Source organism: Aulonocara stuartgranti, assembly GCF_965226115.1.
Source record: "Aulonocara stuartgranti genome assembly, chromosome: 22".
NCBI classification, from domain to species: domain Eukaryota; kingdom Metazoa; phylum Chordata; class Actinopteri; order Cichliformes; family Cichlidae; genus Aulonocara; species Aulonocara stuartgranti.
In genome coordinates, this window is record NC_138957.1 from 16,106,154 (window position 1) to 16,250,332 (window position 144,179).

Here is a 144,179-nt window from a genome sequence, read left to right on the forward strand (position 1 = left end):
TAATCTTTGATGGTTTGACCTTTTGTCCCAAAGATCCTATCCACTTGGCACAAAGCCTATACAAACTGTATTCCTGCATGATGGGTTAGTAAGAATGACTTCTAATTAATAATTGGTTGGTCAGAATGTATTCATATTTCTCACTGTGTGTATGTGTTTGTTTTAACATTTCTGTCAACACCAGATGAAATTTGTGCACCAGAAACCACACAGAATATTGTCAGCCAGCAGATAGCCATGTGGTTGCAGGGTCTTTTCCTATTCACTGTGGTATGGTCTCTTGGTGTTATCATAACTGGAAATAGTTGTAAGAAGTTTGATGTCTTCTACCGCAAACTGATCATGGACATGTATGATGAGCACCCTCGGCCCAAAACCATCAAACTCAAAAAGAATAATATCTTTCCTAAGAGAGGTAATGAAAATGTCTCACACAATCCCGAGAGGGTCTCTGCAAATGGGTCAGGGCAACGGAGGTTTATGAGTGTGTAGCCAAGGTTGTAGCCCCCAAAAAGTAAAGATTGAAGCTGACTGAGAATGAGCTGGTTGTGCAGATGGAAAAGCTGGCTGTGAAAAGAGCTGAGCTAAAAAAAGAAAAGAAAAAAAAGTGCAAGACCATCTACAGAGCCTGAATGATGACTTGTCAGCCATGATTAAAAAGAAGAACGAACTGGAGGACAACATCGAATTGTGTTCTCAGAAACTGATCAAGGCAGAGAAATGAATAGGAGGACTGGGGGGAAGAAGGATAGGTGGACAGAGGCTGCAAGGCAACTAGAAATTAGGTATGTGAAAATACGTATATGATGTGCTCATTTTTACTGTTAGTTCAGATGTATGGTCATGTGTGCCTGAGTTTTAGCATTAATCGGGTTTGTATCATATTTGTCTGTCTTACCTTGTGGCTTTTACTGTAGATTATCGTGTAGAATGCCAGGCACAGTGGCATATTGTATGTAAAGAGAAGAAAATCCCCTGCTCTGAGGACTTTACCCTCACTAACACCCAGAGTAGCCAGGTGGCTTCAGGGCATGGCAAATTGCGAGATTGCCAGTGGACTCGTTCTCCACAGACAATGGCATTGTTGTGTTTAACTCCCGTCGGTATTAACCCCCTGCTTTTGGCCTGGAAGGGAGCTACAAAGACTCTTTTATTATAAATCTGAATCATAAAAGGCTTTAATAAAGTCTGGCTTTGTGTCATTAGGTCTGCTGAAATTTGACCTAGATATGGGGGGCAGTAAGACCCAAACCATCTCCCTTGTTCAAGGGCAGAGACCCATAGCAGCTCGAATGATTGACAAAGCCATCAAGGAGGGAACCTGGGTGGTACTGCAGAACTGTCATCGAGCCACCAGCTGGATGCCCATTTTGGAGCGGCTCTGTGAGGAAACCTTTACTCCAGAGAAGACACACCCAAGCTTTAAGTAGCAGATTCTACATTTTTTTTTATTAATTTATTGCATCAATAACATAAAAAACCAAAATTATACATTTATGCTTTTCCACTCAGGTTATCGTTAACCAGTTACCCATCTGATAAGTTCCCAGTCAATATCCTGCAGAATGGGCTGAAAATGACAAACAAGCCTCCTAAAGGGATTAAAGCCAACCTGTTGCACTCATACCAGAGTCATCCCCATCTCTGACCCGGACTTTTTTGGTGGTTCCAAGAAACAGGTCATTTGGCAGAAGCTCCTGTTCGGCCTAACCTTCTTCCATGCTCCAGATGTTCCTTAATGAATATGAAGAGGTTCCACTGGAGGCCCTTACATACCTTACAGGTGAGAGTCAACATAGCAGTTTACTGAGCAGGTTATCAGTTAACACCAATGAAATGAGCAGCAGCAAATGAGGAAATGTGATTTTTTTTTTTTATGTGACCTTTTTTGTGACATTGTCATCTGTTAACTCTACACTGTAAGATATCCATAATTTTCAGTGATATTAGATGGAGCATCGATATTATCAGGCCATTATTCCCAAAGTACATACAGTTGCATTTAATAAAAGAACACAATAGCCACAGATTTTATTGTTAACCCAGAGGTGTTATGTGTCACCAGCAGTTTTAAGGGAGGACCCATGGTGCAAGACACTTAACACTTAACATTTATTTAATTAACTTCATGACAAATGATACAGCCATAGAAGTATTTCATCAGACAAAATTATAGTGGTGAGACAGGACTAGATATACCATGAGGGGTGACAGAAAACAAGACAGGTTGAAGCAACTATGGTGGAAAATAAAAAGGTGGGAAACAAAGTACAGCAATTAGACACAAAGAAAGAAAGTTTAAAAGCACAAAAGTAAATGTCACTGAGATGCACACAGAAACAACAAGGGGAGACAAACAACCACAGCTGACATTGAGAAAATGTCAAATATGAGAAGGATAACAATTAAATAAAAGAGGAGCAGCCAAAACTCAAACTCTTAACAAAACATCATGACAGAAGGATTAATTTGTTTTTAATTAGCAAATGTAATATATGTCTGTAATTAAATCTAGATTATCTTGAGCCTTGGAGAACCAGTCTGTCCATGATAGTCCGATCTGATAAAGAGTTGAATACAAAAACAATATATTTATGTATTCCAGACTTATGTAGACTACATTTGAAGCCTGCCAATTTCTGCTGATCCCTGTGTGTTCAGACTTAACAGTAACGCGGAAATCACCAAGGACAATCAAGAGACCAATCAGCTCTTAGAAGGAGTACTGCTGACACTTTGCAGGCAGTTGGGTGGGGGTTACCACCCAACTGCCTGGGTGGTATCATGAGGCTTCATGCTCTTGTCTGTTTGTGTTGTAGGAATTAGTAGATGAGCTTGCAGAGGACATCTTGTCTAAGCTGCCCACAGACTTTGGCATGCAAATGGTGATGGATAAATACCCAGTCAAGTATGAAGAGTCCATGAACACAGTTTTTTTTAACTCAATTTTTATTATAATTTACAACATTGCAACTTGTACTGGTCAATGTTCACAAGTAGGACAGTTACAGGAAAAAAAACCCCAACAAAAACAACCAAAAAAAACCAAAAACAAAAACTTTATGTAATATTAAATAACACGTGACAATCTTAGCCATAAATGAACAAAACGAAACAGACCTATGCTAAATTATTGAAACAGTAAAGCATGTATGGGTCGCCAACGCTCAGTAAACAATTCTCTCTGAATCCGCAGAGCATATGTTATTTCCTCCATTTGGTAAATTTCTCTTACTTTATCAATCCACATATTATATGAAGGTGGGTCAAGATTCAGCCATTTAATAGTAATACACTTTAGTGCTGCTGTAAGCAAGATTCTTAAGAGATACTTTTTATTGTTTCCCGCTAAACCATTTGGTAATACTCCTAAAATGGCTAGCTGTTGGTCTTTTGTTAATGGTTGTTGGAAAACTGTATTGAGAACTTTAAATATGTCATTCCAAAATGAGCAGATTTTTGGGCATGACCAGGATATATGTGAGTGGGTTCCTAAATAAGTACCACAATTTCACCAGCAGGTGTCAGGATTTGTAGGCTTCATTTTGGCAATTATCTCTGGGGTTCTAAAATATCTCATGACCACCTTCCATTTAAATTCTCTCCACAGCCCAGAATTATGAACGCTGTTTTGAGGCAGGAAGTCATCCGATTTAACAGGTAGCATTAACTTGTGATGCCATGCAGGTAGATGAAGTTGGGAAACAAATGTGTTGTGTTCACTGATCTGTTGAAATTCTTTACAATTCACCCTGAATCGCTCTCCCCTCCTGTCAGACTTACAGATGTGGTATGTGTCACGCTGGTAAAAATCAGAAAAGCTTTGAAGGGCCAAATTGCTATGTCTACTGAACTCAAGAGCATCTTTAACAGCATGCTGGTGGGCAAGGTGCCCGCTATGTGGGCGGCCAAGTCGTACACTTCTTTCAATCATATGCGGAGTTACATGACTGATCTGTTAGCCATGCAGGCTACAGTTTCTACAAGTAAGATTTATGATTGTTGTGAGTCACCTAGACCATGACCATCTTTGGAATATGACTGCCAAAATAAGTGTTGCACATACTAAAGAGTTGAAGGTCAGCAGCATACTATGTGCAGCTTGCTAGGTCTTCAGTTATTGTTCAGATATTCAGAAAAAATGCATGCAGAAAAAGTACAAGCAAAAACACTGAGAATATGTATTATTACTAACGATCTATTGTCCTGCATTTTAGCTGTGACTATTTTTTTATTGTCTGTCATAACAGAATTAGATAGATAACGGCCAACCTACACGTCTTGTGGCTCTCCAGCTTCAGAATTTTGCCAGGAAGTACAACATCCCCATTGACTACACCAGTTTTGAATTTGAGGCATGTATTTCTATTTCTAACTTCCCTCTGTGTTTTTGGTCATATTCACTCCGATTGATCTAAAGATATTTTATACTTACACCTTTGAGCTGTATTCCAGGTAACTACGGAAGAGTCGCAAATGGATGAAAAGCCAGAGGACGGAGCTTATATCAAAGGTCTGTTCATGGAGGGGGCACGCTGGGACAGGCAGAACATCGGAGAGTCTCTCCCCAAGATTCTGGTTGACTCTTTGCCCAAGCATAAACCAGGAGAAATGGACAAGTTTTGACATGAAAACATATGTATGTATGTCCTCTTTACAAAACCAGTGCCCGCCGGGGGACTTATACACATTTTATGCATCTTAGATGACTTTAGATTTCTCCAACCATTTTAACTTTTACAAATTGAAATATGCAAAACATCATACCAACACAAGAACAGAAAGTTAAAGAAAAATTAAATAAATTAGAAAAAACAAAACAAAAAGATTTTTCTTTCATTTATAAGGGTGGGGGGGGGGGGGGGTGGGGGGGTCACTTAAATCTTATGTCTACATTAAATAAAAGCATTGCAGTATTAAATAAAATTATTACAGTATTAACCCATAGAGATGCAGATGGAGACGTGGGAGATTTCCAAATACGTGGAATACTGTGCCTAGCTCAAAGGGAACAGGAAGCCAAGATCTGTTTCCTGGGGAGATATATTAAGAGGGGTCATTGGAATTCCAAATATGGCAATTAGAGGGGCTAATTTGTGCAAACTTGGACAGAAGAAAAACATGTGGCTTAAATGGCAAGGGGAGGTTTGGCATCTGTCACATTGGTCTAGAATTGAAGGAAAGATTTTAGATAAACAAGATTTTGAAAAATGGACTCTGTTTATTACTTTAAACGGTACAAGCTGTAGCCTAACACATGGTGTACTTGAACGTATTGGGAGATTCACCTTTCCCCACCATGATTCAAAAAGTTCTGATTTTACTTGATGAGTCAGATTCGATCGCCATAAGCGTATGATAGTATGACTTTTTGTTAGGCCTAAGAGCCAGAATTATCTACAAACCCATTTTGAGACATGAAGTCCGAGATTGATTTTGACATAGAGGACTGAGTAAAGATACGAGGTGAGGAGCGGTCTGATGTTGGGTTCATTACACAATTTAGGTCCCCGGCGAGAATTAAACAATGGGTATCAATAAAAGGAAGAGTGCTAAATAGGTTATTTGTAAAATCTGGGTTATTAAAATTTGGAGCATAAATGTTTACTAATAAAATGGGAGTATGAAATACACTACCAGCAAATATAAGAAATCTAGCATTTTTTATACTTTATTATTTTAAAAACTGTAAAATGAACCGTCTTACTAATTAAAATAGCTGCTCTTCTGGCTTTAGAGTTAAAAGCTGAATGAAAGGTCTCCCCAACTGATGAATACTTGAGCTTGAAATGATGTGTATCCTGCAGGAGTGTTTCTTGTAAAAAAAATTACTATATCTGGGTTTAGATCTGAAAATATTTTAGAGCGCTTCACCAGGTTGTTAAGGCCTTTGATGTTCCAAGTAAAAAATCTGACTGAGAAAGACCTTGATGAAGCTTGGATAACAGGGGACATGCAATCAGTTGTTAATGGTAGAAGTGAATAGACCCCCCCCCCCCCCCCCCCCCAAAAAAAAAAAAACAACCAAACAAAAATTCAACAAAAACAAAGGCCGCCCATCCCTCCCTCTCCTTGCTTGCACTCTGTCCTTCCTCAAACGAAGGAACGGTGCAGACTCCTGACAAACTTGTGCTAACAGCTAAATGGCGCAATAGGAAAATACAAAAACACCTCTAAGTGCTGGGTGAGTCCTGCAGAACTGGACAAGTAGTATAAAAAACACTATTCTCGGGAACCAAGAATGCCTGCGGTGAAAGTACTGTGTTTAAATTAAACCCGTAAGGAACAAACATTTCAAAACCGACCATGAACTTCTTTCTAGTAAAGCCATCAAACTGTCACAAGTGAATGGAGTCATCTTTCTCTTCACCTGTTAACCCACTACACCACACAATCTGCGTAGGAAACATTCAGTCATAAATATCAAAATATAAGAGTGCGCCTTATCAGGCTGAATGAGCGGCAGGATTTATTGAAATCAAACACTAGATGGCAGCAAAGGAAAAGCACTGTTTGTATCATTTTTAACAAAGTGCAACGGGGACTCACAATACTGAATGCCTTTGCACAATGCGTCTTGAGTCAGATACATTTTCTGCAAATAACAAACATTCATGTGTCCATTCATCAGATAACTCTGAAAGGAAACACTAGTGTTGATATATTTCTAGCAAGCAGATTCAAGTTTGTGCAAGCATGACAGCAGGTCATCTATCTCCGCTCAGGCCCAATATGATGCCAAATATCTGCTTCACCAACCATGATTGAAAACTGGCTGAAGTGACAATAATTTTCCCCCATGACAGCAGATTTATGGTCTAATTATGAAATGCTGAAATTCAATATTGGATTCATATTCTCTGCATACGGGATGCCACAAATCACCATTGAATGTTTTCACGAAAGACCCGGCTCATGTATATGGCGTTATTTTTGTGCCACTATTCTGAGCGCACGTAAAAAAGGTTTGCAGGTGCAAGTGTTGCATTTTGAGGAGAAATTTATTTTGAGCGAAGAAAAGCTGAATTTGAGTGAACAAAATTCATTGCTGCATGCAAAAAATGTATATCCGTGTTTGCTATTATCCATATACACACGCACAATAGCAGCCCCTCTCGCTCAGTTTTTGTATTTCCGCTCGCAATGTGTCGCTCACGCTCTCAACATTTCTGCCCGTGCACGCTCAACTCTTTCTGTACACCGTTATATTTGTGCCACAAAACCAGCCAATCACAGACTTGGATGCAAAAAAATCTGATTGGCTGTTTTTGTCTCCAATCAGCTCGAAAGGACGAAATGCAATATCCCAGAATCCATTTCGTCCAAAGCTCAAACGAGGCAGTGGCGGAGGAACACAGAGTGGCGGAGTTTGAAATATTACTCTTTGTGGGACACAAAATAAACTTTTAAGATATTTTCATGTTAGAATGTAGCTGTGTGAACTTCAAATATCTGCTCGATTTATCAAGACATCACATATTTGCATAAGTGCTCCAACGTTTTCGGAGATGCCTGTTACCCACCAGCTGACCGGGTGGGAACTCGGGTTAAACATAATATATAAGGCTGAACTGACAAAAAAATCACCAACTACACCACCAGGTATTATTGGAAAAACCATAAAGCCTTTGAACGAAAACAAACGCTGTTGTGACAGTGATGTACACTGTCTTGTTGGTATATATGTATGATTTGTATCACCTTCATGTTTCCAGCTTTACAGCTGTGGCTCCAGCAAACATCAGCTGATACTAGAAATTAATTTTAAATAAATTCTAACAACAGCTGATCAATTTTGAACGTGCTGCTGTTGTCGTTTAGCGCAACATCCGCTGGTTTCCTGTTTCTGGCGCAAAGTGGGAGATAAACAAACAAGAGAGACGATCAGCTGATCATTGATCAGTTTCATGATTGAAGTAGCAACAGGAGAGGGAGGGAGAATGAGGAGAGAAGAGGCAGCTAAGACAGAATAACTCCAGCTTTGTGTCTTTTTTATTCTCGCTGAAGTCTTTTCCCCTCAATACGGATGTATTGTAATTGGTCCAGCCCAGAGTTGATTATTACCAGCTGGCTAATCCACCACCTTTCATTGTTTATACCATTACAAAAACAAACAAACTAACATAAAAATGAAAAATCACCATTGGCCCACCGGGCAAATGCCGGGTAAATGCCCAATGGCCAGTCCAGGTATTCGGTCAGCTGGTGGGTAACAGGCATCTCCAAAAACGTTAGAGCACTTATGCAAATATGTGATGTCTTGATAAATCGAGCAGATATTAGAAGTTTACACAGCACCATTCTCGCATGAAAATATCTTAAAAGTTTATTTTGTGACCCACAAAGAGTAATATTTCAAACTTTGCCACTCTGTGTTCCTCCGCCACTGCCTCGTTTGAGTTTTGGACGAAATGGATTCTGGGATATTGCATTTCGTCATTTCGAGCTGGTTGGAGACGAAAACAGCCAATCAGATTTTTTTTGCATCCAAGTCTGTGATTGGCTGGTTTTGTGGCACAAATATAACGGTGTACAGAACGAGTTGAGCGCGCACGGGCTGAAATGTTGAGAGCGCGAGCGACACATTGCGAGCGAGCGCAAGTGCAAAAACTGAGCGAGAGGGGCTGCTATTGTGTGTGTGGATAATAGCAAACACTGAAATACATTTTTTGCACGCAGCAATGAATTTTGTTCACTCAAATTCAGCTTTTCTTCGCTCAAAATAAATTTCTCCTCAAAATGCAACACTTGCACCTGCAAATTTTTTTTACGTGCGCTCAGAATAGTGGCACAAAAATAACGCCATAATATGTAAACCTTTGCAAAGGGATTTGTTTTAGCATTTGAAACCCCAGGGTGTAGTTTCACAAACTCCAACACAATAACTTTAGATCAGGTGGCTGCTGAGTGGTGCTCACTGGCTGTATTTATGTCAGCATTGCTTGATGTTCCCTGTGGTCAGCACTTGTGAGTTTAAACATAAATAATCTGACATCTGAATCCAGCTGCTGCACCATTACCCACCACATTGCCTAGGTCATAAAATATTGCAACCTTAAATGTATGTCTAATACAAATGGAGCTGATGGAGGTGGACGTGTCAAATGCTCCAAACTTAAGTGATGACGCATGTCCAGCAGCTGTGGTCTGCAGTGTGTATATTCTCAAAAATACAGAAGAATCGCAGTGTTTTGGGGAACTCTTGCAGTGAGGCAAAACATTAAGGATTCCAGCTTTGTAAAAGCCGTTATCTCCTCACCACAGGCCTCCTTAAGCTAATGTGTAAATGTCTACCAGAAAGAGCCCCCAGGAGAATAATATGATCGCATCCCTTTAATGAAATGACCAAAGTGAACCGTCAAAGCACAGGCATCTCTTCCTACGCTTGATAGAAGAGTGACACCTTCGTTCAGTCAGAATAAGACTACAGAAATTGTGCTTCAGGTCTATGAGCAACGGCACCCTGGAGTCCACAGTCATTATATTATGTTAATGCAAAGCTGATAAAATGCAAGCCTCTCCTGCTTCTTCAGATAAGCTACTGTTTAATGATTATATATATATATATATATATATATATATATATATATATATATATATATATATATATAGATATATATAGATATATATATATATATATAGATATAGATATACACACACACACACACATATATATATACACATATATATATACACATATATATATATATAATTAATACTGTATTTTATTACGGTGTTATTACACTGAAAATGGGGAACTGCTGTCTCATTAATCACACAACTGTTTAATTTTTGTAATGTAGCAGTGGCTGTTGCACTGAGCTTGTTTTTGTGCAAGAATGGCAGTGAGTCAACAATTAAAAGGACCAGGGTTTTTTTTTAAGGTACTTTAGACCAAGTTTGTCCTGCAGAAGCACATAAACAGTGCAGCAAAGGACAGAGTGACATTATATGATCTGGCTACACTTTTCTCTGAGTGTCCTTTTATTCTTAGAAAAAATGGACCTATTTTATTAGGCTTTTCCACTCAGGAAATCATCTTGGCAGCTATCCCTGTAAGTAATGCATCACAGTAAATTGCCCCTGTGTTCTCCAGCATAATCCACAACCTTTCTAATGACTTTTAAAAGGACAATACTTTGTCCTCTGTGTTTTTTAGGACGATACATTTTTGGACATGACACTTTTTTTGCTTTGACATCAAGGCACAAAAGTTACTGGACAACTAACTGACAAACTTTTTCATGGCCAACTGAGACATGTGCCCTCATTATTTTGAGATGGAATCAACTGCATGTCCTTTATCCAAGTGTATTTGATAGTTTTCACTGGACGCTTTTATGAGGTCCAAAGAGATGTTGAAGTAAGTTAGGGAACACATCATTAGGCCGAAAAACCAAAATAAAGCAATCAGAGAGACAGCAAAGACTTTAGCAGTGGTCAAATCGACATTCTGATTCACTTTTAAAAAGACTGAAGACCAAAAGGCCTGAAGGCGACTGAGGCCAGTGCATGATTGCAGAATCATTTCCTCGAATAAGAAAAACAGTTCACACTTCTAACCAAGTAAAGAAAAGTCTCAAGTTGGTAGTTGAATCACTGTCAACTTCAATTAAGCCTCCAATTAAGAGACACCTTTGTGGATGGAAACAGAGACACACAGGTGCAAACCACTGTTTACACTCAAGTGCAAGAATTTCAGATCAGGGTGTAATAGAAAACACCTAAATAAGCCTGTACAGTTCTACAAAAGGAAAAAACAAAATCTTTGGACAGATGAAACCAAGACGAACTTGTACCAGAATGATAGGAAAGAAAAGCATTGAAAAGGAGAGAAACAGCTGACGATCATCATCTGTCAAACATGGTGGAGGCAATGCTATGGCATGCGAATGGGCCATTAGTGTTTATAGATGATGTAACGGCTGATAGAAGCAGCAGGACGAATTGTGAATCATACAAGGCGACACTCTGCTAATGATTCAACCGAATGCTACAAAACTGATCAGACAGTACTTCACAGTGATAGTGGATAACGACCCAAACATAGTGCAAAAACAGCCCAGCGTCAAAGACAGTCACCTGATCTCTACCCAGCAGATCAGCTTGTTAGCTATTAAATACAAAACTGAATGAAAAGACTCAAACAAGCAGCAGCTGAAGGCGACTGCAGTAAAAGCCTGACGTCTCAAGGGAACAAATGCAGCATTTGGTAATGTCTGTGGCTTCTAGACTTCAAGCAGTCATTCACTGCAGAGGATTTTTCATTCAAGTATTAAAAACAATCCTCATAGCATTTTAATATCACTGGTTTCCATTCATCCATAATATGAGTTCTGCCTTTATTCCTAAATCTGGGTGATCAAGAGGATATGCCGCTGCACTTTAAAGTCAAGCTAATGCATTATCAGCCACACGGACAGTTACATAGAGCTGGTACATTAAATCATAACAAGGCTATTGAAAACAGTGGCAACTGTTCAGTAACTGCAGTAACAGGTTTTCCAAAATGGCAAAATGGGAGTTTCTCACAACCCAGAAGTTGTGAATACGCATAAAGCTGATTATTTACAAAAAACAAGTATGAAACAAAAAGCGCATTATGTGAGCCTCGTTTCTTGGGAAGGACGAAAAAAAGCATAAAACCCCCCAAAACAAAAAAACAAAAAAACCCGCCCCCGAGATTATCGACACGTGACGACTTTATTAGCGCGCGCGCGTATCTAGCTTCAAAGGATCAAGTCTGGACACGAAATAAAAACAAATCATAAATAGTTTGCACAATTGTGTGACACAGTGCTCTCATTTAAGATTTAGCACTCCGTGGAGGAGTAAGGGGAGGAGATGGTGGTGGGCGTGGTGGAGAGGTGGGGCGGAGCGGGCCGGCCCAGCTGCATCTAAAATTTCCTGAACACAAGCACACATCCAGCTGTCGGCGAGATGTGAGAGCTGCAGTAGGCGAAGGTCTGAAGGTGTGTCTGTCACTGCTGTCCCTCCTGTCGCCTCGCCCCTCAGCGCGCGAGCGGCTGTGAGAAAAAGAAAGAGAGCACGAGTGAAACAGAGAGAGAGAGAAGTTTCCGCTGTCTTTAGGCGCACGGTCGCCGATCGTTCACGTAACACGATGGCACGGCTGTGTCAGTGTGTATCGCTGTCGCTGTTGGAAGCTCGGCTGCTTTCATGAAAGCTAGGAAAACGGAAAAAACCCCGAAAGTGACACCATGGCAGAATTTGGAGAAAACATGAGCGCCGTCGGTCCACCGGTTGCTGGCTGTAAAGCTGCGTCAGGGGGAACCGGAACGAGCCTGGAGACGCACCGAGGAGAGCCTGTGTCGAACGGCAGCTGCAGCGTGCCAGACGCCGGCAAGAAGGTCCAGAACGATTCCAGCTGCGAGTCTCCGAAGTGGGAGAGCACGGGTCCAGACTCAGCTGCTAAACCAATCCCTCGACGCAGCAGTCTGATCAAGGTAGGCCACCAGTTTCATCAGCAGAAAACGGCTCATCTTCCTTATTGGAGGGGGGGGGGATGCAAACTGTTGCAACTCCAGAAAACACCGAAAGCATGTCTCATATAGCGCAACCAGCAGTGCAGAAACGCCACGCTGATACTGTGTTGTTGTTGATTTAAGTGAGAATAAAAGCTCCACCGAGCCGTGCGCAGATGTGGCGACTTATCACCAAAGAATATCTCGCCAACACTACTCGATAGAATCAAGTTGTAATCTGGAAATAAACTGTTACGCTGCATTGTGACACATTCTGTTAACTTCCTGACCGTGTGTGCCAAATAGGCAACAATCAGGCCCCTCATCTCACCTCGTGTGTGCTGCTGGATGAAGGCATGCTGTGCATTAAGATGCACATCAGGCTAGTTCCTGTCACACTGGAGATGATTGTGTGTGTGTGTGTCACATATTTAGAGGACAAGTGTTGCCCTTTGGGCCCACGACTTCAAACCAAAACTTGCTCACAGTTCCAAATTTGCTTTGCCATACAGCTTCAAGCAGTGTTACCTAAAGGCATCCTGTCAGTGCAAGACCAGAGTAGGAGCTAATAGGTGAAACCACCTGCTGCAGCCTTTGATTAAAATGGGAAATTACATTCACTCCATCCTCTGTGGCCCACAGTAGACTACAAGACCCCCCACCCCATGTTCAATTAACCGCTCTGCCCACACTTACCTGAGTGTCTACGTGAGCAAACGTTTATTGAATGAAAGCCTCCAGACTTAATCATACCCCCCAATACACCCACACCCACCCCACTGGAACAGCGTTTCAGATATTGCCAGATCAATAACATCTAATTAATGAGTTATCCCCTGAGTTTGTCCTTTTATGGTTTTAGGCCTCCCTCTAGACCCGTGGGAGGTCTCGTATTGATCTCCAGTTGCTACTTGTCTCTAGAGCTGCTGCCTGTAAGGACTTGATTATTTGCACATGCCATCGTCCGAGTACCATTGGCTGTAACTCAGTAAGACAGGATGCCAGCCTGTTGGCCAATTTCCTCACACAGTTCGTTTTGCAATATTGCTATTAAGTCATGAACAGTTGGTTATGACAAGTCACTTTCACTGCACACACACAGGCAAATGTTTCTCACTTCCTCGCCCACACGCAGGCCGGCTCCTGTCTTTCTTCTGTTACCCTGGACGCTGTGGCCAGCTTGACACAAAGCATTAAAAAAAAAAATCTCTTTGCTTCATTGTGGGTCGCAAATGTTGTCCAAATACCTCCTGGCGAGGGCCACACCTGATACACAGCGCCACGTTTGATGTGTGACGTTTAATGGCTCCAGGACATCCCTCTGACCCGCTGCTACAATGGATGGTGATGAAGGACAGCGTGGGAAAGCTCGCTGTACGCATCGCATGCCTCCTTTGTGTCAAAGCAAAAAACGATCACGATTCGGTGCTCGCGTTTATAGGTTTCAGAGGGATGCAAAAAAAAAAAAGCGAGGGGTTATGAGTGCATCTGTCAGCACAACAGCACCACACAACACTTGTTTGCTTGACTATGGCAAAACACAGAATTGCTCACAACAGGAGTCTGGGTGGTATGTAGGTAGATAAACAGGAAGCATGACATTCCAGAGCGGTTTTAACAGGAGTCAGGGATTCGTGTCCTGCGTTTGTATGTTCGCAGTAGCTTCGGCTGCAGTATCAGGAGGTCTCGGCAACTGTAATTCCTCAGTGTGGGCTTTATTCCACCTGCAAATCCATTTTTTTTCCTGCCATGCTCTTATGTGCATGATCAGGAGTTTATGCCTGCTTTGAGTTCATCTTGATGTAGATAACATCAGGTAGTCTCCGAGTTTCAAACACCGCACACTTGCACAGACCTGCCTTCTAGTAAAATACAGCTTGGCACAGCTGATATCTGCTTTCCTCTTCACTCATTATTCATGCCAACATAACTTTAGAAAACACCCGGAAAGTGTTGCTGCATGTTTGTGAGAGTGTGTGTGTTTAATATGACACAAGGCGTATGTGTGGATACTGCAGTCCTGTACAAACTGTATATATTCAAAGATTTTTCCTTTTTCTTTTTGTATGAACTGCTTTTCCTCTGCATTTATAAATTATGCAGTGTGTTGTAACACTTACACTTGTCTGAGTAAGTAAAGGAGTCATTTGACATTTTGGATTACTCTTCCTTTCTCGCCAAGCATTATATTAGAAGACAGACAGCACTCGTATATCTATTAAGCCTGAATAATGGTCGTCTCGGCCTTGCGTAAACACTGAAAGCAAAAAGCAACAGCTCCCCAGGTTCCAGGTGTAATTTGTAACAGTCAGGTAGGAGGTTGGTATCGCTTTTGTAGCTTAGCTCTCATAAAGACAACAAATTAGTTCCACCTACCTGATATATTGTGACCCCCCCCCCCCCCCCATGTGTTGCCAAAGCATCGATGACCTCTTGGGTGCATGGAGACAGGACCAGTGGGGGTGTTCTAGCAGCAGCAGATACTTTGGCTTCTGCATGCCGTGGCTTCTGTTTGTACGTCTGGATGTTCGTATATGTGGGTTTGGGGAGATGGGGGGCTGGTTTAACGCCATGGGCACTTTGCAGTAGGCGGTGACTGCTGCCATCAGTGAGCATCATTACCACGAGGACTCTGCTTGATCTGCACCAATGTCTTGATGGGTGGTGTGTATCACGGTAACATCTGGCTTTATTGCCAGAATCCAAGGTTTCCCAGCAGCATATCGCTTTGTAAATGTCAGCTGAAAATGGTTTTTAATGTTGTGGCTGGCTGGTGTATAGAGTGTGTGTATACACATTATTTGTATTTTCTACCGTGGTCACGTTCAGTGGTGTGATCCGGGTGTGTGCCTGGAAGGTGCGTGTCACTGCATGTTTTTCAAACTGAGGGGGCAGCATTTGCTGGAGGTGAACACAGCTGGGGAGGATAGCTGATGGAGTGAGAGTGAGCCCCCGAGCACAGTTCACATCAACATCTTTAGTCAGCTTTGTACCGCTTCAGCCTGCATAAGCATGACCCTGCACAGCACGAGGAGGGGATCAAGCTTCCTACTGACTGTGACGGAGCTGCAGGACAGTCTCCCTAATAGCTGACAGCTCATAGCTTTAACCGCTCCACACATGCACTCTAAATTCGTTGCAAAAGGACCCCATATAAGTGCAGCGACAGGTGCTGATGAGTTACGTGAGAAACTCACTTGGCTATGCGCTTGCAGGTGTTGCCCGACTTAGTCGTCAGCAGCCTGTTCTTGGTATTAACGGACCCGCTCTTTCTTCAGTAAATGCGTCTCTGACGTTTGTCAGCTGAAATTGTGGTTATCTCTCTGACAAGGTGACCTTTTTCAAGTCAACCTTTTGCTTGTTTCACTTTGTGTGTGTGTGTGTGTGTGTGTGTGTGCGCGCACATGGGACTTCAAAAGGTTCTAAGCGTAAAAGAGCATCTGCTGCTCTTCTTGCCACAAGGGCAGGCGTTCATAGTCAGAGCGAGCAGCTGAGTTACTGCGAAGGCTCGCCACATTTTCCCATACATGGAGCCTCAGACAGAGCTGACCACACGCTGCTTTGTCTGCTCTATTTATCTCCAGTGTCCTGGGCTCTGTTGTGGCCACACATGTGCACCCGACACCCATCACCCCACCCAACATACAGATACCAAGCATGTGAACACGAGATCAGCGTGCGATTAGCCTGCCTTAATGCATGAAGAATTGGCCTGATTAGTGCAGCAATGTGCAACTGTTTAAATCATCAGTTAAGGCAAGAGCGGTTCAGTCTCTTTTGTTGATTGGAAAAAAAAAAACAAAAACAACCAACGTCTCCATATACATGAAAAATATAAACAATCCTTTCATTAGAAAACCAGCTGTTATTCACCCCATTTTAATGTGGTTCTAAATCACATCCTTGGCCCCCCTGGTTGCACGGTGCTCCAGGGTAAAAGACTCTTGGAGGGAAAAAAAATCTATGCTATTAAGAGTCCATAATCCACTGTCAAACAGTCCGGAGGCAGGACCCCTTTCCAATTTTCACTCCTCTATTCTTTTCCTCTCACTTAAACAGCCGTCTTTCATTCTATTTCTGTCTCATTTAACAAATCAAAGGCAACTTCCTTTGATGACCTACATCTTCATCCTGCTAGTATGATGTACCAGCTATGTCATCTCGCAAGCTCATACATGACACAATGCACTCGTTTTTTTTCTTCTTCTTCTGACTAATGAAAACACCGTGCTGCACCGCGTCCTGAACCCTGCGGGAGACCAAGTGCAAATCCTCTGATCGTGTGCACTGACGATATTTAGCAATCAAGCTAGAGAACATCTTTATCTATTTCTCTTTGCACTTATTTTTCAGAAGTTTATCTGCTTCCTCTTTCCTGTGTTAGCTAGAATTTGCTGTAACGTCTCTTGTACTCTGTGTCCTTCCCTAAAAACTGCCTCTAGTGTGCTCTGCCACCCAGTTCCTCCCATTTCTCTCACTCTCCATCTATCTATCCCTGTATTCGTCCATCCATCCATCCCAGATTTCTCCATCTGTTCAGTCAGTGTCGAAATCCTAACAGGGACATCAGTAATCTCGTAGTCTCACGATAATCCGAATCTATCTGCAGTAATCTTTTGTGTAGTTTGAACAATTAAAAACTTGCAGACAAAGCCTCATTTTTGCTTTGGTATTAAATGTCAGTGAATTTGCAGTTTTGGTTCTCGTGACTCTTTTTTTTTTTTAAAAAACTTTTTTTTTTTAATCAGTTGTTTTTGGTTTCAGGAGGAAACTCCAACACTTTCACTGCTTTTAAAGCCCATATGGTACAATAGATATTCACTTCATGCATCTTGCCCATGTGAGCAACCCTACCCTTTTCCTACTTTTCGTGCAGCGTGGAAGGACAACTGCAAATGACTGTTAACGTGTCAATAGTTGAACAATTAAGAAAGACTGTTAGTCTGCATGGCTGGTATTGCAACATTATGAGAGATCAGTTTCTTCATAGTCATGTTCATGACTTGTTGGTCACATTGTTAAACCTAAAAATAACCATATCAAGTAGAAGGGTTTCACACGTTATTTTTTTTTCCGCTCTGTCTCTCTCTATCGTCACTTTACTCAAGTCTTGGTGGAGCCCACAGGAAACTCTCTGTGACGGGCTGACAGGCTTCCTGTTTTGAAGCGCAGTTGGTGGTTTTAGAGGCTCATCTCTGTGTGTGAGAAAAAAAAAGCAGACTGAGACATGCAGTATAGAAGTACAAAGTAAATGGGAAATCTTATACGGGAATGGAGGCAGAACTTGTTTTTTTTGTTTGTTTGTTTGTTTTCCGTGTCCTTGGGTGTTCCAGTCTGATTTAATAGCATGCATGTTCTTTTATTTATTTTTTTTCTTGTAAGAAAAATTGATGTGTTTGCATTTGCATTTTTATTCAGTTGTTTATCCACTTGCGGGGTTAAAATGTGCCCTCCAGTTTTATCTTGCCAAAATAATTTATTTAGCTCCTGACGTCAGTGCTAGGTGGTTTGATGTTTAAGCTCTTTGTCTCTTTCTGTCAGTAATTTATGTCAGAGGATAACAGGGGTGATCAATCACAGCTTTTTGCAAAGCATGGCAAGGATTTAGTTTGTCGCAATCTCGAGTTTTGCTAGTGGTCAAGTGACGTGCAAATGTCAGTAGAGGTAATGATGATGGGTAATATGTGCACTGCAATTGGGTGCAGATCCAACCACAGAGAGACCCTTACTGGTAATGCCACAGACAGGAAGTGATGCACATTGAGGCCATCATAAGTCTCTTGTGCCTGTCAGTGCAGTGCATGACGGCGAAAAGAAATTCGTGAATGATCGGGTGGTCCTCCAAACTGCTGTGCGAAGGTGCATCCATCTCCATTTTTGTTTGCCGTGCCTCATTCTGGGTCACTGGGAACTTTGCCAGTTTTTCCAAATGAATTATTTTAACAAGACAGAATCTTGGTTTGATTTTCAGATTTCCCCCCTGCTGATGCATCTGAGTCTTTCTAACTGAGTTAAATTTAGAGGTGTTGGTGCAACGGTGCACAGGGGTGTGGGATTTTTAACAAGAAAACGAAATCAGAGAGTTTAATTTTTTCTTTTTCATTCTGTAGTTTTCATATTGGAAGGGCATCTCCTCCACACCCCCTCTCGCTCCCTGTATCATCCCTGCAGGCACCAGGGGTATTTTTAGAGCACTCCCTCATTAAAGTGACTCAAAAAAAAAAAAAAAAAAAGAGTTATTGTGATTGGAAACACTTTCCTGTCCTAATGAGGCGATTGATTCTGTGAGGATTTGGGATGGTTATGTGCCCTTCTTTCCGTCTGAGGGGAGCGTCTTCGTCCTCTGTTAATTATGCCCACCCCCCTTTATCACGTGTTCATTCATATTCCTCAGATGAAACGCAGCTCCCTCCCCCCCTTCTGCCCTCTCTCTCTTATCTCTTTTTGCCTTTCATGTCCGCTGGGTTTCCTTCATATCAAGTGCCGCCTCTCTCTCCCCTCATAAAAGACACAAGTGCTCTCGAGGTTCATATGAAATCTTATTTGAATGAAACCAGAGTTGTGCAGATGAGTAGGGATTCATCAGCCGCCGATCAATATTCACATATATTTGCTCTGAATGCGAAAACATTATGCTGCTAAGCAGCAATCTGTTAGACTTGTATTTAAAAAGCTTGTATTTAAAAATAAATTAATAAATAAATTAAGGATTGTTTGCTTGTTAGCTATGGACCAACAGAGTGCTGGATTTGATCTTCCTCTGTGCTGCTTTGATTTGTTCACTGTTTCAAAACAACCCTCGCAAATGTATCAGTCTTTCAGACAGGGATATTGCTCTTGTGCACCTCAGCTTCATACCTTAAATTGGTTAATTACTTGGTTAACAGCTAAAAATGGTATGAATTAACGGATTTTGATTTATTTCTTTATTTAGTTTTGGTCTTTTTGCAGAATTCCAGTTTCCACTTTGAAATGTGAATCATGCAAAGCTAACCTTGTAACCATTACTACATGAACAATTTCCAAACCAAGCCATTTTACCCCCTCCCTTTAACACGACCTTTATGATTGGCTGTCCCTTGCAAACAGAAGGTTTGCTGTGCTAACAGCCAAAGCTTTTTGCCATATTAAGGAGATCAGTTCTAATTGTGGATCATGAGGCATCATCCAAATTAAGAAGCTTTTTTTTTTTTGACTTATAGGGAATACTTCCACATGTGATGATTGCACCATTTGGAACTGTGGTCATGTTTATCCACCATAGTGCTGCTGATCATGAGGTAGAGCAGTTCATCCACCAGCAGACGGTGGATCGATTCCCTCGGGTACTCCAGTATTTTGACATGCCCACTATGGTGGGCAAGGTACTGAAGCTATCGGCGTATATGTGTTTGAACAAATGTTCTGGTACAGACAAAAGTGCTTGTGTGAATGTGCATATAAACTGGTGAATGAGGCTTGCAGTAGAAAAGATCTATATAACTTTCAGTCCATTTATCATTTATAACAATATATGTATAAGACATAAATAAGGCAAAGGATAGTAGGTCCACTTTAAGGGCATAAAATATTGATTAAATAAATTAAGGAACAATCACTGACACAATAATCTCTAATTAAAAATTTATGGGTAATTGCAGTGCTACAATGTTCTATTTCTCATCAATTACATTTTGCCTCCTTGCTTCTGAGAGTCACCAGCAGGTTGAGTTTGTGGGTGTTCTCAGTCAGGCTACTCAGCTGTAATTAAGTTATCCTGCTCCTCTTTGGAGCGTCAATTAAGTCTCTGATTTCATTTAATCAGGACTAGTATATCCATTATTGAATATATTTGCCCACATATATGCTCTTATCTGCAAGCATGAGGCTCTTTGCGGGGGCGACATCTGATTGGTCAATAAATCAGATGGATGAGCTGTGATGGTGTGCTCAGATAAACCGATTGGGTCGGCCTGTGTCATTGTGGAGGGGCAGAATTAGAATGCTGGAGCCTGCTGCTTCCGTCTAGTCAGGTGTGATTAATGGTGAAGGGCAAGAACGAGCAAAGGCTTTTAGCCTGGTATCAGGAAGAACAATAACAAATTGGGAGGAGGTGGCTCTATGAGGTAGACCCAATAATCTCATTTAGGTTTGGTTATATAAGCTGATATGTATTTTAATCCTTTGTGATCCATTCAACGCTGAAAAACTGTTGTCATGACTAAGCAAAGAGTACTCTTCAGAGGGATCGCTGTCTGCCTGAGTCATTTTTCTTATTATTATTACACCCCCTTCTTCTCCTCCTCCTCTTTATCTGTCACATCCTTCTTCTCCCCCTCCTTTTCAGGATGGATCACGTGCTGGTCGGGAGAAGAAGAAGACGGTGTCCTTCAGCAGCAGTCTGTCAGAGAAAAAGATCAGCAGTGCTTCTGATTGCATCCACTCGATGGTGGGTCAGCTACCGTGAGAGCCTTTACATAAAATATAAGCTTTACATAGCTGTACATGAAATATATCTAAGGTAGTATCCATGCATCAAGGGTTTCGGGTAGATCAAAGTCTTACTTTCCAACATGGCTGAAGTCGACTGAGCTCTACTCTGAAAGTTAGTGAGTGATTAACCATATCTGGTTTCCAGGTTGAGGGGAGCGAGCTGAAGAAAATCCGACCCAACTCCCGTGTTTATCAGCGATACTATCTCCTTGATGCCGGCCTCCAGGCTCTATGCTGGGAGCCATCCAAGAAGGAGTCAGACAAAGCTCGGATCTCTCTCTCCTCTATACGTGAGGTCGGTGTCCAAGAAAAGGGAAAGACTTTTCTAAATCAGCCCACCATGGATTTGTTTCACGAATGCCTTCTTAAGCCTTTTAAAATGAATTAGCTGTACAAGTTTGTAACCGTTTCCATACGGTGGATAACAGTTCATTTGATTTTATTAAACCTCGCATAATTTCTTCTTCTCTTTTTTCCTCATCTTCGGGTGTCTCAAACTCCAGGTACGGACAGGTCGTAACACGGAGACCTTCCGCACCAGTGGAGTTTATGACCAGATTTCAGAGGACTGTGCATTCTCCATCATCTATGGAGACATTTATGAAAGCTTGGACCTGGTTGCCAACTCTGCAGAGGTGGCTAACATTTGGGTTATTGGTCTGAGGTAAGACACAGAAAGAAGAAAGAGCAGTTTTACATTGTACACTCATTCTTTAGCTTTTAATCCTTGTGTGTTTTCCACCTCTTAAGCAGCATATGACAGCACAAATATGTGAATAAATAAAAAACCAGCTGTGTGTGAAATTTACATAAAGCATCCTAAGCCTATTGTTTTGTAGTTACTCAGTTTAGTCTGAAGGACTAGTTCAAACATAAATTTAAATGTTTTTCTTCTTATTCTTTGTTCATATTAAAGATGCCTACACTCAATATGCATGTGTAAGTATTCCCTATGAGCCAACATCTTCAGACTATCAACACAGTTTGTTTCCAGCAGTGTTTTCCTGGTGAGGGAGAAGCAAGCTTGTTTCAGACATTGAATGAACTAACAAGGTTTAACAAGATAAAAATGGCTTATTTTGGATTTTAAATCATGCAAAGCTAGTCTATTATAGGTCAAAAGCTATGTGCCCTGTAATTCACACTCATTGTAAGCCAAACGTTTGGTAATAGACAGCTCATCCCTGTAATATTGGCCATCTCTGCAAACAATGTGCATGTTGACGGCCACCATGTTCCATCCATGCTTTAGTCGGGCTGCTTTTATTAATAAAGCCCAACAATCCTCTGGTGGTCTGACTGACGTTACGGTGAACAAGAACTGACGAAGGATTTAATGTGTGATTGAACTGAGATTTTTGTCTTGCAGGGAAGGTTAAGCAGACATAAAGTGTGTTTTTCTTTCATGCCAGTTCACTTTCATATCTTGTCACTTTTCTTTTATCTTGTTCTTTTTTGGTATTGATTGTACTGAGATGAACGGTGGGATTTTGCTCGGTTGCCTTTATTATGTAGTCCTTTTAAGTTTTCTTTTTATAAAAGCTTGTGCCGTCAAACATGGGCGGATTTTAAATTGATTTTACTGCTGCAGTAGTTGTATTTTATATTTCAAGCACTGTGCGAGATGTCTGAAATATAAATTAAAATGGAAATGTTTGTGCTGTAGATTTGATCATTTATACCAAAAATATTGTGTCCTACAATAGCTCAGTCTTTGTCTTTTTTTAAGTGCTTCTACATTTTTCTGTCTTTAGGTATCTGATGCAGTATGGGAAACATACCCTCGACATGCTTGCTAGCAGTCAGAACAGTCTTCGTCTTGGCTGGCTGGAGCAGTTGTTCTCCTCTGCTGCTAACCAGGACACACGGGGAGACGCGACAGAAGGGATTCATTTGGAATTGGCTATAAAGCTAATACAAGGCGTGAACCCCGGGGTGAACAGTGGCAAAGTGGAGCACAGGTTTAAGGAGCTTCAAAGACTCAGAGAGAGGATGTGCGAGCTTACGATAGATAACGGATCTGGACTTGAAGACTACAGCGAAAACAAAAAGCTAACGGCAAGAAATGAGCGGGTCACCAAGCAGGAGTTCGTTGAGGTCTTCCATGACTTTTGCACACGTCCTGAGATCTATTTTCTCCTAGTGCAGTTCTCCAGTAACAAAGAGTTCCTGGACACCAAAGACCTGATGAGGTTCATTGAGGCTGAGCAGGGCATGGCTCAAGTGGGTAACTTAGCTTAATCACACAGAAAATTCAGGACAAATATAATCCTAGTCTATCTAATGTCTGTTTACTCTTCTTGCCCTCTAGGTGAGTGAGGAAACCAGCCTGAAACTCATCCAGGCTCATGAGCCATCGGAGAAGGGGCGGGAGCAGGGATACCTGTCATTGGACGGCTTCACCAGCTACCTCACTTCGGCGGAGTGCCACCTCTTTGACCAAGAGCATAGCATCATATGCCAGGACATGACTCAGCCTTTGTCTCACTATTATATCAACTCGTCCCACAACACCTACCTCATCGAAGACCAGTTTCGAGGCCCCTCGGATATCTCCGGCTACATTCGTGCCCTCAAAATGGGCTGCCGGTGCGTGGAGTTAGATGTTTGGGATGGTGCAGATGAGGAGCCGCTAGTGTGTACTGGCCACAGCCTCTCCCCGCCGCTGTTGCTGCACTGTGTGTTAGAAGCAATCAGAAGGTTTGCCTTCGCAGCATCGGAGTACCCGTTAATTCTGTGTGTTGAAAACCACTGTTCGCTTCGACAGCAGAAAGTGATGTGGCAGCATCTCATGAGGATTTTAGGGGAGAAGCTGTACACAGATCCTCCAGATGAAGAGGCTTCATACCTTCCATCCCCGCATGCCCTAAGACATCGAATACTATTAAAGGGTAAAAAGCTAGTGCCGAGTTCTGATGGGGAAGATGGCGAGGTAAGTGAGGAGGATGAAGGAGCAGAGATGTGCCAGAAGATAAAGGCAGTTAATAGTGGAGGGGCAGCGCCTGGAGGAAGTGAGAAGGACACTGTGCAGAAAATCGTTGTCACGTCTAGTCCTTCGAGCGTTCCCCCCAAACGTTTCCAACTGTTGAAGGAGCTCTCGGACTTAGTAAATCTTTGCCAGTCTGTCACCTTTATTGACTTTCCAACCTCGTCCAAAAGCCAAAAACCTTGGGAGGTGTGCTCTTTTCACGAGTCTTTAGCAGTGCGTCTTGCTAGCGAGAACCCCGGGGACTTTGTCAACCACAACAAGCACTTCTTGTCACGGGTGTACCCCAACCCTATGCGTATTGACTCGAGCAACATGAACCCCCAGGACCTGTGGAAGTGCGGTTGCCAGATAGTGTCAATGAATTTTCAGACAGCAGGACTGATGATGGACCTAAACACAGCCTGGTTCCGGCAGAATGGGAACTGCGGTTACGTTCTGCGTCCGGCCATCATGCGGCAGGAGGTGTCTTACTTCAGCGCTGACACCAGAGACACGGTGCCTGGTGTGTCTCCGCAGCTGCTCCACGTGAAGGTGTGTAGACTGCAGTTTAAGTTTTCTAAAAATTCTCTTATAATGTTTGACATTGCAGTAATAATTATTATTATTAGAACTTTGTCCTTTGAAGTTTTGCCCTCATTCCTTTGGGTAACAATAGAACCCCATAACATGACAGAATGGCATACATTGCATTAAAAAAGCCATCAGTCTAGCAAAGCTTATTTAAACATCTGAACCTTTGGATTAAGTTGGACAGTGCATGCTTCTACGTTTACTTCCAAGCAAAGTCATATAATCTAGCTTAACTAGTTTATTATAAACAAGAAGTTTATAATGACTGAAACAGTTAATGAAATGATCTACCTTTCGCTTGCAGGTCATTAGCGGCCAGAATCTGCCAAAACCCAAAGGTTCTGGGGCTAAAGGGGACGTGGTGGACCCATATGTATATGTGGAGATCCATGGCATCCCAGCCGACTGCACAGAGCGCCGCACTAGGACTGTGAGCCAGAATGGAGACAACCCAATCTTCGATGAGAGCTTTGAGTTCCAGATCAACCTGCCTGAGCTTGCTATGGTTCGCTTTGTGGTGCTGGATGATGACTTTATTGGGGATGAATTCATAGGTCAGTACGCACAAGTTTTATACTTATTTATGAGCCCCACAGCTCCTGTGTAGCAACCATGAAATCAATGCGTATGTGATTTCTCCACCACAACAGGTCAGTATACCATACCTCTGGAGTGCCTCCAGCCTGGTTACCGACATGTACCCCTGCAGTCTCTGACAGGAGAGGAACTCCCACATGCCAAGCTGTTCGTGCACGTGGCCCTTACCAATCGCAGAGGTGGAGGAAAACCTCACAAAAGGGGTCTGTCAGTACGCAAGGCCCGAAAGGGGAGGGACTATACAGCTCTGAGGGACTTGGGAATTCGAGCAGTGGATGAAGTTTTCAAAATGGCTGCTCCTCTGCTGAGAGAAGCCACCGATCTGAGGGGAAACATGCAGGTGAGGAAAACTATTACTGGACACAGCCAGCACAATGTCACCATTTAGTTTGGGATCAGCTTTAGTGTTTTTTGGGCCATTTTCATGGTATTTGGAACTCGAAGTGTAAAACGATATCTGTTCACACTTGCTGAGGAAGAAAACAAGAATAAAGTAAAACGTGTCATTCTACAAAACGAGAACGTGCATATATAGTAAATATACATTACTTGGTGTAATTACGTCTTCCAACAAATTGAGAAGGGGTCGTCTTTCAACATAGAACTGAAAACACAGGAATCAGAATCTTAATAAAATGTCATCCTCTCCCTCCTCATTCCTCACTCCTTCCTCCTCCTAGTCAGGCCTCTAGCACATGAAAACGTACCTAAACATGCTAATTGATTCCCGATATTGTCACGATTAGTTACTGTCAGCAGATTAGACATGCAGCCCTGTCCTCTCTGGATTAGCCAGCTAAACAACAGCTGGTTATACTCTAACATTATGCCAGCTAATGTTAGGCTGTCTCTAATAAACAGTTTGAGTACATATGAGTCAATCATATGAGTGTTTATTCGCTAAGTGTCCAAGTCCATCAATGTTAGAGCCATTGCAGCTTGCAGAGGCAGCAGCTATCAGAGTCTAAGGGTTTGATATCCTCAACAACTCACCTGAATATCGCTGTTATTGTTATTGCAAACTGACAGCCTACACTCACTACGAGTGAACGGTGTCCAGAGTTATTTGTCCTAAAGCAGCCACCATAGCTAGGATTAGGCACATGAATTGAGAGGGGTAAGAAAACAGAAATCAGTTGACATCTAGTGGTAAGATCTTACGCACTGTTGCTGTTGAGAAATGCATCTCCCAGCTGTGGTGGAGGAAACTGACTATACAAAGTAAAGTTGGCTTTTTTTCTGCCGATTTGTAAACTTGTTTATTTTACCTGAAAATTTCTGCATTTTAACCATGGGAATTCCTTAGGACTAAATTGATGTATTTTTCATGAGGAAATTAAATTACAGTTAAAGATTAATAGATATAAGTTGATCCATATTTCACTTCAGTCCCATTTTTATTCTATTTATTTATTTTTCATAGTGCCAAGTAACAACGATAACAGTCGCCTTAAGGCGCTTTATACTGTAAGGTAAAAACCCCAGAGAAAATCCCAACAAACAAGCCGCTATGAGCAAGCACTTGGTGATAGCAGGAAGAAAAAACTCCCTGTTGACAGAAAGAAACCCTTGGAAGAACCAGGCTCAGAGAGAGGCATCTGCCATGATCGGTTGGGGGTGAATGAACGAAGATGGGATAAAAGACACGCTGTGGAAGAGAGTCCGAGAATAATAACTAATAATTAAATGCAAAACGGAGAGTACAAAGCAGTGAGTGAAGAAGACACTGTATATTGATATAAATATATCAACTGACATTGCACTAAAGAAGCTTACATAGGTGATAAACAGAGCTGAAGACTGACGATGCAGAGGGACAAGTGACGAGGTCACCGAAAGAGTTGAATTAATTTTATTATAAGTTGAGTGTTGGATTAATAAACTATCAGCCTCTGTAAACTATTAATAGAGGTTAACCTTAAACCTTGAAACTACGTGGCAGAGTCCCAACATGGTTGAGCTGAAGCAGGTTGGAGACTTGGATGAGGATCTCTGAGTGAACAGGGTGAGGTCGAGATAAATGAAAGACGAGCACTCATGTTTATATCAGCAGGGACAGAGGCTGATTAGCTCCCAGAAAGCAGGCAAGGAAATTATTAACCCAAATGCCTGGAAATGTGTTGAACTTGCACAGAAGCTTCATTGTCTTTCATTAATGGTCGAATTAACCTTTATGAACCAAGCGGCAGTTTTGTCTGTGGGTCCTTTTGTTACCCTATGCCAAACAGTAATTACATGTTCTGTGAATGTGTATGAGACTGTTGGCCATCCACATCTCTTGATTGCTTCCATTTCACTCTGAACTACTGCCACAGCACAGCAGCAGGAGCGCAATCAAATACAAATAGCTCTGTTGCAGGATTTGGGGTGTAGGGTGTGCATGTGTGTGACAGAGAATGAAACGAAATCAAGTCGCAGACTTGTGTCGCAGAGTGTAGGAGAGATTTCACTAGTTTTCTTGTCTTTTTTTTTCCACGCAATTCAGTGCCTCTGTTTTTTTTGTTTTTTTTTTTCGTCCAATTAGGACAGTGAATAGGAGAAGATCGTGTATTCTTATTTAGCTACTGATTAAACATGTCCTTCCTGCTTTTTTTCTTTCTTTCTTTTAAACAGAACTCAGTAGCAGTGTTCAGGGAGCTGTGTGGGGTGTCGGCTGTGGCTAACCTCATGCAGTGCATACTGGCTCTGAGCTCTAGAGTTTCAGAACCAGAGGGGATGCCTTTACTACTGTTTGACCTGCGGGACCAGTACCCCACCCTGGAGCCCCAGGGGTCTTTGCCTGATGTCCTCCGCCGGGTTGTCTCTACTTATGAGATGGTGAGAAAGGAAGAGACCTGACAGTTAATATTCTGTATGTTTTCGCACCAGATAAAGGGCTCTATGTGACTCATAAATCTGAAATTCATCAAAAGGAAGGAAAGACCAAACAAAGGCAACGTATCAGTCATCCCCCAACCGCTTGGCTTGACAATGAAAGCTCCCCTCCCAAACAAAAGCTTCCTTTTTAGCCAATAGTTTCTGAAACCCGACATGAGCTTTTCATTGTTATGTAGCGGGCAACATCCCCATTTGTTCAAGTCTCATAAACACGCTGGCGACATCCTCACCTTGACCTAAATCTACTTTGTGTTTCCATCCAAAACGAACTGCAGAGTTTCATTCACCAAGTGGTTTAACTGACTGAATTTATGTAACGGCGTCTAAAAATAAATCCAGTCACTGAAGAAGAACTTCCCCCGTGGAAACTAACACAATGAGAGGAGGAAAAAAAAACAAAAAACCAAGCAGGGTCAATTGGTCTGCAAGTTAACTCTTCATTCAGTCAATGAGGCAGGGTGAGTTGGTGTGTTCGAGTGGGTTTTCCTGTGTCGTAACTGAAAGGATGAGTCTTTCTTTCCATCCTCGCTTTTATATAACACTTTCAATAATTTTCCCTTTGGTTTTTGCCGCCATCTTTCAATGCCCTCCATATTTCCTCTATCACTGATTAATCTCTTGCAGTTACTGCGTTCTCTTGGTCCCTCTGGTGTCTCTTTGTGAATGTGGCTGTCCAGCATAAGTGGGTTTTGTACATCTGTGGGCTAGCATTCAGTGGACTGCTTTGCCTGTGTTGCAGTGTTAAAGTGTTGCTGTGGTGAAGAACGCTACGCCTCTGTTTTTTTCTTTCTTTCTTTCTTTTTCCTTCCACCATCTGCCTGCCTGCAACATTATTTCTTGAAATTGATATTTGCTCAAAGTGCACTTGTTCCCGTTTCATATTAGATGTATCCCGGGAATCTCTCGGGCAGGATGATGGACAGTCGGTATGAATTGCAAAGTTAGCAGCGCTATCGGGAGAGTATATGAAATGAGGCTGCGCAAGTGTGAATGAGAAAAAGAGACTTGCTGTCATGGAGAAAAATGAAAGGGTTTCTTCTTATTGAGTCATGATTAATGTTTAGCAGAATGATTTGTAACCCCTTAATTTAACTACAGCTTGTCAATGCTATGCATCTAGCCTCTGCACAGACACAGGCTGTCTATTTGTGAATTAGGATGTAAGCGTGTGTGTGTGCGTGCGTGCGTGTGCGTGCGATTAGCCACACTTGTTTCCAGCCGAGCAGATCAGAGTTGAAAAAGCTCCCGCTGTTGCTGAATACTATTTGCATAGATTTGAATGTTGTTCACATAAATGGATTCCACACCTCAATTCTGGTGCCTGCCGAGAGCGGTAAACAACAGAGACATCATTATCTGTCTTTGTGTTTGTCTTGTGGGGTCATGTTCAAAGAGCTGCCATATTAGTCTGGGGATGACTTTATTTGCATGCACCTGTCAATTTCCAGTCATCCATTAAATGTGGGAACAACACGTTATTATTGTTGTTGTTATTGTTATTACTACATTCTTTAAGTTGAAGTGCACAGTGTGGTATGTACAGACGGTACTGTGCCGAAGTTTTGAGTCAGCCCTCATTTCTTTAAATTTTGCTGGGAAAATGAGAAATATATCTGGCCATGATTATAATGTGCTTGAAAGTCAAAATGTATTATGTCCAACTTTATTCTTTAACACAGTCTGACCTCTCTTAGGTAAGTTTTCCTGTCATTACTTTAAGTAATCTTCAGGAATAGTTCTCCAGGTTTCTTGACACATTCAAAGCTCTTATATGGATGTTGGCTGCCTTCTTGTTTTGTTCTCTGTCAAGATGATCCCACACTGATTCAATAATGTTGAGGTCTGGGGAGGCTAATCCTTGACCGATAGTCTTCCATTATGTGTTTTGTTTGTTTGTTAGTTTTTTTTTAGTTTGTTTTTTTTTTTTAATCCAGGTATGCTTTTGCTGTATTGGCAGTGTGTTTGGGATGATTGGCAACGGTTTCCTTTTTCAGAATGACAATCAGACTCTTTCCAGACTGTATTGCATGGTGGAGCAATACTTTTGTGTTTATAACTCCATCAGTTTTGACAAGATGTCTAACACCACTTATTGAAATGCAGACCCAAACCATGACTGAGCCTCCGCTGTGTTTTGGCATACCTCAGCCTTTTCTCCCTGTTTCCCTTCTGTAAAAATGGCTTCTTGACAGCCATCCTATCAGAGAACAGCAGATGGGCTGGATTATTTTTTTTTTCATATTTCTTTAAGCCAGTTCATTGTTTGCCCTCAATTTCTCAAAGTCTCTTAACAGTTTTTAAGGACACACTGCAGAGCATGCTCAGAGAAAAGTTTTTGGCTAATCACTTTTTGGGAATCATCTTGTTGTTGCAAAGATACAAGGTTCATCCCTTGAGTTAGATGCTTAATGCAATAATTCTTGGTCAGTAGATTAAGTAGATGAATTAACAAACGAGCAAACATTCCTCTGAAAATGGATGAAAAAGCATCTAAAATCCAAGAAAATCCGGAGAACTATTATTCAAGAGGACTTGAAAGTCCTTAAAGATCTTAAAGGACTTAAAGATCTGAGTGGTGGCTCAACACTTTTGCACAGTGCTGTGCACTATATTCCTCTTCAGCAGATTAGACACATTTCTTCAAAGTTAAACTCTGTGATTTCTTCTCCTTCATGCTCTTTAATGTGAATCATGTTGATGCTTCCCTGTCTGCAGATGGTCCAGGCGAGCAGAGCAGTGATGGAGCTCTCAGATGGAATCCACGACAAGATCCTGCATATACAGACAACAGGTGTGTAGGCGTGCGTGCGTTTAAATGAGATTCTCCTATCTAGAGTGCGTGTAATGAGTATAAACCAATCTATCTCCATATTTCTAGCATACTCCCACACAGCCTCTTTAGCAGTGCTATATAGATGGCTGCAGTGGCTGATTACCGTCAGCTCCCTTCCTTTCCTCTCCCACTATATTTTATCTGTCTTATCACCGCTGTTAGACAAGGTTAGATGAGGCTTTATACTGGCTCAGTTTGTGTGTGTATATTTTGGCTGGAGGAGATTTTAAATTGGTGCAACTCCCATCATCCATCACCCATCTGTCTGTTAAGTGAAGGGCATGAAATCTGACCTGCCGATATCATTTCTGTGATCTTTGGCAGAGGTTTGTTTACTTCAGCAGTATCCCTTGGGTCATCTGACTTTAGTTAGCCAGACTGTTGTCATAGAGGCCATAAACAACCCCCTCAAACACATTGCTGCACACAACACATTACGCACATCACGTTCATCACCCTGTTTTAGTGTCTGGCTGTCACCCAGGAAACAGCTTGACTGACATTTAGACATGTTAACCGGTTTGGTGCAAAGGGGGGAAAAAAAAGTGATAAACATTCACAGTATATATGTATGAATCTGAAGGCGGTGAATTTCACAAGCTGCGCTTACAAATGTCTCACTTTTGTTTTCCCTTCTAAAGAACTCTTAGTACACATTAAATATTAAAGCGTCCATAAGCTTTGTAAGAATGTTGCAGTTTGAAATGATGCAAAAAATTGTTGGCTTTTCCAATGCCACCCTTGAGCAAAATATGAATAGAAAAAAAAAACCACACAAGGGAGGACTCCAGTTAAACTCCAAGTCAAATGATATTCGGAGAGAAAGATGATGGTTCAGCTGGGGCCACTCCAGTGGAGAGACAAAGTATTTGACTGAGATGAATGTTGTTTACAACTTTGCAGACTCCTCCACTCTGCTCCCAGACAACTCATCACATCCTCCATTGGACTTTATTTTCTTGTTTTCGGGGCCGCTGCTCGACTCTGCGATCAAACTGCATTTGACATATTCATCTGTTTTTTCGCAGTTACGAGTACAGCGATGGCCACTCTGTGCCGAGAGATCCCTAAAGTGTGTGTTTTCTGCACTCATCTGATAAAGAGCTGCTGCAGAGCCTTAGGTCTGATCTTGTGAGCAAAGCTCTTCCTGTGTACAAAGGAAATCTGGTGATCAAGTGATCCCAAAGGCGGAGGTCCACCTCTAAGCCTGGGAAGAGGGAGTTGGCAGCGAGAAGGCATAAACCAGTCACTTGGGGGGGCACGGGATGATTGGTGACAGAGATACTTGGCTGGAAGTTGCATCAGCCGTTACAAAAGCCGTGGGAAGATGAATGGGAGAGATGGATGGCTAGAAGGAATGCTGGGAGGGAGACAAGAACACCAAGGGAGAAGAAAGGAAATCCACTCCAGTTTAAGGGTGTGCTGGGGAGGGGAATTCTCAGCTGTCACTAGTGGTATACATGTATATTAGATGCTTTGTAACTTACATTTTGTTAAGTGTGAAACTATTATAACACCAGCCTCAAAAGCTGTTGCTTTGCTGCTGTTCCTGCTCACGAGCTACACTAGTTTCACTTCTGTCACACCCTGAAGTGCACAGGCAGCGAGGTGAGAAGTTAAACCTCAAAGAAAAAGCGAAAGCAAGATTCTTGTGGGTGTTAATTTTCACATCTGTCAGAGATGATGCTCCATCACTGATTCAAATGCACTGCCAATTTATGCTGCTGTGAACACCTCACATATAATTCTAGTCTCTCTCGGATGTGTGTAAATGGTAAATGGCCTGTATTTGTATAGCGCTTTACTAGTCCCTAAGGACCCCAAAGCGCTTTACACATTCAGTCATCCACCCATTCACACACACATTCACACACTGGTGATGGCAAGCTACATTGTAGCCACAGCTGCCCTGGGCGCAGTGACAGAGGCGAGGCTGCTGGACACCAGTAGGCAACCGGTGAAGTGTCTTACCCAAGGACACAACCACCGAGACTGTCCAAGCCGGGGCTTGAACCGGCAACCTTCCAATTACGAGACGAACTGCCAACTCTTGAGCCACGATCGCCCCAAATCCAGCAGTAAAATGAATCTGCAAGGCTTGCCTGCTCAAATGAATGGGATTAAAAACTAAATGAAAAATCTAAACAAAGGACAGAAAAAGGTTGACTCTAAGCAGATGCTTGTGTAAAGCCCAGACATGGATCGTTTTTATCTTTTTGTTTTCCATCCCATCTCAGTAATCATCAATCGTCAATAAAACTTCTGCTTGTGAGAAATAACCTTCCTCTCATCTCATCCTGATCCCAGTTTAAGATTTTAAAAGGCACTTTTTTTTCTCTCCTTTCCCTGCATTGATGTTTCTTTGTGTGAAATAATAAGTTCTCAAGACAACAGCATAATCCAGAAGAAAGTTTGATTGGCTCATAGGGAAGCCTGCACACAGTAGTCCTAGCTTTGCGCGTCTTATCACCTGCTCTTCTTGTGTTTCTCCTTTCCGTCTTCAAACTGGACAGGATCATTCGTCCTGGACTTATTCTCTCACTCCTTATTTCTTCTGAGAGGGTGGCGACAGGAGAAACGGGTCAGGAAAAAAAGACTATTGGAGAACAGCAACATTTTTCCTTCTTTGAGGGCCTCTTTAAATTGGTTGTTAGGTAGTAAAATTATCTTAATTGCGGGAGCATAACATTTGGAGGAGTACAGTTTGTTCCTCCAGTATGGAGAGGTCGGTCACAGATGAAAAACGCCATCAAGGGATATAGAGTCATACCCACTTTTTTTTCTAATTTTGGGAGAACTTGTCCGTCATTAACCCCAGATGATCAGCTGCTTTTCCCTCAGGGCGCTGGCCTCTGTGTGACATCTGGAAGTATAGATTTTACACTTCATCAGATGCTCACAGCCCGGTCGTTTCTTGACGAGATCTCTGCTGGAAGTCGGATCATTTCCATCTCAGTTGCTTCACGGTTCAGGCTGAGGACATAAAGTGACGATGACAAATACCTGTCACATGCTGATTGGCTGGCCCTGAAGGCTATTTTATCTCTGGGTCAAGACCCTGTATCTGGGAGTGTTGTTTGCCTGTGTATGCACACACTGAACAATATTGGCTTGAAAAATACCCCCCTCCCCACCCTCGACTTCGCTTGATTTCACAGGGAAATAGACACACAGTCGCACACGCACACTACAGTGGCACGTAGGCTTTGAGTTGCCTAGCAACCACGCAGTAAAGGTTATTATTCAGGCAACTTATGTAGGTGTGTGTGAATGTAGAGCAGTGACAGCGTATGTGTGTGCAGGTGCGTGTCCACGTTTGCAGACGTTTATTGACCGGGAAGAATCATGTGTCAGGGATGGGTGAAATAGACTAGCACCCAATCTGTTCACTCTTCTGCGTGTGTGTGTGTGGTCCACATTTTGGCATGTCTAACACTCTGGGTTCTTGTTGATAGCTCACACTGATGTGTGCCCCATGTTAACCCACTTCTGGGTTTCCATGGTAACAGTGGGACAGTGGCCCGGAGCGGCCAGAGGAAGCCAGGAACACAACTCGTTGCACACAGGCTAACTAGCTGCCGGCCTGACTTCTGTGACGCTGTCTTAATTTCTCTGCGTCTTTCTCTCTCAAGTCTCTCAGACGCCTGGCAGTTTCATTTTGTAATCGGCTATTGTTTATTTGTTTATTTATAAGGAACCCCATTAGCTTCCACAACAGTGGTTGCTAGTCTTCCTGGGGCCCAAGCCATCAAATATCTCCAAATAAAATGTTACAACAATTAGATCTACAGTAAAGTTTTACAATACTGAAATGTAAACATGTGAATATTAAAAATTATATAAAAGCAGAAAACCAAAACAAAACACTCAAACAAAATACACAATTTCCATTACAAGTGATATTACCCTCTACAATTTTTACAAATACATTAAAAACTGCCTAAATAGGCTTTTAGGTGATTTTTAAAATTATGAATTGAAGCCAATTCTCTTATTGCCTCAGGCAACTTATTCCACTGAAACGATGCTCTGAATATAACAGAGTTTTTCAAAAAGTTACTTTTAACACGAGGAATTACTAAATTGTGGTTGGTTGAGAATCGTGTGGCATGATTATGAATTTCATCTGGATACTGCAACTGAGCACAAAAAAAGTGTGGTGTGTTTAACAGTATTGTTTTCTTTAAAAATACAAGTAAGCCATAGTATAATTTAGCTTGTACAGAAAGCCAAGAAAGTTTATCATGCATTTTGTCAATACTTGTATAGTATGAACACCTTAACACTAATCTGTTAAGGTGTGTATGATGTGACTTAATTTCCCCCAAAAGTTTGAAGATTACACAGGTACACATCCTCCACCTGTGTCTTCTAGAATTTGGTTTGTTAAAAAAGTACAAAAAAACGTCATCAACTCCAGGCTTAAGAAGCCTGGAAGAAGACTCCAGGCTTGAGAATAATGAAAAATGGCCATCAGTATTTACTGACTGAACAGAGACAGAGTTGGTCAAATAGACCTCCTTAATGCGATCCAAAGGTGAGCGTAGAATCTTCTGGGGCTTAAGCTTATGCAGATGTAATATTGAAACTCACTGATTGACCCAGAGCACAAAGATCATTGGGCAGATATGAACATTGAATGTGGGGACAGCCGAGCAAAGGTGATGTGAGAAGCTAAATATGCAGTACAAGTTAAAATGTAGCTGCAAGTGTCAGAGGGGGGAAAAAAAAACCCATCAGAGAAAGGCAGGGTGCACTCAAGCAAGCTTGATGTTTAGACTCATACTTTTACAGTTCTGAATTTGCAGCACACAAAGCAACTGACTGCAGCAGTCACTTTGGAAAGATAAAACCCGCCCAGCAACGTGTGCGAGCTGTGGACCAAAGATTATCTTAACCAAAATTCAGCTACATTCATATAGCACCAAATCACAGCAGCAGTCGCCTCAAGGCGCTTTTATATTGTGAGGTAAAAACCCTCCAGTAATACAGGGAAAACCCCAACAGCCAGACAACCCATTGTGACCAAGCACTTGGTGAAAATAGGAAGAAAAAACTCCCTTTTAACAGGAAGAAACCTCCAGCAGGGCCAGGCTCAGGGAGGGGCAACTATCTGCCATGATCAATATTGTCCCAGCTGGGATAGACTCCAGCCCCTCAATAACCCCCAAATGAATAATAATGAAGGTTTAAAGAAACTGAATGGATGGATGTTTGAAAGGATAGAGCTGGCATCTAATATAAAAGGTCACTACGACATTCAATCGTAGTAATCGTGTAATTCCAGTTTTTTCCTCTTAGTCAGATTGTGAAGCAGGTAAGCTTTAGTACTCGAGACATGCCCAGCACATCCCTAGCATGATTATCTCAGTGTTCCTGGTAGATTTTGCTCCACTCGTTCGCTGTATGACTCAACAAAAAGTGGTGTGATGGGGCATTATTTTATTTTATTTTTTTTGGGGGGGGGGGGGGGGGCAAATGATGTGGGGGAAAAAAAGAGCTTGTCTCTGTTTGTAAGCTAAATTATGTATGACATCCTTAGAAAGTCAGAGTAAGGTCAGATGAAATGTTCTCATATTGGACACAGCTCTGTGTGGAAGTAGGAGACCTGAAGGCTACTGCGTCAGTGATAATTATGTTGTTCACTTGGAGGAAAAAAAACAATTTTATTTAACATGATTCATTTTTGTTTTTATTTTCATAATGAGAGTATAGATTGAGGCACGGAAGTAATTTGAAATAAATGCTAACATGCTCACAACAGTGGCACTGTGCAGATGTTTAGCAGGTGTTGTCATGTTAGTATGGCCTGTTAGCCATGTTGATTGCCTTGGAGAAAAGTGCACCATGTTCCTGTAAAGGATGATATACTTCTTTTTTAAATTTTTTTTTAAATTAAATTTAAATGTACGAGATTGGACTTAAATGGAAGTCTGATCTGCTGTGGTTCTTTGCTTTTTCGTTCTAGCCATGGAGTTTCACGAAAAACTGCAAAGCCTGGGTACGAAAGAGGGGCTGAAAGGTTCCAAGGTCAGCAGAGCAGTTGAGCGTTTCAGCTGGAACATCACCATCCTTAAGGTCAGTTATACACTCATGCACGCTGAAAAAGCCCAACAGCCAATCGGGGCAGAGTATCAGAACATGTTTCAGCCTCTGGCTGGTTGCTCATACTTTCTTTCAACCTCCCTGCCCTCACCCTTGTTCTTTGTAACCCCTGCCTCCTGATTTTTGTGTTCCCCATCTTTCCTGACACCCAGGGCCAGGCTGACCTGCTGAAACACGCCAAGGCTGAAGTCCTGGAGAACATGAAGCAGGTCCGTGATGCTGCTCTGGCTGGAAACCTCACCAAGGAGAGAGCCGGATTAAGACGGGCAAGCTCCCAAACACGCAGAGGCCACAATGAAAAACTTGCAATGAGTACTAGAGGACAGTCGGCATAGCAAGTAGAAAAAAAAAGAAAAAGAGGGCACCTAGCTGCTGTGAAAAACTCTTTTCACTTCTGTGTGTGTCTGTGTGTGTGTGTGAGACACTGTCTTAGTCTCCCAGAGTGGGCAAGCTATCAAAGTGTTTTGTAGGCATTACAGAGAGTAACAGATATTAAGAAAGAGAAACAGGAGAACTGATGAATGCAAGTCTTCAAAACGCAGCCACTGTAAGCTCACCTGTTACTGAACCTTCGAGCCAGAGAAGGCGGTGCACAGCCAAGGGAAGACTAATGAAATGCGAAGCTGCCGAGATGAATGTAGTTACTGAAGCCAAGGTTGAGCGGTTTGTACTGTATTAAACTGTAAATAAGCCAAATGTTTAATGTTCACTTGTTATGTGCAATGTTTTCTGAGGTCAGGGGATGATTGAAACCAGAAGCCAAAACCTTTTTGAAAAAAAATGATGGTGACTTTTACTCCACAGTGATTAAATTCAGATTGGTGTGTAAGACAGCTTGCGTGTGAGTTAAAAGAAACAGTTTGTCAAAGGATGTGTGGATGTTTGAGGTCTTCTGTCGTTACTTGTGGACCAACGCAGTCTCTTTTTGTCTCTCTAGATTTTGATTACCTGTCTTTTGGTCCCCAGTCGCTGCTCTTCACTCAACTTCGATTCAATTAACTTGAGGTCCTTTGTCTTACTAAAAATCCACCACTTTGCCATCTTACTACGGTCTTACATACAGTATTCTATATTTTTGTATTTACATTAAAAAAAAAAAAAAGGCTTGTGCTAATGAACCCGGTGTTACCTACCAAAACGATCAATTCCAGAAGTGTAAATATGTGGTTAGAGGGAACTAATACTGTTATGTTTGTGTTTTAAAACTCTGTACAGTATTTTATTAAGTAATTCTATCCTTTTACTGCAAAGAATATTTTACATAAGTTATTGATCCTGAATGAAAACATTCCAGATACATATTATTGGTGTAGATAAATGAGGCTCGAGCAGTTCTGTAAAAGGTCAGTTCACGATTACCTTCCTCAGCAGCCAGGATGAAAATAAACTAGTTTTTAAATGACTTGTGCGCATGCCTCTGTTTTTCTGCAAGACTTGATGGAGCTTTCAGCTATAGTGACGCATGACACAAGCAAGAGGAGTGCTGCGATGACAGCTGGGGAAGCAGACCTGTGATGCTGCTGCGATGAGCAGTGGAAAAAAAAAAAACTAATTACAGCTTCCATATAAAGCTTCGGTGCATCACGGTTGAAAGGTCACAATTAATGACTATTTCCAACCATTAAAACATGCACCAATGACCACTTTATTAGGTACACCTTGCAAGCATACTGGCAGCGATTTTGGTTCATTGATATCAGTTTCTGCAGATTTATAAGCTGAACATTCATTATGTGAATCTCCCATTACAATATATCCCAAAGGTGCTCTATTGGATTGAGAGCTGCTGACTGGAGGCCATTTGAGTACATTGAACTCATTGTCATGCTCAAGAAACTAGTTTGATTAGTTTTGTGACATGGCATGTAATCCTTCTGGAAGCATGCCCACACTGTAGTCATAAAGGGATAGCTGTGTCAGCAACAATAGTCAGGTAATAGTCTGGGGTTTAAATGATGCTGAACTGGTACTAAAGGGCTCAAACTGTGCCAAGATCAGCCTCACCATTACATCATCACTAGCCTGAACCATTGATGATAAGAAGGATGAACCAATGCTTTCATGTCACTTATGGCAAATTCTCTCTCTACCATCTTGCAGTAGGAATCATGGCATCAGACCAGGCAACATTTTTCCAATTTTCTACTCTGACTGGAGAACAGAAGTAGCTTCTCTTTCCTTTTCTTAGCTAACAGCATAACAACAGTGGTATGGCCTTCTGCTGGTGTAGCCCATCTCCATAACAGTTCAATGTGTCTTGCATTTAAAAATTGCCGTGGTTGTAATAAATAGTCATTTGAGTTGTTGATTTCGAAGCAGTCTGGCTATTCTCCTCTGACGGCTGGTATCAACAATTTTTTTGCCCAAACTGCTGTTAATTGGATATTTCCCCCTTTTTCAGTGTAGAGATGGTTGTGCAGGAAAAATCCCAGCAGCTCAGCAGTTTTTGGAAACACTCAGATCAGCTCATCTGACACAACTGTTCAAACTCAAATCACCTTTCTTGTCCACTCAGAGGCTTGGTTTGAACTCCAGCAGGTCATTTTGACCAACTTTATGAGCCTAAACACATTGAGTTGTTGCTATGTGACTGGCTGATTACATATTTGCATTAACAAGCAGTTGTAAATGTGAACATAGTAAGTGTTTGTACATATAAATGCACATTTTATTTGCATGAGATCCAAGTTTTTACTGTCCTGGACATAATCATCTCTCAGTTTCACTGAAATACAGCAGCAGCATGGGTAAGCCTATAAGTATGGATGGCTTTGCAGTTAAATACGTTATAAACATCCAAAACATCTGTAGCAGCTCCTCGCAACAATGAATAATATCTGGAGATGAAGACCATTATTTAACCAAAACCCCAGAATAGCTTTTAAATAAACCACAGACTGATATCTCTGCAAAATTTGCTCAAAGTACACAGCATACGTAATAATACCATTAGCTGCGAATCCATGGTTCAGTTGTTATGCTCCTACTCCATTTACCCACACTTCCTGTCTGCTTTTTACTGCTGCTATCCAATCAGGACAATGTGTTAACTCAAAGTCTTGAGAGCAAGTAATCCAAAGAAGACACTAGAAGTTCAGCGTTTTAGCAAGAGCAATGTAGTTTTATTGGTCTAGAGTTAATTAGGCTGAATAGGCAGCTATAGAGGAACATTCTTTGTGTGCTGCTTTGTGTAATTTTGCCACAGAACACGAGAACAACTTACCTGTAACGTGAGCAAAGATAACAGACACTGAATTGTCCATATTGGAATCAATTTTAAAACAAAGGTAAAGGAGATTTATTCCATAATTTAATCATATACACCAGGGAAATTAAAGCACTAAAGGGTTAAAAATAAAAACAAAACAGTTTTCTTTAAAAGAGTTTTCTTAAATAAAAAAAAAGAAAAAAAAAAGAAAAAAGAAAAAAAAAGATCACAGAGTTAGGTTTTGTTTGGCTGAGAAGAATAACGGTCAGAGGCACTGGTTTATGGGGGGGAGAAAGCTGCCCTCAACAAGTGACAGGACGACACAATCCTTCTTTCCTTCGAGTATCAGGGCAGAGCGCTTCCTCTTTAGAGGCATACACGCAGACAGAACACAGGCAGAGGTGTGGCCAGAGCTCCACATTCACGAGGAACAACAGCTCCACACTCTCAATCATTACAGTAAGAGAAAAGGAGTCCCCTCCTGAAGGTAAACTGCAGTTTCAGGTCCAACTCTTTAGAATCATCTTGTAGTGACAGGGTAAGCAGTTCAATGGCGCCCTCTCTCTGTAGAGCAGGGAACTACAAATCATGAGTGACGGATGAGGTTAGATTGTACCCACTAAAAAGGCCCAGCATAATAAGGAGATGAGACAGCATACAGCATCAGCTCAGACAGGACTGAAGTGGCACAGATTAAAGAGAGAGTATCGGGCATTTGTGACACAAGTGTCACAGTCCAGGTGTTCAATTTCTATGTTGAGAGCAGTTTCAGTTTCACCATTGACCTAAAGTCCCCTCACCAATTCCAGGTCACCTTTCTCTGATCAAACCCCGCTGAATGGATATGAACCAGAACGGGTATAGGTGAAGGAATAGGGCGGTGATTTAACACGTTCACAGGTCGTTCGGGTTAACGATGGTAAAGTCAGAGTCCTTGCTGTGGGTGGAGCCTTCATCTGGGCTGGAGGAACCTGAGGTGGTGCCTGCCATTAGGGGATCTTGGAAAGTTCCAGCCGCACCCTCAGGCTCCATCCGCACCATGCCACGCCCCCGTCTGATTTGAGGAGTGCGCTCGGATGCAGACCTTCCTCCAGTTTCGGCGTGTAGGTCTCCGTCCTGGGAAATAAGGATGTAATCGTCCCAGTTTTTGCCCTCCAACCCCAGAGAAGACGCCACCTGCATGCAAGAATCTTTTTTTAAAACTGCATAAATGCCTAAAGTGTGAGATCACGCTTGCCTTGGCCTAAAGCTGAGTGTTTTGAGATAAACTTGCTGTGCTCGGCGGTATCATTCAGAAATGGTATAATTCTTAGGAGAGCAGATTTAGCATGACACACCATAATCCTGGAAAGATACAAAACCACTCTGAACACAGACTTGCAGACATGAAAGGGATTAGGATTTAAAATGAATGAATCCTGGGATCAAAGGGTCAAACAGCAGAACAGACGACGAAACATAATCCTGTATGGAGTGAACGTTAAACTGTATTTGATGCCAATACAGCTGGCAGAGGTACAGAGCAATAATTTACGCAGACAGGAAAAACGCTGACCTGTTGATCAAATGGTGTCATGGCCTGCTCCTCCTCCTTCTCGTCCATGCTCGCGCTCCCTTCCAGCTCGGAGTCCCTGCTCGGCCTGATGTTTGCCTGCTGTTGCTGGCCACTGTGGAGGCTGCTGGTGCTTAGAACAGTTTCACCTGCTGCTGCTGTGGACGTGTAGTGATCGTCAGCAATGGTGATTTCTTCATTCTCCTCAGCTTCCAGCTGGCTCTGGTTGAAGCGCAGCGCTCCCTTTAGGATGTCTTTAATCTGACAGGGAGAAGGAGGCCACAGAGATGAGTTAGTGAATATGATTATAAAAGGGACATCACAAAAATGAATACACACTTATAGCATCTGCTCACACAGTCACCTGTTTGAGTCCAGCCAGTGAGACCAGGACCTCATCCTCTTTCTCGATGTGTTCTTGGAGAATCACTTCCTGGATTTTACCTAGAGGAACAATGAGTGGTCAGGCACTGATCGGCCACAAAAATCGACTATATTACTATCACTATATTACAATTCGAAAACATAAACAGTATTATTATAGTCAGTAAATTTTTAGCAAAATTAGAAATTTACAAATTTAAGTTAGACAAAAATATAACCTGCAGCAGACGCTGACACACGAGTGGAATTAGACTGAATGTTTTTTTTTTTAAGCCATGTAACCATGTGTGGCTGAACTTACAGATGTGTGTGTTCATCATCTTAGCACAGTATTTGCTCATGGCCTCCAGGTCGTTGATCTGGCCCTGCAGGAAAGAGACTTGGGCTTCCAGGTCTTCTTCCTGTTGATCCCACAAACACAAACAGAGAAAACTGGAAACTGAAGGAAACCCTACAAAGAAGGGATTATGGTTAAAGCTGTGAGAGAAAATTAAAAAGACTTACCATCTCTTTCTTGCCCATAGTCTTGCTGTGGGAGCGCGAGCGAGTGATGTTAAAGAAGGACTCCTTCTTGGTGGCGGAGAGGGGCGGGGATGAAGTGCTGACATCACTCCCTCTGGATGGGGGAAGAGGCGGGGAGGCGGTGGATTGACCACGGCCACCAGAGAGGCTTTCTATGCTTGTAGAGGAGCTGACCGTCCTCGAGCTTTGGCCTAAGAAGCACAGACAGACATTTTTATTAGTAACACTAGGAAGTTGAAAACCTATGGACGTCACCTTATTTGAATTTACGGGAGAACAACCTGCACAGGAAATAAACATGAAAGAAACTATTGTTCCTTTAAACTCTATGAAGAACCCTATTTATGGAGGCCAAATCTCATCAATATCGGTAATTTAGAAAGATATTAAACAGCTAAGTGCAAGACAAGACTGAAACCTGGACTGTCAAGCTGGAATTGCAGATTTTTCCCCCCGTGCTGAATGAGATGTAGAAATTGTGAATTCATGTATTCATGAATTCACAATCAAAAAAGACATACATTGTGTTTTAAATGATAAATGATTTTTTCCCCAAGTGCATCTAATTAATAAATAAATAAATAAATAAATAAATAGATAGATAAATAAAAGTGTCTAGTAGTGCTAATGAGTCTGTCTGTTATATTTCCTTTCCTAGAGTTTTTAGCTTTCATGTCATCATCTGTTTTTAGATAATGCAAATCTGCAGCAGTGCCCCTCACCACAGAGCAAAGCAGGAGCTGATTGGAGAGGCGCAGTCCCTGCTGCTCAGAGAATGATGCTCATTAATGCAGCAATTAAATGCAAATGTAAGTAATCAATTAATAACAGACTTTTGCAGTTATTAATTGACTGCAAATCTGTTGGTCTATAATGAGTCATTAGATATGCATTTTTCTTTGTCACTGCAGACTAAACAGCAAGCTGACACACACACACACACACACACACACACACGACAAATAGGGGTTTACAGCTACAGTGATGCAACAACAGAAACTTGCTGACAGGTTTTTTTGTTCGGTTTTTTAAAGGACACAGTCTTAGCACTACTGATGAGAGATGTCGCAGCTCACTAGTGATGCCTATGCCATCATCTGCACTGATGCAGCGAGCTGTGATCTCCCTCTGGTGGTCACAGTTGAAAATCACATGCAGCACACACTCATGTCTGTTTATGGTAACATTTGGCACACCAACAGCAGGGACAGGTGAGCAAACGGCGTACAACATGCAGGATGCTTAGAAATGGGCTGGCAGTGATGAAAGCACGGACAAATAAGGGCGGGCATGTCACACAAGCAGTTGCCATGACAGCAGTTACCTTGTGTGTCACTGTGAGTCTGGGCTGAGGCCTGAGACACTCCACCTGAAACGCCATCTAACAGACAGGAGAGTCAAAGCCGATGCTGCCATAACCACACAAACCAAAAGGCTGAACAAACTTCAACAACCAGTGTTAAAAAGGGTGTAAGGGTAATTCACCGGGTACATAATACACCAACTAGTAGATGGTAAGAAGGATGTCATCACATCTGTCCTGCCACAAATCTGGAACATTTCTGTTTTGACTACTTGTGCTCACCTTTGCTCAGGTGGACAGGCATGCTTTCAGACTTGAGCAGGCGATAGTGCTGAGTCTGGGCCTGGCCCTGGGTCTGCGTCGGAGCTGACGGATCTGCCAGCAGGTGTGGTAAGATGGGCGTAGGGGCCGAGGCCGGGGAGGTGGACGAGGAGGAGGAAGAGGAGGAGTGTACCTCGCTGTTGATTGGTGAAATAGACGCACCAGACATAGCTGGAGCAATGAGCTTCCTGCCGAAGTTGAGCAGACTGCTGGAGACCTTGTTGATGTTGAGTGGAGCAGCTTTTGTAGAGCCAGAGCTAGAAAGAAAAGGATATGAGACACTTCACCTGATCTCATCTTTACCAGAAGATTTTCCAAACTACTACTTTTAGCATTATTTAACAAATGTTCTACCTTCAAGGTATCCAGAGGTTTATATTTTATAAGATAGAAAAATTAAACCCTGCTTCCAGAAATCTGGGATTAGCCTGAGAAGTCTCAAAGACAAAACAAATGCTATAAAATGGCTCATGAGAGGGGTTTTTTTTGGTGCTCAATTCTTGAATGCAAAACAGTTATCCCAGAATTTAAAACCTGGATTACCCAGCACAATAACATAAATTGACATCTCGTTCTTAATATTAACGACTGCAGATCTTAAGGTAGTTTTAGACCCTATAAAACTTTAATGCTCCGAGTGGAGGTCTGATTTCTAATAGCTCATCTGAGGTTTTTTTTTAATGACCGCATTCTTGTCTCATGCACACAAGGGAGCCTACAAACACTGCCTATTTTATATTACTTTTATACAGTTTCACTGACCTAAAGAATGTGCTCATGTGAAAGAACATGTCCGAATAGAAAGCAGGAAATAAAATGACTAATGGCGAGTGGACTTACAAGGTAAGGTTATGCTTTAATAAAACATAAGGATCAGTGCAGGAGCAATTTTAGTATTTTATACATATAGACACATTTTTAATGTGAATATATAAATAATGATAAATACTGAAAACTGTAGCCATGTTCGAGTCAAATGGACCCATCTGTCATTTATGTGTGAAGGTTCAAAGTTCTGCAAGCTGTCATGGGCGTTATATAGAGCCCAGAATAGAGGGGGGGGTAGTTTGAAACAGCAGTCTGAACCTTTGGCTCACTGGGATTACTTGCACATAACTAAACTAAAGCAATTTTTATCAATGGCCACTAATGTAACCCATATTGTATGTGATACAGTTGAGTCCATAATTTTCTGGACAAAGACAAAATTTTCATTTTCTTTGGTCTGAACTTCACCACAGGGTGATGCTCTCAGATAAGATTCAAATAAAAGCAGCATGACTGGTCAGATGGTGCTTTACAATGCAAATGGATAATGATCTAAAGAATACCAAGACAGTCACCTCATCACAACCTAATAACCTTTCAGTTATTAAATACAAAATTAAATGGAGACCCACAAACAAGCAGCGACTGAAGGAGACTGCAGTAAAAACCTGGCAGAGCATCTCAAGGGAGGAAACGCAGCATTTGGTGAGGGTTGGGTTATAAACTTCAGGCAGTCTTTGACTGGAAAGTATTAAAAACATTCCTTATATTTTAAAATATCTTAGTTTGTCCAATTAATTTTGAATTGGAAACATGCATTTTTGTCCTGGATGCATGCATGTATGTATGCATGCCCCATATGTTTATACCCATGTGTGTGCGCAATGTCAGGTCCATTCAAAGACAAGGCTGTGCCTTATTTTACCGTGTCTTGTTCATCAGGTCAGCTCCCTTTGTTTTGTAGTAATCCAGGTTCTGCTGGAAGTGGTAGTTCATAGGTCGCGGGTTGTTCTACAAAAACAATAACTTAAGCTTAAACTGTTATTGTTAACAACTTTAACAAGACAGATTAAAAACCTCTGCTGTGCACAACAAACAAGTAATCTCACAGTAAACAAGTCAACCGAAAATATGTGCACATGCATGACTACATAAATAAGTCAATATATGTTTCTGAGTTAGTACTTATGAGCAACAAACCTCCACCATGCCCCTTCTTGCACTGTTATTAGGGATGAACCCTCCCCAACCACCCTCCAGGTATAAATCTGATGTTGACCTGGTTTGACATGGCTGTTCATCTGGGGGTAACACTGTCATGTCAGATCAACACCTTCCTGAAATTTCATCTCAGGAGAGTGGTGAACAGGAGTTTGGTGGAGTTGTTCAGTATACAGGTCAATGAATTTGGACGAGGAACAAAAGATAATTTAGGTGAGGTGTTCGCTAAGGTCAAAGACTCCGTGCTGATTTAACTTGTTCACACAACAACGTCGAGCTTACATGCAACTAAAACGGTACAACTACAAACGTTCTGCGTGGGAGAAGTAACAGCACAGCAGACCTCTGGTTAAGTGAACAAAAATCAGAAAGACCGCAGGAGGAAAGAAACAAGTGTATGACAGGAAAAGTATGGTCAGGGCTGGGGAAATCTTGGCAAAAATGTATCAGGTCTTTTTTGGATTTCCAAACTAGACCAGAGTTTTGCACTTCACATAGTTTCACATTTACCAAGTGCACAAGTACTTCTGTTTTTACTTTAACTGTCTTGCAGTTGCATCATTGTGCCATTTTAGGATTTTCGTAATCAAACTCAGGACAGGACTTTTACATTGGAAGTTTTTTTCCACTGCATTTATCATCAAAGCTGAGCTCAGGTCCATCCCATTTCCACTGATCATCTGCCACTAGAGTCCACCTGTGGTAAATTCCGTTGATTGGACATGGTGTGGAAAGGCCCACATTTGTCTATATGAGGTCCCATAGTTGACAGTCCATTTCAGAGCACAAACCAAGCCATGAAGTCCAAGTCTGTAGACCTCAGAGACAGGAGTGTATTGAGGCACAGATCTGCGGAAGAGTACAGTTTCTGCAGCAATGAAAGTCACAGTAAGCAGAGTGACCTCCATCCATCCATTCGCTTCCGCTTATCCTTTTCAGGGTCGCGGGGGGCGCTGGAGCCTATCCCAGCTGTCATAGGGCGAGAGGCAGGGTACACCCTGGACAGGTCGCCAGTCTGTGGCAGGGCCAACACACAGGGACAGACAACCATTTGCACTCACATTCACACCTAGTGACAATTTGGATTATCCAATTAACCTATCCCCACAAGCTGCATGTCTTTGGACGTTGGGAGGAAGCCGGAGTACCCGGAGGGAACCCACGCAAACACGGGGAGAACATGCAAACTCCACACAGAAAGACCCCAGCCTGATGGTGGAATTGAACTCAGGACCTTCTTGCTGTGCGGCAACAGTGCTAACCACCGTGCCACCGTGCTGCCATTATATGTAAATTGAAGAAGTTTGGAACCACCAGGTATAACTGGCCGCCCGGCCAATTTGCCACACTCCACTAGTCAAGCCTGTAACAGAGCGGCCATACAGAAGCCTCTCTTCAGTAAAAGGCACGACAGCCCACCTGAAGGCAAAAAGCACCTGAAAGTCTCTCAGACCATGAGAAACAACAAAAAAAAAATTCTCTGGCCTAATGAAACCAAGCTTGAACTCTTTGCCCTGAATGCCAAGAGTCATGTCTGGAAGAAACCAGGTACTGTTCATCAGCTGACCAATACTATCCCTACAATGAAGCACTGTGGTGGCAGCATCATGTTATTGGGATGTTTTTCAGGAGCTGGGAGGCTACTCAAGGTCAAGAGGAATGCAGTGATGTACAGAGACATCCTTGATGATATCCTGCTCAAGAGCACTTTAAACCTCAGACTGGCAGGGGAAGGGGGGTCTCTTTCCTTTGTTAATGTTCCAGCCAGAACCTAGACTTGAACCGACTTAACATTCTGGAGAGATCTGAAAATGGCTGAGGACCAATGCTCCCCACCATGACCTTGAGAGCTTCTGCAATGAAGAATGAGAGAAGCTGTCCAAAAATAAGCCACCATTCTAAAAATGACTTGAGCCTGTAATTGCTGCCAACTGTACTTCAGCAAAATATTAAGCAAAGGCTGTGACTGTTTATATACATGTTGTATGTTTGTTTTTAATAAATTTGCAAAAATTGGAAGAAAATGTTTTCCCCTTTGCCATTAGAGGATATTGTGTTTAGGACATTGAGGTGAAAAATTTATTTCATCCATTTTAAATAAGGTTGTAAACATGACAAAATGTGGAACGAGTGAAGTGCTGTTGCAAAGACCATGAAACATGCACTGCTGAGCTGAACATTAACTAACCCAACCATAAACTCTGATATGCAAGGGGTGCTAGTTTAAGATTAATGTGTTTTAATTGTACATTAAACATACAAACATAAACACAGAGGCCTATTTGTTACACACAAAGATTAAAATGCACTTATATTTGTGCTACGACTACTTGTCATTAACTGCAGTGACCGCTTCATTGACTACACCTGCGTTTCCTGTATTTACTGTAAGTGCCCCGACATTAAAATGTAACCTCTCAAGCATGAGAAACTAAAATACTTGCTGCCAATTTTAACTTCACTTTTTACACCAAAGCGCTTTCTGAGAGTACAACAACACCACAAAAAGGTTTTTGGTCCTTGCTAAAAGTGTGTTGCTCGAGGATTTTAGCCCACTGTGCATATGAGTCTTTCACTTCTGCAAAACTTCTACTTCCTCTGTGATGGGGACAAAAGGCAACTTGTTTTGAGTGAGGCATCGCCTTTACAGTAAGTACTTGATAAAAGCTGCTAGAAGAGAGCTTGTTTAACTGTAAGTTTGTTCTGATTTTGATCATGAGTCTCTTTCTCTCTTCCCCATTTTAACCTGTGACCAGTTAGACAGTGAAAGAGACACGTGAGCGCATAACACACATCAGCACTTTTATAGAGACTTACATCACCAACTGTCAATTCTATCAGCAAAACCAACATGTATTATTTTTCTAGTTAAGTACGCTGGTATAATAACTTACTTTGGGATCTCGAAGGAACAGAGCCTTTTGCAGCAGAGAGTTGATGTCTCCTATTGGGGGGTAGTGCATTAGGAGGCCCAGGCATGTCTGGAAGTTGCTAGCAATTACTAAAAAAAGAAAAACAGATTTAAGAAGAATCTTAAAAAAATAAAAATAAAAATCTGGTAACAGCTTGTGCTTTGCTTTAATCAAGTGTGAATCACCAAGAGTGTTTCAAGCTGTAGTCTCACTTCCTTAGTGTTTTCTATTTGACTTATTTGTCACAGACTAGACTCTGCATTCCAAGAAAAACAAAGCTAAACAAAAAGAGTCCACAAAATATCAGAATAAAAAAAATAAATAAATTAAAAAAAAAAAGAAAAAAAAAAGAGAAGTTGCAGACTTATTTTCATATATAAAAAAAAAAGAAAAAAAGTGCGAATGGACAAGCTTCATTAACTGCAGACTGAAATTGCATTGTGTTACATTTTGGCTCATTGGCATAACAGTAGCACTTATACAAGCAGAACTGCAGTCTATGCTATTTATATGAAAAGATCAATTGTAGTCCGAAGTAATATAACTCTGTCTAACTAAATGAGCCGGAGTAATTCACAGTTTTCCACTTATGTATGTCTTACGAAATTACATGCTACAAAGACAACACATGGCATTATTGGATTATTTAAGTAATAAATGGTGCGTACGAGCATCTCGGATATAGAGCAGCATGGCCACAAAGATGTAGTCCACAAGGTCCAGAGTGATACAATCAGCAAAAAGGGCATCCCACACCACCAGCAGGTCCTGAAGAGGAAATTCCCGGCCAAACAGCAGACGAACCCACCGGCTAAAGACACAGAAAAAAAAAAAAAAAAAAAAAAAGGCTTTACTGCATTTGTGTCCAGCAGTGGATCAGGAAAAAAAAAAAAAGTCAGACTGCCCAAAGATGTAAATACTGACATCCCGTAGATCTGCGGGGCGATCTCCAGCCGATTGAGATGCATGTGCAGCTCGATATCGTGCTTCTTCACCAGCTGGTCCTGGATGCGGTTGACTTTGGTTACTATGGCAACAGATGGCCCTGCATCCTGGGGTCGAGCGAATGGGATGGTGGTCAGCATTTCTTCTTTACCCTGGGGAAGCAGATTGTTCCATCACAACTGAAACATCTTCATGCAAACATAAATGAGGAAAATCAGCAACAATGAGGAGCTGCAGTATCCTTTTGGGAGGATATGCTATTCTGAGTTTTGTTAAGTTTACTTGCTTTACTTTATTTAATTCAATAAGGTGGAGTTTAATTATTAGATCTTTTGATTCATATTAACAGGATAGGAGGATATCTGGTGACTGGAGGGCATTTGAGTACAGTGAAGTCATTGTCATGGCCATGACATCAGTTTGAGATGGGCTGAGGTCACATGATGTCTTATGCTGCTGGAAGCAGTCGTCAGAAGATCGGCACATTGTGCCCATACTGAGGTAGGCTGTGGACTTTAAGTGATGCTCGCAATGACAGTGGCGCAAAGGCAACAACAAAAAAACAAAACAAAAAAAAAAAACTAATTCCCCACACTAAACTGTTCTTAGATGGTAGGTTAGATTCATGTTTGCAAGTTGTTTACACCAACATGAAAGAGCATAACATCTGAATGTTGCAGCATAAATTGAGACTTGTCGAATCAGGCTACAGTTCCCCTCCCATCAGCTCAAAGCAGTCTGGCCATTCTGTTCTGATGTCTGATGTCAACAAGAAATTATTGCCCAGAGAAATCCTGCTCACTGGGTATTTTCTCTTTTTCAGACTATTCTCTGTAAACTCTAGAGATGGGCATGCGGGAAAATCCCAGCATAGCAGCCGTTTCTGAAACACAGACCAGCCCATTTGGCTGTCACTGAAATCCCCTTTCTTCCTCATTCTGATTCTCCGTTTGAAATTCAGCAGGTCAACTTGACAATGTCTGCAAACCTAATTGCACCAAGTTGTTGCCATGTCATTGGCTGATTAGATATCTGCGAAAGTATAAAGTCTTATATTGCAAATTTGTCTCTAAGAGCTTTGAAGAGCCTCTACAGTCTGCTTAATTTGGAGTGGAAAAAGAAAAAAAAACTAATAAAAAAGTTCACAAAACATGAAGTGTTTTAAGTAACAATTTGACTGACAGTCAGTGATAATCATGGTTTCTGTTTGTTCCTGCACTTGTGCCACAAATCGGTTGGGTACATCAAACAGATCCAGCTGCTCGTCTGCATTTCTGACAACGAAGCCTCTCGTCCTATGTTCACTATAGTAATAAAAATGCAATTGCTGCTACCATGGTAACCACCTGAGTGGTCAAATTAACCAGGACTGAGCTCTTCAACATTGTAATTTAGCGTTAATATAATGTCATGTCTTCATGACAGTGCAATCAGCTGGTATTGTGTTACAATCTACAATCAATTTCAGTGTCAAAAGTAGTTTTTCAAATTAGAACAGACCTTCCTCACTTCCCTTTCAAAGCTGGAGAACCACGGCTCTGCTGTCTCCATTAGCTGCGAGAACATGGCACTACAGAGAGAGGCAAAGATAAATGTAGTGAGATTTTTTAAAAGTATAAACATTTCTTATTCTGAACCCTTTTAATCGGCTGATACTTACTAGGCATCGTGCTCGAGGTACACTGGGTCTAACAGACACTTCATCTCCTCACTGAAAAAAGTGAGAATCTTTCAATTTAATCTTTGGACAAATAAATACAAAAAATATGTTGTCATCAGAGAAGCAGGTCTGAAGGTGTTAATGGCTTTTCAGTGAAATGCAAACTGACCTGGGGCTGGCCGTCTCACTGGCATGCTGAAAGGCTTGATGGTCACAGTGCAGCACAAACACTATGGGAGCCAGCAACTCGTGCATCCCCTACAGACAGAAAAGCAGACAGAGGCAGAGAGAATGTAAGATGCATAAAAGGCAGAAGGGAGAGGAAACAAATACAGTTCAATTGTGGTCAGTCTTTCTTTAATAGTGATGCACGAGGTTTCTAATCCGTCATGACAGGTTTAATTTAGATATTGTTAGCCACTACTCAGCCATGTGTCACTTCCAGTTTGTAAAAAAGATGCTATGCTGGCCATCTATTCACAGGCTGGCACCTGTTACAGACACTTGTAATGCTTAGGTTACAAAGGCATTTTGTTCTGTGTGAGCTTGTTGAACAAACACACGGGACGATGTTGAATGTTACCTGTTTGTACAGTAACTGCTCATTTTCTCTGGCATAACAGAAGAGAATATCAGTCAGCTTGGTCCTCACATCTTCATCCTGGAAGTATCGGATCTCAGGGAATCTAATCCAAATACAAAAAGAGCAATTTTTTTTTCCTGCCATGTTAATAACAGAAAAATAAAATAAAATAAGCAAATAGTAACAGAGATACTTACGTTCTCAACACATCCTGCTTGACCATTCCCTTTAGCTCTTTATCCTGGAAGAACTTATTCCACAAACTCTGGATGTGACAGAAAAAAAAATTACATTCAGAAAATCAAGGGAAGAGATTGTTGTCATTACAATGACAATGTGTGTAAATCTATATGTTAAAAACCAATATGTCATTGACAGTATCAATAATTATTAGAAGGTCACAAAGTGTCAAAGTGTCAGGGTCATATTTTGCACATAACCATGAAACATTTGTGGAGAAAACTCACCCCCTCATCCTGGGACAGTGGGTTGTTCACCACAAGGTCCTGCTGGCCTGCGGCCTTGCGGGGGTTGGTAATGTGCTGTGACAGAAAAAAACAAAACAAAACAACAATAATGCACAACAATTAGTTACAACCTTTGATGATTTGATAAGTGATCAGTTTTTTCCCTCATGGGCTGCATATTATGCTCCGTGTTTCAGGATATAAGCAGCTATAAATTCTACATATGAATGAGCAGTGAGGTTAATGGAGAACATTTATATCTTAGAACCACACTGGCCACAGATGGGTGCTCTCACCATCTCCTTGATCTTCTCATACTGGGCCCGGAGCTCCTTTGTCTTGTTTATCCACTGCTCTTTATCCTCTGGAAGAACCTCCAGGTACAGCTATAGACATGCAATGCACATATCAGTCCATGCAACAGTTCATCTTTGAGAAATCACTAACATGCAGAAAAATCAGCCCTTTCAGAACTACGCTCGAGGCTGTTATATCCACTGAGGAAAAAGTCTGTAAGCCACCACAACTTCCCTTTTCTGTGACAGGGAATTTGCCAAAGCCCCCTTAATCAAACTCGATAGGACCGCTTGATCCAACTGGCAGTTACCTTCCAGCACACACTCCGAAAGCGGCTGCTCCTCAGCCGCCCATTGATGCCTGCCTGCCGGATCCTGGCCAGGTAATTACTGTTGAGAAACAAGTCGTCCCATTCTTTCCTGCATTGGGGAGGGGGTGGTGGAGGCAAAGCATGAGGGGATTTACCAGCTTCAACTCAACTTGGGCAACTTGTGTCATCAAGCAGTAAACAAACAAGATAAGAAGCTAAGAGAAGTGGGCCGCGAGTTCACGATACCACCATGAAGGGATATTAATGGAATAACTCACCTATATGAGAGAAAGGTAGAATGAGACTCCAAAGTGCTGCTGTCAAGAGATCCTCCTACTGAGAACAGACACAGCCACAAGGGGGAGATGTAAACAACAAGTGCTAGGGCGTCAAAGCAGAAATCAATTTGTGTGTGTGTATATATTTTTTTTTTTAGACGAGGCAATGACAGAGCAACAAAAATGCATACTTAGACAATTTTACTGCATCACAATAACCCATCAGTTATTCTTTTACAAGGCACGCAGTAGAGCAAAAAGGGGAGCAGAGAAGGTGATTAAAGGAAGTAAAGTAACATACTCTGTTTCTTCTTTATTGGCCGTAATAAGTCTAATTTGGCCTGCAGGTGAACATGCATTGAAGTTGGAGAGCTGTCTATCAGCATTAGTTACAGGAGTGGATCGCTCCACAGGGACGCTCAGTATGAATATTCATCAGTTCCACAACATGCCAGCCACCAACGTTTTCTTTCAGTCACACGTTAACATAAAAAACACACTCAGCCTGGGGGTGTCGCAAGCCACATCTGTGACTCACACTTCAGTCAGCTCAAAATTTTCTTTTTAATCATCTCCAGAATGAACCTAAACTTATCATCTCCATTGTTGTGAGCCTGTAAGTCCCAAAAGGACTGCAGCATTGGTATATTATGATGTGGGTCTTGGTCCAAGGAAGGGGAAATGGTTACAGGTGTTATCTATAACAGAGGTTTGGAAGTCTTAACTGAAAGTTGACATACTGTTTTCATTCTTGTTGAAACTCTGGAGCGCGTCAAAACCTGTCTCCTGATGATCTTCACTCTGGAGTGGATGGCGGGTCTCAAAATTGGGATGCTGCATGACTGCGACCCAGCTGGACCTGGAGAATGAGGTAGCAGGTAAGAGCAAAAAAGAGAAAGATATAAAGAAGAAAGATAACTGAACACGATCTCCCAAAAAGTCCTGGTGTTAAAGCACAAACTAAACTTATTTCTTTTAACAGGGACACAGAGCTTCAGTTTCAGCTTCAGAACCTGTCCTGACTTTGCCAACTTTTCATGAACATTGTAGCCTCTGACCTCTTTTTATATAACAGTGCTGGCAAATCAGTCCACCGCAATCAGCAAAGTTTCTCCAAGCACACCATTTGATCTCGGTACTTACTGTCACAGCTTTGTGTTTCTCGTCAGTTGAGACTCAGAAGGAAAGGATCGTTTCTGCAAGTAGAGGGAGAAGGACTGATAATAAAGGGGAAATGAAGGACAAAGCTGCTAAAGGGCCAAAAATGACTCAGTGAAATATAATACAGTAGAGCAGAAGTAGGCAGCATAGGAAGAAAATTAAAAGACGTTGGTGAAAGAAATGCTTTGTAGAAACACCCAGCACTAAAGACGTAGACTAAAGTGACTGCAGATGCATTTCATAGTGAAGAATAAATCCAACAATTTATTTCTCAAAAAGTATTTTCATGAAGGAGCGACTTGATCAAAATTTGCTTTTTTGAGTTTGATACTGATTTTCAGCGAGTAAAACTACTGAAATATGCTTTATATAGTAAATTAATGTAGTATGTCAGGAAAAAGTCAATGTTTCAAGCAATGCTTAAAAAAAAGAAAAAAAAATAGCAGGGTTGTATTTTTAGTTTTTCTTTTTCCCCTACACTGTGGCAATCGCACAAAGGGATATGGCATAGTCTCCCTTCAAATGTATTATTTTCAACTTAACATAAAATAAAACACTGACATTGATTACAGTCAGTGAAGAATGGCTGAAATTAACAAGAAGCACTTGAGCTGCCTGATGTTCCACGGTGCTCTTTGTGATACATTGAACATAACTGGTGAAGCTAATGAGGTCATTAAGTAGGCAAATTAATGCATTAATTACTGATGTTTAATGTGAAGCAACTTGTCTTCGCGTGGCTCACGGACAGCAGTGTTTCTGAAACAAAAATCAGCTCTGGCGAGCGGTCAGGACGGGACTTCCGGGGAGCGATCCAAATGCAGGAGGAATGTTGGACGTGGTGCTGAGATTCACAAAGAGACAACCTTCAAGGCGATGATGGATATGACTCTAATTTTAACGGGCACCGTGCCTTCCTCTTTGATCACACCACAAATTAATCTCCGTGTGATAATAATGTAATATTGTTTTTCTCTGTTTTGACTGTAAATTAACGACCAAACATATAATACGAAGAAAACAATTTGAAGAAGTTAGGAGAAACTTTTCCTTTGTTTCCCCCCACCCCCTATGTTCATTTTTCACATAGAAATACATTAATTGATTCATCTTAAAAAGAGAGGATGAATAGAAAGATTTCCCAATGATTTAATGCCATACTGAGTGGTTTACCAGAACAGAAAGATGGATTCATTAAAAATAAATAAATAAATCCCAAGAAAACACAAACAAAAAACCCCACTATTAATATCCCGACCAGGTAAACCGTGAGCCAAGTACTCGCTGCCAACTTCTGAGAGAAGTTTACTTTTTCCGTGAGACATCACAATCTAGGTTAACCAATCCTGCCTTCGTTCTTTATCCGGCTTGGGATTATTCCATGTTTATGAATATGTTTAGCCTAATGCGCAGGCCTACAGAATAGCACGTGCCCACAAAGCATTGTGTTTTCTTTCGATTTAATAATTGTGGATGAATGAAACACTGCTTGATAAATTAGCTACACATGCCATCAAAATAGAAATTATTTTATATGCATAATGTATGCGGCTGTTTTCACGGGGAACATCTGTTCTACTCGAAGACGAATGCTCTCCTTAAATCTGTGTGCTCCCCCCCTCCCTGCTTTCCTAAAAAGGACATTATCCTATCAAATAATCGGCACCAGTCCACAACTATGGGAAAAAACAAACCCCCTCCAGAAGAATGGTGTGAATAGGTGTTTCCAATAATAGCATCTTCTGCTTTCAAAGATTGGCATGAAAGATTTAAAGTCTCCTGAGTGAATACAAATACAAGCGGTAGTCATCTTGCATAGAATATTAATTCATATGATCACTGTGACCAAAATTACTCATGCAAAGTACTTTGAAAATTCTTTTCCCTACAGTCTTGTAGTCACATTCGTCGCTTTGTCTCTTCTTTCCAAAAGTAAAAAGTGACTCTAAACTTTAGAGATCACTCATCCCTACTTGTTCTTTGCATAGGCATATCTTATGCGCGTGTCTCCGCAAGCCTTTCCGAGCGAGTGAAAGATGACGCGGGTGTTCGTCTTGAGGCCTCGCCGTGTTAGCACAGCCTTGCCTGAAGCGACTCTTCTCTTAGCCTTCTGCTGCTTTCATTACTTTTTCCCGGAGTCGAACATAAAATGACATCCCAACTTTACTACATAATAATCAAGGCAAATTAGCTTCTGCATAATTTAATCCACGGCACCTGGAGACACCTCAATAATTCAAAGCACGAATCTTTCATGAAATAATCAAATCAATACATAATGAAATGCATAAATAAATCAACAGGCAAATAACAGCGAGTCCATCTGTTCGGAGGTAGAAGATCACTTACTGGGAATTGCTAACAAAAGCTTGCAAAGCTAAACTCAAACTGTAGCAGTGACATCATCCTGTGTTAGTTTTGCAGATTTTTTAGGATTTGGCTTCTTTAAGTTCTTACCCAAGATGGGATTTCAAATGAGCTATGCTGATGCCCGGGACTGTGGGAAGCACACTGAAATGATTTCAAAATTAAGCATACAGCCTCACTCTAAACCTCAATCCTTAATAGTCTTCCACAAGGCGTGCAACATAACAGTTCACTTTTCATTTCCCATCACACACATTCGGTCTGAAAGTGAGCTTAAAAACCACAGACTAACACTTCCCATTTGATCTAAGCCAAGAAGCATCACATTTTAAATAGAGCCCACAGTATGCGCAACTATAGGTTCATGATTTTATCTTTGGGGTCTGCTAGAACAGATTTCCACATCTTGGCATGTTTTCATACCATACTGTACACTTCTGCAGAACCTCCTTTTACCAGCTGTGTGAAATGCCTCATTTTAGATGGTCTCTTTACTACCGCCCTCCAGGGAAAGCCTGTCTGCTCTGATAGTTGGGCAACAGCAAAGCAACTGTTCTATGAAGCACATGGGTTGTCTTTCAGAGAGCTGTGCAGTGGTAATGACTCCCCAGAGTTAAACATGTTTAAATTAAAATTAGAACCAGAACAATGAGTGATTCCTGTCCACTTGCCTTTATTACACAGTGCACTATTTGAGCGATGACATTGTGGTTTCCAAAATTACCTCATTTTGGACATGCGTACCAGAGAACGCCAACCAAGAATCCAGCTGAGTTTGCGTTTCAGTGACGGACAATTAAAAAGACAGACGTAACTTCTGAAGGACCTTCAACCTGCATTCAAACTTCAGACCACCAGATGGCGATATCTGTGGTCGCAAAAACACTTTTGGTGCTGTAGAAATCTATGGGAAAACTGCTCTAACTTGATAACAGCCAAACAACGAAGAGCAAATTACTGCAAAAGTGACAGTCTACTGACCACAACCAACCAACCAACCCGGTGATGACATGTTCTGTACGGGCATGGCTCTAAATATGTTTTAAAAACTTTAAGCGCTTATTTCTTAAATGCAGCTTTGCAGACAGTGTTACATCTATGTCAGTTTTTGAGAGCAGGGCTCCTCGGTGTTACACATAAAGTGTTTCATGTAAATTTAAAAAAGAAAAAGAAAAACAGTGAGAGGGAAAACCGTAATCTCAAGAACTCAGAAGTTGATCGATGACCTCATGGTACGCTTTTATATCATCTATGGTTGCAGCATCCAAGCTGCTTTTTTTTTTTTTTTAAAGGTTTACACAATTTCTGGTTGTCCCTATAAGACACAAGATCAAAGCTAGCAATGGTAATCAGAGACATATTACTCTTAACACCTTAAACAGATTGCCAGTTTATTGATCTTAGTTAACTGACTTAATAACTACGTTAACTAGTTAACCAAATTAATTAGGTTAATTTATGGGGGAAGAAGCCAGAGTATCTGGAGAAAACCCACAGAGAGATGGGGAGAACATGAAAACTCTATAAAAGTCAAGGCCAGCTGGGGTGGATTCAAACCCAGGACCTTGGTGCTGTGTGGCAACTTCAACATGTAAAGCTGACTCTGCAGACTGATGTCTAATAAATATACTTCATGGAAATCATCCATATATATATATATATATATATATATATATATATATATATATATATATATATATATATATATATATATATATATATATATATATATATATATATATATATTTATTTATTCCAGGCTAGATAAGCTGGAAACTAAACCCAGATTAGTCAGTTGTATTAAACATTTTGCTGAAGTGCCTGCAGTATTTCCATTTGAAGACATCTGACTGAACTGCAACTACAGTTCTGCTCTCCGCTCAGGGATATGCTTTTTATCATTTCGCATTCAAATTCAGATGTTTTTTTTAAAAGTAGTAATAAACAGTAACAGCTGATCCACAAGAGTCTCAGCAGTTTCATGTGGGGGGAAACTGCTTTTACAGGATGAATATTCAAAGAGGATCCGGCAAACAGCGCTAATAGGAACTGTCAATGGCAGCTTCAGTCAAGACAGCTGATTGTAGTTTAGCAACAGCGAAACACCCCAGCTAAACAAACTCACATGCCTCTACTTCAGCACACAGTGAGAGCCTCAAGAGCCTTTATGGTCACATGCTCTGCAAGAGACTGAGAACATGTCTGGAACCTTAGCCTTACCAAAATTCCAAGAACTTGTTGGGTCCTGAAAGATTTAATTACCAAAGATAAAATCTGACAGACATCTGTCTGTACTGAAATGGACAACTCGTTAGTAACATGGGGGAAGAGGACATCCACAAAGAGTCGCAAGGTAAATCTAAAAAATGGGCATTTCTAAAGTGCCTTTTCGCTGATAAAAGCTATTCAGATAAAACTAAGGGGACATCTTGCCTGGACTACTCAATGACATTTACATGTAACCTCATATAAAAGATCACAAGTTAAACAAAAATAATAAAAACACCAACAACAACAACAGCTAGGAAGCATTGCACTAAAGGGAACGAAACTCTGAATGCACAGAAACACTCAAGTCAGCAAGTACTGAACATTTCCTCCAATATTATTAGCAGGCGGTGTGTTTAAGTCCCGGGTCTCGCTCCTTTCTAGTCCAAACGGCCTTTCTGCAGTCCACGGTGTCCTACAGAAAGATTCCCACACGGACATTTGTACTGAACTTCATCTTGGCAGTGTGGAGAAGTATGTGTGAAACCACACGAAACTACACAGGCAGGTGGTGTTAGCTGTTACCAAACCTCTGCACTGCCCTGAACTAGTCACTGAATCTTTCACCCATAGTTAGTCCTCCACTTAGCAAACCCACGATTAGCTGTTTTTCCCCACATTTTTTTGACATCGTAACTTACATCAATGACAAGGTCTGTCCAAATTGAAGCAAAACGTACACAGGGTCCGTCTGGGATGCAGCACGAATGAGCTGCCAGGAAGATGATCGAAGCAGAGGGGGCTTAAAAAAGCAAAATAAAACGCCAAACAGCAGCTAAGCTAGCTTGTATCGTCCGTCGGCTAGCAAAGCTAAATATGAACTAAACTTACTCTGGCAGCTGAAGCTCTTCATGTTGATTGAATAAGAGTTGAAACGACAGGAAGCAGGAAGGCTAATATGACATTAGCCTAGCGAGCCAACTCGGGGCCCTGTTATTACTTCCAACACACACACAGCTTCTGCTTTAAACGAGACAAAGTTGCGCCGCACGCTCAGGAACTAGCACCAAAAAGCAATGCGTTAGCAGTTTTTATTCACGTACCTGTTCGGATCACGCAGGAAGCCTCATTCTGCTCACTCGGGCTCCGCTGATTTGTAAACAGTAGCGTGTCAGGCTCACTGGCTGAAGACCAGCTGACTGGTCACGTGACCCCCGGCCTGTGACGTTACTGACTGCCTGCAGGTAGCTGGTTGTTCTAGATTTGTCCAAAAGCTAAGCCTTACTTGTTTGTTAAATGCAAAGTAAGGGGGTCAATATATTTCAGCAAAATTGTGCAATAATGTTTAATAATTATTTATTAAGGCTTTGTGGCATTACTTGTATAAGTTCTTTGTAATATATAGTGAAGTTATGCGTTCATTTCATTTGTGAAGATCTCTAGAAGATAGCAAACAGCAGGCTGCAAAGACAAGGACCCAAACAATTGGCTGCTGGAAGAGGATAAGCAACAACCAGTAAGTTTTAAAAAACAAACAAAGAAACAAAAAACAACCTGACTAAGCAAAGGTTGAACTTTTTATTACTATAACCAGTCTATGAAGAATAAATGCCCAGTAAATGACACCTCTTAGAATTTGATAAGGCTTTAACAACTTCTGATTGAGTTCCAGTAATCTTCATAGCTCTGAATGAAACATGCAAGATATTTCCACCAATAGGAATATCCATAGATGAGTTATGAGAGAGGACTGAGTCTCACAGATTGCACACTTACATGTCACAGATTGTACTTCTTCCCACAGCTCTGCACAGTCTCCCCACAAGGCAGGATTGCAAAAAACAACAACAACAACAGCAAAAAACAAAAAACTGAGACTACTCTAGCTACTTTAGATTGCAAAGATAAATAGACAGAGGAGATTGCAAATTCAGTTACCGATTTATCAGCACAAAGATTATGCCTTTCAGTTCACTTATCTGCATCAGCTAAAACATACTGCTTTGTAAAAGAAAAATATGGGTGGTAAGGCTGTAAAAAAAAAAAGAATAATGATCTTAATCTGTAATGGCAACATAGAATGTTGAGGTGGATCACACCACCAAGGAGAAATAAAAAACATCATTGAATGAGGAAGAACACCGAAGGGGCTACACAACATGATGGCTAATTAAAACAGTTTTATGTAGACTTAATTACAGCAATTTCTGAGGTCAAACAAGTCAAGTTTATCCGTGGAGTGCTTTTAACAAACCGCTTTATCACAAAATGCTTCCAATATACAAAACACAAGATGCACAAAAATATAATTAAATCAAAGCAGCGAGATGGTCACAATGGGGAAAAGCGTAAATCCACCTGGTATGTACAGGTGGAGCCGTTAAGTAACATTGCTGATTCAAATGTGTACACTGGTGGTGGTGCTGTGTTTGTGCATTGATGGGGGGTTAACACAAAGCAGGAATAATGACCATTATCGCTATTACCATCATCATCACAGGCATGGCATTTCAAGAGCACCATTATCATCATTATTATAGCTAATATTACTGATGATGAGGCCTCTTTGTTGGCCCTGACTAAGGTATTGTCATGGAAACAGATGACAGAAAAGAGCATAGCTTTATTGAATTACACTGATGCTATTCTGACCAAATGGGGCTTGAATGCTGCACTGTCTGAGTGGGGTATAGAAGCATCAATGTGAGAAGTCCTGAGGAGCGACAAATGAGAGTCAGGAGCAGAGAGCGGGAGACAGAAACACAGATGAAAATAGCTCTTCGTGCAGATCAAATAAAAGAGGAGCAAAAAGAGACAGAAGACAGAAAACTCCAGCAGTACTGAGGGTCATGTGATTGCAGGGAGTCACAGATCCACTGGTACAGAGTGAACTGGTGATCAGCACAGAGGAATATTGTCTGATGGCTGGAAACAATGACACCGATTCACCAGCACAGGGACAGTCATACGAGAGAAAATCATTAGTACTAATAACAATAATACAGACAATGGGCATAACAAGGGTTGATTGATTCAGTCTTTAACAGATCTGTTACAACAGGCTTAACATGGTCACCTGATGAATGAGCTTAATCTTTTTATGTATTTATTTTTGCTTCTCTTACTTGATTCGTAGTGTCTTTTAAAGTATTTCATCCTTTCTTCATATCCAGCTCTTCACATTGCTAACATCCCAATGTGGTATTTTAGTAAGTGCAAATGTAATCTAGAGGCAATATGCTACTTAAGATGAATGCAACCCTCTTTTTATTGTCAGAAAGCAGTAATAGCACGGTGGCCTTCCAGCTATCTTAGCCGCTGCAGATTTTATCACATGGGGGCCATAAACCTGGGAAATATGATGTGCCACTTTCTGTTTTACTTTTAATATATCTGATGAAAAGAGCTTGCCAGAGATGATTCTAGATTAACTATTTCCTGCCATTATCAAAAGATAAATCTTGCCTAAATCTTTATTATTGTCACTTAAATTTTGTGAAAATGGTTTTCTTCTGGAAGATGACCATGCTGAAACAGATTAAAGCAACCAAAAATATACTTGTGATATATGGAGCTCCAAGAGTGACAAAATGAATGAATTAAATACACCATTAAATGATTAATTAAATGTGTCAATAATTAATTTAAATTGGAATTAATTAATTAAATAAATAATGATGACACATTTAATTAATAAATTATTGACACATTTAATTATTTATTTATTTCACATTTTAATTAATTATTGACACATTTAGCTAATTTTAATTGATCTGATCAAGTCAAAACCATTGCTTTGGCCTGGTGGCCATTCTTTTTAGTGGGCGTTTCGCCACACCAGCAACTGGCATGTGGGAAACTAACTGAACTGTACTTTGAAAAAAAAAAAAAACCCTGTTTGTGTGTCACCAAATACACTTTTAATATTTTTATTTAGCTGACAATGTAGTGGTTTAATCTTCAGATATCTGGTCAGTTTGTCAAAGAATCAGAATCAGAATCAGAAACTTTATTGTCATTGTCACGAGAACAACGAAATGAAGAATGGTCCCCGATCATTGCATCATCCCTAGCAATATCAAAATATAAATAAAACAATAAAATTCAATAAATAAAATAGATAGAATACTTAAAATACTAATAAGATGTAACAGTAAAACATTCACATACATTCCCACACACATGCTTCAGACCGTGCATAGATTAACACAAGAGTGGCGTGATGGACATTTTTTTGTAGTATTCAGATGTGTTATTGCAGTTGGATAACAGCTGTGTTTGAGTCTATTAGTCCTTGCTCTGATTGCCCTGTACCGTCTGCCTGAGGGCAACAGTTCGAACAGGGAGTGGCCAGGATGTGAGGTGTCTTTTATGATGTTTTGGGCCTTTTTAAAACAGTGGGCGTTGTGTAGAACTTCCAGTGTGGGGAGAGGGCAGCCAGTGATCTTTTGGGCGGTGTTAATGATCCCTTGGAGTGCTTTCCTCTGAGCCCCTGTGCAGCTAGTGTACCAAATACATATGCAGTAAGTTAGAACACTCTCAATGGTGGCTCTGTAGAAGGACACCAGCAGTCTCTGTGTGATGTTATTCCTCCTGAGAATTCTCAGGAAGTACAGTCTCTGTTGGGCCTTTTTCAGCAGCTCGGAGGTGTTCACACTCCAGGAAAGGTTCTCCTCTATATTGACTCCCAGGAAGCGGAAGCTTGCCACCCTTTCTACACAGTCCCCATTTATGAATAGTGGTTGGATCTCTGCCTTTTTCCTTCTGAAATCTATTATGAGTTCTTTGGTTTTTGAAGTGTTGAGGAGGAGGTTATTGGCCTTACACCATGACGTCAGCTGCTCCACCTCGTCTCTGTACGTAGACTCGTCTCCCTTGGAAATGAGCCCCACCACTGTGGTGTCATCTGCAAATTTCACAAAGATGTTGCTGTGGTGGCGAGGAGTGCAGTCGTGTGTGTAGAGAGAGTAGAGCAGTGGACTGAGCACACAGCCCTGGGGTGAGCCAGTGCTGAGACTCAGGGCTGAGGATGTGTGATGGCCAACTCTGACTCTCTGTCTACGGCCCGAGAGGAAGCTGTTGATCCACATGCAGGTGCTGTCTGGAAGCCCTGCATGTGGATCAAAGAGCCTCTTTGCAAAAGTGCTTCGACGATTTCGGAGATGTCCGCCCAGCCCAGTCTCACGGCAAAGTGTGTGATAGACCTGCTTGCATCGCAAATGCTCGAGCTGTTATACCGCCGACAAAGCTCAGGTCCTGGTACACAAATGTCATAACCTCCACTGACTGTGCACCAACTTTATTTACTGAGGTTATATCTATCAGGTCTTTATTTCTTGATGTTCATACGTATCATACTTGTTTTAAGTCGCCAATTCTGAATTATAACTAGCATTAACATATCTTTAAGGAGAGAGCAAATCTGATTAACATCTGATCTTTGTTTTTTTTGTTCAGTAATCAGCATGACCTGTGTATACACGCATAACCTTTATTCAAATAGATAATGTTGGTGTTTCCATCATGTAGTAACTGTACAAAGCTTGTTAGACACTGTGAAGCACAGACTTCACAATGTTCGACTAATATTTTTGTTGTGAATATTAATCATGAGGGTAAACGGGCAGTCCAGCTGCTGCCTCAGAGCCCAGTACACCATGGAGCGAGGTCAGCATATCCAGGATATCTTCAGCTCTCTAAGTTAACCCCGAGTTTCCCAGCTCGGTCACATGAAAGTGGCGGCAGCATCAAACTAATCTAACGGTCATCTACGAATTTAATTCACAGGTCATATCGATATTCTTTTACAGAAAATCATCCTTATTACTGCCAACTATTCCAGAGACGTGAACTCCACAGTATAAAGAACACAAAAATATAGCAGTGCAACACAACACTGCTGTAAAAGAGATCAACGCTTCAGTTTGTTGCAGATCAAAGTGGAAAGAATGTGATTGGCTGAACAGGTGTTATTGCATGTTCTATGTTATCTGCATTTCCATCAGTGTAAGACACTCAGCAGCAGATTAGAATCAAGTATAATAGCATTTATACATTTAATAAATGTATTAATACACGGATGTTCCCGTGACAATGCCAGGCACTGTTTGCGCAGAGATTTTAGTACAGCACGATGCTCATTTAAAACACATTCCTGAGTCTACGTACACATTTGATATGAGGTCAGCAATTAAATGGCCTGTATTTGTATAGCGCTTTTCTAGTCCCTAAGGACCCCAAAGCGCTTTACACAACCTGTCATCCACCCATTCACACACACATTCACACATTTACAGTGTCTGTGTCCCGTGACAAGCTGACCAGGCATGTGAAGACTACTCCACTACATTCGTGGCTAAAACATTAAAAGTGTAGTTGGTGACAGAAAAACAGGGTATTTTAAAACTTTACCTACAGTTTAGAGTACCGGCACCATTGCTGCTTGGGATTTGAAATGCATCGTGGGATTCCAAGCTGCCCCAAGTCCACACTACCACCAGTTCATAGCAATCGATTATCTAGGATCGACCTTACTTTGCATTGTAACCAATCAGGTGTTAGACAAGCTGCAGTGGCAGCAGTAACGCTGTCCCCTGAGTTTGATGGGTGAGGCTGACAGATAAAATTAATTCATGAACAGCCAGAGGTCAGGACTGCTAAAATGAATTAAATAAATACATCAATAAATAATTAATCAAATGTGTCAATAATTAATTAAAATGCAAACAAATAAATAATGAATTAAATATGTCAATAATTAATTAAATGTGTCATCAATATTTAATTAATTAATTAATTCCAATTTTAATTAATTATTGACACATTTAATTAATTATTTAATGGTGTATCTAATTCATTCATTTTGTCACTCTTGGCACTCCATAATGAAAACATGTTAAAAGTTAAACATTTTCCAAATTTCTTTTTTTAAATATACACTATGTTCACAGTCTTTCTTTCAGAGCTAAACTTTAAACACTGCGCACACTTGCAGCCCACTCTATGGGAAGAATAAAATGAGAACTAAACTTTTAAAAGACTTTTAAAATATTGACTGTATATTTTGAGAGATTTACAGATTCAAACATGAATAGAAATTCTATGTGTACACTGTTTCAGAAACCAACTTGTTCATTCGTTAGCATATAATGATAAGCCTGATACTGGACAATCTTGAGATATAGGAATAAACATTGCACCATTTCAAGTACAGACATTTTAGATACCATTCTGATTGGTTATTCGTCCTTTATTTTATTTAGTGGCTCAATAGGTTCTGCAGTTAAACCTGTATTATTCTTTGTAAATTCAAATGTCACTGTTTATGGAGCCTGTCCATCTTTTGGCTGATGTTATTGGCCAGTGTCGGCCTATCAGAGATATATCAGCATTATCATGTAAATTTAGTGATGTGTGACAACACAATACCTTTTTTTTCTTGCAGAACATAATGAAGAAAATTATGCATATGGCAACTTAGAAGTGGTGTCACTACACCTTACAGTAGTCTCAACACTGTTTGGAGCGGAGTGTGTCTCTGTGTTAGGCTGTTAAGTAAAATGCAATGCTGGATAGTTAGTAAACAAAGACCCCACTGATAATCAAATACACTTGATTAACTGATCATCAGCAAATGTGAGCACCTCTATAAAAGCAGAATTTTTTAGCAGTTTGCCAGTCTGGAGCATTCGTGTGTGTGAGTTAACAAAATGACACATTGTTCCCAGCAAATTTACCCCAAGGTCAGACTGTGCAATGTTCAGAGAAACTGCAGAAAACCCAAGAGCTACGTCTCAGACTCTACAGGCCTCTGTTAGAAGGGAAAAATTGGGGAAAAAAAGACTGAACAAGTATGTCTTGTTTGGAAGGGTTGCCAAGAGAAAGACTCTTCTCTCTAAAAAGCACAGCCTAGCTTTGCAAAGAACAAACCACAAGACTTCTTTGGACTGATGAGACCAAAGTAGAGATGTCTGGCCATAATGCACAGTGCAACACTTGGTGAAAACCAAACTCAGCATATCAGTACAAACAACTTGTACCAACTGTCAAGCATGGTGGAGGAGGGGTGATTATTTGGGCTTACACCTTGTAGCCACTGAGTTGACCACGAATTCCTCTGTATATCAAAGTATTAAAGAGTCGAATGTGAGGCCATCTTTCCTACCACTTAAACTTGGCAAAAATTGCATCTTGCAACATGACAATGATCCCACAACTGCAACAGAATAGCTGAAAAAGGAAATGTGTTGGAATAACCCAGTTAAAGTCCAGACCTCAATAATTGATTAAAATGATGAGGTAGGACCTTAGGAGAGTTGTGCAAAAGTGCAAACTTCAATAAACTCAATCAACATTGTAAACAAGAGTGGGCCAGTACACAAACTTTCTTTGTCACATGTCTGTATATACAGTTTATATATAAAGAATATTGACACTGGCTTTTTTTTTTTTTTTTACCAATTTAATGTCATCATCAGCATCTGTCCCTAGAAAATAACTTCTTCCAAATGATTATACTTGAAGTTTATAAGATGACATATTGTTTAATGTAATCATGTGGCTAGTAACATACTATGGGTGTTACATGATCCCAGTCCTTTCCCAGTAAGTATTTAATTTAAAACGACAACAGGAAACTTGTTATTTAATAAGAGCGAAACGTGAACAGTGAAATTTATGAGGTAAAGAGTAAACGACTCAGACAAAAGCCAAACCACAAAGCACGGTTAGCACAATTAAAACAAAAATGGTGAAGATACACCTAAAAAAAACAAAAGAACAACATGATTGGCAGTGCCACTCTCTTCAAGGCATTTCTGGTATGGCCGTTTTTCAAAAATGTCAGTCAACCAACTACACTTACTCTTTTTAAATAGAGATATGTAATCTGAGGCTCATTGTATTGGTTCCCAGCACTCCACCCAGAAATATAACTATACATGGAAACTATGTACTAAAGTTCAGTCACAGTAAACTGTCTCAAGTGCATCAAGAATCCTCAAATCACAGTACAGCTTTCTATGTAATTACATAACTTAAGTCTCTGGTTATGAAAGCTGTGGTATACACAGTATTTTATTAGTCTTTCCACAGTGTGTAACAATGCAAGCCTATAAACACATAAATACCAACACGCTGTGACTCTGGACTGGAGCAATATTTTAAGTGAGAAGCATTTGCACCGAAGTTGCTATGTTTCAGAGAGGAGAAGCACCCGGTCCTGGGTCTAAATGGTAAGTATGGCTTGTCCAAGCTGCTGTATGTTACTGGATGTATGCGGGTTAAATGTAGCTCTCCTGCTCTTCCTTCATAGGGGGAATAGTTTGAGTGCCAACATCCGATTCTTTTAATACAGTCATCTCACTTGTTTCATTTCTTCCTGTTAAGTTCTCCTCCTTTTGTTCTGTTTCTGTTTTTCCACCTTCTTCCAGTTCCTGTGCAGTCACATTAGCCTGCAAGATGTTTGGGTCTGTGCAGTAATGCTTGTGGTCGCGACTGTGTTTTGGGCTGTAGTCTTGGCTTTGTCCTTGGTCCTGGCTATTGAAGAAGTTGCGAATTATATGTTTAGGTAAGCCCAGCTGGGCAGACAAGGTGTGGACCGCTTCCTCGTCTGGGTTGAGGCCCACGTCCTTGATGAAACTTTGCAGGATACCGAGGGCATCTCTGGACACATTTAACCCCTGACATTGGACCTCCTTGTAACTTTCTACCTCATTATCTGTCTCTGAACAAACCCCAGCCCTACACTGTTCCTCATTCTTCATGTTGGGCCATTTCACAGACAGCTTCTCCTTAACCTTCCCTTTTTTGCCATCTCCCGTGATGTCATCTATGTCTTCCTTCCCTATATTTCCATCCCATACCTGTTCGGTGTTTTCTGCACCTCTGTCCCTCACGGTTCCAGCACAACCCCAGTCCCCACCTAAACTGTCCCTGTTTTCTCTTCCACCCTCAACCCATTCTTTACTGTCCCCTCTCTCACCATTGCTGCTGCCTCTGCCCTGCAAATGTACTCTCAAGTGCTGCCAGGCACCGCCAGCATCAGACTCGGCTGGCGATGCAGCGCAGGGTTGTGTCGGGGAAAGGTGAGGTCCTGTCTCGGGCTGAAGGGGTTGATGGGGTTGTAGATGGTGTTGCTGTGGCATCAAAGAGCTGCGTTGGTACTGATGAGAGAAATTAGAAGTGATTAGAGCAAAAAGGTTGGTATTTAAATTTTTCTAGTTTTGAGTGTGAGCAGTACTATGTTTGACTTTAAATAGTTGTGAATGAAATAAAGTGAAGTCAACAGAGACTGTTTCGCTCAAGAAATGTCACCTTTTATGTTAAAATGAAACTACAACTTAACATGCACACCCATCCATTGTGTTTTGTTTTTGTGTTTTTTTACCATATCTAATTGAATCTGCAGAGTTTAGACACTGATTTGCTGCTATATGAGCAAAGGCACAGGACACGATGATCTGGGCTGGTGTGAAATCAAGGGTAGTGGAGACCGTTTGATCTTAATCTCCTTAGTGTTCACATGTGAGGTGATCTGCAGTGCAGCCACCCAGAACTGATGTCTGCAAATGCACATCAGGATCTGAATTTGCCCATGTGGTGTTGACTTTTCTTGTCAACACTACATGGGCAATGATGCAATGATATGCTAGGCAGTGGGCTGTATGTTCACAAACAGAAGGGTATGCAACCATTTTATCTTTGAGTTTGTCCTATAATCAAGCCATCAATCCATGCACAAGCAATGGAAGGGAAAGAAAAATAACTAATCAGCCTCACGGATCATTGCTTAATGTGGTAATCATCTTTTTTTTCTGACATCTCTGGCATTTAGCTGTCATTACTCTGCTGCTTTTCCATTGCACGCCCTAGAGATCTATTGGCATTCAATGTGATGTATTCACTTTCAGATTTCTGATAACTTTTTATCCATAACTTTTTTAAATTACAAAATTAAAGTCAGTACACCTTAGCCTCAAGTGTTTTCTGCCATGTATATAGCTGTTTAAAACTCTAATACATAATAGTTTTCTTCTCAAGCAAGATCTACTGAAGTCAGAGTGTCTGTTGATAATAATGTTTGTCACTTTTGGAAGTCTTACCAATGTATTGTCATTGCTTAGCAGGGTGAACCTGTCAATGCAGTGCTGTTGTGCAGTCATGTTGCTGCTCTCCTGTTCGTAGATGGCATCTCTTTCATTCTGGGACAGGCTGAGGAACCGGCGGATCATGCACAGATTCTCCCACAGCGTCCGGTTCTCTGGACTGGGTTCCTCCTTCCAACGCAGCAGCTCGCACAACCATCCCTACAGGAAATATGTGCATATGCACAAGGTGGCTACAGTTGCTTAACAACTCTTAAAATATCTTAAAAGCACATTCACTAATAAAGGGCAAGGGAATAAGCAGCCTTACATTCAGTTAGAATTGGTTTCAATGTGTTTAGTCATGTCACTGGAAAAATTTCCAGCACAAAGTGCTGCTGTTTTCTCCCCAACGACACACTTAGATCACACAACGTGACCATATCAATATGACTATGCTGTTATGTTTGACAACCCCTTTCAGGCTGTTTATGTCTATTTTAAAATGCTTACAGTACAGTACAGCAGACTGATAAGATAAAAAAAGGTAATTTAAAGGTTGCAGAACATGAGTAAACTCACACATTAAAAAAGAGGCTAAGCTGGGGTTCAGTTTAAGCCTTGTAGACTGCCAGCAGAAATTTGAAGATGCATGTTTAGCGACAGCATTTGCAGCCTTACATTTAATTAGCTTATGTATGTTGGCACCCTATATACAGTGAAAGGGATTGACCAAAGGGGGAAAAAAATGAATTCACAATAACTTTCTCTATACATTGACTCCAAACTGGTTCAGTGTGTTCTCAATATACATACAAAATCAAAAAAAAATTTTTTGGATCTGCCAGATAATCTGAAGATTATAGCAAGATTTTCTTATCAGCATGAATTGTTTGTGTATCATGAAGGAAGAAACTTGTGAGTGACAGATTGGGGAACTTAAAGCCAAGCTAGTTTCAGACTCATGAACTGAGGATGATTATGTTTGCAAGCAAGCTGATATGCTCACACGCGCGCGCACACACACACACACACCTGGCTGTAGCCCAACTCTAGCACACAATGCCATCCAGATGCACAGTGCAGATAGAACAGGGAGATGCTGCATGGCTCTGCCTGCCAAACAACCGGGTAATACGGGGGGTGGGGTGGGGGATAAAAGATAGAGAGAGTGCGAGAGAATAAAGGGAAACAGGGGTGGGGGTTAAAGAAAGTAAGGTAAAAAAAATGGAGGCCAGTGAAAGAACCTCAGGGGTTTTGGACCACCTGGCTGTACTGGCATGACCGCTGAATGACCTCCAAACATCTTGATGATGAGTAGAAAGAAGAGGGAGTTATATGGGAGAAGAAAGAAAGAAAGAAAAGAAAAAAGAAAGCAAGCAAGAAAGAAGCTAAAAATTGGAGATGTGCTCGAGAGGAAGAGAAAATGAGACAGCTAAAATCCCCCCATTCCATGAAGGGAAATTATCCTCAAAACAAAAGGCAATAACAAGCTTATGGGGCCGCCATAAAAATGAGAACAATAAACACTCAAATCGTGCTTGTGTGTGTGTATTTGTATTAGTGTTGCTGTGTCTCTGTGCGCGCGATCACGTTTTACTTGCATGTGCTCTTACTGTATGTTTGTGTGCACAAGCGAGTGGTGTGTATGTGTGTATGGTGACTATTAAAGCGATAATTTAGGACACAATAGCAGTCTGATGCACTGATGATAGTCCTCTGCAGAGTACAGCTGCTGGTTGATTATCTGGGCTTTCCTCCACACACGGTATCCATCGCTGCTTTAACTGAGGCGATGGAGTCATAAATGAATGCTAAAATTGAGCATTTCATCAAGCGATAGAAACGATTGGGTGGTTTGTATGCTCAGATTTAAACTAACAAGAAGCAAAGTACCTGGCTCTTGGAGGCGGCAACCTTCGCAAACAGCGCCTGAGACACTTTGGCTCTCTTCATCTCATGCTGGATCTCCTCATAGATAGAGGCGCTGACATTGAGAACGCAGCTGTCTGTCCGCAGTCCTCTGTCTGCTGTAACTGGGGACAGTCTTGACTAAAAAGAAGCAAACAAGAAGGAAAACCGGGTTTAAATACAGGCTATGCAAAGTAATGGGCAATAGGAGGACTATGAAACAGATAACAGGCAAAGGTTTTTATGTTTTTTTTATTTGAAAATGCTCCACTTTGAGAGCTAACACAGGCATAGTTGAGCCAAGTGACAGAACTCACACTTGAATATTTCAATGCTGTTTTATGAACAACTTTAACCTTTCACAGCTGGTTTACAAGACTTTTGTTTTCATGTCTTTCAGTCTTTTGCTGGCTGACCTGTGAGGACCTCGGTGGCGTGTTGTTGCAGCTGGGTGTGAATACAGTCAGACTTCTCTCCTTCTCCTCTTGGTATATGCGCTCCCTCTCAGCCTCTGGGAGCTGCAGGAAGCTGTGCATTGCCCGTAGGTTGACCAGCAGAGATTGGGAGGCGTGTTTCGGGTCCTCCTCCTTTCGCAGGATCTCAGAGAGTAGGCCCTGATAAACACACAGAAAAATCAGCGTAAGTTGATACTTGTGATGGATTTTTTTCCTTCTTCTATAAGCGGCTCCCTTTAGGGGTCACCACAGCAGACCATCTTCATCTCACCCTATCCTTAGTATCCTCTTCTGTCACACCAACCTTGTGAATGTCCTCTCCTCAGAGGACTTCCTCTTTTCCTCCTGCCTGGAAGTTCAGTATTCAACATCCTTTGTCCATTATATCCTCTATCCCATCTCTGCACATGTCCAAACCATCTCAGCCTTTCCTCTCTAACTTTGTCTCCAAACTGCTCAACCAGAGCTGTCCCTGTGATGCCACCTCCAGCTCAGCCTCCTGTCTTTTTGCTAGTCTCCAAACCATACATCACAGCAGGTCTCGTGACTATCTAGTAAACCTTCCTTTTCACTCTTCCTGCTATCCTTCTGTCACAACCCTGGCACTCGTCTCCACCAGAGCCATCCTGCCTACACTTCTTCTCACTTTCTTTTTTGCATTTTCCGTTGCTTTGGATTGTTGACCCCAAGTATTTAAACTCATCTACCTCTAAGTCTGCTCCTTGCATGTTCACCTTTCCACCTGTCTCCCTGTCATTCACTCACGTACTCTCTCTTCCTTGAAAAGTGGTCCCATCACACTTCTTCTCCATCCTTGAGGCATCCTCTCATCCTCCAAGATTGTGTTATACAATCTGGTCAAAAAGTCCACTGCCCTCTCTACCGCACATTGTTACCTCCACAGGATTGCCATCTGGCTTCTCAAGTACATGTTAGTAAATGTCCTAGCAGCACATCCTTTCCAGGTCGATCTATATATAGTAATGTATAACATACATGATGTTAGTGGTATAAAAATGGTTTAAGGGACACCAACTTTGCTTTCTTCATTTTATTCAAAACTCACATAATTTAAAACAAGCGGCAACTTAAGATAATATCTCGACCTTCAAGTGAGAAATGGTTAGCGATGATCACCATATATGATAGAAAAAAAGAAACAAGTCTTCACCAGTGCCGTGATGCTGACCTTTATTCTTCTAGAATTACTTATGGATCATTTCTCATTCTTAACGGTAGATAGACATTTTCTGAAAAGGTTTATGCCAGAAGAACTACTGAGTTAAGATAACAATCAGTAATGCTCTTATCAAATATGATAGCAATACTGATGAGCTCATCTAACTCCAAACTGCAACATTTCTTTGAAGCAGAGGAAAAGTAAGCATTCAGTTGTACAGAGGGATGACAGATATTGTAATTCTGCTTTAAAGCTATATGAACTCATAAACCTGAATTCTTTTCCTTCATGTTGAATGTTCAGCTTTCACAAACAAAATGATTCAGGTCAGGTATTAAAAGCTCCAGTCTCTCAGGAACCACAAATGGAAAAGGTCTCATGAAATATTATGTATTCTTTCACTGTCTTCATTTAAAGATGATAAATGTAAAGTTTCTTGTGAAACTAAAGGAATTCAGCAATAGCCTCGTATCCAACTCTGAATCCTATTCAGTGGCATCTTGACAAAACCTTGCAGTTTAGGGTTTCACAGCCAGCTTCTAGTCAGTGCTTAGCATGCTGCTCGCCTGTACATCTAGCATTATTCTGTCTGTATCTGTCTATACAGGGAAGCGTTCAAACACCACATGCAAATTTCAGGGATTCCTTCCCTGAAAGGAAATCAGATTTCACACTGGCAGAGAAATGGCTTTAGAGGAAACAGCCTTCTTATTCAAATAATAGATTGTGGTTGGAGCTGCCCAGCAAACCCTGCCTTCTGAAGAGATGGAGGCTTGATGTGAGTCGTCAAATGACAAATGCTTCCCTCGCTTTTAGATGACGTTTTGGCATCGTGCCCAACTTGTATGGCTGGCACCAGAGCACCTTGGACTTGGCAACAGGGAAACATGGGGGTGGATAATAACTAACTCTGCTTATTGTGATGAAAATGATAATGAAGGTAATAATAATAATAACAACGGGCTTAGCCGGTCCTTTGAGCCCCATTTCTGTGGGCACACTAGTGAATATAAGATGATGGACACAGACAACAAAGCATTTTAGTGTTAGAGAGGAGGCGATAGTAGAGGGAGATATGGATACAAAATGAAGGAGACCAATGGACAAAGTAAGGGAGAGATTAAATATAGATGGATTGACCATGGGGGTTAGAGATTAAATGAATAGAAGGGCTAATGATGAAATGAAAGGTGGTGAGATGGACAGCGAGATATAGAGGTAGAGAGGGAGGCAGCAGTTCTCTGAGGGGTTGTGATTAGTTGGCCCAGCTGCTGCTTCAGTGCTGGCACCGGCTTTGTGCCGCAGAGAGCTGGCACAAACACACACTCACACACGCATACAAACACACATGCACAAGGGGGAGGAGGCACTACGGCAAAGGCCATGCCAGTGTGCCAACCATCTCACACTCACATATTCACAGAACACACTTAGCTATCACCGCAGCACCAGGGCACGAGCAACCTAATCACCACCAAAGAGTTGAAAACTGCTTTAAAATTCGATTTCAGCATCTTTTATTTTGCTCTCTCCTGCAACCATACCTGGGTCCTGTTAAATGCCACCCGGGCAAAGACGGCTTGGGAGATGCCTGCTCTCTTGAGCTCCTCCCTCACGTTCTGGTAGATGTCAATCGGCACCTCTGATGGTCCAGTGGAAGACGCAGCCAAGGTCTGGTTTTGCAGTCCGGCAGAAGAGCTTCCACCCGGGCCGCACTGCACTTGCTGCAGGGCTTGGGGATCAGGAGCTTTAGAGAAGACCTTGGCAGGAGCCCTCCCTACAGGGGGATGGTTCAGATACTGCTGTGGTGACGATGCCAAACCCTGGCCAGCAAGCATGCGACTAACAGCATACTGCTGGTTTAGAAACTGGGCCATCACCAGCTGCTGGTTGACCATTTGGGAGCTCAGAGGCTGGGTTACCAGCCCAGGAGGGCGCAGACTGAGAGGTGGGCAGTTGGATATGTTGGCAACCGCTCCACGAGGGAAAAGGAGAGTTGAGCTCTGGTCAGCGGGGGTACCAGTGGCTGGCTGGCTGAGGGTCATATGTGAGGACTGGTCAGAAAAGTTGTCAATGTCTGGTAAAGGACAAGGAAAGAAGAGGCAGGACTATTTTTTACTCATTGTTCAAGTGCTAATAACATCTCCAAGTCACAGGATGATTTACATTGTGGCAGGAAAAAGTGGGTGAACCCAGGTTTTCTTCAATATCTGATCACCAGGTCATATATGATCGCAAGTTTAAGTAAAGAAAAACAAAATAAGTTTCTTCAGGTCATCAACTGGCATCTCTGTTAGGTTTAAGCCTAAGTTTAGACTGGACCAGAAGATAGATTTTCTTCATTTGAAGCCATTTTGTAGCTAGTTAAGCATCTTGATGTATCATAATACTCCCTCCACTGTATTCCACCCATGGGATCATGGTTTCACTTTGGAATACAGTCCACTTTTATTGGCCTAAGTAGTGGTTTGTGTTCTCCATAAACAATTTATTGATTAACTGTCTCTCTGGGCTCTGGTTCTTTTATTGTTGTGCATTTTGTATTTTACTGTTTGTCGTACTGGTAAAACCTCATCCCGAATAAAAAAGAAAAGCCAGTTCTGGGAACTTTGGCAGGTTTGGCAGGTGTGTAAGCCTGTCCCTTCATGGTTACATCACAATCATGTACAATACAGTCATGACACTTTGCAGCTGTGTAGCTGACACCAACATCCTGGCCCCAGATGGTAGATGGGTGTTGTCTGGGAACTGATATGATTCCTGTTCAAGATCATCTTTAATTTATAAGTTAAGTTGTTCTAAGACGTACTCCATTCATATTTCAAGGATTAGACTCCATGTTTACTGAGTCCTTGCTTTAAATAGCATTTGTGGTCATCAGCAAAGATATTCAGAGACTTTTTTTTAATCTGTATTGTACATGTTTAGTAGTTGTGACAGGTGGTTTGTGCGGTTTGCACAAACTGGTCTTGGAGACACCTACAATGGTGGGAAACTTTCACTTTATTAAGTACTAATCTAATAGCATGCAATTTCCTACAACACTTCTATCATAAAGTTTGCTTTCATGCAATATTTTCTTTTTTTTTGTTGACATTGTTGAACAGTTAATGATTTTTAAGCTAAGATAAGCTAAGATTTTTTGCATTTGAGGAGCAGAAGCCACTGACATCACCCCACCAACTCAACACTGGACAATCTTATCCAAATCCCTTGAGGAGTACTGGTAATAATTCGGCTGTATGTGTAATATTGAGGTTATAGGTAACTGGCAGTGGTATACTGTGCTGAATTATAATAAAGGGGCACTTTTAAATTGCATGTTTTGGTGGATGCCTGCGAACTTTTGTCACCACAGTAATGTCACAAATGTGCAAAGCGCACCGAACTGTGTTTGTGTGTAACCAAGATCAAAGGTTTACTTTGAAGAATACAACTATTTTTGTAAAAGTTCATAAAATAATTGTATCTGTTCATAGTTATAACTTATTCAACGATTTGGCTATCTCTAAAAACAAATTCATACGGCTTATTTTAAAGGGTTCAACAGCTTTTCCTGCTACTGCACTGTAAAATTTCCCTATAAAATGAAAATGGTGAAGCATTCATCTTTTTATTCAAGTTGCTAAAAGTGTATGACGCCTGTTAGTAGGACAAAGCTCATATAATCAGTATCTAGAGTGTATCAGACATGCTGTAATACTTCACAGGTGTGTTTTGAGTTCTCTCACCCTTGAAGCATTTGGACTTCTTGAAGTGCTTGTACCATCGGCCAAACTCATGACACTTGGCAGCTGAGACATTTGCATAGTAAGTGCTATTTACAATAGATGATATCATACTCTGAAACAGAGGGGAAAAGACAATAGAAATTCATTACATTTTCTGAGCTCCTGCTATGGGCGGCTTGGGTGTCTCAGCTGTTCACACATCTGATATTAATGAACTCAGATCTGTGTTATTAAAAAGACCCCCAGGTAAATAGGATAATAAAGACAGATGAGAGTGTCAGTGTGTGAGCTGTGTGGGTATGCATGCATCCATGCATACATGCGTGTGTGAGTGTGCAGTTAAACAAAACACTACAGGTCATCAGAGACTATGCCTCTGTCTCTCATTCACTCACTCTTACACACACACACACACACACACACACACACACACACACACACACACACACACACATGGTTTGTCCCTGAAGACTATCCTGTGCAATCTTTACATCTTATTACACCTTTCATCTTCTCATATTTATTTTAATCTGCTTCCCGCAAACAAGAGAGGGGGGTTAAGGTAGTGATAGGAGAGGAAGAGAGATGGGGGAGGAAGGATTTGCTTGTATCAGATTTTAACACGGCAGAGAAGAGAGGAATCTGAGGTAGAGAGAAGACGGTGAACAGTTATCCTCTATCAGACTGTAGCTGTCCTACGCCTCGGGCAAAATAATAGATCGACCAGGTTGATAATTATGAATATTCATAAAAAGGCCTTCCCCAAACACTGCGTGATTAATGACAATTATTTCTGCAGTTGTGTCTGTATTTGCTTAATTAAACACACAAGAATTGAAGATATTACATTTAGATTATCGCTGAATCAGTCCAGAGTGCAGAAAAGGCTAAACAGCAAAGGACTGAAAATCAACAGGATCAAGATAGGCAGCAAGCAGGCAGCATGGCTTTTAAGGAGATAACCATCTCTCTTTATCTGTTTCTCCCTCCTGTGCTCTGCCCCCACACCTTATCTATCTCTGCATCTGGACTTCCTGTCTAACTACTGGACCCTTTGCTTACTCTTTGCCACATGTCAAAGAGGGCACAGAAGATTAAATTGCATGCATGTTAAATGCTAATTTTGAATTTTAGTCAAGTTTAGATTATTATCTCTCTTTTGTATACCTGGGACAGTGGGCACTCCTTGGCCAGTGAGCTCTGGTTCATGTCCTTGAGGAGCTCTTTCAGAGCATTTCTCACCGTCGAGTGACTCCACTGCTCGGCTGGCAAGTCCTCCAATTTAGGACAGCTACACAAAGGTCAAAGAAAAAAAAGAACTAGATGATTTTAGTATATTACTGTTTAAAGGTATATTTAAGCTCAGCAGTGTTTTACTTTGACAACAAAGTGAAACACTACTAGACCTTCCATGATGTAACTTAATGGCATATTTCATTAGAATCTCTCAACATGGTTATTTACTGAAAAAGCTCCGGTCAGAGCCAGAGAAGCTCAGTAGTATCCCTTCAAGAAGACACCAACATGGATTGTTGTCTAAATGCTGAAGCACATGTACTGTCTAATGCAATAAAGAAATCACAAGCACACTTAAGCTCAAGAAGCTTCAGATAACAATAATGATATCAGGTCCGTCTTTATTTGCAGTACACTGTTTTCATAGAATATATATATATATATATATAAAAAAAACAATAGGAAAAGTACATTTGGTGTCAAAGTGCTGGTATTGCATATGCTGACTCAGTGTCATTACTAAAACCTATGATTTAACCACTTTAAACTTCATCTGAATGTACATTTGTGCAGCAATGTATAACTCACACAAACAGGACAAAGATATGACCCTGAAGGCAAACATACTGATATGGGTGCTGTCTGCTCTCTACCTGTGCAGCTGAATTTTAAGTGTGATAACGTGGTGAACATCCTGCAGCATGTCTGCCACTGTTGCATCTGGAGCGTCGGTTACGTAGGACAGAGGCACCGGGTTCCACCTACCCACCTGGATCAGACCTGAACACACGCACATACATAGGTGAAAATAAGAAAGATTTAGAGTTTAAGCTGCGCTTTCTTTGCACTGCAAGTGTTTTTACCTTTTGCCTGTGCTGCAGAGCTGTGTGAATATCCCAGTGTCAGCAGGGCCATCTCTATCAGCTGGTTAAACAGCAGATCTCTCTTAACCAACACAAACTCAGCATGCTCTTCTCTCCTCTCTCCTTCCAAAGGGCTTTCCGTGTGCTCCACCACACAGAACACCGGCAGCAGGCTCCCTGCGGTGACAGACATGCATGATGCCATACACCAAACCATTTGGGTAATTAGAAGTAATTCATCAACTTATACAAAGTATTTTTTTATACATGCATTTGCATCAGAACTAGCTGAAATTAAAAAAACACATTTAGGGTTATGAGATAAGCTCAATGAATTTGATAACACAGCTGAGCCATAATCACAGAAGATCCGTGTAAAACTAAAAAAATACATATATGGGTTCAAACCCTAGGCTTCATCTTTTCACCCCATGTACCTCTGCTGTGCCAGCTCTTTCCCTGTGACCTCGCTGTGGTGGGTTTCTGTGCCATGCAGGGGTTTTTGGCCACAGGACTACCTTGTCTGCTCCTCTCCTGGGTCGAGGGTCCCCCCTCATGTTGCTCCACTCGAGCCAGCTTAGCAGGAGGAGGGCGAGGGTCTACAGCAAGATCACAGCCCTCAGCTTTCTTGATTCCATTACACAAGGGATCCATCTGTGGTCTTACACTAATACAGAGATAAAGACGCTTAAACATCAAATACTACACTAGGTAAGCTAATAAAAGTCACTTATACCAGTTCTCCTTAAACTTTTATTGACAAACTTTTTTTTTATATGTACTCATAGACACCAATTAAATAACTGCAAACTGCTCTAACATTCGCATACATAGTGAACGTCAAGAGAATGTGAGCTGGAAACTGCCACATAAAGTAGCCATAATAAAATATATTTTTAAACACACACACGTGCACGCAAAGGTTTAAATATCCGTCTCAGCATCGGGGATGACCTTCACCCAGATGCCTCTTTGAGGCTAACCACTGAAATCCCTTATAACAAAAAAGATGCAGTGAATGCTACAGCGCAGTTTCCCCACAATAAACTGCCGTCGCCTCCCGGTGCGCCGCTTGTAAGCGCCGCTGATTCGCTTCAATGTTAGCAGCTAAAAAAACAGTCCGACATCTGATTCTGCTGAAGTTTGACTGAGGCGAAACCAACCTGTTTCAGTCTGCACAACGTGCATGCCCGACCCGCTATCGTACATCAGCAGCCCATTCCCGCAGACGGCGTCTGTATCCATATGGTTCTCCCCGCTTCCATAGATCTCTAGTTGGAGAACAGATCCGCTTCTCCCGGCTGTATGTCCCGCGACACGCTCCTGTGCGTCCTATTACTCACAATAACCGTTTACCATCTGAATTTTCTCGTTTTCCCCTTGTGTCAGGAGTAACTATCTCGATCGATCCTCCCTTGTTCCCCGACAGCGCTTTGCTTTCCGATTAAACTAGCCTCAGCACAAGTTGTGAGCGACCTCCCAGCCAGAGCACCGGGGCACGCTGCTTCTGTGGATCAAGCTCCACAAAGAACAATGTGCGCCGAGGAGCTCCTGGAGTATATTTCCTGTCATATATTAGACCACTGACTCAGGGAGAGCAGTTGTTGGTTACACTTCAAAGCGCTGTGCGCACGAGGAGAGAGAGATAGCGAGAGAGAGAGGGTGAGAGAGAGAGAAAGAGAGAGAGAGAGGTGGGGAGGGGGAGACCTCCCTACACAGTCTCTAAAATCCACGGACCCAGCTGCATTAACATATGGTGTAATAATGAATTCACTAGCGCGCTCCGTAAATGTATTAAATGTGACAATTGCGCATAAATCTATTTATTATGTTCTGCCGCATGCTGTGCACGCACTTATTATTGTCTTTAGGGTATTGGAGCTCTCCATGGTAACAAAGTGGAGCAGGGCAAGGTGGAACTGGCTCACTGATATTAACTTTTGAACGCTGATGTTGTCACAAGATTATCTAAGGCTCATTTTTAATATGCAGAAGATCACTTTTTTCTACTACAGGAAGAGCAGGAATGAGCTCTATACTAAATTTACAGTAGTGTAGGGTGTTTATACTACAGCTCATATTATATGTGTAAAGGTTATATTAAGCTAAAGTATACAGTAGTTGGTATATTGCTGTACACTCAGAATGGCTGTTTCGCTGTTTTTAATGACTAAATTTCGTTTTAAAGTGCTTCAAGGGGCTTCACTTCTTCAGTGTACCTCGAAGTGTTGATATGGCTGCATGAGTTATCATTGGAACCAACTTGTCTTCTGCCCTTTTTGCAGCAACCTTAAGCTGCAGCCGAGCGTAAGCATACCTCCCCCATGCGGTCCACTGCAGAGGAGGTGCACTCCATCTCGGAAGCTGAGATCCTCAGACAGTGCTTGAAATCTCTGTGTGGGTATCACAAAGCAGCGGGCGAAGTGTGCGCTCCGTGCGTGCACGAGAGGGAGACAGAAAGAGATGAAGAGTCAGAGATCACTCATGCTGGCAGACAGTCTGTTTTCCACCGGTTCATTATAGGGTGGATGGTGTGCAGTGGAAGTGTATGTTTGGGGAGCGGGAGTGTGCTCTACTACTTTTTGACTAATTAAACAAAGTGAATTAGCTATCTCCCCAGCCAGAACGAGTCATGGCTGGTTACACATCATTCATCGTGACTAATTCACAGAGAGAGATGTCACTCAGCTGGGCGGAAACGAGTGCGTGCGTATATATGTGTGTGTTTGCAGCATTCCCCTTGCACCTCTGGGTATTTTGCTAAGTAAGGTTCGCAGCAGTGTGTCATCTACTAGTTTGTGTGTGCACGTGCCTTTAAGTTTTTATATGTTGAAATTTCTTCCCCTCTGTTATTCTCTGCTCTACTATTTCATCACTGGCCTGATACGTCATCAATGAGGCTGCCGTGCTAAATGATAATTAAGACCATTACACGCTCACAGAGCGTGCTAGCAGTGCACCGCACAGCTCCCTCAATCGGAGCCTCATCTCAGGGGACACCCTGCTGCTTACACAGTCGCGTATCTCAGCCAAATTAGGTTAGATTTTCACACCACCTCATTCGCCATAGATGTGATGTGGTTATTATAACCTCATGATGTGGTTAGTGAGGTGGCTGCCGTTACATGGGTGGAGGCAACACGTCAGGGTGTTAAAGGGGAAATGGATTACCGGCACAAAGTATTGCACAGTTTTGTTTCGCCTGCTCCCTGATCTTAAAGCGGACCTATTACGCTTCACATTTTTATTCCGGTACTCCACTAGAGTAGCTTTGTGTGATTCACAGTTCAAAATAATACTCGTTAGTCTTGTACTGCCACTTGGTGCTGTCTGAAAGAAGCAATTTTAGCTCCTCACCCTTTAAGGTCATGCTTATTTTGAGCCAGCTTTCTTCTAATTGGCTGCCCCTTTTAAACGGGAGGTTTGATAGGTGGGGCTCCAATACTCACGGCCAGAGCTGTGTGACGGACATTTCCAAAATATTCACTCTCAGTGACGTCATGCAGACCTAGGATTACAAATACTGACAAGGCATTTAGAGCAGCCTGAAGGCTGAGCTTCTGGCTCATAGGGATTACTTGCGCATACAGTGACCTCAATTTTAGCTCAGATGTTCTGGGTCACATAGAAAGAAAAGCAGTCCTGTTGCTCTCTAAGCAGCCATCGTACCTGTGTATTACAGCGTCCTGTTGTTTTACTTCATCCAGGTTTATCACATGATTACATAACATAAACATTACGTGATTACATCTACATAAATGTAAATAGGTCCTTAATCATTTAGAGAAAAGTCTTCATTATCTTAGCATAGATGAAATCTCTTGTGCTTATCAAAGAAACAATAAATTGGGGGAGTTGCATGTCCAGAATACAATCCCACCCAAAAAGCTTTCTTCATGTGCTTGCTCTAAAGAGTTAAGGGGCCAAAAGGCTACAGACTTCATGCAGCGGGGTGTACTGCTCTTTTCACGAAACATCACATCTCTGAAAACATCAGAGAACTTTTTGCAAAGAGGCCCTATGTGGAAAATTCGACAGCATATTTGAAAATTAATTAATTAATTATTTATTTATTTCCAACATCAATTAATTAGTGAAAGATTTAATAAATTAATTATTTTCTATTTTAATCCATTAATGACAGGTTTATTTATTTATTTTTCCAAATTTGATTAATTAATGACATATTTAATTATTTATTCATTTCCATTTTTAATTAGTTCATGCCGCATTCAATTAATTAATTAATTAATTAATTCAAAGTTCACTGAATTAATAACATAATTAATTCATTATTTATTTCCAATTTTAATTAGTTCCTGACACATTTAACGAATTATTAAAATATGTCACTCTTGGTTCTCTATATTTCTGGGCAGAATTTGATTCGGGGCCCCGCCCCCAGCTAAACTCATCACCAACAGCCTACTTCAGTGCCACCATTATTAACTATATGTTGTCCATGCTTGATCAGTATGCATCTAATAAACCATTATTATGTTTTTCTAGTGTGCTGGAAAGAAATAAAATAAACGAGCAGACAGTGCCCTTTTAAAACAAGTCAATTGTTTTTTTTAAATGTGCAAAAGGGCACAACAAGAGTTTATAATGACCTAAATTTAATTTGTCATTTTTACATGACGAGTGCCACATGACAAATGTAAAACAGACAATATTAAACAAATTAAACAGAAAATAACTAAATAGAGAGCTAGCACTAGATTATTAACTTTAATGCCTGTGGTTTCCATGCAGCATCACCTAAGCTCACTACAACTTGACTGAACCAAAAGCTCTTGTTTAGCTAATGTCACTGTTAGCCAGTCTTAATGATTAACTGCTTATATGTGATTATTCTCAGAAACATACGTTTATCTTCCTTTTTTTTTCCTCTGATTTTTTTCTTTTCTTTTTAGCCCCAGGGGATAAATGATTTTTTAAAACTTACTTGGACACCAATCTTCTTACAAATACTTACACTGTGCATGAGCATGATCCTGGCTCTGACAGTAAAAATGATTATAGCAGTAGCATGAACTTGTACTACTGATATGTCACATGCACAAGAAATACATTTAATCAAACTGTCTTTTGTGACGTTTCAAGCGCTCTTGGGGGCCCCCTGTTGGTGTGGGTTCCCCAGGCACATCTTGCTGACAGACAATTCCTTCAATTCCTATCTTTGTCTAAGATTTTAAGATGTGGAACAAAAAAAGAAAAAGGTGCTGAGGAGGAGGGGTGGGGCTGCCTGATGTCAAAAGCCTAATATAAATATGGTGGGATTAAAGTAGGAGATTTGTACAAGATAAAAGTGATCTTGATAAAAAAGAAGGCTAGCTATGTTATTTAATTCTATGATATACTCCTAGGACACTTGTTTGCTTACAGCAGGATAATGGTCCTATACACAGCTCCAAACTATTACAAAATATACAACAGCAGAAGCAGCTGGCTGTCTTTGTCCAGTGCAGTGGACAAAAAAGGAATATCAAACATAGTTAATGGATCTCAGTGTCACTGAACTATTGTGGAAACAAGCTGACCACATGGCCTGTAAGAAGTGTGAGTGAAAAGCATAACCATATTACCTCCATAAGCTTACATCTAGTGTCAAAGGTCATTCAGGCTCTGATGCTGCAAAATTTGATGAAAAGACAAAACGATTGTTTTACTTTGAAAAAAAAACTTTGCTTATATCTTTGCTTATTTACTATCAATGTTACAATTTATTTGATGAATCTGAGCATAAGCTCTCATGTCATTCTCCAAACTTATGAGCCGTTATGTATTTGGCAGCCGTAATTATCAGTCATAAATTAAGATAGCACTTAAAAAAAATGACAGCTGGGATGGGCTGCATGACCCTAAATTGGATAAGCAGTTAATAAACTGAATGGAGGGAGAAAAAATATATATGATCAGACGATAAAATTCAGCATATTGCTAAAAGTTCTATTTTTGAGCTGTTTGTTTTTGACTCTGTTACAAATGACCCGTGTCTAGTTTGGGCCCCTTAAATGTATCAACAGATGTTTGTGTGTTGCTATCTTACATGTCCTTGGAGTAAACAACTAGCTACACTTTGATTGACTGACAATCTTTATTGAATTTTTGTTCACATTAAAAGTTTGATGATATAATGTAGAATTACATGTATGTCAGGGGCAATTCTCTGCACAACCAAATCTTTTTGTGTCTAAAATTCCTGTTTTGAATGCAGGGCTTTCTCTTGCAATGGGTTTGGGCTGTGAGTTCCTGGTAATATTACTTCATTCTTATTCAGCCACTGTCGTTATCATTTGCTCTAATATGAAACATCTTTACCAGAAAAAATCTCTCTGCAAACATATTAGATGGCCATACTATAATCTTATCTCTAACATTGTATCATAGCTTGGCTTTAAGGCAACTGTCTCTCCTCAGGTCTCTCCTGATCTGGGGCGTGCACAGGCTCCTCAGTCTGTTAATGTACCAGCATGGGTATCAAACACTGCCTGAAAAACCATAGCCTTGTGTTAAGGTGGCTTTGTTAAATGTATACAAATCAGAAAGTCTCTGAAAAAAAGGTTTGAATTTAGGAGCCTCCAGGTTTCAGATTAGATTGTGAGCTCAGGATCAGATGCGAGATGCTGCCCTACTTACTTGCTTGATTGAAAAATTGATGGGTTTTGTTTTGTGGGAATAATGGAAACAAAGGACAAGAAAGAAAGGACAAAAGATAGGAAGTGTAAGTACTGGTTAGAAGAGGGCAGGTGTGATGTGTCATGTGACATTTCTGTAATTGCCTGTATCATTAGATCCCGTGCAGTGTTGATTGTGAGTGAGGACACCAGTATTGATCTGTGGAAACGGGGCTTTGTACATATTTCATGTAAAATAGCTAGGGGTGGGTTTTTATAATCGATTCATCGATTAAAATCGATTCTGGCTTGGATAACGTAAAATCGATTCATTAAAATCCTGAATCGATTTTTTAATATAAATTTATTTTGTCCGAAATGCCAGAATCTCTGGTGACATCTCACAAAATTTCAAGAACCACCAAACAGTAAATGAGAGCAGGTACAGGGATTCTGCACATAGACTTAAACACACAGCGCGACCCGCGGATCAGAATCAGTTAGATGTCGCCTTTCTCACAGTCGGGGCTGAAAGCCGACAGCTCGCTGATTCTGATCTGTCGGCGGGTCCGCGCTTTGTGTTCACGCCCTTTATGCGCTGATTCTAAAGCTGTTAGTTTGATCTCTCTCCAAACAATATTGACCGAACCAGCAGCAAAAGAAGATCCAAACGCTTCACATAAACATCGTCATGAATTCACCCTTTTACTGTTTTGCTTCCATTGCCATGCGCAGCTCTCTCTCTCTCTCCCTCTCCCCCCCCCCCCCCCCTCTCTCTCGAACAGTTTCGCTTTCTTCATTATTCGCTTGCTTGTTACGCACAAGTCTACTGTTGTTTACAGCGCTGTCGGCCGCTGTTTTTTCCCCTTTTACATTCTTCCGAAAAGAAAGCCTCATTTCTGCTGTTCAATACTGAACAAATTTAAACTTTTTAATATTATTCAAAATGCAAAATGCTTAGCCGTGTGTCTAATAAAACCGCTGTAACGTCAGAGGTAATGTTCATTAATTAATGGTTTTCTTTCGTTTTTGATGTACTGCAGAATATTTTTATAAAATCCCAGGCCAGGAAAATCACCTTCATGTTTTTCTGTGTTTTATCTTCAGCTACTTTGACACAAAGGCATCTGCTGTGATGCTCACACCTTGGATAAAGTCTTGCGAGTGTCAGCTTCCTTTTTATAGATACAAAAATATGTAAATGTTCTGATCTGAATTATACTTCTGACTGTCAAAATTTCCCAGATTTAAATCGAATCGAATCGAATTAAATCGAATCGTGGATCGAATCGATTTGGGACCTTGTGAATCGGAATTGAATCGATTCTAGAAATCAGTGACGATACCCAGCCCTAAACATAGCCTGTTGCAAAGGTGTGTGTGTTTCTTTCATTAGGTGTGCCTGCACCACGCATAGCAAAAAACGTGAAGTTGAAATGCTAGCATTGTGTTGCTTTAATGCCGCAAGGGAATCTTCAGTATAAATGCATGACTGTACATTATACAGACACAAGGTCAGATCTGATTAGGGTCCAACTGTTTATACCAAAATAACACAGAGAGACTCAGAGCTGGAGCTGAGATTACTGTAAAGCAGTACAAATGCATATAGGCGTAATGATCTTCATTACAGTTATTATTATTGTGCACTATTCAAACATCTTAAATTCACTTGTAATTGGTGCATATTAATGGGTTCGTGTACATTTTTAAACCAACATCACCATCCAGCTGAGGGATTAATAAAACGTAACTTTGCCGCCCCCTAGCGGTGCTATCTGACTTAGGGAACGGTGGCTGGAAGAAATCTATCCATTGCACCAAATTTTGACAAGAGTTGTCTAATGTTTTCTGCGACACAAATACACATTGCCCCCCTACCTCCACGTGTCAGGATGTCCACAGACATTCTGAAATGCCATTTCAGGTGTAATGAATAATGTAAACAAAGCCTCGGTCTCAGTAATCAATAACAATGACCCAGTGTGCAGCACTCCGGCACTGACACGTCCAAATGAGAGCCATTTAAAACGTTACACCTGAGCTGAGAAAATATCTGCTGTAAGAGAGGTTTATTTATGTCACCTCATGCAGTAGATTAATAATAAAGTTAGGTGTAAAGTTGCCGTGTTTGCAAGCATTAAAAACAATTTGGACAGATGGGAGGTGGTGTGGAGGGAAATACATTTTTTTTTCTCCCTTTGGGGTAAGGTAAATGTTATAAAAAAGCATGGTGATAGCTCTGCAAATAAACTATTTTTCTTTAATATCCCAAATATTTTTTCTCTAGTGCCTTAAGTGTTGTCACAGCTACAGTGATTGACTGATAATTACGCGGAAGCTTAATTGGCTCTAATCTTTGGAGGTTTAATAACATTTCTGGTGAGGTAACGCTGGAATCCACAGCGACTCACTTTGGCTCGACTGTCACTTTGCTATGAACTTAACTGTGAGGCGCACACACACATGCACGCAAGATGTGTATTTGGTGCAGTGATTAGGATTAAACGATGCATTAAGCATTTAATTACTCAGGTGGAGCATCGCAGTGTGTTGGCTGTCTGTTTTAATTTTATTAGCTGACACATTTATGGAAGAAGCTCTGTGTGCTTAACTACTTGGCTCTGGCTCACCTCGGGGACATGACTCACATATTTCTTTATGTGGATCCTGAATGCATTTGTTTGAATGCGTGTACAGTTCGTGAGCTTGTTTGAAGGCACAGAGGAGACATATGATTCACATTTCGATGGGCCTGGGAGCGCCTGATGACTACATGTTTTCCACATGACATAAACACTAAAACAGCTGCTTCACTTTTGGGAAAGAGCTGAGTAGGAGGCACTGTTTTTGACTTTTGCTGTTTAGGCCCATGCTGTAGCACTGTAGGTAATGGGACTGACCTAGAATGGAGTTTAGTTATGGCTTTTGTTGAACATGTGTGTATTTGTGGGTTCATGAACTTACAAGATAGGTTTCAAGATATTTCCTAGAGGTATCTTGTACTTGCAGCATGAACCTTGAAATTGAAAACTTGGATGTAGTCCTATTTCTTGATTTACGTACTGGAGAAAATAAGGATTTGCAAATTGGGATTTTATTACACGAGGCAGTTTCTTAAACGTCTCTTACTGTTAGCCAATATCTCAGTAACTCTGCTCCTTAGGAGCACCTTGAGCTTATGCTGAAATAAATTGCTTTTTATACTGAATGTTTCCTGTTGAGGAAAGGTTTGCATTTTAGAAGATATTATCATGTGGAAAAGAAGCACATCATGAGAAAAATTACTATTTGAACAATATCCAAACAAGTGAAGCATTTGAAGATCTTTTATTTATTTATTTTCTTTTTTTCTTGAGCTTCAGAAAGTATTTACAGGTGTCCTACTCCCATCCATCATCCATCCATCCTCTTCCACTTATCCTTATCAGGGTTTCCGCAGGACGAGGGAGGGGCGCAACAACAAGCAGTGTGGTGGTTTGTAAGGACAACAGCATTTCCATCAAGTTCCCCTGATCACTAGAGTCAAAACATCAGAGCACAGAGTGGTGATGAGAACCCGCACGAACCCAGAAACCACAAGTGCCCACAGCCAACAGAAAAGACCAAGCGCAGCAGCACAGAATGACTTCGCGTTATCATCTTTTAAACAGTATATAACAGTACATGGATTTAAGAAAAAAAGGCAGATTTTAATTAGAAAAGTTATTAATGATGTGGAAAAAGTACAAATTTTACTACTTTAGAACCATAAAATTAGGAATTAGGCTTGCAGATTAAGTACCAATAAATAGAAACTTGTAGGGAAAGTGGAAACTGTCTAATTTAGTCCTCTGCCAGTTCTGGAGCTGTCTTACTTCTGAAGTGTGCCGTGTCATCAGGGTCTAAGAAGCTCTCTCAGGTCTTTAGAAAAAGGTTGAGGATGTTTATGAGTCTGGTAGTCTGTGGAAGAAAGAACATCAAATCATTCCACTGCAAGAAAATCATCTACAAGCGGCAGTGATTTCTAATGACTGCCAGTTTCTCCGTGACCTACCGCTCCAGAAAATTCAGCCTAAGAACAAAACTGTTTAATGCACAAAGAAATCTCCAGGATCTGTCGCTAATGTTGTTGTCAAAACCAAATCTGAGCTGCATGGGAGTCGTATCAGGAAAAAGCATTTGCTATCTATAAAGAACATTAGAGCAAAGGTACACGTTACTACTGAACATACCAACGTTTTTTTTTTTGTTTTTTTTTTGAATAACACATCCTGGATCAGTGAATAAGAGATATCACTGTTTGGCCACAATAACAACAGACATATTTGCTGCAGACCAAAAACAGCTTTTCCAGAGAAGAGCCTCATATCAGCTGGGAAACATGACGGTGGAAATGTTTAGTTTGAGGCTTTCTTGTTGCCTCAGGAGCTGAGCAGTGTGCAGCTATTGATTCAACTATAAATTGTGTATCATATCAAAGAATTTGAAGCAGAATCAGAAGTGGGCCTCTCTACAACATAAGCACAGGAGGAAATTTACTAAAGAGTGCCTCAGAAAGACTAAAGAGTATAGTCTATGTTTGAATCCTATTAAAATAAATGTTAAATGGACTCGTACTTAATAGCAGGTGTTACTACAAGCCTTATTCCCCCCAATCACACACAGATAGATTCATACTAGTGCTTTTTTCCATGCCTAGGAAGCAAATGTCTGACTTCCTGTTGGTAGATGACTCACTATACCTCCTGACCACGGCCATGTTAAGCAATCATATAAACATATAAATGAAAACCCCAAACATCTTGCAACAGAAGGATATTTTGTAATTTCTGCTGCCCTCTTGGTTATAGTCTCTCTTAGAAAAGAGATTTTTATCTCAATGAAGCTTTTAGCTGATAAATGAGTGATACACTAAGGAGTGGTCCACTGTAGCCACAAAAAGGATGCTTGTCCAGATCCCTCAAAAACAAAATACAAACAAACAAACATTTTCATGGGATGTTGCTTTTGAAATATTCGACCGTACTGTTATGACATTGATAAAACTGAGTCTTGCCGTTACAGCTTCTTCAATGTCATTTTCATTGTACGTCTCACTAAACGGTTTAAGTGATTTTTTTAGACAAAGACATAGACTTCATTGACATTGGGGAAATTTACACATTACAGCAGCACAAGGGTCAACAAGACAAAGGGAATGAGAAATATATGAGAAAAAAATAGAAAAATAAGTACCTAAGAAAAAATAGTGGACAAATAATAAAAGCCTCAAAACTCTACCGGTATTTTCTACTATTTACAAATGGTTACTATATACAGTAAATACACTCTGATTATTTTTTTCATATGTACATAAAGTGCAGTGTGAGTAATGTTATATACACATATCTATATAAGAAACTGTAACTAGTTAACGAGCATTTATGTGCTGCACATTTACAGGCTTTATGGAGATCTGTATCTTAGCATCCACAGGATGGCGATGTAGCACAGCGGATCCGAGCTGCGCAGCGCTGTTGTGCAGCTCATGGCAGACTTCAGCCCATCTTTCCGTGCCTTCCATGCAGGCCGTACCTTGATCCTACCACCAGATGTCGCTAAAAACAGTGCGGACACGCTTCCAACACAACGACGTGAATGAGTCGTGCACCTACTTAAGTGACTTATTTGCAGTCTGCACAACTGATGTAGTTTATTGGCTTTATTTTAACACCGCGGCGTCCTTAAGCAGAGCACATGAGCAACGGCATAAGAGAAATTCACGACTCACTTGAGTGACGCGCTAAGTGGGAGGAAACTAATTAAAAAGCTGTAAATCAAAATTTCAATAAAAGTTCAGGAGTCAGCTGTTTTTCTCTGTTGTGATGTCACCGTGTCTCCACGCCGAGAAACTGTCAGATTTGCGGCTTTAATCACAGCTGTTAAGAATGCTCGTCTCTCACCGCTGCACGCTGTGGATAGATGATCGTTGGCTCCAACCGACATAATAATGGAATCGCTGACAGGGAGTGTCACCCTGTCCCTCGCTGTTACCTGAGCAGCACCTGTGGTCTCCCTCTTCTCCTGTCCTTAACACACGCAACAGACGCACGGGTGAGCGCATCACGTGCGCTCCCCACCAACTAGGAGCTTTTGCGTTGTGCTGAGTTGACTGGATAGCTGCTCGGTCATATAGCCATCAGCACCTTCGATGGGAGCACCTCAAGCGTTTGGACGACTTGCGCCATCTCTTCAGTAACTTTGATGGGGAATTCGACATTAAGCAGGGAAAATGCCTGTGATGAAGGGATTACTAGCGCCGCAGAACACGTTTCTGGACACTATAGCCACTCGGTTTGATGGCACTCGTAAGTTTGCTTTTTAATCTCCATATATTTTAAATCATTGACTCATTTAAGGATGTGTAATAGTTTGCGATTTAAGTTCCTTTCCCCCCTCTTCTTTATTTTTGGCCGGCTGGGATTCTCCAGAGAATAAGCTTGCAGGCTGATCCAAAACGCCCAACACCTGTAATAGAGAGAATAGGGAGTTGTCAGCGCCTTTCAGTATGATTGCATGCTTGCTGTCCTCGATACAGATAGCGACATTAGATCACCAGGTATTTCACATTTCTTTCTATTTCTTTTTTCCTTGTCCAAAGAGAGACTTCACTAAAGTTCAAGGTAATCCAAAATTGTTTCCAGTATCAAAAGCAGACAGCGCTGAGGCTTTCAGCACCACAGACAGCGACAAAGGTCCACTCCCAGTTTACAGTAGGGGAGACCGGGGATAGTTGTAACGTGGGTTAGTTGTAACACTTCCAATATCTCCAATCAGGGCTACGTTTCAAATGATGTGACTCATCCTGTGCATGCCCAATTCAGTTCTGCTATCACATGTGAAAAATCAGCACATTTTGTCAAACACAGACAATTTAACATGAAAAAAAGTAATTTGTATGCCAAAAAGTAAGTTTTTCTACTTTATTTCAATGTTTAATAGCATTATCTGCTTTGCAGTTAAACTCATCAAATTTAAATTATGTTATTTGTATGTCTATGGGGATATATTCTGTGTAAGTCTTTAGTGCTAATGTTTTAGCCGTTGGCTGTAATGTTAGCTAGTTCATGGCTATAGGAGTCTGGGTCAGTTGTAACAGCAACAGTCTGGGTTAGTTGTAACAATAATGCAGATGTTACAACTTACCACACTATTACTTTAACTTATATTAAACGAGTTGGGGCAACGACATCAGCAGAGAGAGGTTCACTGGTCACTTTTGTATATGCGGTTAATGCCATTGGCAACACAATTCCTCCACTGTTTGTGTTCCCACACATACACATTCTCACACTGTGTCAGAGATAGACCAGTAGGAAGTACTGGTAGTGGAAATAAATCAGGATGGGTGCAAGAAACAGATTTCCTCATCTTTCTGAAGCACTTTGCAAACCACACCAAGGTAAGCCATGATAAAAAGTAATGGAATTGCGATGCTGGTGAACAACTACATTTTTTCAGCTTCATTGTTATGTTCAAAATTGGTGCAAGAGTTGTAGGTTATAATGCCCACTGAGCCAATGAGGCCAAACTCAAGGAAGACCAATCAAAATTAATGAAATATTCAGTTGCAGAAAATTTCATAATTTGTCTTTTTTGGGGGGTTGGAATATGTTCAAAAGCTAGATTTCTGCATTCTGTCACACACACACACACACAGCTACATAAATGGCTCTAAGTGCATTCATGTGTTGAATAAACAAAGATTACATGTTAATGTTTCGTTAGTACCCTTATTTCATTGTGTTACATTTCACCCCAGGATATGTTACAACTAACCCAGACTATGGGGTTAATTGTAACATTTCACTCTTTGTGTTTGAGACCATACCATGCAATGGGTAATTGTGCTGCAGAGAAAATAGCTGCACTATTTAATAGCAGAGACATGTAAATACTTTGCATTACATTTTGAATCCACTACCTTAAACGAGCTCCAATTTACAGACAGAAATGTCAAAAATGTTACAACTATCCCCGGTCTCCCCTACAGCTTCTCGCCAGGCATTTGGGCAGCATGCACACAACTTGCAACCAGTGTTAATATTTGTGTTTTTGAAAGAAAAAAACACACAGCCCAACTTTCTGTGGCTTTCCACTCTTTTATCTTTACAGTGAAGTTAACCTTTATTATCTGGCTAAGTCCTGCAGACGCCGACTGCAGTCGTTCCTCCCGCCGGTCTGAAAGCAGCGGTCACATTTATCAAACTTAATTGGTCGACGGCGACATTACAGCAAGTCCTTCCCCAGGCGAAGCCCACACAGACGTTTCTTCAACTTTACTCTGAACTCTCTCTCAATAATAACCACGAGGATTCCTAAACACCAAGCACCGTATTTCATAACTATCTCGTGTTTCTCTTTGAGAATTCTTTTTTATTTTATTTTTTTCCAGGAATCATCAGCTGCTCAAATAGAATCAATGCACTGCTCTGCTCTCATTTTCCATTCAGCTTTGTTTCAGCTCTGTTGCTGTTTGTTTTGGGCAACTACTCATGTCCTTAGGCGTGGATTATTATGGACTTTGTGGCTGAATTTTACCGTCTTTGCTCTTTAATACAAATCGTTATATCGTAAAGTAAACAGGAATGAACAAAGGCAATGCTGTATATTGACCATTTTCTTTAAAAACACACACACGAACAGTAGCTTTTTGTGTGATTGGTGATTCAAATTTAAATTTACTAGAAATTGTCATGACAACCTGTCAAAAACTCACTTCTGTCTGTTCTCTCTGTGCCAGTACTTGCCACATTTTATTACATCATAGTGCTTCCTACATTTAGGGCTGATTCAAGCTCCAGTTTAATATATTAGCTCATTGGTATGTGTGCTCCCTGGGATGTTCTACCTTTCCTGTAGCTTGTTCACTTGGAGAATAGCAATAATAACCAGAAACATTTATCATTATTTCTGTCCAAATATCTGCTGGTTGACGACCAGTAAAGGCACACAATGACAATAACTATTAAGCTGCCTTGGCAGGAGGGCTGTCCTAACTAGGGGAATTGGGGTTGTACTGTACCTGTAGCACAAGCAGTTTGTCAAGCTCCCGAGAATGAACTGCTGTCCTTGAGTTGGTGAAGTAAAGGAAATTAATGTTGGATTTCAACTGCAAGACGGGGCAGACTGGAGGTAGCAGAGCCTGACGGGACAAATTAGCTATGATGGCCTGGCCAAGAGCAAATATAAGGGAAGAGGTAGTTTCGCTGCTATGCGATCTCCTATCACATCAACCAAATCCAAGAGCAGGTCAGACCTTTAAACGGTGATAAATGGCTGAAAGCAATAGTGGAAAACTCTTTAAGTTGATCTGATTTGTTCTTGGAGAAATATTTTTACATTTAGTGGTGGTCATTTAAATCAATTTAACTTTTTTCCTGGACAGTAACATTAACTTCTATATTCCAACCAACTGTTATCTGAATTAACTGAATTTGCCCTTTCACAACCAGAGTCTATAGAGAACTGAAAACACTCAGAATTAATTCTATTAACAAATCAAATCAAATCAAATCACTTTTATTGTCACATCACATGTGCAGGCACACTGGCACAGCACATGCGAGTGAAATTCTTGTGTGCGAGCCCCACAAGCAACAGAGATGTGCAAACACAACAACACAAACGAGCAAAATACAAGAATGGCCAACCTGAAACTAATAAATATATGTACAATATATAATAGTGTATGCATTTCTGGATGTGTATACTAAATATTTTCCTACGTGTGTGTGTGTGTGTGTGTGTGTGTATACACATTTTTACAAATTAAATAGTAAAAAAAATAAAAAATAATAATATTAATAATAATAATAAAATATATAAAATATACAGAGTTGAATATGTGCAAAACAAGTGGCATTTATATACAGTGTGGAGTGCATAATGTTGAAGTTCCAGTAGTGAAGCTGAGGTGTCTATGACGTGTTCAGCAGTCTGATGGCCTGATGGAAAAAGCTGTCTCTCAGTCTGCTGGTACGGGACCGGATGCTGCAGAACCTCCTTCCTGATGGAAGCAGTCTGAACAGTTTATGGCTGGGGTGACTGGAGTCCTTGATGATCCTCCCCGCTTTCCTCAGGCAGCGCTTCCTGTAGATGTCTTGGAGGGAGGGAAGCTCACCTCCAATTATCCGTTCAGAGCACCGCACTATTCGCTGGAGAGCTTTGCAGTTGTAGGCGGTGCTGTTGCCATACCAGGTGGTGATGCATCCAGTGAGGATGCTCTCAATGGCACAGCGATAGAAGGTCCTGAGGATGCGGGGGCTCATGCCGAATCTTTTCAGTCTCCTGAGAAAGAAGAGGCGCTGCTGCACCTTCTTCACTGTTTTGTTTGTGTGTACTGACCACGTAAGATCCTCAGCCAGATGTACACCAAGGAACCTGAAGCTGCTCACTCTCTCCACAGCAGCGCCGTTGATGGTGATGGGGGTGTGTACTTCTCTGCACCTCCGGAAGTCCACTATCAACTCCTTTGTCTTTGCGACGTTGAGGGTGAGATGGTTGTCTTGACACCAGTGGGTCAGGGCGCTGACCTCCTCCCTGTAAGCCGTCTCATCACCGTTGGTGATAAGACCCACCACTGTAGTGTCGTCCGCAAACTTCACAATGATGTTGGAGCTGTTAGTGGCTGTGCAGTCGTAGGTGTAGAGTGAGTACAGGAGAGGGCTCAGTACACACCCCTGTGGAGCACCAGTGTTCAGTGTGATGGGGGATGAGGTGATGCTGCCCAGTCTGACCACCTGGCGTCTGTCAGACAGGAAGCTAAGGATCCAGCTGCAGAGCTTTGAGAGCTTTGAGAGCTTTTTAACAGCTTTGAGAAAACAGGTAATGCCTGTTCAGATGAGCTGTTCAAACGGGGATATGAAATGTTAAATTCAGATTACTCTAAATGCTTCATTCCAGACAATGTTTTCCTCTCTTAGCCTGTATGATGTCACTGAGAGGAGTGACATAAAATACTATCACAGGGGCAAAGCTTTGGCTGTGAAGAAGCCCCACCCACCTGCCGTTGAACTCTTCTGTTTGCAAGAGGCAGCCAGTCAGAAAAAGTTTGGCTTAAATTGTAAAGGCAGGGAAAACAAAGACAGAGTATAAGATAAATAAGGATTATTATGAACCATGAATCATGCAAAGCTACTCTTGTGTGTTCCAGGAATAAAAATGTGCAGGTAGAAATGAGCATAATGTGTTTACTGAAAGTATTTAAAGCATTTTATTACATTTGGTTGAAATTGGTTCACTTCTTACTATGGTAACTCACATTATTACCTTCTCTGCAGCAGGTTATGCTCTAGGTTAGAGATCAACAGGTATGAAGTCACTGTCTAGTGATCCTGTAGCTTGGGAGGTATGGTACAGGTCAGGTCATGTACTGATTAGTAGGTTGGCGGTTTGACAACTGACTGCTCCAGCCCGCATGCCAAATATCCTTCAGCAAGATACTAACCCCAAGTTTCTCTCTGATGTTTCCATCAGAGTGTGAATGTAAGATACAATCCACTTCAGCATTATAAAAGCTGCTTGTGTTAATGGGTGAAGGAGGCATGGTGTATAAAGCCCTTTGAGTGCTCAGATAGAGTAGAAAGGTGCTATATAAGAACCAGTCCATTTACCAGTTCTTTGTAAATAGCGTCATCCATTCCTGGAAGATCGCTTGAAACTCTGTGCACGGACAGCAGGATGGTCTAGATTTTTTAATAGCATCTAAAGTCTTTGTGTTTCTTAGATGAGCATCAGTAATTAAAACACATTCTTAGACACAACTTTATTCCATGTTTTTTTTCTTGTTGGCTACAATCTTCCAAAGTTTTAGTTTTTATGAGCATTAATAAATGATCCTAACAATAATAAATGATACTAACAAGTCTGTTAACTTACACAGTCAGCATTTTTCTTGGCTTTCTTTTCTGGCTTCAGATAGGCTAAACTTTATTAGTAGCTCTTCTGCAGTCTTGCTGACCAAATCATTCACAGCGCTCACACATTCATACACTTTTAATACTGAACTACTATACAGTGCTTTCTCTCTCACACTCACACACACTCGCAGCTTTGTCTGCATGTGTTGCTTTCAGTCTGCACTGTTTTTTTTAACATGTTTATATTTTTATAACGGTTTTATTTTTATTTGTAAAAATCAGCCTATGTGCTGCCAGTACACTTCTCCGTGTTTGTGATTGGCCAGATGTTGCCACTCCTTTCAGATGAACATGCTGGGGAAACCCTGGGTTACGTTAGCAAGTTGATCACCAGTTAGACTAAATGTATCCAGATAATGGAAAGATATCCCTCGATATGATCGATATGATTTGGCATAAGATTAATTTTTATTATTTTAGTTATCTTAACTACATTTATCTAAACAGCAGTCACTTAATATATCAATGCTAATGGTAAGGCGGCCTCATCATCAAAAACACAATACTTGCTGCCTTGGCTCTGCAATCTAATGCTGGCCCTCCTTTCGTAAGGAGACCATATTGGGGTGTCCTGCTTCCAAGTTAAGCAGAAGGTCTGGTTGCCTCACAGAGTGTCGCCTTCTTCCCGTGCAGCACTGTTCTTCCAGATTGCTATTTCCTAGCTCTCAGCACAGACTAGTTCCACCTCCACTAGGCAGGTAATTACTGTCACGAGCGCTGGTGCCAAGACTTGAAACAGCTGTGTGTTGAGTTGGAACACAACGCCAGTCGTAATGTTTAAGCGTGCATGTGAATGAAAACGAGAGAGAAGGAGAGAGAAGGAGAGAGAGCATGTGTTTAAAAGGAAACAAAGGGAGACCGGAGATCAAGAAGAAGCAGGAGAGTATGCTACATTTTCTGCATTTGGCTGCTTTGTGTCACCGAACTGCCCATGGTGTAGTTCCTGCTCAACTGCCTTTGAACGTGAGGGAAGTAAAACAGAAGTTTCCTCCCTGCTGATTAACGTTCCTTAACGCAGCACACCTAATTACGTGCTTAAGAAGTGGCTGAGGGATCCATATTGTAATTACTACTCGCTGCAAGGTGAATGTTAAAAGAGCCTACTGGAGTTTCTTACACAATAAAGGAAGCTGCCTCCAGTGAGCTGAGTTTATACTGTTGGTGTCTCTACGGCTTTGTCTCAACAGCAACCCCGTGACCTGCAAGAAGACAGAGGAAGCTAATTACCGAGTATAAAAGACCACAGACCGCACACTGACGCACATACAGTACGTTTGAGGAAGGTTTATTAAAGCGAGGAAAGCCTGGACTGTGTGCTGGCATTAACCAAGATTGTATATGTCATATAGTAACAGAAACAAGAGCGAGACTTTAACTTCTCTTAACAGATGCTTATTAATAGATGCAAACTTGTGGAAAAGCCAGCTCCGATATTGTCCTCGGTCAGAGAACGGCTGTGAAAGAAATAATGAGCGCAGTTATGAGACTGTGAGGGAGTAATCAATCATCATTGACTGTTGTGCTGCAGGGTGCAGAGGGGCCCTCACTTATTTGGCAGTGGATTGCCACTACTGTTCCAATTTTCTCCAAAGCCCACTTAGTATTGAGACTCTTACATTTCAGGGCAAACAAAACAAAAAGTAATGGTGCTGTGCTGCACGCTCGGGAGCTCTAAAAAATCCATCATGTTAAAGAGACAGCTGCCTGTTCACACATCCACCAGAAACAAAGCTTTCATTTAAAGTCTTGTTTGTGACCATGCGATGCGTCTGTAACTAGGTCTGTTATTCACTTTCTTAGCTTAATTCTAGCAGAAAACAGCTAAAGTAAAGATTATTGTGTTTACCCACACAGGGTTTGGTGTGCACACTTAAACGCAGGATCCATTAGTTATATTCTAAAATATCCTCTCTCTGATCTGAAGGTGGAATAAGGCCATTCAGACCAGGGTGGAGTTTCTAAACTTCCTGGGTATGTCTAGTGTTTTGGGGAGGTGGGGAAACATCGTTACAGCACAGTATCTCGATATTTTGCGTAGCAATATTGTATCAATACAGGTAAACCAAATAAATTAACGCCATCCTGAGATAACGTTAGTTGAGCGAACTTATAAAATCCATCCAACAGCCGACACACACACACACACACACACACACACACACACACACACACACACACACACACACACACACACACACACACACAAAGCAAACTGATGGCTCAGTCACATAAGTAAAAATAGGAATTGCAACTTGTGCTGGCTAAGTGTTTGCCCAGAGTGCTGCAACTACTTATGAAGGTAAAGCACTTGCACCCCTCTGCAAACAGTCACTGTCTGACTGCAATCACTCTCAGAGAGATTGTCATCTGATTTATGAATGTAGACATACCAACATGTTGCCATCAGTCTGAGTGAGTCTTTGTCAATGAGCACAACTTGAGGGGACTCGGCTCTAACGTCTGATCTAACGTCACAGAAAAGTGGGAAAACCTTTTGTTATTGGATAAAAGAGATACTGATAAAGTTTGACTTTGAGGACATAATTAGCTTTTTAAAAAAATGTGATGGATTGCAATATATGTTATTGCAACAGTCAGCATATTGCAAAATATTAAAAGTTGCGACAATATTGCATCGTGAGTGAACTATTGTGATAATATGGTTTCTAGCACGGGACCTAATTTTGGATTACTCCCAGTAAAGCCTCTTCTGTCCCCTTCCAGCTGTGCCTTTGCAGTGCGTCAAAACACAAATCCTTCCACTTAATTTTTATTTAAAGGAAGTGGACAAATTCACAGGGTGTGTGATGACTGATAATTGTGTTGGTGTGACACCATGTCCCATGCCATAGTTCAGGTCATTTCTGCGGAACATTCTTCATCAGGTGCCTGAGCATGTTGCCATAGAAATCTGCATTGATGGTTTGAATTTTTGGTGACTTATCCAGTAAATGATAAAAAACCATACTTAACAAATCCCTAGCACGGTCGTGACCAGAGACCCAGCTCATCACAAGCAACAATCCTCCAAACAAAAGTTATGCAAGTTTAAAACAGAAGTATTTTGATGACTTTGCATGTCTGTGTTGAAATTACAGAAGAGAGCCGCTGTGCTAGAAGCAGTTCAGAGGTGCACGAGTGGCTGATTTTGAAAGGCAGATTGACAAGATTTTAAAAGAGATGCAGGTTTTGTATCAGCTGCTAGACAACCTGGTTAACCTGTATTATCCCAAACAAGCTGTTTCCTACAACACAGCCAGCTGCATGCTAAAAGCAATGAGATAGAGTGCATCTATCTCCATACTCACTGTAAACCAACTGTGAAAAATCTAAATCTCAGTGTCACATTAATAGCAACCCAGCACTATCCACTGGCTTTAATAAGGCTTTGATAAAGTATTCAGTTAAAAAGACACAGCCACCCTCATCAGTACAGACTTAGCTGGGAAATGCTGTCCTCGCTGTAAGGTCACTGGACTTGATTATTACCGTGAGCTTAAAGGAGCGTGAGCCTCTCGTCTGTTCCACCAAACTTCTGGGACTTCTGAGAGCCTCCCCATCACCGTGGACGTTCTGCCTTGTTAAACCTCCTAATTAGCGAGATTCCTCTCCTAATCACCATCCCTAATGGACTGTCCAGAACGATCGACAAACTGGGTTTCACTAGAGGAAGCCTGGGCCAAGTCGGCCATTTTTAGACTCAATTAACTGCGTGAGATTTTGTGAGACGGGGAGGAAAGTTTTTCTTTGTTTTGGGTTTTTTATGCATTTGGAAGAAGAGGGGGAAATAGACAATGGAGCGTGAAAAAGACACTGGCTGAGACAGACATGGAAGGAACAGCAGGTGTGCGACCTGCAAATTACAGGAATGTAATGCACAGTGTAATGTTTCATTTGGTGAGAGCTCTGGGGATTGTATGATAAAGGGGCACAGAGGTGATTAAGGCTGTGGATTTGTGTAATGATTTTCCTCCTTCAGTTACAGGGTGTGAGAGGATTACCACTGTTAGAATGGGTGCGAGAGTATGTGCATGCATATACTGTATGAATGTGTACAGAATGCTCCCACTAATAACCGAGACACAGTTTGTTGATACAGCACAGAAACTTAATCTCATTATCCCATACAATGACTGACTCGACTTTTAAGACAAACTGTACATGTGTAACCTTGGTTGCCATGGTGTGTGTCAGTGGTTACTGTGGCAACTGTAGAGTGACTTTCTTTTTGGTTATGTAACTGCTGCTCTAGCAGCATTTTCAGAGGCCCACATGAATTTCGTCAAAAAGGTGGTGAGGTCTTTTCCATCCATCTCCCCACTTCCTGACCAATTTTTACCACACTCCATCTCCATCTTTCATCATTCCGCCTCTCACAGCTCCATCTCACTTTCAACTTTCCAAATCACCCCCTCACCTTGTGCCCCTCTAACACCCTCATCTGTCTGCCACAGTGTATTTCTCAACCTCCCCTTCTAGTCCCCTTATCTGTCCACATCCCCCTTCTCTCTCATTCTCTCATCATATTTGCCATCCATCTTTTCTTCTCCCTGCTGTGCAGTGCTGTCCGATTCTACTTCCCTACTTTCTCTCTTCCCTCTCTCTTCCCTCTCGCTGACTCTCCACTGCTTCCTCATGCTCTGTTCCCCATCATAGGAATTGTTGTCGTGACTTAAATAGCTCTGGGGTTGCTTGCAGTGACGGCACAAGGCTGACAACGAGCTGCTCCCGGTGTGTGTGTATGTTTAAAATCCCCAAAACTGGGACAAAACAGTGTGCGGACAAGGTAGCAAAAACACACACTCACCTCTTCTCAAATATACCATCTGTTTAAGGCAGGGGTGCGCAATTCATTTTCCCAAGGGGCTACACGAGAAACTGGGACTGTTGTGGAGGATTGCACCAACAAACTGAACTGATGGTAAGGGCTAATACTGCAATTAGGCAATGAAACACTGGAACAGTCAACATTTTTTCACTATTTTATCAGCATTCACATTTTTCCAGCTAGCCACAGTCTATCCAAGCATGCAGTCACCTCCACAAAGAAATCACTCCCTGTCATAGACCTTTTCACTGAGGGCATTGCTGCCAGTTCCGCCGTAATCTCAAAAGTTTTAGTTAGTCCACAAACAAAGATGTGCATTACAGATATCACAGCTCTCATCCAGAGCCAAGTGTAAAAAGTCAAACTGGATCAGTTTATTTTTCAAATGAAGCTCCAGATTTCCCTCAGTGTTCCCAATCTGTCTTGTTAGGTTTCACCAACAGAGGCGTGCATTCCACCAAACAGTCTTTGATCCCCATCAGAGAGTGGCTTAATGTCACAAAGCTGCTCCATCCCTGGTTGAGCAAAGCGTGGTCAAAAGCTTCTTATACTTTTCACCTTTGAAAGCTAATTTCCCATTGTCTACACACCTTTGGTCAGGTACAACCAAAGGACTGAAACAGATCTGTGGGCTGTATAATGCCAGGGGCTGGTTTAAGAATTGGTGGTGAAAGACTTCACTTTCAGCTTTGCCTCATCTGACCCATCAAAAAATACATTGATCAACTGTAGTAAACCCAACCTGTTTTCTCTTTGCTTATACCAATGCTTTCACAGTCCCGAGGTCATCTGTTGTTTAACTTTTGGATTCCTGTGACCATTATTATTAAAGTCCTGCTGAACTTTGGTTTTGTGATATTTTAAAATTCAGACTCATTTTTGTTCTTGTGTTGTTTTGTGACATATTGAACTTCGGTTGCTGTTTTGATTTTATTTTTCTGCTTCCCCAGCGTTTCCATGTTGCGTTCCTTCGATCTCATTTATGTGTTTGTGTCCTTCACCCCGACTGTTTAGTGTCCAAATGTCGTCTGTCTTTTAATATTTCCCTGTTTTACTTTGTAGAATAATTTGTGGTGTCTGTGGTGTCTCCTTCTACTTTTCCTTTGTGCTAACTATTTTCACCTACTGTTGATGTCTTCATTTAGTCTTCCAAGTAAATATAGCCCTCTGGTTCTTCATTTCCCTGTCAGATTGTCTGCTATTTATTTTGGACTTTGTTTTACTTTGTCTGCCTTTGTGTTCTGGATTTGGGTCTCGTCTCCACCACAAATCTTGACAAAATCGACCAACATGATCATTTGACATGGAGCTCCTATAGTGTAAAGCCATGTTTTAAAGCCCCACAGTGTTAAGAATTTAAGTTTCCTTATCCGCTGCTGGTTTATGTTCTCTTTGTTTAAGTTTGTTTATGTTTAAGCCCATAAAACAACTCCGTGTACATGAGACATGCTAGTGCCTCTGTGAGGCTATGCATATTGAATGAAAATGCAAACATGATTGCTGAGATATTTAATATGGACCAGAGTTCAACCAATCCAGTGACCAACCAGAATTTCTATTCCAAGAGCCACACTCCTATGTTCACTAAAACCTGTTTATTAAGGTGAGGAAAACAGTCGTTATTTGCATAATTACGAAGAGCACTTTTCCGTAAAATTTATACCACTGGTTATTTTGTGTGTTTGTCTAAATTCTGTATGTGAGTAAATAGCAAACCAGTTGAAAACAGTCTTTTTAGTATTTTGGTTTTACTATTTACACTAGAAAGTTTAATTGATCACAAATCATTTGCAAATCTTTTGCTCACCACCTTCACTTAACTTTAATTACATAAGTAGTCTCTGTAACCACATGTGTCTTGCTTCTTCTTGCACTTTTTGTTCTTTTCCTGACCTCTTTCCTCTTCTGCCTTCCTGCTCTATCTTTCTTTGTCACTGCCTTTTCTCCTCCCTCTATCCTCTGTGTACCTGTGGGGTTTCACCAGCAGCTGTCATGCAGCAATGTGAGCATGAGGCAAAATGATCTATTGGCTTCCACACTGGAGCAATTAGCCAAAAGAAAATTTAAATGGAGAACACAGAACAACTTGAGGTTATGAAGAGGGTACGACAGAAGGTAAAAGATGCAGAGAAGAAGTAAGAAGGAAAGATGATTGAATTTTAGTTTAGCAGAGATTCAGGGTGCAGAGGAAAGATAAAGTAAACTTAGATAGTTTGTACTTTTTTAGAGGCAGTAAAGAAGGTGGACGTGTGCAGAAATGCAGGGAATAAGCAGATTGGGGTAAGAGGAAGGTGTGATGGAATTCCAAGGCTGGAGAGGAGATGAAGAGTAATTAGGTAGAGAGAGCCAAAAATGGTAGGAGGGACATCATGAAGGGTTGGAGGGCAGAGGAAGGAGAGAGCAAAGGTTGATAGTGGAGTAAAGTTGGAGTGATTGAGAAAGTGGAGGAGCAAGAAAAGGAAGTAAAAGTCTGAAATTTAGGAGGGTAAGAAAAGTATAAAGAAATTTAGTTGAAAAAACAGATTTATTTCATTATTTATTATTTTTTAAAGGTTGAAATTAGTTTTGTGGTGATTACAAACAAGTGTCCAGTTATTACAGTAGTAGATGCAAAATCTATTTGACTGTTTCCAAGTGTAGAATTTGTGATGTTCTTTCTTTTTTGAATTCTTGGTGATAATTAGTCTCTATTTTAATGTTCATGGGCTACTGCTCTTCCTTTTTCAAATGTTTGTTTTACTAATTGTATTACCATGATTATTTTTTGTGAAACATCTTGTAACATGTCTGTGAAGGTTCTCAGTCATCCAGGTCATCGTAGTCAAAGGAGCTTGCAAAGAAAAGCGTCTGGACTTCTTTAAGTTGCTTGAAGACGTTTCACCTCTCATCCGAGAAGCTTCTTCAGTTCTAAGGTCAAATGGTGGAGAGTCCCAGATATAAACCTAGTGGGAGTAACCCCCCACAGAGGGACAAAAGGACCCCCTGATGATCCTCTAATCGCCTGAGCCAAGGTGTGAAACTGGGCGTGGGTCCCAATCAGCCAGAGTTTTGGGTGAGCTCATTGTGAAACCTGGCCCCACCTTATCATGCGAATTCCTGAGGTCAGCTAGCCCAGGATGTGAGTGGGCGTTAAGGCGTCTGGGAAGGGATCTCAAAACTGGATTATAGATGGCAGAGAGTTGGTGTCGTAAACCACCGCCTCTGTTCAAAGATGGTCGCTCACAGTGGACATAAATGGCTTCTTTCACTCCTCTTTCAAACCATCTGTCCTCTCTGTCCAAAATGTGAACATTGGCATCCTCGAAAGAGTGTCCTTTATCCTTAAGATGCAGATGGACTGCTGAGTCTTGTCCTGTGGAGGTGGCTCTTCTGTGTTGTGCCATGCGCTTGTGAAGTGGCTGTTTGGTCTCTCCAATGTAGAGGTCTGAGCATTCCTCGCTGCACTGCACAGCATACACCACATTGTTAAGTTTGTGTTTTGGCGTTTTGTCTTTCGGGTGAACCAGTTTCTGTCTGAGCGTGTTGCTGGGTCTGAAATACACTGGGATGTCATGCTTGGAGAAAACTCTCCTGAGTTTCTCTGATACACCGGCTACATAGGGGATGACAATGTTGTTGCGTCTGTCCTTCTTATCCTCCCTCGCTGGTGTCTGGTCTTCTTTTCTGTGCCTCTTTGCTGACTTTAAAGTCAGCACTCACATCCTGGGCCAGCTGACCTCAGGAATTCGCATGATAAGGTGGGGCCAGGTTTCACAATGAGCTCACCCGAAACTCTGGCTGATTGGGACCCACGCCCAGTTTCACACCTTGGCTCAGGCGATTAGAGGATCATCAGGGGGTCCTTTTGTCCCTCTGTGGGGGGTTACTCCCACTAGGTTTATATCTGGGACTCTCCACCATTTGACCTTAGAACTGAAGAAGCTTCTCGGATGAGAGGTGAAACGTCTTCAAGCAACTTAAAGAAGTCCAGACGCTTTTCTTTGCAAGCTCCTTTGACAACATCTTGTAACATTTTTTTGAAATGCACTATATAAATAAAGTTTCTAATAACCACAACAAAAACAACAAAAATAATAATATTTAGTAGTGGTGGTCGTACTAATGGTAGCACACTTTCATGTAAAGCACTCTATACACTGTACTTAATTACATTACACACAAATTCAAGTGTAAAAGTTAAAAACTGTGACTAAAGCTGTTCTCTTAGCTCCTGCATTTTTGCAAATATTTACAACTGCTGGACCCTCTCACCACACATCTATCTTCTACACAAAAACATGATGATCTAGTTGTTTGTTTGACCTTCCCTTTTTCTAGTGTATCCATTATAATAAGTAAAATTTTATTTCTATAGCACCTTTAAAGATAAACATCACACAAATGCTTCACAACAAAATGCCAGAGGATAAAAACAAAGGTTAAAAAGTCTAAAAATATGACTTTTTAGTTGTTTAGTCCATGGATTTCAAGCTTACAGGGAGATTTCCAGAGTCTGGGGCGCACTGTTGCAAAAGCTCTTGAGACTTAAAATCGATATATAACTGAATGTCATCTGCATAGCAGTGATAACAGATGTCCTTAAAGGTGCTCGCAGTGTGCTGAAGAAAGAGCAGAAATAACTGAAATAACCAAAATAATAAGGGCCCCTAAAATGAACCTTGTGGCACATCATAGGTAAGCAAAGTAAAAGAGGACTGGTACTAAACACTGGTACTAAAAGGCAGCCAGGGAAAAGAATGGTTCAGATAGATGTGATGCAAACCACTCTAAAGCAGCAGACCCAGCAATAAATAATAATTGATGACTAAGAAGTGTGCAGCTATATGCACTTACAACTTGGACCATTATGGGTAGCTTATTGGGCCACTTCTTATAGCCTAACTTGTTGGTATGACTGCTCTTATGTGTTCAAAATAGCAAGTGTAAGTTTGAAGTATGTGTTCTGAGACACAATTATAAGGTGTTTTTAGTCCAGGTCCTTTCTATAGATAACCCAATAGGTTAGGTTAGGTGCATGTCAGAAGTCAGACACAGTCAGACCAGAAATTAACTGGTCGTTAACCTACTAGTTGCATACTGCAAAGCACATGTGAAGTTCAGTTGCACCCATGGAAAAATAGCCCAGGTGATTTTCTGGTGAATTCACAGTGATGAGTGAGTGTCATGTGTCCTGCTTCTCGAACACCAGGCAGCTGCCTAGACAAAACCAAATAGAGAATTTCCAGTAGTGAGAATTTGTCTGAAGCTATTCCCTGCTGTGAGCTGCATGTGAGAAGAAAACTTCATTGCCCTGACCTGATTTTGTTGTGCAAAAGCAACTATAGGCTAAATATAGTTCTTAACATATTGAATTTAACACAGGGCATGAAAGGAGAGTAGAGTTTAATGTACATGCTTAGCTTAATGTTTGCTTTGTTCTAGAGTATGTTCATATTATGTGTTTGATCCTGAGGGGAGGGGAGACAAGGTCATGCCAGGTAAAACAAGTTACCTAAGATGACCTTGTCTCCCCACCATGTGACGCAGTACAAGTATACTGTATGTGCAGACAATATATTGCATACCTGTCAATTCTAAGCAAACAAATTAATCTGCTGTCAAACACAGTAGAGTTTTTTGTCAACACCAACCTCCTGTGCTCTGAGAGCTGCCACGAGATAGGCTGCGGGCCTTTCCTCAGGACTCACGAGTCTCAATCTCCAACAGTCTTGACTGCCTCCCTTTTTCATACCCTCAGCCTCAGGGGCCTCACGCCTGACAGCCAGTCCCAGTGCTAAGACCCACTCTGACCATCTGTCTGGGCCATTCAGGCCAAATACTGCTGCTGACGTAGACACGTTCATATGTGTTTTTCTTTTTCACATATTGGGATCACTGTCAATTAGACTTTTCTGTATGCTAATGAATCCAAAACATTGTTACATTTTGTTTTCCTAGTCATGCTTACCACAGCTCTTGGTAAAAAACCAAAACATTTCAATTTTTCTGTCAATGCAAATGAATTATGCAAGTTTTTGTAAATTACTTGTTTTCCTGTATTGGTATTCAAATAGCCAGAAAGTATTTTAAGACAGATTAAAGAATAGATTATACTCTGTTTTGGACACAGACGACTAGAGACATGATGGTCATATAGTCATTGCTATTATTCTTTGAACTCTTTATTCTTTGAATTTACATCAAACAGACCCAAGCAGACTTGTGGACTTGGAAAGGCTAAAGACTATTTTTGTTTTTATTGGTTATTACAGTTCAAATTGCCACCAAAACTACACTCACCAGCTACTTCATTAGGTACATCTATTCAACTACTTGGAAAGTTCACATATCTAATCAGCCAATCACACAGCAGCAACTCAGTGTATTTAGGCATGGTAAAGAGAACCTGCTGGAGTTCAAACCAAGAATTAGAATGAGGAAGAAAGTTGATTTATGCAACTTTCAACGTGGGATTGTGCTTTGTAGCACATTCAATCAGAACTTGGCATAAACACCATTAAACCGTGGGTAAAACCTAGTACTAGTAAGGTGTAGCTAATAAAGAGGCTAGTGAGTGTCCAAAACAGTTTCCTGTTACTGTTCTGTTTTCCCACATCTTAGCCAATATTAAACAATAAGTAATAGCGATGATGGAAATAGTACTAAAGCTTTAATAAGCAAGTGTGTTTCTGTTATTAAATAACCTAAAAGCATCGGGTATAATGACATTTATATTTTTTTTATAGTGAGCACTGTCAGAGTGCTGAAGCAACTATTGATTTCTTGATGGGATTCGAGAAAAGGAACAAGCTGCTCGTTCCTCTTGTGTCACATACAAGATTTTTGTTCCCTGTAGTTGAATTCCCAGTTCAGATCTAAGGTGTCTGCTTTCAACAAACCCTGACATAAAACATAAAACTATTAATTACCTGGAATGAAGAAAAAAAAGATTTACTGATGCAGAAAATTGATTTTTGCAATGAAACATAATTGAACAAGTCACTTTGCAGGATGTGTCAGCCAGTGATTATAAACAAGCTCGTGTCACTTTGTGGGTTTGTGTTTGGTGTATCGAGTAAAGTGCTTGCAGCTCATTTATTTGCTCTGATTATACAAATGTCTCAAAATTTGTGTGGGTTCTGTATAATTTCTCAATACCAAATGAAGCCATGCATGTATCTGTATTCTTACTTCATCGTGTAATTCATGGACAAGGATTTGCTGGTTTGACTGCTTATCAAATTACAGCAGTGGACACACAAATACATAGACCTATAGACACTCACGCACTATAGAAACCGTCAAAGCAGCATAGTCAACTGTCGTGTATAATGGGCATTGTACTGTAAACAGTAGCTGTCTGTCAGCACAGCTCAGCATCATTCTGCACAATCCTGCCACTGTGGGTGTTTGTTTGCACACATGGGTGTATGTTTGTGTGCCTTAATAGATGGATTCAGGTAGAAACAGCTGGTCCACTTCAACTGGGTATTTAGAGTTAGACACAAATGGGCTAATTAATTGTGATAGACTTCAGCACAGTGATTCTTTTTTTCACTGTCATCACGTCACGTCTCCCTTAGTGATCCCCTTCTCCAGATTTTTCTCTCACTCTTTACCAAAATTTCTCCTGAGCCCATGGCCTATCTTTAACACGACTCTCACTAAGAGTATTACAAATGAGAAATCAGTGTTTATTAAAGCCAGGGACTTTCAAGGAGTTTCATAGGCATATTTCTTTCTACACAGAAATCACTAATTTATTTAGTTAAATAACCTTTATTTTACCCACACAGGCCTTTATGTGTCTAAGCTAAAAAAACAACAAAACAAAACCCCCATCCTATCAGAATTAGTTTTTCTATGTTAAAATATCACTGCAGTGGCTAAGTGAGAGCAAGTCATTGAAACAGCTAGAGAGGCACTCCTTGACCAGTTGAAAACGATTCCATTTATACTGTTTGAAGTTTCAGAAGTTGGTGGTGATAAAAGCATTTTGGTGTCCCAGTGCTGGCAGTACAGTTTCCACAGATGAGCAGGCCAAATTTCTGTTCATAATGTTCAGCTTTCCAGAAAAAAAGAAATGATGATAGCTAGTTTCTCATTTCAATATGGATGAGATGGCAGTGTGCAATATGAAAGATGTCTCATATTAGGCATTTGGGCCGGTAAAAATAATAATAAATTGACACCCATTTGCGGTTTTCCTTCTGGCTTTCTGAAGCATGCTGGCATCTGTTAGCAAATTTGGGGTTTGTACACAGACTGTATAAAAAAGACAGCCATACCCACCGTGATGTCATCCACTGGCTTCTGGGCTGCACATTCTGACATCCTTGATGTTAGTGTCTTGACCATTTCCATGTTAGCTTTGGAAACTATGTGGACAAAAGTATGAAGCCACACCTCTTAATTTTTCAGATCAGGTGCAATCGGCCTTTGCAAGCTTTCATTCTAAAGAGCTCACTGAATTTGAGCATGATACTGTAATAGGATGCCAGTGTTGACACTTTGTGTGTGAAATTTGATTATTTGTCAAATTTGTTCCATGTTAACTGTAAGCTGTGTTGTTTTTAAGAATCAGCAACTCTGCCACATAAAATTACAGTGTGGATTCGCTGAGTTCTGAGGTGCATAGTGCATAAAGGTCTGCAACGCTAAGTAACTGCAGAGATCCAAACCTCCTCTGCCATTAACATCAGCACAGAGACTGTGCACTGGAAGCTTCATGGCATGAGTTTCGATGGCCAAACGATTCCTGTAGCCATAGAATGTAGAAGGCCAAGTACTTTTGTCCATATAGCACATAGATGAGAGGATAGAGCACCAAATTATCAGCTAATGCTACCAACCATGGCTAGTAAGCTGCACCCATAAACTGTACTAGTGTACATAGATATCTGCTAAACAGTGCAAAGTAACAGACTCATCAAAGAGCAGAATTTCATTCACAAAAAAACTGAAGCACAAATTTCCTTGTCAGTCATTTTTCAGATAATTCCATTAAAATACTTCAGGAGGCCCCCAAAGGTACAAGCAGTTTTAGAAATAAATTAATTGTCAGGACCCAAAGCAGTCAGTGCAACCACACCCCTAATTATAGGCTTTAACCAAATGGATGAGTTATTTAAAACAAAAAAAGTTCACTAAATTGTACTGTTGTTATAAAACGGGGAAGAATAAAGGCCAAACTGCTTTTTGTACCAGCCTGTAAACATGCTTTTAATACTCTTGAATTCGTCGTAGGAATCTGTTGGGACAGGAATGAGCTTCAAGTGGCCATTAGAGACACTTTTGCATTGGCCTCATTTTTCAGCAATAAAGGCTGTCTCTTAGTTTCCTTAGTGCTTTGGTTCATCAATGGTTTTTTTTCAGACATACAGAACTACTGTTTTCTGTGAAAATGCTCTTAAAACCAATTGTACACTACTACCCAAGCACCAAGGTAAAGAGGAGAAAAAGAAGAAATGTTAGTAACAATGGTGAATTTAGATGGTGTATTTTTTTGGTTGCTAGGAGATTGGTTCTGGGACCTGAAGGGCCTCTTGAAGCAGCAAAATAAAGAAGAATTAAAATGAAATTTGCTCTTAGAGTTCTGTTTTATATCTGTTTTCGGTCACTGGCCAAATGTAACAGTTTACTCCTTTTCTTTGGAAAGGAGCTATGAATTGAACTAAGCTATCCTGAGCTCTCCATTTATTTCTCCTTTTTAGCAGAAACCTCATAAAAGGCATTCATTATTTCCAGGTAAATAGAAAAAAAGAAACAAAACAAAATTCTACCATAACCTTGATAATAGTCTTTTCTATCTTTTCTTTCTCTTGCAGACAGCAACTTCATCCTGGCCAATGCTCAGGTGTCGAAGGGGTTTCCCATTGTGTACTGCTCCGATGGCTTCTGTGAGCTCACAGGCTTCTCTCGGGCAGAGGTCATGCAGAAGAGCTGCGCCTGTAAGTTCCTGTATGGTCCTGAGACAAGCGAAAGCATCATCCTCAGCATCGACGAGGCTTTGGAGGAGCGCAAAGAGTTTAAGGATGAGATCATGTTCTACAAAAAGACAGGTCAGTCAAATGTCACTTTCCTAGCTGTAGTATTTGAGTTGCGTGCTCAATTATTGTTGGCTCCCTTCATTTATCATTTGTTTTCAGCTCATGCCGAGTCGCTTCACAACGCAGTGCAGAGTCTGAGCCTTTATTTACCATTTGCCAATTAGGTTGTGGAATCATAGATGGTAGGCAGGCTCAGAAAGCTATTAGATACTGCACCATGGGGTACTTTGTCTTTCAGATTTCCACGAATGGATGGCAGTTGTGTGTGGCTATTTCTGAGGAAGGTCAATTTAACCTGGCGTAGATGGGCCAGTCGATAGATGAAGCAATGGCAGAAGGCATGGATGTATTACTTCTTTTATTGAGCCATTCTCATTAAATGGTGATTAAACAAAGCCACCAGTCGGGAATGTCCTACAGTTATTATTGAATTCTGAGACATATTAAACTTTAATAGCTGTCTGCTAGTGACTCCTTAACCCCGTCTCCTTCAATTAAACCGAGACCAGAAACTAGCTGTGGTGCAGTATGGTTCGGTGTGTGATTCGCTGATTAGCGAGCCGGCCAATGAACAAAATGGAGTCAAAATAATGAGATCGTCAGGGTGCCAGCAGATACACACTTGCTGTGATACAAGCTGAGATGGTGCTATGTACCCCTGCATTTAAGAGTTTTTGTTATTTCTTATTGTTTGGGGGTTTTTTTTTTAACAGATCCAGTTGTGAATCTACAAAATAATTAGAAAAACACGTTTCCACCCAGACAGCCAAATGTTGTATTTTTTAGTGAATACCTCAGCAGTTCCTCTGTCACAATCCAGGAGGAAAGTTATTCATTTTATCAGTTTAGTGTCTCTCTTTCACTTCACAATAGGGCTCATTCGTGAGTTTCCAACTGAGCCTTCAACATGACACATTTGATAAAGTCTGTGGAAACAAAAGAAATCTGTTCTTGTGCAACTGGGCAAAGTCTCTTCCTTGATAATCTGACTGGATTGCTTTATTTTTCACTTTCGGTTGTGGAGATTTCTGTTTTGTTTTGTCCAAACAGATCAGTGGTGAGCAATGAACCTGCCTCGACATTATTTTCTGTTGACACGGAGATGGAGCCTGCAACAGCTGCTAGAACCGCAAGTTCCAGCAGCTGTTAATGTTTTTAAATCGATCAAATGAGCTTGTCACTTTACGAGCTGTTGTTTCTAAACATTGATTCAAACAAACAGTGTTGGTTCAATGTCTCTAAAGCTGCCATCAATTTACACAGCACTGGGCTCAGCCAGTCTATACTGTAGATGAGGTTACAGCTGAGAGGACCATCATATTACTTTCAATTCAATTCAGTTCCATTTTTTTTTTATAGTGCCAATTCATGACAACTCCTCAAGACACTATATTGAAAGATAAAGACCCAACAATAGTAGAAAGAAATGGTACGGCTCTGTGAGCAAGGACTTGGTGACAGTGGGAAGGAAAAACTCATTTTTAACAGGAAGAAACCGCGAGTAGAACCAGACTCCACCAACACTGGTTGGGTGTGAGAGGAAAGACAGAAAAATATTATAAATAACCAAATTATTGGATGCTAAATCATTATTTTCCATCTTGGTTTTACCGCACACATTTCTTCATCTCCAGAAGAGTAAAAGTCAGCAGTAGAAGTCCAACTTCTCCTTTGACTGATGTTGTACTACCTACATGTTCTGTCACATCTCGAGTCCTGCCCAGAAGGTTATTGTAGTTGGTTAAAAGTAAACTAAAGACTAAAACGAGGTTTGAAAAAAGATTTTAATTAACCAAAAAGAGCTTTTTTTTCTACTTGCTTCCACTAGCTTCCACTTAGGATATGAGTGGAATATTCACCAGTGATGCTCCACCAGTCACAAAAATCTTAAAAACCTGGACAGCTGCAGGAGCCCAAAAGGATATCGACTCAAAACTCACAACATTCATCAAATTCACATCAAAATCAATTAGGCAATACACAGCAGAATCAACCACAGAGGAGATTCTAAAGGCTTCCCGTGTAGATGGGTTGCTAATATAAAAGTCCAATTAGTATCTAGTCATGGGGTAATTGATGTTCCTGCACCCGTGCGTTTGGCAATAAGTAGAACTCAGGTGTGACTGCCTTACTACCTGCTTTGGTTTTTTTTTCACTGCTGTTTATAATAAAGTTTGCATGCACATGCAACATATTTACTGCACTTTAGTGCACGCCTAATAGAGGATGTTCAAAACACACAAATCTGTCTGATATTGCAGAGGACTTAGAAATTGAGAGATCTGCAAACACCATTGTGTGAACTGATCAAAAGCTGTTTGTGATTACGCTGTTTTGACAGCAGCTGTGAAGATGATTTGCCATGCTGCATGCTCTCTCAAAACGAGTAAAACAGAGATGGTGATTCGTGCACATGTCAGATTTTTTAGCATGTTTGCATGTGTTTATTTTTGATTGGCTTTTAAAGCAAATTCAGCAGGTCGTGCAGGGTATACACAGCTTTGCTAATAGCATCACAGATGTGATTTTCTACCCGCATCTTTGTTGTCTTTGCCACCATCTCCTTTTCTTTTCACTCAGCCCTTTTGTTACATTTCATCTCTCTCTCTTTCTCTCATGGCAATGCCATTTGTTTCAGTCCCGGTCTTATTACCATCTCCACATTGTTCTTTTGGCACCGCTTTTTCTATGTCTCTGTTCCTTATCTTGCTGCTTCCTCCCCTGCCTCAGCCTTTTTGTGTTGCCTCATCCCTCTAGTTTTCGTCTGTCACAGCAGCGTCCCGAAAGTAAACGCGGCTGATTGACTCAGTTTGTCCTCCGTCTGTCTGCCTGAGAAAAGCCAACGCTGCATGATCGCAATCAAGAAGGCTCTTTCTCTCACTGTGTACTTGATAGTGCTGCCTTGTCTTGCAGGCAGACAGATATTCGCACGTACACACGGGGAGACGAAAAATACTGAGATTTAGTTATCATGAGGTGAGGGGGATTTAGTGAGTGGGAGAGATGGGAGGGAACTCCATGGGAAATCCCTCTTGATCAACAACTCATTTCTAATTACTGAGCAGAAAAGCAGTAAAGGTAGAGCAAAGATCTCTACTGTCACAGTGACATTGTGTGCTAAAAAAAGACGAATCCTTTTAAAGAACTAAAATGTTCACCTACCTACCTAGATTAGGTTTATTTAAATATTGTCCTTATTATTTACTGCCAGCCATGCACAATCCCCCAGCTTGATGTGGATTAGGTATAATTTGATGTGATTAAATAATTAACATAAAGAAGACTTCCAGACGGTCCTTAAGGAACACAAACTCGCTTTTAGATACAGCCCTGACTTGATCACTTTTTAAGCTGATGGAGTAAACTCATAAGCAGACAACTGCACATATGCAGATCCAGAGGACACGAAACACGATTTAGTTTCATTTCAAATTTTCAGTCCATCCAAGCCCAATATTTGCTCTTCTTCTCAATCTGCTGTAGTCTCATCAAAATTCTGTGAAAAACATCTGTCCCTTAGCTACTGAATGCTCCACTGTGCTCACTAGCATGCTCCTAATTGTTTGCTGTTCGGTGCTCGGCAGGCAGCGTACAGTGGCTTTTAATGAGAGCTGTAAAAACAGTCCCAAAGTTTTGATCTGTGGAACCAAAACAATGAACTAAAAAGAAATGTTCCACAAAGTTGAGGCAGACGGCAGGCTGGAGATAATTCCACAGTATGCATTTTGTTAACTTTTTGGCTCATCTACAGTACATACAAAAGGATACAATGTGGTCTACTTGTATTTTCTGGATGCACAAATCTGTCTCCTATGACACTTTCCTTTGGTAAATCAATCGTTTAACAAGTGCACAATAACCACAACGAGCACACTCATTCTGATCAGAAACACTGCCCACAATACTGACCTGTAGTCTCTTTGACAAGGAATCTATTTAGCAGGAGATGGGACCTCAGAGATGGGTTCATCTCTTGCTGTGCCTGGAGAAAAGTGGCTTGATCTATTTAAAGTCTCTGCTTCCCCCGAGGGGCATCCAGCTGTAGACAGGCTCACTAATAAGTCTAAATCTTTGGAACTGTTGCTTTTGCATAAACACACCGGTATACGCACAAACTGTAAATCTTGTGTGTGTTTTCCCCTTTCAGCTGTGTTGTTCTGGTGCCTGCTGGACATTGTGCCAATTAAGAACGAAAAAGGCGACGTGGTGCTCTTTCTGGCTTCATTTAAGGACATCACTGACACTAAAGTCAAAGCCATCCAAGAAGACAAGAGGGAAGGTCTGTATGTGCATTTATGTACAGGAAGTTATGTCCTCTAAAGAGAGGTGACCAGAATCCCCAAATATTTAATCTTCATTTTGCATGTGGATTTTTATAATGTAAGCAGCCACAGCTTATCCATCGGATTCAATAGTTAAACTGGTGTTTCATGATGTAGACAAAAACAATCCCCTTAAGCTGTTGCATAAAATATGTGTTGAAGCTGAGTGTATTTGATCTCTCCAATGGAAAGTAGTAAGGTCCCCTTATACTGTTATTCATCTTTCTTTACTGCATACTGTACAAGTTAGGTTTGTGGGGCAAAAGGTTGTAGTGCAAACTAAAGACCAAGAGTTAATATAACATCCATCCATCCATTCAATTCAGCGTCAGGGAGCTAGAGCCTATCCCAGCGGTCAAATTATAATTGCAAGTTTACCACAGAGAACGCACACAAGCATGAGGAAGAACATACAAACCCTAAAAAGGTCCCACGTGTCCAGTGGATTCAAATACAAGACCTTGCTGTGAGGCAACAGTGCTAACCACTGTATCAGTCCCTGTCTTTAAATAAATTATGTATAAAGCCTTTACTTGCATTTCAAGACAATAGATCGGTTTTTGTTTTTATTTTTTTAATCTAAAACCAGTCTTTGTTCAGGTGCTTTGGTCAGGATTAGCATGTTCTGTCTGATAGGGAATTTAAAAATGAACTTCAATCAATGTTTCCAGCTTTTGTGATTTTCATCAATACATAAAGAAGCTAAGCTAAAGCCAGAGTCAATGTGTGTGAATCTATGTGCTTGTGAAGTAAGCAAACTCACGTTTCTCATCTCAGACCTTCCTCTTCTGGATTTGCCTAATTACTCTGTAAATAAGGCGGAACTGGAAGCAGAAAGCAAAGTTATTTTTGCCCATATAATGAAATGCTTTTCATAGAAAAGGAAAGAGGCTGATGCTGCATGCCTCTGACACAGACAAACAGCACAGTATAATGGGTTTGAGACCCACTATTAATCATGTGTGTCTTCCTGTGAACTAAGGCAAATGGTAAATGGACTGGTTCTTACATAGTGCTTTTCTACTAGACCTGAGCACTCAAAGTGCTTTATAAAAATTGTCTGATTCACCCATTCATATAAGCACTTTTTTCTATGGTTAATGGCTCTCCAACAGTCACACCCATTCACACTCCCATGGATGATTTGGAGATCAACTTAGGCCATCTAGTATTTTTACCAAAGGATATTTGGCATGCAGACTGGATCGAACCACTGATCTTCCGTTTAGTGATGACCTGAACTTTATGCTTTAACCAAAAACCCAAACAGCCACTACATAAAGATATGACACAACATAGAAGAGCGAGCTCGACAGGACAACACTGTACAAGTGCAGCTAAAGGGTAAAGGTCACTCTTCTTTCTTCCGTTCACAAGCACCTTACCCAAATCACAAATCATGTGTCAAGTAACCTCATTAGGTTAGATGATAGGGTGGGGCAAGGTCTGACAGTGGTTTCACCCAAAACCTCCGGTGGTAATGACCCACACCTTTTTTCACACCTTATTTCATGATTAATATTGGTCAACAACCACTTCTCGAGGGACAACTCACCAGGGTTTAAATACGTGGGACCCTCCACCTTTTGCTTTTAGAGCTGAAGAAGCCTCTTGAATGAGAGGTGAAGAGTCTTCAAAAACTTTCAAGCTTAAGACGAGACTCTTGCGTATCTTGTCGATCTCCTGTCATTCCTTTGTTTGTTCTCTTCTTTTATGACAAACATTTTCACCTTTGGCAAAACGGCTTCTCACCTCTACTTGACTTTTTGCATCCTTGAGTACTTTTTTCACAACTGCATCCCTCCATGAGTTTCTCATCTATTCCATCTGATTTTACAATCTGTCCACGGCTTCCCCTACTTATGCACAACATCCACCCCTCCCTACCTGTGTGCCCCCTCTACCCACACAAGAATGGCTTTAAAAGTGGAGGGAAATTCATTAGATCTAAAAATAAGAATGTCTCTGCCTCTGTGCTCCTGCCGTGTCGCGTCCCCCAAGGCTGCACCGTGTTATGGATGAGCCCTGTCTTTTCTCCTTGTCTGTGGTCCACACGCGCACACACCCACAACACACACCAGAGAACTCATATACTTTCCAAAGGACACTCAGAAGCAGTTATCACTTCTATTCTGCAGCTTTGTTATCGTTGTTATCCCCTTTCAAGCCAATCTAGCCTTAGTCCTTTCCTGTGGGTGCGCAGCGGTGAGAATGAGGCCCAGAACCCAGCAGCAATAAAGTGCCTTCTCCCATTACCCAACTCCTCAGTCTGAACACATCACTCCTGCACTATCCTGCACTATCTACTTTATCTGCTACACACAGTCCCACACCAGTAGCAATTTACCACAGAAAATATACCTTACTGAACTGCCTCTTTGCCCCAGTGGCGACTTATCAAAGCTGAAAATTGCACTGTTTTGTTCGAGATGGTACTTACACAATAAGACATTATCAGTCAACGGGTTTGTCCAGTACAGCGGATGAAAGCATAATAAATGTTTTTTGACCAAACAAAAGGCCAAAGGACTGTAAATATCATTCACTATCTTTGCATTTCTGATCAAATAACACAGTTTGCTTAGAAATGAATTATTCCCACTGCTGCATATTCATGTTTTCCTATTCAAGGCAGAATATTATGTATTTCATCAAGTATAATGGCTGGTTCAGTCATCAGTTAACCTTGGGGGGTAAAGTGTTGTAGAGCGGTGTGTACTAATTTTTCCCTGTGTGCATTTCCAGAGCGACGGCGCGGCAGGGTGAAAACAGGCTCTCCTTTCAGCTCGGCTCGTCTGCGGAGCAGTACCGTACTTTATCACATCTCTGGGCACCTACACAGCAGAGAGAAGAGCAAGATTAAACTCAACAAGGTATCATCATATCATCAGCCTCTTCAAACAATGGGACAGGATGCACTGTGATGAAGGATTCATTTAAAAAGTGGATGGGGACAGATTGTGCAATTTGGGAATTAAGAAGATAACTGCTGTTAGTGAAGCACAATGGACACACTCAAGGGCTAGGAGCAAATATCTCTCACAAACAGTGAATTTACAACAATATGAATAGTTTGAGTAATTTCATTCCTGTATTAATAATGTGATTATTTATTTAACAAAAAATCAAGTCAAATGCAAAAGCAGTGTGGTAAAAAGAGGGTCTAATGTACTTGATTAACTGAATATTAGCAAGTGTGAGCACCTCTATGAAAGAAGAGGTTCTGGCAGTTTGTTGGTCTGCAGAATTCAGGTGTGTGTTGCATAATGCCAAGAAGGAAAGTCATCAGCAATGATCTTAGAGAAATTGTTGCTGCCTATGAGGCCGTTTCTAAACCATCTGAAGTCCATCATTCTACAGTGAAATAGATTCACAAGTAGAAAATATTCAAGACAATTGCCAGCATGATGTCCCATCACATCCACCCCGAGGTCAGACTGTGCAATGCTCAGAGTATTGCAAAAAGTCCAAGAGCTACATCTCAAAGTCTACATGTTAAAGTTAAAGACAATAGGAATAAGACAGAACAATGACAGCGTGTGTGGAAGAGCTGTCAGAAGAAACCCTCTTCTCACTAAACTGAACACCGCAGAAACAATGTGCTTTGGACAGATGAGACCAAAGCAGAGATATTTGGCAATAATGTGCAACACCACACTCGGTGAAAGCCAAACTCATACCAACCTTTAGCACGGTGATGGGGGGTAAAGACTAAGAAATTCAGCTACAGGAGCTGGATACTTTGGAGACCATGAACCCCTCTGTATACCAAAATATTTCAGAGTCATAAATGAGGACATTAGCAGTCAAACAGCTAACATTTGGCCCAAATTGGGACATGCAACAGGATGTTGAACAGAATTTCTGAAAAGAAAATTATCAAAGTGCTACAATGGCCCAGTACATCAACCTGATTGAAAGTTGGAACATTATGAGAGCTGTGCATTAATAAATGCTGTCAAACCTTCATGACCTGAATAATTAAAAGAAGGCGTGCTTTCTTTTTCGCTTGACTGTAGGTGGAAATAGGTGGATAAACTGGCTTTTTCCCCCTTATATTGTCCCATCCAGAATGTGTTTGGCGACCTACCTGCTCTGCCCGAGTATAAGGTAGCAGATGCCAAGAAATCCAAATTCATCTTACTACACTACAGCACATTCAAAGCAGGATGGGACTGGTTGATTCTGCTCGCCACGTTCTACGTTGCCGTGACGGTGCCCTATAACGTGTGCTTCATCGGTAACGATGACGACCTGACCCGCAGCACAACCGTCAGTGACATTGCCGTGGAGATATTGTTCATCATAGGTCGGTTGCTGTCTTAAAACTGTTTTATTGTCACTTGTAAATAATTGAGTCTTCATAATAAGCACCAAGCCTGTGTGTGTCTTTTTTCTTCAACTGCCAGACATCGTTTTCAATTTTCGTACCACTTATGTCAGCAAGTCAGGCCAGGTGGTCTTCGACGCACGACAGATATGCATCCACTACCTGACCACGTGGTTTATCATCGACTTGGTGGCCGCGTTGCCCTTTGACCTGCTCTACGCCGTGAAAGTCAGCGTGGTGAGTAGCAACTGGCTCGATGCCTAACACCGCAACATAATTTGGTTTCCAGAGCTCTTTCAGTGTCTCTTTGGGATATTAATTACGTGCACTGAGCAAGCACTGACAAAACTATCACATCTGCATCATTAAAACTTTTTTTTCTGTTGCTTTAGTAAAATACATATCCCCCTAAAGAACAATTGAAAGGAGGAAGAAACAGAGATCTGGAGCAATTAGGTAGACTGTGTTATCTTGTCCCCGGATGAATGATGTCACTGAGTCGAAGCATTGCACTTTAGGGAGGTTTTGATTGGTTGCTTATAGAACTTTTCGTTCTCTGGTCTCTAATTTAGAGAATGGGATGCTTTGACTGTGCTGAATATCACTGTTTGCTCACTCAGCTGCTGTAGAGTGGATCAAAAGCTCAATACGGAGTACTGGATGGATGCACACAAGCATCCAGTCTCAAATAGGTGCGTGTTTGACTAAATGCTCAGAACAGAACAGGTATTAAAGAGCAGGAAGAAAGTGTACAGATCTGTGTTATGAAAGGAGACGGTTAATAGAAGAATTCGGCCGCTGTTTGAAAAAAATCAGCAAAATGAAAAAAAATATTTACTTTCAAGGTAAGGAGGGAGGGAAAGGATGCGAGTAGTAAAAGGCTGCTGCAGGCAGTGGTACCGGTTTGATACAAGACTCTATTAATGGAAATACCACATGCTCAGTAGGCCAGGATTTGTGTGTAGGGGTACCAGGCCATGAGTTCCTCCATTTCCCCGCTGGGATCAGCAGGAATGGCTAGTAATTGAGGAACGTTCTGCGTGAAGTCTCCTGTAAGGACAGGAGCATTCATGCTGATGTCCCTTTTGAGAACAGAAGCCATCTTTCACCGAAATGAGCCATGGGGCCTCAGCGGTGTTCCTCTCTTTTGTTTCCCTGTTGTTTTTGTCATATGTCTCAGTCATTTCTGTTTTTAGTGTGTTTCGCATTCTATCTTGTGACTTTTCTGTTGTTTTGTGTCACTTGCACTTTCTTGCTCTTTTTCATAGTCTCTATAATGCTCTCATTTTCCATGATCATTGCTCTGTGTATTATAAAATGCAGATAATGTTTGTACATATTTCACAAGTTTAGGAAACAGAAGGGGACAGAGGGAAAAGTATAGAATTAAGCAAAAGCAAGTCTATGATTCTGGGTGCTGTAATTTGTATGTATATATTGGGTGTCTATACACTGGTTATCGTTGAAAGTGTATATATGAAAAGGTTTCTGTGCATCATTTTGTTACCCGCAGATTGTCACAAAAACACATAATTTTACCCAAATTTTATAGCTGAATGCACAAAAAATGCAAAACATAACAGAGTTGGCAGACATAAAATAGTATTTTTGCACCAACAAAGTGATTCCCAAAGAAATGTGAACTTAAAACTGGAAGCGTATCTCGATATTGTCTGGAGTAAGTCATTAAAGCAGAGTGATCAAAAAACAAAAATAAAAATAACGATAAACAGTATTTGAAAGTTGTTTTCTTAAGGAAAAGGGGAAAATTTCAGCAAAGACCTGACACAGGACCTAAGAGATGCATCTGGTTCTTCAGCTGATCCAGCTACTGTTCACTGAAGCTTCATGAGAAATTGTGCCAGTGAAAGGGTGGCTGTCAGGAAGCCATTTTTAATGAAGGGAAACAGGTATGGTATTCAAAATTAAATTAAGAACTGGCCTGAAAATTAGTGGTAACAGGAGTGATGAATCCAATTTTGAAATTTTTGGTTCAAAAAGTCAATATGTACAGATGAGGTCAGGAGAGATGTATAACAGCAAGTGTCTACAGCCATCTGTAAAACATGGTGGAGGCTCTGTCATGGGTTTGGGCTGCATTTCAATCAGCAGTGTTGGAGAGCTTATCAACACTGATGAAATTATGAACACAGAAAAGTACCATCACATTTTGATCCTCTACACAGAGTTTCATTGGGAGCAGCTTCATTTTTCAGCATGACTGATTTTTGATATATATAGATTATATTATCATTTATGCTTGCACTTGTTTCACTGCATCGCACCTATTTTGCATTTTCCTACAAAATTAAAAAGATATGAGGGGTAGCTCAAGACTTTAGCACAATGCTGTACTCTTACTGTGAGGGAATAAAGGAACAGAAGAAATATGTAATTAAATAATATAAAAAAAACCCCACTGTTTATATGAACAGCAAGCTCCAGGCAGGTTACCAATACTCACCGATTAGTCCTTTTCCTTGGATATATTCCTTTTTATTGGGTGTTTTCAATACTCTTCCCTTTTTCTCTGTACTTTGGACCAGACCTCTATTTATCATCTCCAGTTGGTCCAAAATGCAGCTGTTCATCTGCTGACTAGTTCAAAACAGAAGGAGCGTATAACCCAGAGTTGGCCTCTCTACACTGGTTTCCTGTTCCTTACAGGATCCAATTTAAAACTTTACTCTTTCAGAGCCTTCTCTGTGACAGGTCCCAGACTCTGGAATAGTCTGCCTCTAAATATTAGATCTGCACAAACACTCGAACATTTTAAATCTTTACCGAAAACACATTTTTATCCACTGGCTTTTAGCACATGTTGGCCTGAACATTTTTTGTTTTAACAGCCCCATTAACATCATTGTTGTGCATTTTACTTATTTTAGTTGCCTTTTAGTTTACAAAGCACTTTGTCCAGCATGAGCTGTTGTAAATGTGCTTTATAAATAAACTTGACCTTGACCTTGAAATTTTGTGTGCATTTCCATGCACAACTGTACATTTTAGTTCCCACAGAAATTTTGCTTTTATCTGCTTGACTGAAATATTTTTTCAAGAAAATAACACAGGAGGTCCAAAAACGTGTCCTGAGCGGAAATTTGAATAGCATTTCTTCACTTGAAAATGTTTATCACCAATGTACATTTCATTCACTTCTTACTTCTTTCTTAAATGAAAAGTGTGCTGAGATTATCTGGCTTTTTACTGATATGAACATTTTTTTCAGCAGTACATAGTTGATGCAAACAGAAACCTCCGCTTGATTTAGCTGCTGTGAGTAGGTCTCCTGGGTCTGTATGGCTGGATGCCCTGTTGGCATTAGGGAACAATGTTATTCATGCTTATTGGGCCGATACCGTGGCATTAATAAAATAAATAAATAAATAAACATGCATGACTGGCCATGCTGTTGTGATAGGCGTGCAGGGCTAAAGGCGTGGCTACAGGGGGAGAAATAATGAGCATTTCTGCAACCTTATGGTCTCACGCGCACAAAAAGCAGAAGTAAGCAATCAGGTTGCAAAGCATATATATTTCACACCTGATAAGCAGAGGAAATGAAAATGTGAATGGCAGGGGTGAGATGGAAGTGACAGGAGGAAAAGTTAAAGGAAAAAGTAGCAGGTGGTGCACATATGCATTGCTGGCTACATTATATTGCTTACCACTCATGGCGCTGGAGAGAACGGGACGTGGCGCAGCCTGCTCGCTCCATAGGTGGGATGTGGGGTGGTGATAGATAGTGGAGGGGAGATGGTGCCTCTCCCCTGGGCTCAGTAGGAGGCTTCATTACGCCTCGTGCTGCACCAGCTCTCTATTTCTCATGGCGATAGGACAAGCTACCATAAAACTGGAGACATGTGCAGGAGAAGCTCTGATAAGGACAGTCCACATATCTCCTCCTCTTAGCTTTGTTCAAGCACTGTAATTCCCTCCTTTACCTCCTTGTCCCCTCACATGCACCCATGTACACACAAACAACCCTTGATATATTCTAGTTATTACTACATGAAATAGTTATACGGTGCCCTGCTGATAATCAGCACAGAGCCTGAGAAAATATCTGAGTCTGCACATCAAATGTAACCCAGGGGCCAGAGAAACAAATTGTCCCAAAGAAAAGACACTCTTTATTACATATGTTAAATAATGCATGTGCTGTGGACACAGATGTTGGACATCCATCCACACAGATTTTGTGTTGTTATGGTGTGGTTAGCTTTGCATACAATGTGTGGATTATATGCAGCGGTGTGTCAGCACATGGTACTCTAATGGACCCTGGTTTAGCTTCTCTGTCTGCATAAGCTTAGCATTCAGAGATGTACCCTGACAACACCACACCACAGTCAATGCATTGCACATCTATGCAAGGTTAAAGTGACCGTCTAGACGTGAGACTGACCTATGCAATACTGAGAAATGTTTTATCTACAATTGGCAGTTTATGCTTTTTCTTTGACATTTTCCTTGAAGTCTTGATTGCGCTGACTAGTCAGCGACTTTTCTGGGTGCATGACAGAGGCTGTTTGTAGTGTGACAGACTGATTAATCTCACTGTACTAATCTGGCCACCTTTGATGGGCCCCATCTTCAATGCATAGGGTTCCTCACTCTGACTCTCTATAATTTCCCAGCCTCTACAGTTTTAAAGACAAACCCTCTGGGTCCGGTACCACATACTTTGGGGCTAGCTTTGCAATGTTTGCAATGTGATGTTTGTTATCTTGCCTTGAATGTTTAGTTGAGACATTAAACACTGTGCACAGAATATATCATGTTACCTGGGTCGTGCAAGGCCTAACTAGCATGACCTCTTTGGTCCCAGTGTTCCTGCACACTATTTTTATCATTCTAATGTGTCACTCTTCTCTTGATGCTTTGTTCCATTTGCTCAGCATAGAGGACCCTAAGGTGCTGCTGGAAGCACTTGCAGGAGACCATTTTTATCAGCAGTGTTGGTGATTTGGCCCCGTTATACACAGCTGACGCAGAATTCCTTTTCTTTAAGGAAGTTTATCTAATCACTGTGTTTTGTTTTCTCTTAGATGGCCTAAACTACTTCAGTGACTAATTGCTACTGCACAGAGAAATCCAAAACCAAGTCCTTATTTTTTTTAAATATAGTGACGTGATCTTGAGATCTCCTGTTTTTCTTCTCCTTAAATTGATATGAACAGGATCATAATCCCTTTTAAGGACATTTCTTGATTAGAATATCACAGCTGAATGATTTATTGTATTTATTTATTTATTTATTTTTGTGGAAGTGAAGATAACTGTCTGGATGCTTTGACTACACCCTATCTTTATATACAGTATTTTTTTGGCCTACTTTCCCACCCAATTTTCCCTGCTTCCTCTCCTCGCTACACAAATACACATGTAACATGTATCACATGTCCTCTTTGTCCTACATCTTTCTTAATAATACCTGGTGTGTACATCTCCTGTGGGGAAAGATGACAGCAAGTCCCAAATGATAGACTGTTCGCGCAGTTTGCCTGAGGAGCAGGTGCAAGTCAGAGGAGGGCTCAGAAGACATGGGCCAAAATTTAAGTGGTTACAGAATGAAGGAAAACAGAAAAGGCATAAAAAGTCCAGAGAAGCAAACTCGGCTGAAGGTGGGAATTTTAAGTTAAGACACAAAACCAACACACAGGCTGATTTCTCTTGCATTCAAGGTTATCAGCAAATCTTGATACAGATCACATTATAGAGTCAGAGAGCAACTGAGTAACTAATGCTTCTTTTTTCCTATAATTAGTGCTGCATGTGCACAAAAGTGGCTTAATCAAATATTATTAACATAGTCGGTGGCTATTATTTGATATGCCTCCCATAAATATCATAGTGGGGAGCTTCTTAACACCAGTTGGCTGGTTAATTTGAGAAAACTGAAAATACATTTAATGTTTTAGTTCTTCGACACTTCTTTTTATATCTCTTGAGAAGAATTTGTTGGTTAGACTACTGTTAATAACTGACAATCATTTAAAGTTCATGCTGGCTTTGAAATTTAGTACAGAATGTCAGTTTTATGTGTTTTTTTAAACTCTTTGATAATAAGAACCATTTTAAAGAAGATTCAATGTATCCTTGTCCATATAATTAAAAATACATCTGTCAATCCAAAATGTGAATTCCACTTCACTTTAATGTGAAAGTTCTTAACAGTAAAACTTGTATGTAACCAGTTACTTCATTATCTACAAATAGATTCACCTTGGTTTATTGTTTACCTACAGGTGTCAGTGGTGCACCTGTTGAAGACAGTGCGTTTAATTCGACTGCTGAGGCTGCTCCAAAAGATGGACCGCTACTCGCAGCACAGCACTGTGGTTCTGACCCTGCTGATGTCCATGTTTGCCCTTCTGGCTCACTGGATGGCCTGCATCTGGTACATCATCGGCAAGAAGGAAATGGAGGACAACACGAACAACTGGGATATTGGTCAGTGGCGGGGGAAATCTTAACCGCAAATCTTCAAACTCTTCTTCTTCTTTGAGCTGCTTCCTTTAGGGTTTGCCACAGTGGATCATCTGCTTCCTACCATCACTACCATCTTGTAAACCTTCTCTTTCACTCTTGCTGCTATCCTTCTGTCGCGAATTCCTCCTGACACTCTTCACCCTCTCTATTCTGCCTGCACTCTCTTCTTCACCTCTCACGTGTACTGTCCGTTGTGTTGGATGGTTCACCCCATTTATTTTACCTCTGCTCCTTGCACCTTCACCTTTCCACTTGTTTCCGTCTCATTCACACACACGTAGTTCCTGTTTTTCATTCCTCTTCTCTCCAGAGGATACCTCCATATTTTTTATCCATCTGCTCCCTGCTCTCACTGCTGATCTCAGTGTCGTCACAACATCCTAGTCCAAGGAGACTCCTGCCTGACCTCATCTGTCCCCTTGCAAACAAGAAAAGGATCAGAGCAGATCACCGATGGAATCTCACTTCCATCTTAAAGCCATCTGTCATTCCTACCTCGACACTGTCTATCTGTCCTCATACATGTCCTGCACCACCCTAACATACTTCTCTGCCGCTTCTGACTTCCTCTTGCAGTACCAGAGCTCCTCCTTTGGCACCATATCATATGCTTTCTCTAGATTCACAAAGACACAGTGCCACTTTTTTCGACCTTTTCTATACTTCTCCATCAACAGTCTCACATAAAACATTGCATCTGTAGTGTTCTTCCTTCGAAGCGCCTTTGAAATCCTATGATGTCAAAACAAACAACGACTTGTAACCGAGACCTTTTTTTTCAGCATAGCACCGGTGCTACTGGGCACTTTGCCAGTATCAGTTGTAGCATCTTCAGGCGCTGTTGGTGCTTGGATTAGTAATGTAATACAATCTTCCCACCCCCTATCATTCGCAGGAAGACATTGAATGTGCTGATTCACCACAAATGTTGCTAGAATATCACAGAGAACCAGACAAAGAAAGAAAAAGATTTGTTGCTGTGTTTTGTACCAAAAATTAATTGAATTCATTATATTGTAGCCATGTGAAAATAAATAAATTAATAAGTCTCAGAGCTACCCACCACTGTGGTAACAGTGTACATGTAATGTGATGTGTGCCTGCAGAGATTTGTTATCAACTTTGTTACAGGATGCTAATGGAAAACTGACTCCGGTGACATCAAATGCTGGGACAAAATGTGGGGCTAAAAAAACAGCCTCAGTTTCTGTTCTAGCTGAAGGAGTCATTATCTAGTTTTGTCAGACTGTGCAATAAACAGACTCATACAAAGGCTATAATAAAGGCTAGTATAATAAAAGACACAGACAGACAGACAGACTAGACTGTATCCCTAAAGGCCAAAAACATTAACTCGTTTAAAATTGGCCCTTTCAGCTTGACCTTCATGTTGACCTCTGGACTGCTTCCAGTGCTAGCTGCAATTGATAGATTGTTCTCCGGAGAGTCCTGTTCAGTGCACCTGCAAATTGTGCATCTATGCTGCATGTAGGGTCTACTCCACTGTGTCAGAACGGTTAGCCTTTAACTATTATTATGGAGAAGTGGACAAATTCAAAGAGAGTGAAATATGCTTAATTGGATTTGTGGTGAGTAAAGATTGTGCTGTTCTGGCTCATGAATGTTCTCCCTGTGACAACACTGGACATCCCCAAAACTCAGCAACTTCAAAGTCATGTTCATTTTTATGCTTCACACCTGATGCACTACCTGCAGGCTCGCTGGCTGCAGGTTTTGGGTTTTTTTTTTGGTTTAAAAAAAAAAGAAAAAAAAAAAGCTTTCATCACCAATAGTGTAGAGGTGCACAAGAAGACAAACTTGAACAGGACAGAAGTCATATTTAAATTTCTGAAGTGCCGTTAAAACCAGAGATACAGGGTTTTTTCTGCAAGTGAGATCTTATATTTACCTGTATATGCATTTGTCATCAGGGTCTTCATATAGGATTTTAAGCCTTTACGGTAGAGCCGTAAAAAAAGGTGGGTGCAACAACTGCATCACTTATGTGTGTGTGCATTGTAAAATCAGTGCAAAATGTGTTAATTCTTCTCATACCGAAACACAAGGCTTCCCCTTTAGTCCTCAGGTCACTTATGTATAACGAGGCCTGTTGGGCTGATTTTTGGTTAGCATCGATAAGCTGTGCTGTTCACAATTACCTTGTTCTTGCATCTTCATAACTGGATCCCGGTCAATATCCAGTGGGTCATGAGAACAATGCAGATTTCTTTTCACCAATTACTGCATAGGATTTCATGATAACCAGTAAAAATGAAGGCTGGTAATTTTGTGGAAATTTTGTTACAAGTCGAGTTGAATTTTTATATTAACTGCTGTTATGAAATTGAAACAAATTTAACGTTTCTGTCTGACCATCCGTTTGCTGTTTACACTATATTAAAACAGGATGGCTCCATGAACTGGGAAAGCGTCTGGAGTCGCCGTACTATCCCACAGGAGGTGTTAATGGTTCTGGCAGTGGTCCCTCCATCCGAAGCGTCTACATCTCTTCACTCTACTTCACACTCAGCAGTCTCACCAGCGTGGGCTTCGGCAATGTGTCAGCCAACACTGACGCTGAGAAGATCTTCTCCGTTTGTGTCATGCTTATAGGAGGTACACGAACAAACGATCAGTCGTGAGATATCGTCACATTAACTTGAGTGCACACGTGTTTTGGAAATGATGGAAATGCTTACATTTATCATGAGATCAGATTGAGACAACAGTGTGTGGAATTATACTTACCTGTACAAATGACCCTTACCTGAAATCGGATACGCAGTGAAGCAGGATAGACGGATGGATGGAACATCAACAAAATCTGATCCTGGTCCATCATTTGTTTCACTGTAAGCTGTTATATTTCACTGGCAGACAACTGCAGGAAGGTCTGATCCGGTTTAAACTGGCTTGTTACACTACATTTGTGTTTTGGGGATGAGGAGAGGTCACCGTGGTCGGGGTTTTCCCTGTGGACACTCCCAATTCTGGTTCAGCTAAATGCTAAATGTCCCTGGCTGCCTGGGGCAGTAGCAGTAGCTGTCACAGACACACCACACAAACATGTGCTTACACAAACACACACACACGCTATCCCTGTTGGGTTTACACGAAATAAAAACTTGAACCAAGCACCTGTTCATATTTATATGGAAACATAGGCCAAACTGGATGGGTGGAATTGAATTAAATCATTTTATTCCATCATTCAATGCAAACATGAATAACAATATGACTAAATGACCTTACAACAGTGTAAAACATAAAATGTAATTAGTTTTCAGTGGTGAAGCTTAAAGCTCAGTTTTCTTTCATTAATAGCTCATGCCACAATCAGTAATCGCTGTCACAGCAGTCCCACTTTCCCGTCTTGCAGCATGCGACACAGCTGCAGCACCGCTGAAAAGTGGATGAGCTTAGGTGAACAGGACAGGTATCTGTCATCCCAGTCAAATATGACCCTGCCAGACCTAATCCTGATGTTCCTGTGTTCTAGGAGTAGAGCTGCAGGATATGCATGTGTATATTTAGTTGATTTGATGTTTATTTGATCATAGAAATCAAGTGGAGGCAGAACTGTTGTATTCCTGCCTTATTCCTGTTGCTTATTTAATATTTTAGAAATATGACAGAGTTCCTGTTTCTAGATGTTTCTCTCTGACCTGCTTTGAGCAACTTATGATCTGAGTCCAATTCCATGTTTTTCTACTGTTATTGTGCTGCACTTGTAACACTTGTGCTGATGTTTCTCTTTGGTTTACTGTGAGATACAAAACCAGTCTAGAAAAGAGTTTAGTCAGGTTTCCTATTTTTGTTCCCTGTCTTGACAATTCACTGTCAGCACATTTTTCACTGTATGTCATCCATGCTTACTGTCCACTTCATTAACTCTCCTTCTTCATCTCTTCTTACCTGCAGCACTGATGCACGCTTTGGTCTTTGGTAATGTGACAGCCATTATCCAGAGGATGTACTCACGCTGGTCTCTGTACCACACCAAAACCAAAGATCTCAAGGACTTCATACGTGTCCATCATCTGCCGCAGAGCCTCAAGCAGCGAATGCTGGAGTACTTTCAAACAACCTGGTCGGTCAACAATGGCATCGACTGTAACGAGGTATGAAAGGAAGACGACCTGATTGGTTTTTGCTAAACTGAAATTGGAAGTGTCTTTGCATTGACGATATCCCAACATCAGCATCAAATACAGTAATTACTTCAGTTGGTATTAACCCTTTCCCTACTTGGTCTGTTCACTTGTACTTTAAATGTCCAACAGCACAGCCCACAGGGACCGATAACTCATTTGAAAGTTCACATACTCCTTACATGTCAGCCACATTTAGGCTCACGGTAGAGGTGAAAATACAATCAATGGTACTATGATTACCCACAGTGAATGCAGGTGTGTTTAGCCCTGAGCACTGACTCACAGGGAGAAGAAGACATGACTTTTTTGTCTATGCATGATGATATTTAGAGGACAAGCTCTCGGCCTTCAGTTTCAAAAATGATGATTCGAGGCTGGTTTTCAAAACCAGATTTTGTTTTTGTTGAAGACAACATCAGGTGAAAGGAAACGTGCAAACAGATCTAAGTGTGCAAATGTGGCTTCAGGACCATGTAGAGAAAACACACAGTAAGACAGGGTGAACAACACCTCTGCTTGATAAGCTCAGGGAAACGGAGGCAACCAGTCAGCAGTATAGTAGCAACTCGTCCCTCTAGGCTGTGAATGCCTGCAAGACAGCTGTCAGAAAACAGAGCAGGGAGTGGAGGGAGTGATGATGATGAAACCCAGACAAATGAATTATAGATGGGCCTGTTGATTAAAGTAAGCCTGGCTCTGATGACTCATTGATCAGCTGTGATGCTGCTGAGCTGCAGATCTTTGTCCCGCTGAGGGGATGGACAGATAGATGATGTGCAAATGACAGCGTTTCTCCAAATTCTCACCTTATATTGTCTGTGTTGCAGCCACAGGTGTTGCATTGGTTGGTAATGGTGTATAAAGGTAATTATTACTACATAATGATAGTAATAATAATATCTTTTAACTTTAGGTACATGTGTTTTTTTTTCTTACAATTACAAGTGTCATGCTGCTCACATCCTTCTCTGATTTCTATTTCCCCCCCCCATCTCTACAGCTGCTGAAGGACTTCCCAGATGAGCTGCGATCTGACATCACCATGCACCTTAACAAGGAGATCCTGGAGCTGTCGCTGTTTGCCTCTGCCAGTCGCGGCTGCCTGCGCTCCCTGTCACTGCACATCAAGACCTCTTTCTGTGCTCCAGGAGAGTACCTCCTTCGACAGGGTGACGCTCTCCAGGCCATCTTCTTTGTCTGCTCAGGATCCATGGAAGTGCTGAAAGATGGCATGGTGCTGGCCATTCTGGGTATGATAAAAGGGAGAAGGAAGGGGCTCGGGGGTGGGAAGACGGAAGGAAAACAGATCTTTTCTAATTTTAACAAGGAAACAGCAAGCTTAATAACGAAGCTCTGCATGGCTCTTTGTGTAAAAGCCCATCCTGAAAATAGGCTAATTGTTTTGAATTTGAAGGATTACATTGTCCTAGAGGCTATTGTGCATTTTCAGTGAATTATTATTAAGCTCTTGTTAAAAAGTCAACTCACTGGCCTCAGCAGAGATTCCTCTGAAGTTATTATCACTCTGATGCTGCAGATTTGTCGACTGCATATCCATGATGTGAATCTTCCAACACATTGCAAAAGGTGCTCTATTGGATTGAGATCTAGTGGTTGTGTAGTCCATTTAAGTACACTGAACTTATTGTCATGTTCAAGAAACCAGTTTGTGATGATTTGAGCTTTGTGGCATGGTGTGTTATCCTGCTGGAAGCATCCATCAGATAATGGTGCAGGGTCATAGGTCAGCAACAATATTCAGGCTGTGGTTAAGCTCAGTTAGGCAACAATGCTCATTTTGTTGTAACAATTTACACAAACAAGGTGGGATGGATCCGTGCATATTTAAAAATTCATTCGAATTTTGCAGCAGAAATTGAGAATTGTCAGACCAGGCAACATTGTAGCCTAAGTATCCTGTTCTTGTGCCACCTGGTGTGGTCTTCTGCAGCAGTAGCACATCTGTTGTACATTCTTCTGCAGCCTTCCAATCAGCTAGAAGCATGTCTTGGGGGTTCCTTTTTGTCTGTATTAGATTGTGCAGTGAAGATGAGACAACAAGCCTTGGATCTGAGTCAGACCCGGGATACAGCATTTAGCCCTCCAGCACATGCAGCATATTGCCTGCTCAACTTGGAAGCCAAACAGGCACCCTGGGAACTGCCATTGACTGGACATTTTCTCCTTTTCTGACCATTCTCTGATAACCCTAGAGATTGTCGTGTGGGAAAGTCCCAGTAGATCAGCAGTGTTTGAAATTCTCAAACCAGCCAACGGCCAACAACAATGGCATGTTTGAAGTCTCCTATATCACCTTTCTTTCTCATTCTGACAATCATTTTGAACTTGGGCAGGTCGCCTTGACCATGTCTACAGGCCTATATTGATGGAGCTGGATGGATGAAGCTGCCGTGTGATTGGCTGATTAGATATTTGAGTTAAAGAGCGGTTGAAAATGTACCAAATGCAGTGACCAGTGAGTGTAAATGCCATTTTTGAGCAATCTCCTTTTGCAGTAGGCAAAGAAGGACTTGTCAATTTGTGCACATAATATGAAGGAGCTGCATTCTTCTTTAAGCTGGGCTGCATGTTTTAGTGATGTCTTGAAGCCCATAGAGGATGAGCGGAGCTGACTGGCAGGTGATGAAAGAGACATTCAACCTTTGCCGATTGTTTTATATCATATACCAGTGATCCATTCGATCCATAATTGTCCAATTCCATCCAGGCTAAACTATTGCAATCCAGTTATGTCCAGCTGAGCATTCATCATATCTTTTCCACAGAAGTGTAATTCAGTCTTCTGTCAGCTTTAATCTGTGCTGTCCAGTTGAGTCTAGCACATTTAATCAGTCCAATTCACAGAGTTAGGTCATTTTAGTTTCTTCTAGTCTTGATCGTTTTAATGCTGCTCATCCCAGTTCCTCGTTGCTTGCTGAAGTAGGTCTCTATGTGACACCCCAGGCCAAATTCATTTGCTTTTTCACTTTCAGTTTTAAATCGATATTTGATTTGCTAAAGCAGCAGCTAATTACAGCATCTGAAGCCAGAACTGACTCCTGTGTTTTCTACAACAGAAACAGAAAAATACAAAAAACAGTCTATTTGAGTAGGTGGATCCCCCCCGATTCAGCAATTCCAAAGGAAGCCGCGTGCTAAAATAGAAACGGGCTTCTCATTAACGGTTCCACAACGTGCTCAAAAGCTGCGAGTCAGCTTGAACCGAGAAAAAATATCGCTGTCTTTGTTCATGAAATTACAATAATTATTTAAAAAGGACTGTTTTGTTTATACAGCAGAAGTCTTGGTGAAATACAAATGAAAGAAAAAGTAAATGAAAAAGGTTAAAATAAAGCATAAAGGAAAATAAAGCTTGATAAAGATAAAAGCCATCACAGCCAGTAGTGTCTCCTGAGAAGAACAAATTAGATAAAACAGAGAAACGTGTGCTGCAGACGTTTCATATTTATGAAGTTGCATTTCACTTTAGCAAAGTCTCTTTGTCCTTATTATTCATTTTTATTATGCATTTGCCTGATTAAAAACATCTCACGTATTGCAAGTATCAAATGGTCATCTTAAACTGGCAGATCCCAATCAAAAGGCTCTGTGCAACATGTCAAACTGCGAGGGCCATGCAGAATAAATCATTATGCTTTCCAATGACTTATAAAGCGATAGTAAGCAACTAATATTCATGTTAATAAGCAGCTAAGACCTGGGAACTTAAATATAAAGTGCAAATCTGCTCTCTCTCCACCCACATGTCTTGTCTGTATCTTCATTGCCACTATTAATACCAAAGCTGAATAACAGGGTAGAATGATAGAATGATAAAAGAACAAAAGAGTCACAAAATCTGCTCCTAAAACGACTTTAACACATTAAACATGGTTATAAAGGTAATCATTCAACTTCTTCAGTGCTCAATACTTAATACTCAATACGTAATGGACTATTTTTTTAAGTAAGATTTTAAAAAAAAAACTCCAGTATGTTCAGCTTAGAGATGAAGAATTTTCTGAAAGTTCATAAAATGATGCCCATCTTTGTGTGCAGAACAAATCGAGATGTAGACTCACTCGAGCTGTATCTGCAAGCATGCACATCTGCTGTGCGATGCAACCTCTTGCCCTAAGTGACCATACTGGCTTTTGCTTTCTGACCTTCATGACACAGGAATACACTCTATCTGTCACAAGTGCGTGTGACAGAGAATAGAAGACAGCCAGATGGTTCAAGAAACTCCATCTGTCATGGTTTTTTCCTCTTTTGGCATTGTTATCTTTGTGTGTGTATCTAGTTGTTTGTAGAAACAACACCTGCATGCCTTTTCTCCTGTTAAAAAAGAGGGAAAAAAAGGTTTCTGTGTTTTCCTGTTTGTGTGTATCGAGTAGGCGGAATTGTTTTCTGCTGTTTTCTGCTGAATGGCATGTGTTTGTGTGCGTGTGTGTGTGGGTGGGTGCATATGTGTATGTAGGCTTGACAGGCGGAGAGCGTTGTCTCTGTGCTTGTGTGCTGAAGGTCAGGCTAACTTCGAGTGTCTGAAGAAAAAAAAAAGGTTCTCTCTCTCTCTCAGCATGTGTCTCTCGTCTCTCTCTATCACCCCCTTCCTTGCCACACAGCGAGTCCATAGCCACAGCTCAGTACCACATAACAGACAGAAGACCAAAAACAGGAAGAGTGAGAGGATGAGGAGAAACTTTGGGAAGATGGAGAGAACGTGTGCTGAAAGAGGGAGGGCAAAAAAGGAAGCAGAAGAGTGTAAAACAAGAGGAATCAAATGAGATGAAGTAAATGAAAACGGATGGGGCTTAAGATGAGAGAAAGTGATGAGAAAAGAAAAAAGGAAAGAGAAGAAGAAGAAGTGATGAGAGTAAAAGTGAGCCAAGCTGAGGTCCAGATTGGTGAGTGAAGGGAGAAAGGAAGGAACATAAGGAAGAAGGAATCAAAAGTTAACAAGACAGAAAGATAAGCAGAAAGAAAAATGAAAAGAAAAGGAAAAATGAATAAAAAGAAAGAAAACACAAAATGGAGAAGACAGAGAAACTCAGAAAGAAGTAAAACATGGCAGATAAAAAGGTTAGAAGGCAAACAGGAGATGGAGGCAGAGGGGAAGCATCTAGTGAGCTGAAAAGGAAGAGGAGAATTTAAAAAAGGAAGATGGGGATGACAGGAATGAAAGAAACCTAGAAAGAGACAGATACAAAAAAGATAAGAAAGACAGCAAAGAAGAAAGAAAGAAGTAAATAGGAAGACAAAAAAGCAAATTAAAAACCAGAATGATGCAACAAAAGCTAAAATGTTAAGAATAAAATGGAAGTTTGGGAAACACAAAGTAGCAGACGAATAGCGGACAGGAAACACAAAGCAGGAAACAAGAAGTGAAACAAAGAAGCAAGAAAAGAAAAAGAGGAAATGGAGGAGAAGGAAGATGATGGAAAAGAAAGAAAAGTCAGTGACAAAGGGTTTTGATATAGCTGAACCAGTTGGATCTCTAAAAACAGAGGGAGCGAATGAAAGAGGAGAGGAATAATAACCGGGGTGAGAAGGAGTGGGTTGAGAAAGCGACAGAGAAGGAGAACATGAACAGTCATGACTGCCACTCCATCAGCTGTGGTGTAATTTAGCCGCGTTCACACCACGAAATGACCATAATGAATAATTTATCTCTGCTTAAGGGATATTAACTCTAAAGGGGCACTTATCTTCATCCTGTATAGAGAGGAACAGCTGTCACAGCCACTTCACCCAAACTGTAAAACTGACTAAAAGCAGTGGAAGTGATTTATAAATAATAATTATAGACCAAAACAACGCTGCAATATTCTGTTTATTCTCTCTCTCATTAAGCTTGTTTCCTATTTGGTATTACTTGGTCATTAGTGTTTAGCTTTTTAAACAGTATTACTTGAAGCTTTCCCGTTAATAGAGTGCTCAGTTTTTGGTCTTGCAGATGCATTTGCAGTTGCCTCTTTATGCTCTTCATACTTTAACATCTAAGAAGTCAGTGGCAAACGTTAATTAGCAAAAGACGTTTGGGTAATAAACAAATAAAGAATTTCAGGCTGCCTTTCTTTTTTCGATAGAGGTGGAGTTTGGTGGTATGTGGCTCTGTCATGGTATAGCAGCCTCAAGGCTCCAGGTACACAGTTGAACAGGTGGAAATTACAACACACATGACATCGATTAAGTCAGACACCACGTGAGAAGGAGAAGCTGAGGTGGAGGTGGGTTCCAAAGAAGCTTGCAGAGGCAGCAGCAATTATATGTAGTCCAAGGTTCCTTAGTAGTGCACCCTTAATAAAATTTACTATGAGGATTTGTAAAAGTGTGTTAGCTGAGCTATCACCTTTGGGGGCTTGCAGTGAGATCAGCTGTTTTCAGCTTTACCAAGCTGAGTGTGTCTTCCTTCCCTGCCTTAACCAACACTGTGCTCAGTACTTAGTGTAATAATAGAAGACATACAGTCTATAATAGTGACAAAGTTACTAATTAGAATTCAGAAGAAGTTATATTCTGAGTCTTGAATAAATGAATAATCCTCTTAATGTCTAAGCATTACTCTGCTCCAGGACCTCTCCACCCTCCAAGCTTATAAACTTTTCAGTTATCGCTGATGTGTCCCGATGCGTCTGCAGAAAAGATTACTGAGTCTGTGCCTCTAACACCCTTTACCACAGTGTACATTATGCTGTCACCTCTTTTTCTGACCATCTCACTCTCTCTCTGCCTGAGCAGGTAAAGGTGACCTGATCGGAGCAAACCTGTCCTTGGATAACCGGGTAATAAAAACCAATGCAGATGTGAAAGCCCTGACCTACTGTGACCTGCAGTGTATCAACCTGAAAGGACTCTATGAGGTGTTGGACCTCTATCCTGAGTACTCTCACCACTTCGTCCAGGACATCCAGCAGGACCTCACGTACAACCTGAGAGAGGGACACGAGGCACACGTGAGTCCATCCAAGTATTGGTGTATTGATTCCACATATAATTGGCTAACTTATAAAGCGAGGGAAATTAGTACAAACAGTTTGTAATCTTCGTGGTAGTTTCATTTTAAAGGAGAGAGTTACATCATTTACAGTTACATCATCAACAATAGCTCTCAGTCTGGAGCTTCTTAAAGCTTATCTCATGAGATTATTTTACATTGTGGAAAGCATATCCAAGCAAAATAAATGAGGAAAGTTACAAATTTAGCACGGGATCAAATCATGTTTTCCTTGGAAGGAGATTTAAACTGATTTTTAACTATACATCCCCCATGGACCGTTTTTTGATTGTGATGCCAAAAGAAGGAACTATGAAAAGAAAGAAAGATGTGAGAAGACATGCGTTAGGTGCTAATTTTGCTAAAGCAATAGCAATGAAATAATAAACTAAATAAGCAAAATAAATTTGGGGATCCCAAAGCCAAACACCAAATCAAATCTTTCATTTGTTTTAATTATCTCCATACACCCTTAATAGATCCTGATTTTTTAATATTTTTTAATTAACGATGCCTGGGTATTACCCACAGCAGTGCAAGAGAAGCAATTAATGTGCTCTCGCCAATTTCTCGGTGAAATGAATCACGATACTGTACTAATGTGTGAGAATGACTGATGAGTTTAGAGACGGCAAAGCAAGAAGGGTCTGGAAACTTTAAAATTACAGAGAGAGAGAGCTAGCTGAGCCGACTTGGAGAAGCTGAACTGCTGTAATTACAGTCAGGTGTTTTTGTCTCGCCTGCCCAAACGCCGCTGGCCCACTTACACGCGCACACACATCATTAACACACACACACCCGCACTCACTCGGACTGCATGCCGCAGGGCTTTTAGGTGAAGCTAATGTGCAGAGGGGCAGCCCAAATCTCAGGGCTCAATAGACTTTAAATGAAGACAGGAGATGGAGGGGTGTTTTGCGGCTGAAATGTTGAGATTGCTTTTTTTTTTTTGGTCTTACTATCCTGCATTTACCACTACAGTACTACTATATCAAGGTCATTAGGGTATTTGTCATTATCATCTATTCTATTCTTATACTGGCTTTAGAAAATAATTTACTGTATAACCTTGTGAACTGACTCACCTGTAAATTAAAAGCAAGAAAAGAAAGATGGCAGCTTAATTGCTCTTATCTGCAGTTCATTTACTGTGTTTCCTCTTTGGCTTTCTTCCAGGTTAAGGCCAGACTGTCCACAACAGCTCTAGAGACGCAGGTACCCAAATTCTCACTCTCACAAGCAGAAGCTAAACAGCTTTTAGACAGGTGCCATTAATTTAAAAGACTTGTCCGATTAGTTCATGTTGTTTGTTAACAGCCATCACCGAATTTTTCATCAGCTCTCACTAAGAAATTTGATGCTTCTGCACTCTGAAAACTTTGTTGAGTGACTCAGCGGAAGGCTTCAGTCACCGATAATGGGCACAATCATTGTTTGAGACTTGATGAAGGACGAAATAGATCACTTCTGCACAAAATTAGTTGCAGTCATTAGATCATGGCGGCACCAGAATAGAAGGCGATAAGATGCTCTATATACTGTCAAGCTGTTCCAATATTTTACAGAAGAGTCTATCTCTCTCGATGAGACATTAATCTCACGCTGGTGGTATTTTTGTCAGAGGAAGATGGTTCAGTAGGCGACTGTGGTCTTTACTTCTGCTATTATCAGGCTGAGACCTCATCTTGTAGCTGAAGGCTCATTGCAGACCACTAATGATAGACGCAGCTCTCTGTGTTCAATGAGACAGGTGTCAGGTGTTGCATTTACTGTTCTGCAGGACACATCTGCAACCTAAACTGTTGATCTGACCTTTTATCCAACTGAGTGGGCAACTCATTGCACTTACAAGTCATTAGTACATTTTGTTTACTTAAAAAAAATAAAGAACCATTTTATTAACTTTGCAGAGGAAAAAGTGAAATGGCCATGATGAGCCACAGATGAGCCAAAGTGATTTTAGATTTTAATTTAATTTTGCTTTTTTTTCAGTCAGAGGTGAAGAGGAACGGGCGAGTGGTTCAGGGCTATCCACCTATCACAGAGGCACAGGAGGAACATGAGGAAGATGCGGAGCTGGAGGAGCTGGAGGAGCAAGAGGAGCAAGAGGCCGTGACCGTATCTTTGTTATCACAGCAGAAACGAGCAGTGAACCTCAGGGGGGCTGGTGAGAAGTCTCCAATGTGCGGACCCAGCCAGAAGAGCGTGGCACAAAACTCTAGCAGGTCTCGGAGGAAGATCCAGGAAATTACTCTCAACACTTTAGATCCTTCCAATCTCAGCCCCAGGTGAGTTTGTTCTCCACTGATTGGTCTTACTTCCTGTCTAGGCCTGTTTCCCTGTGAATCCAAGCTATGCCTATTTTTATATTTCTTTGGAAGAGTGCATATGCCGCAAACTAGAAATGACTCAAAAGTGTCATCAGTGACAAACAGTATGTGTATTTACTAAACCCTGTGACAGACTAATGGAAGTCTAATCCTCTTAATTTCTATTATGTGATCTATCAGTGAGGGTATACAGAAAAGGTTTCACACCCTGAAACGTGCAGTTTTTACAGAAACTGCAAAATGGAAGAAATATATCTCGGACTCCAACGACCTCAGTCAGCATATTAAATGTTACATTTATAATATACATGACAGCACAATCAGAAAACGACTAAATAAGTATGGCTTGTTTGGAAAGACAGCACAAAGAAAGCCTCTTCTTTCTAAAGAGAACATGGCAGCACAGGTTAGGTTTGCAGAGTTGCATCTGAGCAAACCACAAGGCTTCTGGAACAATGTCCTTTTGACAGATGAGACCAAAGTGAAGCTATTTGGCTATACAGCAACATGTTTGGTAAAATCCAAAAACAGCATATGAGCAGAATCACAGGTCATTTGGTTGTTTTGCAACCACATGACCTGGATGCCTTGCAGTCACTGAGCTGACCATGAACACCTTTGTAAACCAAAGTATTCTAGAGTCAAATATGAGGTTATTTGTCCAGCAGCTAAAGCTACAACAGACCCCTACGATCCTCTAAGATCATGTGGCAGGAACGTAAAGGAGCTGATCATACATGACACCTCTATGAACTGAAGCAACATTGTAAAGCAGAGTGGGACAAAATTCCTCCACAATGCTATGAGTTATTGATAAAGTCATACAGAAAACCTTCACTGCAAGTTACTGCTGCTAAAAGTGGTTCTGTAAGCTATTGAATCATGGGAGGCATTTCGTTTCTCACAGCACTGAATAGAGTCGTGTTAAAACTTTCTCTAATGACACACACATGAATGAATCATTATGGAAAGGAGGAACCAACTGCATTAATTAATTCCTGATGAGAGACCTCCATGCACTTTCACTCATGTACATGGAAAGCAGAAGTCAGGGAACAGCAGCAAGATCCCAGAACGAACAGAGCAGACATCAGAAGACGTGGTATTAGTTAAGTCAGACATTATATATAAAGAAAGACTGAGGTGAAGGTGGGTTGCAAAGTGGCTTGCATCTTCACAGCAACTGTGGACAGGCTGGAGAAGCTTAAGTAGGAATCACATGACTCATTTGCCAGTTGAATGTGTGGAAGTGAAGCAGATGAACGTGGGTTCATATCATACTCACATTCACCCTTTGTCCAACACACACTATTGTATGACATGTGTTGGACAAAGGGTTAAATAGAGGGTTTAAAATGTATTATAAGAGACATTTCTGTATTTTTAAAGATGTAACCCCATTTCCAGTCTTTATGCTCATCATGGTTTAGACTGGATCATTTTAATGGGATGAATATTTGTCAGTGACATAGAGTATAAATCAAACAAGCTGGTTATTCGTATATAACTTATATAACTATCTTATATAGAAATAAAAATAACTGGCTAAATACACAAAATCTGTTGTAATATATATAGAATTCAGCTACATATTTTTTAAATTGCCGTTTATATTCACAAATATGCTTCACATTGAATTAAATACTGTGTTGATGTTAAAACTATGAATTTCAAATATATGGAAAATTTCGGTTTGTTTTTAAACACATAATCTTATATTTCTGGCCTAAAATATTTTAGGGAATAGCACCATAATGCAATAACCAAAATGTGTACATTGTGTAGTGTTATTGCACAATAATATAATAATATCTCTCTGCAGGATAGTGGATGGTACTGAAGACAGTCAGGGGACAGAGAGCTCCCTGGCCTTCTCCTTCTCTAACCAAGGCCATCCTGTCAGTGAACCAACCAGTGCCTCAGCACCAACCACAGGTATTCTCTTCATGTAGCGCAACTCACAGACATGAACCTATGTCATTTACTGTCCCAGATGCAAAAACACTTTGTAGACAGAGTGCTTAATGGCTGTATAATGGCTGTAGTGCAATCAACTGTGGGGTGTATATTGGTCCTTGATTGAAGGGAATTATACATTTCTTATTTGTTACAGATATGCTGCGCATAAGCACAGCCGAATTAGCAGCTAAAGCGGAGGAGACCAGAGGACAACTGCGACACCTCGATCAACAGGTGGGATCTTGCGTGCGTTTATAGGGACCTCGTCTCCTTTTGGATTACAAAAAGCAAGTTCACACAATATTAAATGATTCGATTTTAA

At 41.1% G+C, this 144,179-nt stretch overlaps 4 protein-coding genes and 1 long non-coding RNA gene across 11 annotated transcripts in view; 3 read left to right on the forward strand and 2 right to left on the reverse strand.

Moving 5' to 3' along the window:
* Positions 1–11,882: 11,882 nt before the first annotated feature.
* Positions 11,883–38,327, forward strand: LOC309698390 (inactive phospholipase C-like protein 2). Its single transcript, XM_082520789.1, has 12 exons — positions 11,883–12,464; positions 20,809–20,910; positions 21,100–21,249; positions 21,458–21,618; positions 22,709–23,177; positions 23,266–24,474; positions 24,818–25,067; positions 25,164–25,450; positions 27,724–27,927; positions 30,703–30,778; positions 36,789–36,898; positions 37,078–38,327. Exons 1-12 carry the CDS (start codon positions 12,219–12,221, stop codon positions 37,258–37,260), a joined length of 3,447 nt encoding a protein of 1,148 aa, XP_082376915.1. The 5' UTR covers positions 11,883–12,218; the 3' UTR covers positions 37,261–38,327.
* Positions 38,328–40,025: 1,698 nt separating this feature from the next.
* Positions 40,026–60,612, reverse strand: tbc1d5 (TBC1 domain family, member 5). 6 transcript variants are annotated; one of them, XM_082520805.1, is made up of 23 exons: positions 60,496–60,612; positions 54,800–54,852; positions 54,397–54,515; positions 53,657–53,711; positions 53,379–53,487; positions 53,068–53,157; positions 52,772–52,846; positions 52,502–52,569; positions 52,305–52,407; positions 51,891–51,979; positions 51,722–51,772; positions 51,562–51,631; positions 50,041–50,213; positions 49,785–49,927; positions 49,099–49,205; positions 45,909–45,994; positions 44,177–44,472; positions 43,916–43,972; positions 42,574–42,782; positions 42,371–42,470; positions 42,050–42,129; positions 41,689–41,946; positions 40,026–41,309 (listed from the first exon to the last, which is right to left on the reverse strand). In XM_082520805.1, the coding sequence occupies exons 3-23, from the start codon at positions 54,494–54,496 to the stop codon at positions 41,028–41,030; spliced, it is 2,601 nt and encodes an 866-aa protein (XP_082376931.1). In that variant the 5' UTR covers positions 54,497–54,515; positions 54,800–54,852; positions 60,496–60,612; the 3' UTR covers positions 40,026–41,027. The 6 variants fall into 6 exon arrangements, with proteins under 6 accessions (XP_082376931.1, XP_082376928.1, XP_082376930.1 ...); XM_082520802.1 differs by having other exon boundaries at positions 53,657–53,714; XM_082520804.1 differs by lacking the exon at positions 60,496–60,612 and adding an exon at positions 60,284–60,449 and having other exon boundaries at positions 53,657–53,714.
* An 18-nt stretch (positions 60,613–60,630) lies between these two features.
* On the forward strand, positions 60,631–72,818 carry LOC309698418. The gene is made up of 4 exons (XR_014274095.1): positions 60,631–60,695; positions 60,828–60,908; positions 70,577–70,726; positions 72,788–72,818. It is a non-coding gene; the product is annotated as an uncharacterized lncRNA (long non-coding RNA).
* Positions 67,867–83,195, reverse strand: satb1a (SATB homeobox 1a). Of its 2 annotated transcripts, XM_082520801.1 has the most exons (12): positions 82,909–83,195; positions 82,170–82,245; positions 80,290–80,519; positions 79,853–80,029; positions 79,643–79,769; positions 78,921–79,044; positions 77,754–77,865; positions 75,567–76,099; positions 72,804–73,001; positions 72,373–72,528; positions 70,495–70,698; positions 67,867–69,555 (listed from the first exon to the last, which is right to left on the reverse strand). In XM_082520801.1, the coding sequence occupies exons 3-12, from the start codon at positions 80,504–80,506 to the stop codon at positions 68,674–68,676; spliced, it is 2,730 nt and encodes a 909-aa protein (XP_082376927.1). In that variant the 5' UTR covers positions 80,507–80,519; positions 82,170–82,245; positions 82,909–83,195; the 3' UTR covers positions 67,867–68,673. The 2 variants fall into 2 exon arrangements, with proteins under 2 accessions (XP_082376927.1, XP_082376926.1); XM_082520800.1 differs by lacking the exons at positions 82,170–82,245; positions 82,909–83,195 and adding an exon at positions 81,016–81,107.
* Positions 83,196–92,658: 9,463 nt separating this feature from the next.
* Positions 92,659–144,179, forward strand: part of kcnh8 (potassium voltage-gated channel, subfamily H (eag-related), member 8) — a 57,934-nt gene continuing 6,413 nt past the window's right edge. The window contains exons 1-15 of the mRNA XM_082520799.1: positions 92,659–92,801; positions 113,049–113,282; positions 117,418–117,549; positions 120,338–120,465; positions 121,664–121,901; positions 122,002–122,159; positions 128,174–128,378; positions 130,824–131,033; positions 132,339–132,538; positions 133,572–133,821; positions 139,313–139,527; positions 140,745–140,783; positions 141,561–141,856; positions 143,721–143,833; positions 144,012–144,091. Of these exons, the coding sequence (XP_082376925.1) occupies positions 92,726–92,801; positions 113,049–113,282; positions 117,418–117,549; positions 120,338–120,465; positions 121,664–121,901; positions 122,002–122,159; positions 128,174–128,378; positions 130,824–131,033; positions 132,339–132,538; positions 133,572–133,821; positions 139,313–139,527; positions 140,745–140,783; positions 141,561–141,856; positions 143,721–143,833; positions 144,012–144,091 (2,574 nt within the window). The 5' untranslated portion in view covers positions 92,659–92,725. The remainder of the gene's footprint in view (positions 92,802–113,048; positions 113,283–117,417; positions 117,550–120,337; positions 120,466–121,663; positions 121,902–122,001; positions 122,160–128,173; positions 128,379–130,823; positions 131,034–132,338; positions 132,539–133,571; positions 133,822–139,312; positions 139,528–140,744; positions 140,784–141,560; positions 141,857–143,720; positions 143,834–144,011; positions 144,092–144,179) is intronic.

Excerpts from the sequence above, each read along its gene's own strand:
- LOC309698390 (XM_082520789.1), top strand. The coding sequence starts at position 12,219 with ATGGCAGAATTTGGAGAAAACATGAGCGCCGTCGGTCCACCGGTTGCT. Across the intron at positions 24,475-24,817 it reads CGCAGCTGCTCCACGTGAAG|GTCATTAGCGGCCAGAATCT; the intron begins GTGTGTAGACTG and ends TTTCGCTTGCAG. Across the intron at positions 27,928-30,702 it reads TTGTCTCTACTTATGAGATG|ATGGTCCAGGCGAGCAGAGC; the intron begins GTGAGAAAGGAA and ends CCCTGTCTGCAG.
- tbc1d5 (XM_082520802.1), bottom strand. The coding sequence starts at position 54,496 with ATGCAGCATCCCAATTTTGAGACCCGCCATCCACTCCAGAGTGAAGAT. Across the intron at positions 51,980-52,304 it reads AGCAGTTACTGTACAAACAG|GGGATGCACGAGTTGCTGGC; the intron begins GTAACATTCAAC and ends TTCTGTCTGTAG. Across the intron at positions 51,632-51,721 it reads TACCTCGAGCACGATGCCTA|TGCCATGTTCTCGCAGCTAA; the intron begins GTAAGTATCAGC and ends CTCTCTCTGTAG.
- satb1a (XM_082520801.1), bottom strand. The coding sequence starts at position 80,506 with ATGGATCCCTTGTGTAATGGAATCAAGAAAGCTGAGGGCTGTGATCTT. Across the intron at positions 77,866-78,920 it reads AGGAGTGCCCACTGTCCCAG|AGTATGATATCATCTATTGT; the intron begins GTATACAAAAGA and ends CCTCTGTTTCAG. Across the intron at positions 73,002-75,566 it reads TGGCATTTAACAGGACCCAG|GGCCTACTCTCTGAGATCCT; the intron begins GTATGGTTGCAG and ends TGTGTTTATCAG.